This window comes from Melanerpes formicivorus, unplaced genomic scaffold (genome assembly GCF_026170545.1).
Source record: "Melanerpes formicivorus ecotype bairdi unplaced genomic scaffold, bMelFor1.0.p_v2 SCAF_93, whole genome shotgun sequence".
Classification (NCBI taxonomy): Eukaryota; Metazoa; Chordata; class Aves; order Piciformes; family Picidae; genus Melanerpes; species Melanerpes formicivorus.
In genome coordinates this window covers 1,294,783-1,415,136 of record NW_027142445.1, presented here as the reverse complement: position 1 = coordinate 1,415,136, position 120,354 = coordinate 1,294,783, and the positions used below count along the sequence as shown (strand labels likewise).

Here is a 120,354-nt window from a genome sequence, read left to right as displayed (position 1 = left end):
TACCATCGCTTTTTCAAGTTCACTAACCCCAAGCCAAGGTAGAAACCTCCTAGCAAAACTATGACACTTGCTATGCCTGGTTGGTAGTGGATTTGCTCCCCTCTTGGTTCTTCTTGCAAAGCTCCTGAGTAATTCCTGTGGCTGATTTACTATAAAGATATGAGGACAGGCCAGTCCTATAGCACATCTTCCTTAGCCGCCTAAGGGTAATACCTTATAAGCATTTTTACCACATATCCAATACCATCCTGACCCAATAGGTATCAGCCATCCTTTAGGTATGTGTTCTTTCTTTCTGGTCTGATCATGGCTCCCCATATTTCCTTCTTCCTAACTAATAAATTGTGATCACTTTGATTACTGTCCTATAAAAATTACATTCCCACATCCAGGGTCACTCCTATTTCCCCTTCATTCCTGCCTACAGTTGTCTCCCAACATCGCTGGGTACAAGGTACAGGCATATCTGCAGCCAAGGGTTCTTCAAACTGTAATCTCCCCCTTAGCTGAGATTGTGGAATCTTGGTACAATCCTCAAGTTGCTGGGCTTTTGGAATGCTTTTTGTATTTCTGTTACATCAGGAAAGACTGTCCCTATCAAAGGAAACCTGTGTGCTGGATTCTCAGGTAGCTGGGAACATATCCAACAGTAAAAGGACACTACTGCCTGTCTGCTGCAGGCTTGAACCCACGACCCTGAGATTAAGAGTCTCATGCTCCACTGACTGAGCTGACTGTGCTCCCTTTCAACAACTGCAGATCAGTGCTCTGTTCTCATACCTTTACTTCAGATGATGTTATAATCTTAGCTCCATAATGGCCTCTGCTCTTTGTTTCTCTTCATCCCTCCTTACATATACTTTCTGAGCTTCCCATAGTAACTTCTCTACTCCCCTGTCTTGCCAGTCCTCGATCTTTTCCAGTTTCTTTCTAATATCTCCCCATGATTTCACCACAAACTGTGTCCTGAGAAGTATCACTCCAACTGCAGGGTTGGGTCTATTCCAGAGTACATCTGCAGATCTTTCTTTAATTTTCCCATCCACTCCGTGGGAGATTCATCCTTCCTCTGGTGGTCACTAAAAGCTTTATCAAAATTCTGTCCTCTAGGAACAGCTTCCCTAATTCCTTGTATTATTATAGTTCTCAGGTCACTCATATTCCGGTTGCTTTGCTTGCTTTTATTGCCTTTATTGCCTTTTTATGATCTTTTAGTGCCAATAACTCTGTTACCAAAAACTTTTACCTGGAGTCATCTATAACACCAGTCCACCCTAATTTGTGTCCCACTCTCTCCTCTCCAGAGAGACTGCTTTCCTCACCCACCCCCTTCAGACCTAGTTTAAAGCCCTCCCTATGAGCCCTGCCAACTCCAGTTCTAGTACCCTCCTGCCCTTTCTAGATACCTGCACCCCATCAGGACCCAGCAGGTTGGGTGCAGTAGAAGTTGCCCCATGATCAAAGAACCCAAAATGCCACTGCTGGCACCATCCCCTGAGCCAACTGTTGATGGTGTGGGCTCTCCTGTTCCTCTCAGTGTACTCCCCTGCCACTGAGGGGACTGAGCAGAGCACCACTTGAGCTCCTGCCCCATCAATCAATTGTCCCAGGGCCTTGAGTTCCTTTTTGATTGTCCTGCTGCCCTTCTTATCAACCTCAGCACTTCCAGCTTGGATTCCCAGCAATGGGTAATAGTCAGAGGGCTGGATCAGCTTAGGGAGTCTCCTGCTGATGTCCCTTGTCTGGGCCCCAGGCAGGCAGCACACTTCCCTATGGGATGGGTCAGGATGACATAGGGCTCCCTCAGTCCCCCTCAGGAGAGAGTCCCCAACAACTATAACCCTTCTCTTTGTCTGGACAGTGCTGGTCCTTACACTTGGTGGGGACTGCTTGGCCTTAGGCATCTCCTTCAATGGTTCCTCTTCAGCCCTCTCATCTCCGTTGCTCTTGGCCTGCAGGGCCTCATACTGATTGTGCAAGGGCAACTGGGGGGGAGAGGGCCGGGATGGATTCCCCTTGCTTCCCCTGACAGGGACCTGTACCCATCCCTCCCTGTTTCCAGGGATGCCTCCCTCAACAGGGGAGGGCTGCAGAGCCTGCTCCCACATCTCTAACTGCCTTTGACATTCCCCTGCAGTCCTGAGCCTGGATCCTTCATCCTGCAGCTCGGCCACTTCATCCTTAAGCTCAGCCACCAGGCTGAGGAGAAAGTTCACCTGGTCACACCTGACAGAGGTGTTGTCTCCTTCCCCCTCCATTCCAAGTGCCAGGCTCCAGCACTCTCTGCAGCCAGCAGCCTGGACTCCTGTGTGTTTGTGCACCAGCTCTGTCTGGGCACCAAGTGATTTTCTAATGGCCTTTGGCTGAGTTGTTGCCATGGCTCAGGGGTCTGTTGTTAGCTGTTAAAACAAACTAATCAATACATAGATCTGTTCCACCTCGATACTATCATGTATTTATTTCAATGCTATAGTTATAAATACAATCATTTGTATTTCCCCTAAATACTATAAACCAACAGAGGAAGCTCTCAGCTCAAGCACGCCGGGGCCGGTGCCGGTGCCGGTGCCGGTGCCGGTCAGCTCTGGAGCCACAATGGCTGCAGAGTGCAATGGCTGCAGAGTGGCAACTTTGCCTGAGCAGGGGCTCTTGGAGTCTCTGGCTGTGGTCAATGGCTGCTCTCCCTCAGCTGCTCTTGCTGCTGGGAGATGCTCTGCAGGCATCCCCAGGGCCTTGTCCCCCAGGGCTGCACCAGGGACCCTGATGGCTTCTCCAATCTGTCCCTCCTCCAGCTGGACCCAGAAGCCAGAGAGAGCCTCAAGGCCCTGCAGGTGAAACTCAACCATGTCCTGGAGGAGCTGAGCAGAATCTTTGCCACCAGGCACACCTGGCTGAGAGGAGGTGGGTTTGGGGGTCAAGGAACTGCAGCTGGGGCCTGGCTGGGGCCTCTGCTTGGCCAAGCAGGTCCTGGGCATGGCTGTGGGAGATGCTGAGCTGACTGAGCACTGTGCTCCCCGGTCTCCAGCCACGCCTGGAGGAGTGCTGAAGCAGCTGGGTGACATCCTGGGCCAGCTGAAGGAAGGGCACTGGCAGTGTCCCTGCCAGCACCTGCAGCAGTGCTGCACAGCATGCTGACAGTGTCCTGCAGCCCACCATGGGCCTCCTGGGCAGCAAGGGAGTGTGGGGCCAAGAGGAACACAGACATCTCTCAGCGCCCCTGACCCCCCCTGGGAGTGTGGGGGACCTGCAGGCTCTGTAGTTCCTTTGAGCAGTTTGACAGAGTCAGGTTGCTGCTGAAACAAAGCAGATCTTTAGCTGCCAGGGGCAATGCTGCCTGAGCAGGGGCTCTGGGAGCCACTCTGGGCTGTGCATCCTGCAGTGCTCTTCCCTGTCTGAGGTGAGTGGAAAGCAAGACTGCTTCGTAGGGTGAGTTGTGTCTGAAAGAGCACAGAAGGGCTGAGGTTGGAAGGGGCCTCAGAGATGAAGCTTCCCAGCCTGGGCAGGGACAGCTCTCAACTCGCCTCAGCTGCTGGAGGCCTCATCCCAGCTGGCCTTGGACACCCCCAGGGAAGAGGCATGCACAGCCTCCCTGGGAAAGCTGGGAGCAGCCTGCAGCCTCGGGGTGCCGGTGGGTGAGAGACTGGAGGGGAGGCAGCAAGGGGCACTTGCAGCACAGGAGGCCAGTGGCAGCCTGGGCTCAGCCAAGGCAGCAGGGCCAGAGGGGCAGGCAGCCGGTTTGTGTCTCCTGGGGCAGCAGGAGCTGTGTGGGGGCTCCCCGCAGGAGCAGCTTGGCAGCCCTGGGGCCCGAGAGGCTTTCTGGGCCTGCCCTGGGGGAGCTGGAGCAGGGCTCCACAGGCAGCTCCCCTGTGGGCTCTGGGCAGCCCTGTGCCCGCTGGCTGCCGTCTGCTCCCAGCGCTGGGCACTCCTCTCTTTGTGCCGCGGTTGCCAGGGGGCCGCTGGGTGGCCTCAGGCTCTGTCGCTGTGGCAACCAGGCACAGCCCGGCCGCGACTGTGTGGCAGTGGGATCGCTGCTGGGTGCTGCTGGGTCCTGGTGGGTGCTGCTGGGTCCCGTTGGACGCTGGTGCCGGCCCCGGGCCGAGGTGACGATGGCTGTGTCCCCTCCCCAGCCCCAGCCCGGGGGGACTTTGGCTGCTGAGCTCAGGAGGGAGGGCTGGGAGCAGGGCCGGGCAGGGAGGGTGGAAGCCTGAGCGCCGCTGTCCCGCACAGCAGTGCTGAGGCCATTGCCGGCACCCAGCTGCTGCTCGGGGCAGGATGGGAGGGAGGAGGTTGCCCCTGGAGCCAAGCGCAGGTTCTTGTGCTGGGGGAGAGCCCCCTGGAGCTGCAGCACTTGCCATGCTGGGGACCCCCGGAGGAGCTGCAGCCCCTTCTCCCTGCCCCCACAGCTGGACAAACTGCTCCCTGAAACACAAAATCCCTCTGGCTCTTCTTTATTGCCATGGGATGCTGCTGTGTCTGCACCCAGGCTGGGACTAAACGCGGAGGGGAGAGAGGCTGCCTGTCTCCCTGCTGCCAGTCTGATCCTCCTTCCCTTGCACCTGGGCTTTGGGATGTCTTTGCCTTCAGTTTTCACCTGTGCTGCCCCATCTGCAAGTGAGGGCTGAGAGGATTTCTCCTCTGCCTAGCAAACGCTGTGCAGGCTGAGGATGAAAGATGCAGCAGATGCCTAGGTAGAAAAGACTGCAAAGCTACCCCAGCCCAACTCTCCTTTCCTTGCATTTTAAAACCCTAGGGGATTTCCTGAGAAGCAGCAATTCCTGCATCTCTCTCTTGAAAATCCAGAGGCTGGACGGCTTCAGGAGGCTGCAGGTAACGCAGGACAGGTTGTCCAGCCTTGCCTCTGAACTGAGGGATGGGAAACAACTCAGTGAAGTCCAAGCTTCACCAGCACGGGGTCCCAGGCAGTGCTGCAGCAGTGCAGCCGCTGGTAATGTTCCCTGTCCTGGCAGCCAGCAGTGTGTGTGTGTGCTGGGGAGCCGGCATCAGGCTGAGCCTGCCAAGGTCAGGCTGGAGGCTGCATTCCTCCTGCTGCTTTTGGTCAGTTCCCCTTCTGCAGCTGGGTGTCTCTGAGCTGAGTGTTTCTGTTCTTCCAGAGACTGGGCCCCAGTGTGGGAGTGGGGCAGGCACACTGAGAATTATTTGCCCAAGAAGGTTTGGAGGATTGAGATGAGAGCAGCTTGGTTGGGACTGAGGTTTCCTGAGCGTTTCAGAGCTCTCAGGGAGGCTCCAGGAAGGCAGCTGCTCAGGATGTGACCATCAAGCAGCCTGTGCTGGACACTGGCAAGTGCTGCTGCAGAATCTGCAGCTGGCTCAGCAAGGGGGAGAGGATGTTGCTTAGGGCTGCTGGCAGTGCCTCTTGTGCCAGCTTGGCTGTGGATCACTGGTGCCCCTCAGCAGAGTGGAGCTCACTGTTGATAGCTTTTGGTTGATGAAGAGAGGTGGTGGCCATGCTGCTGAGTGGAAGAAGTTCACCTGGACCTGCTTCACTCAGGGGGACCTGTTAAGCCGTGCTGCTTGTAGGCTAAGGAGGCTGGAGAGCCTCTGCTGCTGTTAGGATGAAGCCTTAAGTGGCCCTGCTCTCACCCCTGCAGCATTTCTTGCTGAGCTCCTTCCTTGAGTGGTTTCCTGCTTTTCTTTCTGCTGTTGCAGCCTCTGGGGTGCCTGTAGGGAGCCTGGAGTTTGGGTGTCAGGGAGTGAAGAGCAGGGCCCTCATTCTCCATGGAGAAATGCTCCTGGGCACTGTGGTAATTGTGTGTCTGGAAGGAGTCATCTTTGCTGGCTCATTTCTGTCCCTGAAGCCAAGCAGAGCAGCCCTGAGCAGCTCTGCTGAGCAGCTCTGCTTCTTGCCCAGGGAATGGAGCTCTGTGCTCCCCGAGGCAGAAACAGCAGCAGGGCAGCCCAGGTGCTCTCCCCTGGGGAAGGATGCCCCAGCCTGGAGACACTGTGGAGCCTTTGGCTTTGCTGGCAGTGGGCTTCTGGCTTTTCAAAGGTCTGCTGCTGCTCCTTGCAGGTGAGCTGAGCCATGGCCACTGAGCAGAACCAGCGCTCCAGGAGGCCCTCCAAAATGCCTGAGGGGCTCCAGGGCACAGTGGCAGCACCTGGCCACCTGAAGCCAGCCAGAGAGGCAAAGCAGCCTGCAACTGTAAGTAGCTGCTGTGGTCAAGAAGGAGCCCTGGGGCAGGCTGCTCAGAGAGGTCCCAGACATTCCAAACCCACCCAGATGTGATCCTGGGCAAGCTGCTCTGGCTGACCCTGTGTTTGCAAGAGGGTTGGACTGGCTGAGCCCCAGAGGTGCCTTCCAACCCCCACCCTGCTGGGATAGCCTCCATGGAGCACAGATCCAGCCCTGCAAACAGTGGAGTCAGGGCAATTCTTCCTTCCTCTCCATCCATGTCCCCTTTGCTGACTGGAGCTGCCCTGCTGCTGAGGGTCTCTCAAGGAGATGTCTCTGTGGAGGGCTCTGTGAGGCCAGGGCAGAGAGAATGAAGGAGAACTCAGACTTGGAGGCATTCCTCTGCACCTCAGCCCTGGCACAGGGCTGCTTTTCTGCCCTCCTCTGCCTCCCCCAGCAGTGCCATCTCCACAGGGCAGGCTGGGGAGCCTGGGCCAAGGGCAGAGCTGGGGCAGCTCTGAGCACTCTTGCCCTGCTCTCTTCAGAGCTCCCTGCCTCTAGCCAGCAGCACTACAGAGGGAACAAGTGCCCAGAGAGCAGCAAGCCCCAGGCATGCCCCAGCAAATCAGGCAGCAGCTCATGGGACAGAGCCCCTTGCTTGGAGCTGCTCTCTTCTGCTCTGCCTCAGGAATGCTCTGAGGTGAAACACTGCAGCAGGTCCCTCAGGAGGCTCCCAGGACTGGCCTGGTAGCTCTGACCACAGATTACTCCTCAGTGACACTTGGACAAGAGGAGCAGAGGGCTTGCTGTGGCTTGTGCTGGTGGTGTGTGTTTCAGCTGCCTCCCTCCTCCTTCCTGCAGGAGATGCCTGAGCTCATGGGGCAGAGCCTGGGTGGCACTCAGGAGAGGAGCCTGCCCCAGATCATCCAGAGGGGTGGCAAGGCTGAGGAGAGGAGGCTGCCCCAGCTCAAGCAGAGGCTGGGCAACATTCAGAAGATGTGGCTGCCCCCAGTCTCCACCCAGAGGGGCAGCAGCCTGGAGGGGAAGCTGCCCCCAGTCTCCACCCAGAGGAGCAGCAGCCAGGAGGGGAAGCTGCCCCCAGTCTCCACCCAGAGGAGCAGCAGCCAGGAGGGGAAGCTGCCCCCAGTCTCCACCCAGAGGGGCAGCAGCCAGGAGGGGAAGCTGCCCCCTGTTCCCAGGAGGGGCAAGCCTGAGGCCAGGACCCTGCCCCTGATTCCCCAGCCTGCAGACTCCAGTGAGGCCTCCTGTCCAAAGGTAAACTTTTCCTGCCCTCTTCCTTGCTGTTGGCTGAGGCATTTGGAGAGGAGCCTGCTGGTGGCAGGCCTGCCTCCAGCTTCTCTCTAGAGCTGGCTGGCCAGGCCCTGCTGTGCTGTGCAGCTGCTGGCGGTGCTGAGTTCCTCCTGCCAGCAGAAAGCTCAGCCATTGCTCCCTGCTGAGATGTTCAAGTCCTGAGCTGTGCTGCAGAAGCTCTGCTGCAGCTGGGGGGGGTTCCTGGAGCTGAGCCCCTGGCACTCAAGCCCCATGCAGGGGGCAGGCTGGGGCAGGACACAAGGGCAGGAGCTTGCCATTTGCCATCCTCCTGCTGCCACAGGCAGCTGCTGCTTGGGGTGGTCGCTGCCAAGGGCCTGGGGCTGGGACTCCTTCGCTGCTGGCAGCCTTGGCCTTGGAGGGCTGAAGGCCTGCAGGAGTTGCTCAGGACTGAGCACACTCAGCTGCAGTGGTGCTTTGGGGTGGAGCAGCAGGTTGGGGCCCTCCCAGGGGGCTGGCTTTGCAGGCTGCAGGCTCCTGCCAGCTGCAGAGGGGCCTCAGCCCCTGGCTGTGCCTTGTCTGGCTCAGTGGTTGCTGCAGCTGGGCCTCAAGCTGCTTTGCTGCCAGAGCTGCTGGCCAGAGCACACAGCCCCGAGGGCAGAGCAGGGAGGGAGGCTGCTGAGCAGCAATGGCCAGCAGCACACCTGTGACATACTGCTTGAGGGTTGCCCTGGCCAGCCCAGGAGGTTGGGAAGCCCTCAGCTGGGCACCCAGAGAGCTGGCAGCATGCTGCAGCTGCTGGCTTCAGCCTGGCCATGGCTTGTGTGGAGCAGCAGGAGAGCTGCCTGGGGCTGTGGAGTGGCAGCAGCACAGCTGGGAGAGGGGAGGCAAAGCAGGGAGGAACTTTCTCCTAGCAGTGCCTCTGCTCTGCCAGCATTTGCTGCTTGTGTGCATTGCCAGGCTGCTGCTGCAGTGGAGTGGAACAAAAGCAGCAGCAGCAGAGCAGGACCAAAGAGCCACTGAAAGCTCCTGGCAGAAGGAGCTGCCAAGTCCAGTCCTCCTCCAGCTGCCCAGTGCTGCAGAGAAGGGAGCTGAACCTTGCCAGCACTCAGCTCTCCTTGTCCTGCCTTCCCTCCTCTGCTGCTGTTCTCTCCTTAGCAGCTCCCAGGTTTAGATTGGCAAAGCTCTTTGGGGCTGTGTGGGCCTCGGCCTCCCTGCCTCAGAGCAAAGATCATCCCCAGAGTGTTTCCCCTGGAGCCTCCTGTCCATTCCTGGCCCTCAGCTGCTCCATGAGTGCTGCCAGCACTGTCAGGGAGTGCTCTGGTGCTGTGTGACCACAGCAGCACAGGGCTGTGCCCCGTGTTTGGGAGAGGGAACCTGGAGAGACAGCCCAGGAGCTGCTTAGCCTGAGCCTGCTCAGCACAGCCCAGCTCCTCTTGAGCCACCCAGGAGCCAGGTGGGAGAGCTTCTGCTTGCCCAGGCTGAGCTGGGCAGAGGGACTCGCCAAGAGGCTGGGCTGGGCTGGAGAGCAGTGTAGGCTTCTTGCTCAGGAGTCCTGCTGCCAGCAGCTGAACCTCTGCCTGCTCTCTGTGCACCCCCAGCTGCCAGCTGCCCTGCAGCAGAGCTGCTTTGAGCCTCTCCCAGCAGAGGTGCTCTTCCAGAACTACCTCCCCCACCAGGTCTACGAAGAGACGCTGGTGCTGCGCAACAAGGGCAGGGTAAGTGCTGGGGGGTGGGAGGAACCTGCCCACTCTGGGCATGCTGTCTCTGACACTGCCATGTGCTGCTGGGAGCTCACCCAGAGGAGCTTGCCTAGAGAGCAGCCTTGCCACTGAAAGCCCTGGCTTGCTGAGAATGTGGGGGGCTCTCCAGTTGTTCTCTCTTCTCGTGCTGGAGCCCAAGTGTGCACCGCAGCCTGAGGGCTCCTTGGTTAGTCTTGGCTTTGGGGAGGGCATCTCCACCTCTCACAGCCTGCTTAGCTGCTTCTGCAATTCACTGGCAGAGCTCAGGGGCTGTCTTCTCCACTTGATGCTGGGACAAGGCCTAGGGAGGGGCTCCAGGAGAGGTGTTTGGAAAGAGCAGTGGAACAGACTGCTGGAGCAGCAGCAAGGGGAGGCCTTGAGCTGCCACTTGGGGTCCTGCTGAGCTTCATTCAGCCCTGCTGGGGCTTTTCTGGAGCTCTGCTTTCCCTTTGGAGCACCACAGCACATCCAGAGCCATCTCCTCCTGAAGGTCTCCACCTGTGCTTGGAAAGAATTGGTGGTGCTGAGGAGATTCCCCAGAGAAGTGGAGCAGAGGAATGCTGCCAAATGCCAGCAGTTTTGTTGCTGTGGCAAGGGGAACGTTTGAGACTCTCTGGATTTCAGCTGGGGAAACATTTGCTGGAGTGAGGCAGGTGCCCAGAGCAAGCTGGTGGGAAGAGCAAGTGCAGGGTCCTGCATCTGGGTCGAGACAATCCCAGGCACAAATACAGGCTGGGCAGTGACTGGCTGGAAAGTAGCTCTGAGGAGAGAGACTTGGGGGTGCTGGTGGACAAAAAGCTCAACAGGAGCTCTCAGTGTGCACTTGCAGCCTGCAAAGCCAATCAGATCCTGGGCTGCATCAGGAGAAGTGTGGCTAGCAGGTCGAGGGAGGTGATCCTCCCCCTCTACTCAGCCCTGGTGAGACTGTGTCCAGTTCTGGAGCCCCTATTACAAGAGGGATGTGGAGGTGCTGGAAGGTGTCCAGAGAAGGGCCACAAGGATGATCAGAGGGCTGGAGCACCTCTCCTATGAGGGCAGACTGAAGGAGTTGGGGCTGTTCAGTCTGCAGAAGAGAAGGCTCCGAGGTGACCTCATTGTGGCCTTCCAGTATCTGAAGGGGGCCTGCAGGAAGGCTGGGGAAGGACTTCTCAGGATCTCAGGTAGTGATAGGCCTAGGGGGAATGGAATGAAGCTGGAGGTGGGGAGATTCAGGCTGGAGGTGAGGAGGAAGTTCTTCCCCATGAGAGTGGTGAAGCCCTGGAATGGGTTGTGCAGGGAGGTGGTCGAGGCCCCGTCCCTGGGGGTGTTTAAGAGCAGGCTGGATGAGGCTCTGGCCAGTCTGATCTAGTGTGGGGTGTCCCTGCCCATGGCAGGGGGGTTGGAACTAGCTGATCCTTGTGGTCCCTTCCAACCCTAAATGAAACTATGAAACTATGAAACTATAAGAGGCAGGAGGGAGGAGAGGAGCTGGGTGCAAAAGGGCTCCAGGAGAGAAGCCTGTGCACACAGGGGGTTCTCTTGCCAGGCAGCAGGCAGGGTGCTGGAGGCAGAGAGGGCTCAGCAACAGCAAAGCCTCCTGGAAGCTGCTGCTCTGCAATGGAGAGCAAGATGTGAAGGGGAGAGGAGAGCAGCTGGGAAGGCAGAAGCAGCCTGCATGAGAGCAGGGGAAGGAGCTCCTCCCCACACCTGCCTCTTGGGGGAAACAAAGGGAGAACAAAAGCTGTGGGGGAAGAGCAAGAGCAGGCCAAGTGTGTCCTGAGAGAAGAGGCTTTGCCAGGGCTGTGGCTGGAAAGAGAAGGCCCTTTGGCAAGGAAGGCTGCAAAGTGTGGTCCCTCTCAGTTACTGCTGGGGAGAACAGAGCCACTCCTGCTCTGGTGCCCAGCTTGGGAGTGTTGTCAAGAGGCCCCTGGGACATTGGTGTGCTCCACACTGACCCCAGACACTGTGCTGCTCTTTCCCCTTTCCTCATTAAAATGGGCCTCACTTTCTCCTTTCCTCTGGCTCTGCTTCACAGCAGGGCTTGGGCCTGCAGCCCATGTCCTAGAGCTCCTTTGCCCAGGCAGCAGGCACTTGGCTCCAGCCTGGTGCTCTGTGCTGGAAGTGCCTTGGGAAGGAAGGATGCAGCTGGCCATGGCCAGGTTTCTCCTCACAGTGCCACAGGTGGCAAAATCCCAGTTGTGTCTTCCCTGCAGGTTCCTCAGTGGGTGAAGGTCATCATGGAGACCTCTCCTTACTTCAAGGTGCTTGGCCCCATGGGTGTGAGGCAGAAGGTAGCACCTGGCATGGCCTCTACTTACCGCATCCTTTTCACCCCCGAGGAGCACAAGGTGAGGCTGCAGGTCTCAAGAGGTTGCTGCCTTCAGTGGAAGGTGCAGCTGCAGGGCTGGCTGCAGAGCAGGGCAGCTGGGCTGGCCTTTGAGGAGCTGTCCTGCTTCCAGGAGGCTTGCACTGGCTCTCAGACCGGGAGAAAGCCTTTCCCATGCTGGAGATGCTGCTCTCCTGGGCAGGAGGCACTTGGGTGCTGCAGGGCTCTTTCTCCTTGCTGGGGCTCCTCGGGTGACCTTCCTTGGCTTCAGGGTGAGGCTTGGGGGCAGCCTCTCAAGGTGCTGCTTTCTAGGCTGTGTCCACTGCTGCCTCCTCATGGCTTTACTGCCTGGCTGAATCCAAAAGTCTGTTCAAGAGTGACCTGTGGTTTGGAGGAAGCAAAGTGGGCCTGAGCAGAGTGTGGAGCAGCACCTTGGCAAACTGCTTTCACCTCCTGGCTGTCCTGCTGGCCACAGCAGGCAGACAACAGAAGCTGAGCTCTGGAGCCAGCATTTTTCGTGCCTGCTGCTTCTCAGAGTCATGGAATGGTGGGGGCTGGGAGGCAGCTCTGCAGCTCACCCAGCCCAACCCCCCTGCTGGAGCAGGGACACCCACAGCAGCTTGCCCAGGATGGCAATGTCCAGGAGGGTTAGGAAGCTCTCCAGAGGAGGAGACTCCACAACAGAGGCACAGCCTCATTAGCAGGGGGGGTGGACTGGATGCTCTCCAGAGGAGCCTTCCAAGCCCCACTGGTCTGTGGCTCTGGGCAGCTCTCTGGGCAGCTTGGCCCAGTGCTCCAGCACCCTCCCAGCCATGCTGTGGGTGCTGGGCACACAGAGCTCCTTGTTTCTGTAGCTGCTCCAAGCCATGCCCGTGTTCCCCTGCAAAATGGGGGCAGGGGGTGCTCCCACAAGGCTCAGCACAGAGCATGGGGTGCTTCTAGAAGCATGGAATTGCTTTGGTTTGGTTGGCAGAGTTCTTGAAGATGCCACAGCTGGCAGGCAGCCAGAGCCCAGCAGCTTCCCTTCTGCCCCGGGGCCGGCACTGCCTGCAGCCTGCTGAGGCTCTTCCTTTCCCTGCAGGACTACTGCCACCAGCTGCTGTGTGTCACCCAGAGGGAGGAGTTCCCTGTGCCCATCCGGGCTGTAGGTGCCCAGGCTGTGCTGGACTTCCCCCAGCAGCTGCACTTCTCCCTCTGCCCGGTCAGGCACAGCACCCAGAGGACTCTGCTGCTGCGCAACCTGGGCCAGCGGGAGGCTCACTACAGCCTCAGCACTCAGAGGTGAGGAGCTCAGCATCCTGCTCTGCTCTGCAGGCCAGGCTTGGCCCGGCCCTGGCTGCTTCCTAGGCTGGCATCTCCTGGGCCAGGAGCTGCCTTGCCCTTTGCAGCTCTGCAGGCCAGGTTTCTGGCTGGCAGGAAGCCAGGGGGAAGCTCTGAGTGCCAGCAGCTCTTCCAGCCCTGTGCTCTCCAGCAGCCCTGCTCTGGTGGCATTGCCAGCAGCTGGGCTCTGCAGCCTCACTGCAGGGAGCTGGGTGCAGTGTGGTGTGGGGGGGACCTGATGTCATTTTCTCCTCTAGGCCCTTCTGAGGGCTGAATCTCCTCAGCACTGAGCCAGGAGCTCTCTTTCTGATCCCGGGGGGTTGCTTTTCCTTCTGCTGTCTGCAGTGAAGGGAGCTAACTCCACTGGGTGTCTGGTCCCCAGTGGGGTTCCCCAAGGCTCAGTGCTGGGGCCAGTTCTCCTGAACATTCTCTCAATGCCCTGGGTGAGGACATTGAGGCTGCCTCAGTCAGTTTGCAGACAGGCCCAAGCTGGGCAGCAGTGCTGAGCTGCTTGTTAACCTACAGAGGCACCTGGCCAGGCTGGGTCAAAGGCCAAGCCAATGGCATGAGGTTCATCAAGGCCAAGTGGCAGGTCCAGTAGCTGGGTCACAGCAACCCCCTGCCACACTCCAGTCTGGGGGAAGAGTGGCTGGAAAGATGCCCAGCAAAGACCTGGGGTGCTGCTCAACAGAGGCTGCAGCTGAGCCAGCCTGTGCCCAGGTGGCTGAGCAGGCCAACAGCATCCTGGCCTGGGTCAGCCGTGGTGTGGCCAACAGGAGCAGGGCAGTGTACCCCTGCACTGGGTACTGGATTCACAGCCTGAGTACTGCAAGGACTTTTGGCCCCCTCACTACAGGGAGGACATTGAGGTGCTGGGGTGGCTCCAGGAAGGACAACAGAGCTGGTGAAGGCTCTAGAGCAAAAGCCTTGTGAGGAGCAGCTGAGGGATCTGGGGTTGATTTAGCCTGGAGCAGGCTGAGGGCAGATCTTCTGGGATCCTTCAGCTCCCTGACAGGAGGCTGGAGCCAGGCAGGCCTTGGGCTCTGCTCCCAAGGAACAAGTGATAGGCCACGAGGAAATGACCTCAGTTGTGCCAGGGCAGGTTTGGGCTGGGCCATGAGGAACCATTTCTGCCCCTTGGGGGTTGTCAAGGCCTGGCCCAGGCTGCCCAGGGCAGTGGTGGAGTCCCCATCCCTGGGGGGGTTGGTGCGGTGCTGAGGGCCAGGGTTTGGTGGTGACCTAGCAATGGGAGCATGGTTGGACTGGAGCTGAAAGGTCTCTTGCAGGCTCCCTGCAGCAGCCCTGCTGTCTCTCTCTTGCAGCCCATTCTCTGCTGAGCCCTGTGTGGGAGCTCTGGGGGTCGGGGACGCCGTGCAGGTGGCTGTGGAGTTCCTGCCGCTGCGGAGCGGGGAGCACCGCGGGGTCCTGAGCCTGCACTGTGACTCAGGTCAGTGCTGGGCACTGCCTGCCTGCACTCTGTGTCCTTGGCTGCCCCCTGCAGAGGCTCAGCTTTGGTTCCCAGCCAGTGCTGGGCCTGAGGGGTGACAGGGGGAGGGCAGGGCTCAGCCAGACTCTGTGGTGCCCAGGGCCTCTGGCACTCCTCTGTCCCCTGCTCTGCTTCTCCCTGGGCTGGCCTCAGACCCTTTTGCTGCACTCTCCTCTCCCCATCTCCATCCCACACCTCACAGCTTCAGGACTAAAAGGCTCTTGGGCTTGGGCAGGAAGTGCTCCCTGCCTCCTTGGAGAGCTGTCAGATTTACCCTGGGGTAGAAGCCCAGCTCAGGCCCCAGGAGAAGTGTCAGCCTCCCCAGGCCCTTGAGGAGTAAGTGGGGAGCCAAGGTGTGACCTCCAAATGCTGCCCACAGCCTTGGCTCAGCAGAGCTGATGCTGAAGCAGAGCCTTGCTCACAGATGCCCTGGGGGTGTGTTTCCTCTGCCTGCAGCAGAGCTTTGCTTTGTGCCTGTTGCTGCCCTTGGCTCCTGGGCAGCCTGATGTGCTCCCTGGGTGCTGCTGTGGTGCTGCAGCCCTGCAGCGAGCACTGGAGCTGTCTGGGGCTGGTAGAAAGGATCCAAATGCTCCTGTAGCTTGCAAGTGAGACGAGCAGAGACTCCCCTCTGCTTTCTTCCAGGAGAAGACATTCACAGCAGCCTCAGTGGCACAGCTGTGGATGTGAACATCAGGCTGGACAGGAGCTCCTTGGCCATGCAGAAGACCTACCTGTCGCTGAGCACCCGCAGCACCCTGCTCATCCACAATGGCAGTGATGTGAGAGCTCACTTCCAGTGGAAGGCTGCTGCTAGTCAGGAGGAGGAGGAGCAGCAGCAGCAGAGGTGGGTTGGAAAGCTGCACTGCAGGCAGATCCCTCTCCAAGGGTGACACTCAAGGCTGGCCTCCAGGGCTCTGGGTGCTTTGCAGTGGTGGAGGCCAGGAAAGCCCCCACAGCACCAAGGCCTGGACCCCTGGGCTTTGGGGTCCTGGAGCTCAGCACTTCCCTTCCCAGCTGCATCCACACTCCAGCTGAGGATGGTGTCTTGGGGAGGAACTGCAGGGCCTGGATTTCCCCAGAGAGCAAATTGCCTTTGTGGGGGCACAAAGCACTGAGGTGCAGAGATCTCTGGGCTCCAGAGGGTCCACGAGGCTGAGGCAAGGCTCAGTGCTGGGCTGCCCTGAGTAGCAGCACTGAGCACAGCTGCAGGCAGCACAACTCTGCTGCTACTCACTGCAGCTTCTCCTGCTGCAGCTGGCACAAGCTGGCAGGCTCCTTTCCCAGCCCTGTGCAGGGCAGAGTGCTTCAGGGGCCCGGAAGGTTGAGGCCATCCTGCTGCAGGCCATGAACTGCCTCCTGCTGTCCCAGTTTCCAGCACCAGGAGCTATTTCCAGCCTTCCTTAGAGGCTGAGCAGAGTTGGGAGGTGGAGGGCTCTGCAGGGAGGGTGGAGCAAGGCAGCCCTTGGAAGCCCCTTGGGTTCCAGCACCTGTGTCTTTGTGGTGGTGGGAGATGGGGCAGGCTCTCCAAAGGCTGGCTGTGGGGAAGCTGGGAAATTGCCACATCAGGCAGCAGAGGAACACCTGGAGCCCAGGGGCTGAGCTGGGAAGCACACTGCAAAGCCTGGGGGAGCTGGGGAAGCCTTGGGTGTCCTTCCAGCCCCGGGGGCATGGAGGGAGCTGCAGTTAGTCTGAAGCCACAGCTGGGGAGGAAAGTGCCTTCAGCTGGAGTGCTCTTCAGGGGCTTCTGAGCAAGGCAGCTTCAGTGGGGCTGGGCCAGCCCCGGGTTCCCCCTGCTCTCTGGTTTGCCTTGCCCAGTGTGTGGCTGCTGTGCAAGCTCAGGCTGTGCCAAGAGCAGCCCTGGGCAGCTCTAGGGGAGGAAAAGCCACTGGAGGCTGCTGCTGCTGGAGCCTCCATCAGCTGTGGCAGTGGCTGTGAGGCAGGAAGGCTCTGGGGGGGCTGCTGGCTTGCACAGAGCTCTTCAGAGCTTGCAAGCATGGAGTGCAAGTGGGCAGGGAAGAGGCAGGGGTGCTGGGCTGGGGCTGGGAGCCGGGGGCTCGGGGGCAGCCCCTTGCTGTGCCGCTGCTGTGCCTCCCCGAGGCCTTCTGGCAGAGCCTCTGCAGGGCTGCTGCCGCTGCCCTTGCCTGATGGGCTGCTGGGCTTTGGCTCTGGGCTGCAGGCTGCAGGGGCAGTTCAAGCCACATCCCCCCGAGGAGCCCAGGAAGCAGCCTGCTCTCCAAGGACGCCGTTCCCGGCTCTCCCACATCTGCCAGCAGCAGAGGGCGAAGGCGCAAGCAGAGGCCCTGCTGCGCTCCCAGATCTTCAGCATCGAGCCGCTGGTAAGCCCCAGCCCAGAGCCCCCATTCCTCCTCCTGCCTGGGGGAGGTCCCTTGGCAGAGCCTGCCCCCGGCTCGCTGTGCCCAGAGAGAAGAGCTCAGGGCTGGAGCCCCGGGGGCGCAGCGCGGTGCCCAAAGCCTTTGGGAGCTGCAGGCTCCCGGCAGAGGGCGAGAGCCTGCTGGCAGCTGAGCTCTGCTGCCAGGGCTCCAACAGAAGGGCACTGCCTCAGCGTCCTGCCAGCCTTCAGAGGGCTCTGCAGGCTCAGCTGCAAGGCCAGCCCCTCCCTGGGGGCTCTGGGGCTTCCCAGAGGCTGTCACAGCACTGCCAGGTCCCAACCCAGCTGAAGAAGGGAAGGAGAGGAGGCAAAGTTCAGCTGAGTCGTGGCAGGAGCAATCCCCTCCTGGAACCTGGGATGGCACCGGCTGGGAACCTCCCTCCCAGGGTCACCTCTGAGCCTGGGCCCAAGGCTGGCAGCTTGCAAGGGGCTTTGGGAGCTGAGGTGCCCCTGGGGCCAGAGAGCAGTTTGCTGCTCTGTCTCTGGCAGGCTCCTGGTGCTCCAGGTAAGGATGGAGGGACACCAAGTGTAGCCTGGCCTCAAGCCCTGGGAGTGGAAATCTTTCCTCACTGGCTCTGGGGATGTTCCACACTGGGCTCTGGGGCTGGCTAGAAGTGGGCTGCTCCATGGCTCTCTGCCCTTCTGCCTTGTCCAGCCTTCTCAGGCTCTTGCTTTCCCAGGCTTCCCTCCCTTCTGGAGCAGGTTCCCATGCAGAGCTGTGCCTGTGTCTGCCTCTCCTCCCCCAGCCCAGCACATGTGGTGTTTGCTCCTCGCTCTGCCTTGCTGCTCTGAAGGGAGGCTGCAGGGCTGTGGCTGCAAAGCTGAGCTGGAAGCTGTGGAGATCAATGGTTTGCTGCCATCTTCTCTTCCAGGAGGGAGAGGTGTGGCCAAACTCCTCAGCTGAGATCCAGGTGACCTTTAGGCCCCAGGCAGCCAGAGTCTATGAAGCAAGGCTCTACTGTGCCATCTCAGGTACAGCTTCTTCCTGCTGCTCTCTGCCCCAGGCTGCAGGCCAGGCCCCAGCAACCTTCCAGCCCCCTGGCTCCTGCTCTAGCTGCTAGGAAGGGTCAGTGGCCAACAGGACCCGTGCCTGCTGTCCCTGTGGCTCCCAGCTGCTCTCCTGGCCAAGGCCAGGGCTCAGGACACTGCCTCTGGATCCCAGATCCCACGGGAGGCAGGGAAGGGCTGAGGTTTCCTGCCGTGGGTTTGCCCTGCTGGGAGGAGGCTGTGAAGGCTGAGGAGCTACAGACCTCAGCAGCTTCAGTGGCCCCTAAGCCCCTCCAGCCCCTTTCCCTCCCAGAGGAGTCCTCCTTGCCTGCAGGCATCCTGGGGCTCCTGAGGTGGTAGGAGCTGAGTTCCAGAGTGCTCCCAGCCCCTGGATCTCCTCCCCCTGAGTGCGGGGTGCCCTCCCGAGGAGCATCTCTGGCCAGCAGCTGCTTCTCCCTGCCTGGGCATTGTCCCCTGGCAGCTCTGAGGCTGTGCTTCCCCTGGGTGGCATTGCTCAGGGCTGGCTCTGCTCAGCAGGAGAAGGCTCTCCCTGGCAAGCTGAGCCCCAGCAGCCTGCTGGCTGAGCTCTGTGCTGCTGCTGTCTCCCTGCAGTGTGCTCAGGCTGTGGGTGGCAGCAGCCATCCCTGCCCCCAGCTCTGCCCTTCCAGAGGTGGTGGCTTTGCTGTGCTAGCCCAGGGCAGGGAGTGCTTGCAGCCAGGTCCAGGCTTCCTTGTCCTTCCTCTCCACCTCTGCAGGGTGCTGCTCAGGCTGTGTCTCAAGGGTGGGAGCTTGCTGCAGGCTTCCTCCAGGGAACCTGATGCTTTGCCTCAGCTCCAGAGCCCGTGGAGGTCCAGCAGCCCAGCTCCCATTCCCTGGTTCCCTTGGCCAGTGCCACCTCCAGTGCCAGCCCAGGGCTTGTGTTCCCCAAATGGCTTCCTGCCCCAGCTGCACTTGTCAGAGCTGGGCAAGGGAAGGCTTGCTTGGAAACCTTGCCAGGGCTGAGCTGCTGCCTCTGGGCCTTCTGCTCTGCTGAGGGAGATGTCCCTCCCTGGCAGCAGGGCTGGATCTCCAGGAGAGGTTTGGCATTGCAGAGCAGTAGGAGAGCTGCTTGCACACAGCCCTTGAGCTGCTCTGGGGCTCTGGGAGGCAGAGCTGGGCAAATGCTCTGTGTTGGCAGAGAGGAGCCTGCTCCTGCCAGGCCCTGCTGGGCCTTCCTCTCCTGGGGCTGTGCAAGAGGAGCATTGCAAAGCAGCTGCTCCCCTGTGCTCTCAGGCTGGAGTCTGTCCCAGAGGCAAGGTGCCTGAAAGAGGAGCCCCAGGAGGTTTCAGTGGGGAGTCAGTTCCTGTTGCTCCTTGATTCCTCCAAGCCCCTTGGCTGCCCTCCTCATGCCCCTAGAATGTTTGCCCCTGAGGGTGCTGAGAGCCTGGCCCAAAGTGCCCCGGGAGGGGGCAGGTTTCCCCTGCCTGGAACCACTGCAGCTCAGGTTGTTTGGGGCTCAGAGCCACCTGCTCTGCTTGCAGCTGCTCCTGCTGAGGGCAGGGGGCTTGGGCTGGCTGCCCTTGGAAGGTCCCTGCCCCCCTCAAGGAGTCATCCAATGGAACTCTCTCCCCAGGCCGGGAGGCCAGGCTGCCTCTGCACATCCAAGGGGAAGGCCGAGGGCCCTGGCTCTGCTTCAGCCTGGAGCAGCTGGACCTTGGGCAGGTGTTGCTTGGCTCCACCAACAGCTATGTGGTGAGCAGCAGGGGCTGGCAGGGCTTGGGGGGAAGTCCCACTGTGGGCACAGGCTGGGAGAGTTGGGGCTCTTCAGCCTGGAGAAGAGAAGGCTCCAGGGAGACCTTAGAGCAGCTGCCAGTAGCTGGGGAGGGACTTTGGAGAAGGGCTGGGAGTGCCAGGGTGAGAGGGAATGGGGTGAAGCTGGAGGAGGGCAGCCTGGCCCTGGAGAGAAGGAAGAAATTCTTTGCAGTGTGTTGGGGGGGAGGCACTGGCACAGGTTGCCCAGGGAGGTCATGGGTGCCCCCTCCCTGGAGGTGTTCAAGGCCAGGCTGGATGAGGCCTTGAGCAGCCTGGGCTGGTGGGAGGTGTCCCTGCCCATGGCAGGGGGCTGGAACTGGATGAGCTTGAAGGTTCCTTCCAGCCCAACCCCTTCTAGGATTCATTCTCTGCAGTTCTGGCTGCTTTGCATGAAACCCCCACAGGCAGAACTGTCCTTTGGTTTCTGCCAAGCAGCAGCAGGCAGCAGCTTCTGCCTCTTCCAGCTGGGAGGTGTTTGACCAGGACACACATCAGCCTGCTGGGAGGGAGAGAGGGAAGGAGGGAGAGAGGATGGGAGGGAGGGAGGGAGGGAGGGAGGAAGGCTCCTCAGGTGTTCCCATTGGATGTCTTGCAGGTGACTCTGCACAACAAAGGAGCCATCGATGCCTCCTTCAGCTTGGTCCCTCCAAGTACAGCTCTGGGCTCCTGCTTCAGCTTCTCCCCCTGTCAGGGCCTGGTTTTGCCAGGTGGGTCCCAGGTTGTCCAGGTCTGCTTCTGTCCCAGCAGCCTGGGGCACTTCAGAGAAGAGTTCAGCTTCCGTGTGGAAGGATCCCCTGAGCCTGTGACCCTGACTGTCAGGTGAGAGGCTGCTTGAAGCCCCCTGTGCTGTGAGAGCAGCTTTGCTGCATGCCAGCAGCAGTGCAAGCTGCAGGCTCTGCAGTGCTCTGCAGCCAAGCCAAGGCCTCCTCTGCTGTGTCCCCACAGGGGCTGTGTCTCTGCACCTTCTCTGCACTTCGATGTCCCTTGCCTGCGCTTCGGGGACGTCTCCTATGGTGAGTGTGGCCTGGCCTTGGAGCACAGCCTGAGGGCTCTGCAGCCCCAGAGTGCAGCCTCAGAGCCTCCAGCACCTGTGGCCCTCCAGAGCAGCCTTCAGGATGTTGAAGCAGGGCTGCAGGTTGCTCAGGCAGTGTTTTGCCATCATGAGATCCAAGAGGCCCCAGGGACTAGCAGCCGGTGTCTTGTGGTGTCCCTCATCAGCCCCAGGCTGCCAGTCCTTGGCAGCAGGATGGCTGTGACAGTCCCAGGAGGGCCCAGGGGCTGGGATTGCAGGAGAAGGGAGTTGAAGCTGTGGACTAGCCTGTGCCTGCTGTGGCTCAATGTTGTTGTCAGGCCTGGACACCATTTCCACCCCCACCCCCCGAGCTGTAGTGTCAGATGTTCATTGGTGCTGGGAGGGCCACTGGGTTTCCCCTGCCAGGCAATGTGGCCAAGGAAGAGCTCTGCCTCAGGCCCTGGTGTGCTCAGAGCCCTGGGCTCCTTCTCCTTGCCCAGCAGAAGCCCAGCTCTGCTGCCTGAGATGCAGATTCTGGTGCTGCAGTTGAGTCTGACAGAAGGCTTTGTCCTGAGGGGGTCTCAGGTGTGCATGGGAAGCCAGTTCTGGGCTGCTTGAAGAGCCAGGAGCAGCCTGGCCAGGATCCCTCTCTGTTTTCCTCCTGCTGCTGGACTTGTGAGAGAACTGCTGGCCTTTGCTGAGCTGCATCCTCCCCTCCCTCCATCCCTGCTCTGCCTCTTGGTTTCCTTGTGAAGAGACAAAGCAAGAGGAATGCCAGCAGGCAGAACCAGGGGATCCAAGAGGAGAAGTGTCCTCATTAGCTGCTGGCATGGCTGAGGCCTTGGCAGCTGAAGGCTTCCCCCATGCCCTGCTGGCCACACTCTCCTGAATGCAGCCCAGGAGAGCCTTGGCCTTCCTGGCCAGGAGGGCAGCTGGCTGCCTGATGGGGAATGAGTTGTCCCCCAGCAGTGCCGGCACAGAGCTGCTTGGCTTCCCCAGCAGCTGTAGCTCCGAGTGAGGAGAGCCCAAGCCCCAGTGCAGTCTGAGCATGCCAGGCTCTGGGCAGCAGGAGGCAGAGGAGCTGTGTGCAGAGGTGCAGAGCTGTGTCCTCTCCCCTAGGCTTCCCTCACAGCCTGTCCTGTCGCCTCACCAACGCCTCCCCGCTGCCCCTGGCCTTCGCCCTCCGCCTGCCCGGGGATGGCACAGCAGAGCCCAGCGTGCCCAGCGCTGCCCAGCTGCTGGACAACTCTCTCCCCTCCTGGAGGAGGGCAGCCACGGGGCTCCTCAGGCCCTGTGAGTTCACCATCAGCCCTTGCAGAGGCACCATCTGTGCCAAGAGCTTCGTGGACATCCAGGTAGGGAGCGGTGGGGCCAGAGGGGCTTCGGCAGCTGGGGCTGAGGCTTCCCTGCTCTGGGAGAGGGCTTCAGTGCTGCTGCCTGGGAGGGTGAGGCCAGGCAGAGCCCTGCAGCAGGGCTGGCCTCTGGGACCTTCCTGAAGGAGCAGCCTTTGGATTCTGCAGGCAGAAGCTGCAGCTCCTGCCCCACACTTGGATTGCCTGCAGTCATCTCAGTGGCACTGCAAAAGCTCTGGCAGCTGAGCAGCTTCTGCTGGGCCAAGCTTCTGCAGCAGCTTCCCACTGCACAGCTGGAGTGCTTCTGCTGCAGTCAGCAGCTCTGCCCTGCACTTCTGCTGCTCAGTGAAGAGCAGAGCCTGGGCCCTTAGCTGCCAGGCAGTGCTGAGCACAAGATGGCTCTGCTGGTGCCTGCATTCCTCTCACACAGGGCCTGGCAGCTGCCAAGGACATTTCTCCAAGCAGCTCTTGCCAGCAGCCTTGTGGTGCTCCCAGAGCCTGTGCTCTGCACATGGAGCAGCAGACCTAGGGCAAAGCCCTCCCTTTGCTTCCCAGGGCATGGCAATGGCAGGAGAGCAGCTGTGGGAAGTGTTTGGTGCTTTGCTCTCCCCCCAGGTCACCCTGTGCTCCAACACCCTGGGCACCTACGAGCTGGCACTGGTGGTGGATGTGGATGGTGTGGGCCAGGAGCTGCTCTCACTGCCCCTCACAGCCAGGTACCAGCACTTTCCTTGCAGCCCTTTGGCTCTCCTGGTGCACCCAGCCCCTGCCATGGGGTCTGCTGGCTCCAGCTGCACAGGAGAAGGCTGGCTCCAGGAGCTGCTTCTGGCCAGCCAGAGATGGGAAGAGCAGGCTTTGACAGCAGCCACCTTGAGGAGCATCTGCCCAGAATGGACAGGCCTGGCCCTGAGCCCTTGCCTGAAGGGCACAGCAATCCTGTGAATGATTGGCACTGCCCCTCCCCTGGCACAGCCTGGAGCCATTTCTCTTGTCCTCTCCCTTCTTCCTTGGGAGCAGAGCCCAAGCCCCAGCTGGCTCCAGCCTCCTTTCAGGGACTTGTGGAGAGCCAGGAGGGCTCTGCTCTGCCTCCTCCTCAGCTGCTCCTCCCCAGCCCTGTCCTCCAGCCCCTTCCCCAGCTCTGTTGCCCTTCTCTGGCCCCACTGCAGCCCCTCAGTGCTCTTCTTGGGGTGAGGAGCCCAAAGCTGCTGCCAGGATGTGAGGTGTGGCCTCAGCAGTGCTGAGCCCAGGGGGCCAATCCCTGCCCCGCTCCTGCTGGCCACAGCACCGCAGGTCCAGGCCAGGCTGCTGGGGGCACTTTGCAGCCTCTCTGCCCCAGGCAGCTGTGTTCTGCTCCCTGCCAGGCCGTCTCAGGAGTCAGGAAGCCTCTCTTCTGCCAGTGTCTCCATTGCCTTTGGCCCTCTCTCTGCCCAGGTGTGTGGTTCCTGCTCTGCGAGTGCCCAAGCCCGTGGTGACCTTCGGCCGCTGCTACCTGCAGCTCCCTGCCCAGCAGCTGCTGACCCTGGTGAACGACAGCGACCTGCCAGGCTGCTATGCACTGCTGCCTCAGGTTGGCATCACCCCCACCTCCTGCCCCCAGGGCTCAGCCAGGCTGTGCTGGGGAGAAAAGGCCTTTGGGAGAGAGAGACCTTGAAGCTTTCCAGTGCGCTGAGAACAGGACCCAACCCGAATGGGACCTTAGGGAGCAGGGCAATGGGAACCCTCCTGCAGAGCAACCTTGGGCAGCCCTTTGGGAAGCACTTTGTGCTCTGGGCTCTGGGCTGCTGTCATGCAGGAGAGCTCAGAGGGTGGGCAAAGGCTGCTCTGCCAGCCCAAACGTGGCTGTTGGTGAGTACAGCAGCTTTGGGAGCCCCTGAGGATGCTGAGACTGTCCAAGGCTCCCTGCTTGTTTTGTGCCTTCCTGCCAGGCCGGGCTGTGGGGGGCTCTGAGCTGCCTGGGGCCCTGCCAGGCCGGGCTGTGGGGGGCTCTGAGCTGCCTGGGGCCCTGCCAGGCCGGGCTGTGGGGGGCTCTGAGCTGCCTGCTCTAGGTGCAGATGTCCCTGCTCAGTGCAGGGGCTTGGAGTGGAGGAGCTTGAAAGGTCCCTTGCAGGCCATGCCATGCTGTGCTCCTCCCCCTTCCAGGAGCAGCAGGAGGAGGCTGCTGTGCTGTACTCCAGCCCTGTGCCCTGTGGCATCATTCAGCCTCACAGCTCCGTGGAGATGCCCCTGACCCTGGTGGCCCAGGCGCTAGGGAGCCAGGACACTCCTGCCTCTGTGGCTGTCTTGGGCTGTGCAGGACACCCCCTGGTGAGTCTGCTCTGTGCCCCAGGGCTTGCTGGGGCCTGAAGGGTAGAGGGCTGCTGGCAGGGCAGAGGGAACTTGTGCCAGAGGGATCCCTGGCAGCGGGTGGCGGCGAGAGGAGAGGCAGGGTGGTGCCCTCTGGGCTGGTGAGCAGAGTGTGCCACAGCAGGGCACTGGGGACAGGGCAGATGGGCTCATGAGCCAGCAGCCTCCCTGGCTCTCCTCCTCTGCTGTGAGGAGAGCAGCAGCAGCTGCTGCTCCCGTGGGGCTCCTGGGGAGGAGCACCCAGGGACAGCCCAGAGTGCTGCTGAGGCAAAGGCTGCCTTGGGAATGAGCTGAGAAGGCTCTGCAGCAAAGGGATGGCTTGGGGCAAGCCTGAGCAGCAGCAGGGCTGGAAGCAGGCACAGGGCACAGGCAGGAGAGCTGCTGCTGGCACAGCAGGCTGGGCAGGCTGGTTTCTTTCCCCCTGACAACAGCAGCTTGTGGCTTTCAGCTGGGGTCCCTCCAGAGCCCACCCTTGCTGCAGGCCTCCTGGGTCAGGCTTCCAACACTGCCAACTGCCAGCAGGCAGAGCTCTCTCCTGTCCAGGAGCAGCCTCAGAGCTGTCTGATCCTTGCCAGCCTTCCCTAGAGTGTGGTTTTTTTCCTCTCTCTCCCCCCTCCCTGCTTGCTGGAGCAGGAAATCCACCTGGTGAGCATTGGGCAGGGCCCAGTGGTCTCTGTGCAGCCCCAAGAGATCAACTTTGGCAGCATCCCAGTTCTGCAGGACGTCTCCCGCAGTCTGCAGCTCTGCAATCAGAGCCCCATCCCTGCAGCCTTCCAGGCAGAGGTGGTGAGTATCTGGAGAGGCTTCCAAGGGAAATGGCTGCTCTGTGGCCACCTGGGGCTTGGTTTGCATCTGCAGCTTTCCCAGCTGGCTGCCTGAGAGAGCAAGCAAGATGTTCCATCCCCAGGTGGCCAGAGGAGCCTGGCTCTGGGGGCAGGTTCAGCTGGGGCAGCCCTCAGGAGAACAGAGCTTGAGGAGATCTTGGAGCAGCAGTGAGCCTGGAGCCTGTTTCCAAGCTCTCCCTTTCCTTTGTGGAAGCTCCCTGGCTGTGGGAGTCATGGTTTTGGAGCTCTGGGATCACAGAATGCCTTGGGTTGGAAAAGACCTTTCAGATCCTGCAGGCCAAGCCTGAACCCAGCACTGCCAGCTCAGCACTGAACCGTGGCCCTCAGCACCACAGCTCCAAGGCTTTGAAATGCCTCCAGGGATGGGGACTCCACCCCTGCCTTGGGCAGCCTGGGCCAGGCCTTGAGAGCCCTCCAGAGGAAGAAATTGTTCCTCATGCCCAACCTAAAGCTCCTCTGATGCAACTTGAGGCCATTTCCTCTTGTCCTATTGCCTGGGAGGAGATGCTGAACCCCCCCTGGCTCCAGCCTCCTCTCAGGGAGGTGCAGGGAGCCAGAAGGTCTCCCCTCAGCCTCCTTCTCTCCAGGCTGAACAAGCCTGGGTCTCAGCTTTGAACTGAGGATGGGGTTTTGAGCAAGCTGCTCGACTTGGAGATGTCCCTGCCCAGGGCAGGGGCTTGGAACTAGAAGATCCTGCAGGTGCCTTCCACCCCAAACCATTCTGTGATTCTCTGATCTTCTCCCTGGGACTGGCTGGAGAAAAGTCAACTTCTTGCAGCCCCTCAGTACTTCAAGAGGCCTCTGAGCAAAAGGCCTCCAAGGAGAGTGGAGGAGGAACCAACCTTCTCTTGAGGCCGGGTGTCCTTTGGGCTGGGGAAGTTTAGACTCGAGGTGAGGAGAAAGCTTCACTGAGAGAGTCATTGCTCATGGGAATGTGCTGCCCAGGGAGGTGGTGGAGTCCCCATGCCTGGAGGTGTTCAGGAGGGGATTGGAGGTGGCACTTGGTGCCATGCTCTAGTCATGAGGTCTGTGGTGACAGGTTGGACTGGATGATCTCTGAGGTCTCTTCCAGCCTTGGTGATACTGTGCCATGGGGGGCACTGAGGAGAGTCTGTGAGAGGAGGGGGGCACAGGGGGGTGTAAGCTCCTGCAGAGGTGCTGTTTGCAGCCCCCCTGGCTCAGCTGCAGGCAGGTGAAGCCTTTCTGCTCTGTTCCCCTCAGCTCCTCGCCCCAAGGGCCCCGGTTTCCAGCCTCAGCTGGGCTCTGCCTTGTCTTGCAGGCTGGCAGAGGCTGCTGCTGGAGGGTCGAGCCCAGCCGAGGAGTGATCCCCGCCGAGGGCCAGGTGTCTGTGTCTGTCACAGCCCAGCTGGACGACACAGGGCAGTTCCAGGCCGAGGTGCAGCTGCTGGTGGAGCACAGCCGTGGCTACGGCATCCCCGTGCGGGCCCTCGGCGTCGGCAGCACCATCGTCCTGGACAGGCCCTTGGCTCCGCAGCTCAGCCTGGGCACTCGCTTCAGGTAGGTGTCCCTCAGCTCCTGCTGCTGCCAGGGGCTCAGCCAGGGCAGCTCGCTGCAGTGCCCAAGGGATGCTGCCCTGCCCACAGCAGCTGAGAGGATGTGCTGGGGAGGGTTGGGAGCCTTCCTCAGGGGCAGGACCGTGAAGAATGCTGTTGATGACTTGGCTCAGCCAAAAGGCCCCCAGAGAAGGCCAGCACAACTTTGGTACAGCTTGCCCAGGCTCCTGGGCCCGGCTGGGAAGGATCCCCATCCCAGGCACCTTCAGCAGCAGCTGAACGATTTGGGCAGAGGAAGGGAAAAGACAACTCTAAACCTGAGCTCCCCTCCAGAGCCAGAGCCCAGGAGCTGCAGTTTCTGCTTCGGTCACAAGATGGACTGCCTTGAGCTGCTGCCTGCAGCAAAGGCAGAGCAAAGGGGGGGCAGGGGGGAACCCCAAACTCCGGAGGCTTTGCCTGAGCTCCAGAGGCAGCTTCCTCACACAGCAATGTTCAGGTGGGGAACTTCTGCTCAGGGCAAGAGGCTGTGCCGGGAGCTGCAGGCAGGCAATGTCCTGAGCCCAAGCCGCGCTCTGGGTGCAATGGCAGAGGCAAAGCGAAAGCAGGAGCTAAGCTTCCCCCTTGTCCGCAGCGAGAGGGAAAGTGGAGCCGCTGGGCAGCGGCGGAGGGGAGGCTCCAGCAGCACTCCCCCAGCCGGCCGGCAGCCGGGCAGAAGCAAGGGGGGAAAGGGAAGGGTTTCCCACCCCCCCTCTCTGGAACTGCCGCTGGAAACAAAGCGGAGCAGCGGCAGAGCAGCGAGCTGAGACGGAGCCGAGGAGCTCCTGAGCAGCAGCAGCAGCAGCAGCAGCACAGCGGGGAGCGGCCAGGGCCCTGCCCAGCAGCTCTGCTGCTGCCTTGGTGCCGCCGGCGAGGCCGGAGCCAGCTCCGTGCGGAGCCTCTGTCCTCTCCCTGCCGCTGCCGCTCCGGGCCTGCGGCAAGGAGGAAGGGCTCTGGGGCAGCCGGGGCTGGGCTCGGCTGTGCCCCGTCGGGACAGCTCTGCAGGAAGCTCTTCCTGGCTGGCTGCAAACAGAGCGGCTGCTGGGAGGGGAGAAGCTCAGGGCCAGGCAAGGGCTGGCTCCTGCTGAAGCTTTGAGCCGGCTCAGCCTTTCCGAGGGGGTTGCACTGCCAGCTGTGTGGTCAGACGGCAGCGGCACCAGCTGGGGGAGCGCTGGGCAGCAGCAGCTCTGCTCACCTTGTCCATCTCTGCTCCTCTTGCAGCCTGGCTCCCTGCTGCTACAGCTTCCAGGTCACCAACCGAGGCCGCCGCTCCCAGCGCCTCTACTGGACCCTAGGAGGCTGCTCCCTGCCTGCCCAGCGCGGACAGCTCCCTGCCCTCAGCAGCACCGAGGCCAGAGCTCCCCCCCAGAGCCTCGCAGCTGCCTGCCCTGTGTTTCAGCTCCGGCCCAAGGTTATGGAGCTGAGGCCAGGCCAGACGATGGAGGTGATGCTGGAAGCCTTCTCCAGCACTCCCCAGGTGAGCTCCCTCCCGAGGGCTGAGCCTTCCCCATCAGATCACCTCCCCTGGGGCTTGTCCTGCAGTCACAGCATCAACCAGCCTGGCAGAGACCCCCAGGATCACCCAGTCCAACCTATCACCCAGCCCTGTCCAATCCACCAGAGCCTGGCACTGAGAGCCTCCTCCAGGCTTTCCCTGGAGACCTCCAGGGGCGGTGACTCCACCACCTCCCCGGGCAGCACATTCCAGAGGCCAATTCTCTCTCTGGGAAGAACTTCTTCCTACCAGCCAGCCTGACCCTCCCCTGGCACAGCTTGAGACTAGCTCCAGTTCCATCCCAGCAGCTCCTCCAGCTTTCTGCAGCGCTGTGCACAGCCAGGGCAGAGTCCTTTGGGGCAGGGCTTGTCCCAGGCAGCACAGACCTGCCCAGAGCTTTGTGTGGCTGTTGGCTGCAGCAGGATGGCCTCTGGAGCTCAGCAGAACTGGGCTGCAGCAGAGGCTGTGGAGGGCAGGGGCAAAGAGGGAGCAGTGAGTGTGACTTGAGGGCAGTGGCAGGGCCGTGGCTGGCAGCTGCAGGCTGTCTCCTGGCCCCCTGCTGGCAGCCCCCCTGTGGCTTCTCCCTGCAGGCGGTGAGGGAGCAGCTGCTGTGCCAGGCCGCGGTGGGCGGCGAGGCCAGGAGGAGACAGATCCTGCAGGTGGAGCTCAGCTGCCAGTTCGTTGCTCCTGCCCTGCAGATGTCCTCCACAGCAATCTCTTTCCACGTGGAGAAGGTGAGCCTCTGGCTGGCATCCTGGCACTGAAGCCCTGGCTGCTGGCTGGAAGCTGTGGGCTGCCTGTGCTGGGCTTGCAAGCAGGAGGGGAAAGAGCTGCTCCCAGTCCCCAGGGCTTTGGCTGATGACTGCAGCAGGACCAAGCTTTGGCCATTAGCACTGAGGCCCTTCCTGGCTCCCCTGGGGCTGGGAACAGCCTCAGCAGCTCGACTCTGCCCTCCTTGGTGTAGCACCACTGAGAAGAGTCTGGCCCCACCCCCTGGTCCCTTTGGCTCCTGCTGAGCATTGCTCAGCTGCCCTCTGGGGCTGCTCTTCTCCAGGCTCAGCAGCCCCAGGCCTCTCAGCCTTTGCTCCTCAGGCAGATGCCCCTCAGCATCTTGTCACTGTAGCAGGGGCAGCAGGTGCCTGGAGGGTGCTGGCTGGCTGTGCCTGGTCAAAGGCAACCTTAGGCTGCTGCAGGCCCTCCCCTGCCTCCTGCCCAGCAGCCCTGCTTTGAGGAGGCTCCTGGAGCTGGAAAGGTTGCAAGGGGTGCAAGCTAGGTGACTGGAACTCCTCTTGTGCTGCTGTCCCCAAGAGAGGACACACCACTGGAGTCAGATGCTCTGGGCTCACACTCTGGGCTTGATCTTTTGGCAGCAGCTGCCTCCTCTCGGGGTCCCCTTCCCTGCCTGGCCCATGAGGCTGTGCCCCTGGCCCCTGGGCAGTGCTGTGGTTTGCAGCCAGCAGCAGCTGTGCTGTGCTTAGAGAAAGCCCTTCCAGAAGGGCAGAAACAAACCCAAAGAGTCCAGAGGAGCTGTGCTGAGCTGTGGGGGCTGAAGGCTTGGAAAGGCATCAGAAGGGGAAGGAGGTGCCTGGGCACTTGAGCTTGGTTGATGCTTCTCTCCTGTGGCTGCAGCAAGCAGGGGATGTCCTAACTCCCCTGGCCCAGCCTCTTGCTCTGAAGAACATCTGCCCCCTGCCACTCAGCATGGTCCTGGCCTTAGGGCAGCCCTTCTCCATCTGCGACGTGGAGCAGCAGCCCCTGCCTGCAGATGCTCAGGTGAGCAGCCCTGGGCCTTGCTGCTGCTGGAGTGGGAAGAGGGAGGGCTGTGCTGCTGTGCTGCTCTTGGGAGGGCCTCCAGGAGAGACTTGGCTTCTGTGGAGTCAGCAGAGGGCTGGCCTGAGCTAAATCAGGTTGGAAATGAGCTGCTGGAGGGAAGAAGATACCCTCTGAATGGGGAAGAGAGCCATGGGATGCTTTGGGTGGGAAGAGACCTTTCAGCTCAAGAAGGCCAACTGGGAACTCCTCACTGCCAGCTCACCACTAAAGCATGGCCCTCAGCACCAGATCCCCAGGACTCTGCCATGGGATGGGGACTCCACCACTGCCCTGGGCAGCCTGGGCCAGGCCTTGACAGCCTTTGAGGAAGAACTTGTTCCTCATGGCCAAAGTGAAGCTCCCCTGGTGCGACTTGAGGCCCTTTCCTCTTGCCCTGTGGCTTGCTTGGCTCCTTGCTGCAGCTTCCTCTCAGAGTCCTGGCTCTAAGAGATGCAGGGAAGGGCTCCAGCCCCTTCTGGGCAAGCCAGCGAGTCAAGCTGCCTCCTGGAAGCCATCCCAGCAGCCAGCCTCAGCTCTCTGTCTGCTCCTCAGGAGCAGCTTGCTCCCTTCAAGGGCAGCCCTGCCTCTGAGAGGGCTGAGGATGCTCCTCCAGCCCCTGCCTGCCCCCTGTGTCAGTGGCAGGGGCTGGGCACAGGCTCTGCCAGACAGGTGGTGATGTGGGCATGGGCACCACTCCTGTGCCCTGCCGGTGCCAGCCCTGCCAGGGCCAGGCTGCAGTGCTGGGAGGAGCAGGGCAAACAGCCTTGGTGCCAGGGTGCTGCTCTGGGGGGGGGGCTTTGGTGCCTCTGCTGCAGCCTGAGGGGGGCTGGGCCAGCAGTGGGGTGGGGCTGGCACAGGCAGGCCCTGCTGGAGCCACACTTGGGCACTGCCATGGTTCATGCCCTGAGCCCTGGGGACGGCATCCCACGGCTGCTGGATGCTCTTCCTCTCCTTGCAGCCCATGAAGCTGGAGGCAGGGCAGGAGCTTCAGCTCTGCATCAGCTTTAACCCTGCTCATGAAGAGGGTTTGCACTCCTGGCAAGTGGAGCAGGCTCTGAGGATCCAGTTCCTGGAGCACCCTCACCAGGAGCAGGTCCTGCTGCGGGGAGAAGTCTGCTGCCCCAACCTGCACTTCCAGAGCATGGCTGTGGACTTTGGCTGCATCCTCAATGGCACTGGAGCTGTGCAGAGCCTGGAGATGAGCAACTGCAGCCAGCTGCCTGTCTCCTACTGCTGGCAGCTGCTGCCAGACAGCCAGGGCAGCCAGCTGAGGTATGGCCACCTCTGCCCTCTCCTTGCAGCTCTTCTCCTTCCTGCTGTCCTGCTTGTGCTTTGCAGAGACCAAGGTGGCCACTCCTCTGTCCCCCCAAGCACAGCTGCTCTGCTGCTGCCAAACCACAGGCATCCTCTTGCCCCCTGCCCTTGAGCTCTTGCCCAGCACTCAGAAGATCCCTTCTGGGCTTGCTCTTCTGCAGGCTGCACAGCCCCAGGGCCCTCAGCCCCTGCTCTCACCTTGTCTCTTTAGAGACAAAGCCTCAGCTCCTGGGGCTGCTGCAGGGACAGGACAGAGGCTGAGGGCTCCATCGCTTCCTGGCTGCAACCTGGCTGGTAGCTTCTTTTCCTTCCACCTTCCCCTGACCTGGAGTGGTGCCAGGGATGGGGCATCTCCCCCCTCCTCAGGCACCCTGGGCCAGTGTCTCCCTCTCCTCAGCATCCCAAATGTCTGCCTTGTGTCTGCTCTGAATCTCTGAGTTCAAGCCTCCCCCCACCCTGGGCCTGGCACACCAAGCCCTGCTCCCAAGGCTGTCCCCAGCTTCCTTGTAGGGCACTGGGAGTGCTGCAAGGCCACCAGAAGGTCTCTGCTGGGCTCTGCCCCTTTGCTTCTCAGTCTCCCTTTTTGCACAGTGTGTGTCTGGTTGCCCTTCCTGGTGCCCTTCCTGGCCCCCAGCCCTGGCCTCTGCCCTGTCTGCCAGCAGCCAGGTGCCTGCACTGCCCCTGTGCCAAGCTGGGCAGCCCAGAGCCTGGCCCTGCTCCATCCTGGGCTGGAGCTGCTGGGCCAGAGCCAGTGCTGAGCTCAGAGCAGCAGTGGCCAGCCAGGAGCTGCTGGGGCAGTCTCCCCTGCCTGCCCCTGCAGTCCCTGCTCACAGGGAGCTTCTGTTCCAGGTGCAGCCTCCCGGCCCCAGCAGCGCAGGAGGAGAGAGCCTGCGGGCAGCGCTCGGCCTCTGCAGGGAGCAGCTCCGGCCATGGGGGTGTGGAGGAGCCAGCCCAAGCCCTGGGGGCAGTGGGGGACCCTGCCCAGGAGCCAGCAGATGCCCAGGACTGCCTGGAAGCAGAGGTAGCTTTCCTGGGACACCTCCCAGCTTGCCCCCAGAGCCCTGCTGCTGCCAACCTCCCTTCTCATGGCCCCGCGGCCACCTGAGAGCAGGAAGGGCAGCAGGGCCAGCAGCTGGACACAGGGCTGCTGGGGAGGGACAAACAGGACAGTCTGGCTGGGGGAGGCCTCCCTCAGCTCCTCCTGGCCTCTGGAGAGTTTGGGCTGGGTTGTTTCCCAGTGTCAAATGAGGCTTTTACCTGCATGCTGCTGGGAAGGCTTTGAGCTTCCTTCTGTGCCAAGCCCAGCACCGATCCCCAGGGGCCACCTGCTCAGCCCCAGCCATTGGCACATCCTGGCCTTAGCCAAGGGCTGGGATGGCAGAGACAGCCCCAGAGCTGTCAGGGCTCAGGAAGGGACCTGACCCAAGGGGAGACTCAGCCCTGCCCAGTGCTTTGTCTGCCAGGGAGATGTAGCTCTGCTTAGGCCCAAGGCTGTCCCAGCAGCGTTCCTGCAGAGCCTGCTGGTGGCCAGGCCCCAGCACAAAGCACTTCTGAGCTTCCTGAAGCAGCAGAGCCTCTGGAGCTGGAGGAGCAAGCCCAGAAGCCTCTCTCAGAAACAGGGCTCAGAAGGCCAGAGCCAAGGCTCCCTTTGCAAGCTGGCACCTCTGAGGTTAAAGACAAGCTGCCAGCTGCTGCAGGGCAGGAAAACATCTCAGCTGCCTTCTTCAGGAGGGTGTCTGGAGAATAATGACCTGGTGGAGCTCCTCAGCTCTCCAGCAGCCATCAGGGCATGGAATGAAACCAAAGCACCATCTGAAACTGGAGAGCTGGGCCAAGCCCTCCCTCAGTCCTCCTTTGCCTGTGCTGGGGAGTCTCAGGGGCAGCTGTGTCCCTGCTTTGGTCCTGGAGAACCTAAGCTGTCCAGGCAGGAGCTTCTCAACATGTTCTTTGGGCAGGAGGGAGCAGAGCTGGACTGGCACCAGGCTGCCAGCTGCCCCCTTGGGCTCTCTGCCAGGCTCCTGCAAGCTTGTGTGTAGGAGGTGAGGATGGAGCCCAGGCCTGACCTGGGGCTGGCCTTGGAGCCACACTCAGCAGATGCCATGGCCATAGCCAGACTTGATTTGCTCCCAGCTCCCATCTCAGCTGCCCCTGGCTTGAGGAGGTGCTGGAGCCTGCAGCAGAGTGCTCTCACCCAGAGCAGCCACTTGCTCACTGCAGCCCTTGGTGCTTGCTTTGCAGCTGCTGTCCGGTGCCACCCAGCAGGAGGGGGCCCTGGAAGGTGCCCTGGAAGGTGCTGTGCAGCAGGAGGGGGCCCTGGAAGGTGCTGTGCAGCAGGAGGGAGCCCTGGAAGGTGCTGTGCAGCAGGAGGGGGCCCTGGAAGGTGCTGTGCAGCAGGAGGGGGCCCTGGAAGGTGCTGTGGGAGCTCCCAGCCCAGCTGGGATGAGGCAGCTGATGAAGCTGAAGGAGACAGAGCCCCACAGGCTGGGATTGGAGGAGGTAAGTGGGAAGCTGCCTGGCTTCCAGCCTTGCAGTGGGAGAAGCAGTTCCACAGCTGGGACTGCCACTGCTGGCCCTCAGCACTGCTCACAGAGTGGCCTCACATCCCTCCAGGCAGCTGGGCATGGAGAGGCCATGCAGGACATGGTGTAGGGCTGAGCCAAAACACTCCTTGTGCAGCAGCTCTGGGGGCATTCACAGCACCCCAGCATGGAGGGGTTGGAAGGGACCTCTGGGCATCATCAGTCCAAGCCCCTGCTCCAGCAGGGCACCCCCAGCAGCTTGCCCAGCAGCACAGTGCCCAGGGGGGGTTGGAAGCTCTCCACACCAGGAGACTCCACAACCTCTCTGGGCAGCCTGCTCCAGGCCTCCAGCACCCTCACACCAAACAACTTTCTCCTCCTGCTCACATGGAACCTCCTGGGCTCCACTTTGTGCCCACTGCCCCTTGTCCTGTCCCTGGGGGCACCACTGAGCAGAGCCTGGCCCCAGCCTCTTGTCCCCCACAGCTCCTTTAGCTCTTGCTGAGCATTGCTCAGCTCCCCTCTGGGGCTGCTCTTCTCCAGGCTCAACAGCCCCAGGGCTCCTCCCAGAGCTGCTCCAGGCCCCTCAGCAGCTCTGCAGCCTCCACTGGACCCTCTCCAGCAGTTCCCTGTCTCTCTGGAAGTGGGGAGCCCAGCACTGGAGCCAGGACTCCAGAGGTAGCCTCCCCAGGACAGGGGAGAGGGGCAGGAGAATGTCCCCTGGCCTGTTGGCCACAAGCTGCACATCTTCTTCACCCTGTCACTAAGCAAGTGCTGGAGAGGACATTTGCCAGTGGCTTCTGCTGTAGCATCTGGAGAGACAGCAGAGTGCAGATCAGAGAGTGAGGAGCAGCAGGAGTCAGAGGAGCTGGGCTGGAGGCCCCCCTGGCTGCAAGGCCTCTCAGCTTAGCACCTGGTGTGATCCTCCAGCCAGTGAGGAAGGTTGGAAAGCCAAGTTGTGCAGCAGAGAGAATTTCTTGCTGCCAGGATCCCTCCCAAATGACTTTAGTGTGGTGCATTGATTAAGTTCTTCCCAATCCAAGTGCTCAGCCTCTCCCCCCACTCAGCCCCTCCCCTGCTCAGCCCCTCCCCTGCTCAGCCCCTCCCCCCACTCAGCCCCTCCCCCCACTCAGCCCCTCCCCTGCTCAGCCTCTCCCCCCACTCAGCCCCTCCCCTGCTCAGCCTCTCCCCTGCTCAGCCTCTCCCCCCACTCAGCCCCTCCCCTGCTCAGCCTCTCCCCCTCTCCTCCCCAGGTGTTCGATGTGCTGCCACTCTACGGGCTGCTGCAGCCAGGCCAGAGCCAGCAGGTCACCTTCAGCTTCTTTGGCCACCCCAACGTTGTGGCCTGTGCCAGGGCCCTCTGCAGGGTGCAGGGAGGCCCCAGCTACGAGCTCAGGCTGCGTGGGGAGGCCTCGCTCCTCAGCTACCACCTGGACACCACGGAGCTGGACTTTGGGCTGCAGGTAGCGCAGGCTTCTCCTTGTCTGGAGCCCTCTCTGCTGGGGGCTGCCCACTGAGCCCTAGGGCTAGCTGCTGTGCTGGCTCCAGGCCTTGGAAGCACCACCTTGGAGTGATGCATTCTGCTTCCAAGCTGCTCTGGAATGGCCATCCCCACCCCACCCGAGCTGGGAAGTCTGAGCGGGGAGGTCCCTGCTGCCTGGGGGCAGGATGGACTGGCTGAGCTCTGGAGCTCCCTGCTGCCTGGGGGCAGGATGGACTGGCTGAGCTCTGGAGCTCCCTGCTGCCTGGGGGCAGGATGGACTGGCTGAGCTCTGGAGCTCCCTGCTGCCTGGGGGCAGGATGGACTGGCTGAGCTCTGGAGCTCCCTGCTGCCTGGGGGCAGGATGGACTGGCTGAGCTCTGGAGCTCCCTGCTGCCTGGGGGCAGGATGGACTGGCTGAGCTCTGGAGCTCCCTGCTGCCTGGGGGCAGGATGGACTGGCTGAGCTCTGGAGCTCCCTGCTGCCTGGGGGCAGGATGGACTGGCTGAGCTCTCAGGTCCCTGCCAGCCTGGCCCCTTCTATGCTAAGTCCTCCTCAAGGCACTTGGCTGCTCTCTGCTCTCATGCTTGGTGCTGTCCCTCTGCAGGGTGCCCCAAAGCTCAGCTCCTGTGCAGGGCCCAGAGCTCCCTTGTGGCTGGGGGTCCCCAGGTGAAGCTGGCAGAGCCAAGTGCCCTCCTCTCCTGCTGCTCTGCTGTGCTGCCTGCCTTGGCTCTTGTGCCAGTGCCAGCTGCAGGAGATGCCCAGTGCCAGGCCTGTCTCTAACTGCCCGCTCCTCTGTCCTCTCTGCAGCTGTGGGACTCGCTCCTGGAGGCAGAGGTGACCCTGCAGAACAGTGGGAAGCTGCCCTTCACCTTCGTGGTGCTGAGCCCTGGCACGGCCACTGCCCGCAGCCCCCTGCCCGGCGTGCCCCTGGTGGTGCCCAGCACGGTGAGGATGGGGGCAGCACAAGGGACTGTGCCTGTGCCTGTGCCAGCCTGCACTGCCCTGGCTGGGCTTGGAGGGACCAAATGGGGAGAAAGAGAAGAGGAGAGGAAGATCCCCCAGCAGCAGCCAGGGCTGGGAGCTGCCTCTGCTGAGGGGGATGGAATCACAGGATCCTTGGGCTTGGAAGAGGCCTTTCAGACCCTCCAGGCCAGCTGTGCCTCAACTCCAGCCAAGCCTTTCTGCTGCATTCCCTCCCTCCTCTCCCTGCAGGGCTGCCTTGAAGCCGGCCAGCAGCAGGTGCTGAAAGTCTCTTACCTGCCAGAAGTGCCTGGGCTCTTCTGCAAGGCTTTCCAGCTCCAAGTGGGTCACCTGCAACCAGAGGAGATCTGCCTGAGAGGAGAGGGAAGCTTTCCCAGGATCTGCCTGCACCTGCCCAGGAACATCCAAGGCAAGCACTGCCTGGCTGCTCCTCAGGATGCTCCCCTGCCTCTTCCCCCATCTCCCACAGCCAAGCCTGGAGGCTGCAGGGCTCTCAGAGCAGCACTGGTTGCTTCCTGAGTCTCTGGCAGTCCCTGGGGGCTGTGTCCCGGCAGACTCCCTGCTGCAGCCCTGCCGAGCTGCTGGGCGAGACGCAGGCAGGGCTTTGGGCAGGCTTGGATGGGCATCAGCTGGCAGGGGCTGAGCTGCTGCTCTGGGGGAGGAAGCTGGGCAGGGCTGAAGCTCGGGCTGCAGGCAGGAGGAGCAGCTCCCACTGCCCAGAGCTGCTGGAGGAGCGTTGCTGGGAGAGGCGGTGTGGGGAGGGGGCTGCCCAGCCGAGATGCCCACGCTGCCACCTGAGGGGGGGTTTCTGCCCTCAGGAAACAAGAGATGGGAGCAGATTCTCAGGGAGCTGAGAGGGGAGCTGGCCCAGGACAAGGAGAGAGAGAGAGCAGATGTCCTGGGGGAGGCTGCAGCCACAGAACCACCCCCAGCTGACTCGGACGCCACGGTGAGAACAGCTGCTGCCCCGTGTGGCACCTGCCAGCCTCTCCCCCTTGTGTCATGGATCCCCTTGGAGCCCACAGCAGGCTTCTGGGTGCCCTGCTAACAGGTGGGCCCTCCCTGCCCCACTTAGCTGGGACATCATCAGCTCAGCTCTCCAGCTCTGCTAGTTGTCCCTGCTGGAGCTGGAGGAGCTTCCTGGCAGCCTGGGGGGAATCCTGCAGGCCCTGCTCCTGGGGATGAATTGCTGGGGCCCCATCTCTAGGCTGCTTCTTGCCCCCCAGCCAAGCTCTGCCAGGTGTGCAGAGCCTGAGAGCAGCAGCTTGAGCCAGCCCTGGGACTGTGATCTCGCTGCTCATCTCCAAGAGGCAGCAGCAGCAGCTTCCTCCTGGCCTCCCTTGCAAGAGGGCTTTGCTCCAGGCTGCTTTGGCACTGCTTGGGGGCAGGCCAATGCCTGGAGCTCTGGCAGGTCCCTGGCTTGTCCCTCTGTGTCTAGCCAGATCAGCTTGGATTGCAGTGCCTGGGCAGCTGAAGGGGCTGGAGTTGGTAGCTCTGGAGCCAAGGTCCTGCCAAAGAGAGCTGGAGGTGTCCCAGGCAGTGGGGCAGGAGGACTCCCTCAGCCCTCCCAACAAGAGCAGGCTGGGAGCCTCCTGGGGAGCTGAGCCCATGCCCTGGGAAGGCCCTTGGCTAAGCAGTCCCTGTCTTTCCTTGCCTCAGCTGGACACTGGGCTGCAGGTGCAGCTGGAGGACATCCTGCTCAAGGAGCACATCCTGGAGCAGCAGGCAGCTGTGGCCTGCAGCGCCCCAAAGGAAGCTGCCTTGAGGCTGCCTGCTCGCCGCAGGCTTCTCGAGTGAGTAAGGACATCCCTGGCCGTCTGCAGGTGCCCTGGGGGTGACAGCCAGCAGTGCAGCCCTGCTGCTGAGAGCTGCTGGGCTCTGCAGAGCCTGGAGCAGCTGTGGCCAGCAGCAAGGCTTTGCTCCTGAGAGCTGTGCCCTGCTGCCTGGGAGCAGCGGAGTGTCCTCGCTTCCCTGAGCTGTGGAGCTGCTCTCAGCTCCCCACAGATGCTGGGCTCCGTGCCTAGAGCTGAGGGGACCCAGTGCAGACCATGAGGCCCCTCCAGCCAGCCCAGACACCATCCCTGCTGGGCAGCCCTGAAAGAGGCAGCTCAGAGCTGGCTTCCTGGTGCCACCAGACCACATCTGACCCGAAGGGCAGGTTGGCAAAGTCTCCCTCAGGGGCCTTGGCTGCTGGTGGGACTGCAGGGCTCCCCTAGGTCGCTTGGTCCTTCCCTCTGCTCCTTGATGCTGAGCAGTGGGAGCAGCAGGCTCCAGCTCAGGCAGAAGGTGCTGTGCAGAGCAGATCCTGGCTGTGTTTTCCCAGGGGGATGGCTCTGGACAGGACCTTCCTGTGGCTCTCACAGGGGTTGGTGGCTGCGGCCCCTGGGGCTCTGGGGACAGAGCTGGGTGCAGAGTGGTGAAGATTTCCTGGGGGGGAGGGGGAGGGAGAACTCTGCTGACAAGGTCCTGAAGCAGTTTCAGGGGTGGGCTGTGGGCCAGGCTCAGCAGCTGCACTGAGAGCAGTGGAGGTGCAGTGGACTTGTGTGCAGTGGCCCAGGAGCTGTGGGCAGTGCCCACTGGCAGCCAGCTGTGCTTGAAGGTGCCCCTGGGAGCTGCTAGAAGCTGGGCCCTGCCTTCCCTGGCACCGGCCAGAGTCTTGGCAGCAGCTGCTCAGGTGTTGGGCTCCAGGGGCTTGAGCTGAGTCGTTGCCCTGGAGTTGCACCTCCCATGCCATGGCAACGTGGCCAGGCTGTGGGCTCAGGAGTGCCCTCCCTCCTCCTTGCAGAGCTGAGCTGCCTGAGTACATCCTGGACTTTGGCTGCGTGGGGCTGGGTGGCATCCACAGGCGCAGCGTGAAGGTCACCAGCCTGGGGCACTTCCCTGTGTCCTTCCAAGTGCCTGGGCAGCTCCTGTGTGGCACAGGTAGGCAGTGCTGGAGACCCTTCCTGTGGCCTTGCAAGAGCTGCCTGTGGCAGCTCAGCCTGAGCCACTGCCACGGAGAGCTCTTGGGGAGCTTTGTCCTGCTGGGGACCTGCTGCTTTGGAGCCTGAGTTCTGCTGGCCAGCAGTGCCCAGGGGCCTGGCCTGCCTGTGGCTGCCCTAACTCTGCCCTGCAGGGGCTGGATGGGCTGCTCACCTTGGGCACCTCTCAGCACCTTCTGCTCTTGGCTGCCAGCAGCAGCAGCTGAGCTTCTCTGGGTGCTCTCTGGCCTTGTGCTGCAAGGAGCTGGAGCCTGGGTGCTGCTGAGCTGCTTGGTGTGAAGTTCCTGAGGTCGTGGCACTTGTGCTCAGCCCTGGCTGAGGAGACAGCCTGGCAGGGGCTGTGCTGTATCCAGACAGGCCTCTGGAGCGGCCCTTGAGGCAAGGCTGCAGCAGCACCAAGCGCTGCCCTGCTGTGTCTGCAGGGTGCCCAGAGGCCTCCCTCAGTTGTTTCTAGGCAGCAGCAGGGCATGGGGAAATCTTAGCTGGGAGTTCTCCTTTGAAGAGGTCTGAGTGTCCTTCCCTGGCCTTGCTGCAGCTCCTCAGCTGAAACCTTTTCCTTTCCCCCCTTGGGGCCTGGGCTCTGGCTGTGCCAAGCTTTGGGCCTGCAGCGGTGCCGGGGGAGAAGGAGCAGCAGCAGCTGCTCTGGAGAGGCAGAGTCCTTGCCAGGGCTGCCAGGCAGGACACTCAGGTGGCCCTAGGCTGCTGGTGCCCCAGCTGCTGTCCCCTGTGCCTCAGCTGCTTCCTGTCCATCTCTTGAAGGCTTCAGCGTGGAGCTGGAGCGCGTGGAGCAGCTGCCCTGCTCCCAGAGCAGGAGCTTCACCGTGTGCCTGGAGCCCCAGAGTGCCACCCTGCCGCTGGGCCAGGCGGCCCTGCTGCTGCCCATCCAGGTGCCCTGTGCCTCCTCCCCTCCCTCTGCCCTCACCCCCTGCGGGGGCAGGCTGGGGCCAGCAGCAGAGGCCAGCTGGAGCTCACCTGGCTGCTCTGTGCCTCACCAGGTGACAGGAGGCCCCACGGTTCGTCTGCTCCTGCGTGCCAGGGGGGTTGTGCCCTCCCTCTGCCTCTCCAGGGCCAGGCTGGACTTCTCCCCTCTCCAGTGTGGGCAGTGCCAGGAGGAGACCACTCGGCTCTACAACCAGCTGCCAGTGCCCTGTCAGTGGTTCCTCAGCAGGGAGGAGCCTGCTCAGAAGGTAAAGCACAGACACTCTGCCACTTGCATCTTCTGGGCTGCCTTTCCTGCTTCTCTCTTGCCTCCTCTGCTCCTCTGGCTGCTTCAGCACTTGGGCTCCAGCTGGGCTGAGGAGGCTTTGGAGGGTGCCCTGGGCCTGTTGAGCAGCTGCTGCTTCCCTTCTCTGCCACCTTCAGCCCTTGCTCCTCTCGTCAGGAGCAGCCTCCCCTGCTGCCTCTCCTGCCTCTGCCTTTGGCCACCAGTTCTAGGCCAGGGCTGGCCCCACCTGATTGGGATGGGTGCTCTGAGGCCAGGAGTGCCAGCACTGCAGGAAGCCAGCTGTGTCCTGCCAGAGCAAGGAGACCTCAGCCCCTGGTTTCTGTGCTCAGGTGGACAAGCCTTTGGCAGCCAGCAGGCGTGGGAAGCTGCTGCAGGAGCCCAAGGCCAAGGCCGGCGTCTTTGAGGTGCTTCCCTCAGCTGGAGTCCTGGCCCCTGGGCAGTGGTGCAACCTGCGAGTCAGGTTTTGCCCCGTGGAAGAGGTGAGCTGGGCTGGGGTCCCCCCCAGGAGGTCTGGCAGGGCAGTGTGGGCAGGAGAGCCCAGGCTGGGAGCAGGAGCTGAGCCCTGCCCCCACGGGCAGCTTGCTGCAAGCTCAGCTTCCCCTGCTGCAGCCTCTGCAGAGGGGGCTTGGGGAGCCAAGCCCTGAGCAGAGGACTCCCCTCCTGTCTGGCCAGGGAGAGCTCCTCTGCCCCTCTTGTTCAGCTGCTCCTTGCCTGCCACAGCGCTGCCAGGGCTGGCTCTGGGCACCACAAGCCTGCAGACCTTTCTGCTGAGCACTGCACTGCCCCAGGAGTGGTGCCAGGGATGGGGCATCTCCCACCTCTGGGCACTCCTGCTGCCCACAAGAGGCAGATTGCCAGCAGCCTGCAGAGGGCAAAGGTTACAGCTCCGTGCTCCAGCACTGCCCCTGCCCTTGCTCCACAGAGCCAGCAGCCTTTTGTGGAGCTGCTGGGAGAGGGAGTGCTGAAAGACCTCCTCTGATGGGGCAGGCTCCAAGGGGCTCTGCTCCAGGGCAGCTGAGGAGAGCTGGAGGTGCACAGAGAGCAGGGAGAGGTTCAGCTGCTGGCAGCAGCACTCCTGAGCCAGCAGCCTGCTCTGCTCTCCTGGCAGGGCCAGTCCTTTGGGGAGTCCCTCTGCCCAGCCCAGCCTGGGCTAGCAGCAGCTCTCCCACCTGGCTCCTGGGGGATCAGAGGGCCCTGGGCTATGCTGAGCAGGCTCAGGCTGAGCAGCTCTTTGCTCCAGGATCCCTCTCCAAAATGCAAGGCAAAGCCCTGTGCTGCTGGGGGGCATCTCCCCCGTGGGGCAACCTGGGCCAGGGGCTCAGCACTCTCAGCATGCCAAGTGTCTCCCTTCCCTGAGCCTGACTCTGCCTTTTCCAGTTTCCAAGCAGCCCTCCTTGTCCTGCTTTCTGTTCTCCATTCAGCTCAGAGGTGCTGCTGCCAGCCCTGGCCTCGGGGCACAGGGTGAGTTTGAGGCCCTGGCACTTCCTGGAGGAGCTTTCTGCCCTTCTCTCTTTTCAGAAGCTCTACAGGAGCACTCTGAAGATCCACATCTGCCACAGCAGCCAGCACCTCCAGCTGCTGGTCTCAGGCAGTGGGCTGGAGCCACGGCTGGAGTTCCAGCCTGAAGTGCTGGAGCTGGGGCCAGTGCTGCCATCCAGCCCTGGGGCACAGGGCACAGTGGTGGTGAAGAACCCTTGCAGCTTCCCCATCGAGTTCTACTCCTTGGAGTATGACCTGCAGTACCTTGCTGAGGAGCAGGTAAAGAGAGGAGCTCTGCTCCCCACATCCACCTTGTGCAGCTTCAGGGCACTGCAGTGTTCCCAGCCTTGTGCCAGGGAGATGGAGACAGGAGGCAGGGCACAGCCTGGGGGGGGGGGTTGTTCAGAGTTAGCCTCTTCTGCTGGCAGGCTGTGGAGGGGCTTGGCTGGTCCTGCAGTTGTGAGGAAGGCAAGAGGGGGAAGCTGGCCGGGGCCGGGGGGGTGGCTGTGGTTGTGGCTGTGGCTGTGGCCGGGGGCGGGCTGGGGGTGGCTGTAGCTGTGGCTGTGGCTGGGGCTGGGGCTGCGGCTGTGGTCGGGGCCGGGCCGGGCTGGAGCTCCAGCAGTGCCTCCCAGGGGTGGTTTCTCCTCCCCATGCACAGATCCTGAGGGCGCTGGAAGGCTTCGACTGCCGCAGCACCTTGCTGCTGCCTCCTCGTGCCCCGGGGGAGCAGCTGCCTCCAGAGCTGCTGCAGCTGTCTCGGGGCCAGAAAAGGCTGCAGGATCAGCAGGCCAAGGCCAAGCCTGAGCAGCCCACAGCCCAGGACGAGGGTGAGGCTTTGCTCTCGGCTGTCCTGAGTGGGGGCTCAGCAGGGAGCCCAGCCCCCAGCTCTCCAGGGCCTCATTCTCTGGGGCTCCAGCAGTCCTCATGCCCCAGCTGGGTGGAGCAAGGCCCTGGTGAAACTGTGGCTTGGCACAGCCAGCAGTGCAACCAAAGCCAGCTCCTCTCTGCCCTGCCTGGGGAAGCAATGAGGATGGCTCCTGGCAGGGGGGACCAGGGCCAAGGGAAAGGCCTGGGCAATTTGCCTCAGCTTTGCCAAATGAGCCTCAGCTTTGCCCCAGCAGCTGCTGGGATCAGGCTGATGGGGAAGCTGTGCTAGGCAGGGCAGCACTGCTGCTGTCCTCTCTGGCACTGCAAGCTGAGGAGGCTCTGGGTGACCTCCTGAGGGCTGTTCTGGGCAATTCAGAGCCCAGCCACATCTGCTGCAGTGCCATTCCTCAAGCACCCAGCTCCTGGATGAGCCCCAGATGGAGCCTCTGCCTTGGGACTGTCTCAGATGCTCCTTTCTGGCTTTGCCCTTCTTGCTCAGCAAGCTTGGCACCACGCTCCCATGAGGGCCATGTGGACAGCTCATGGCAGGAGACCGGGCTTCAGTCCTGTTGGGTGTTGCTGCATGCTCTGCTCTCCTCTTTCTGCCAGCCCATCCACTTGTGGGCACCTGGAGCAGCATCCAGGGCAGAGCCTGATCTGCACAGGCTTGAGAGGAAGGGCAGGGCGAGCCCATGGGTGTGCCATTGGCTTGAGCAGAGTCTCCTCTGCCAGGAGCCGAGGGGCTGGTGAGGATGAGGAGGATGAGAGGAGGGCAGGAGGCTGACTCTTGTACCTGTGTGTGCACAGCAGAGCATCAGCAAAGCACCACTGGCAGCAGGGAGGCCTCAGAAGAGCCGCAGGCCAGCCCAGTCCATAGGGTCCTGGCCCTGGGCAGCGCTGCGTCTGCCGAAGGAGCTGCAGCCCCACAGGGCAGGGGCATCGTGGTCATCGTCCATGGGGCACCCCTGGCAGGTAGCTGAGCTGCAGCCTGGGCTGTGAGGAGGGGGGAAGCAGGGGAGATGTGTCCTGGCGGCCCATGGCGCTGGCTTGAGCGGCTGAGGTGCCGGGAGGTGAGGCACGGCTCTGCCGGGCTGGCCCCAGGCCCTCAGCAGCTGCTGCCAGGGCTGTGGCTCCTCCTGTGCCCAGGCAGCTGGGCTCTCGTTCCCCCCAGGAGGGTGAGCCTGTCCCCGTGGCCGCATGGCCCCACGGTGGCTGCCGTGCTCCACGTTGCCTTGCGGAGCGCTCCCCAGCCCCGAGCTGTGCCCAGCTGCTGCCCGAGGCAAGGGCAAGCAGCCCAGGGCAGGGCAGGGTCCGAGCGGTGCTGGCACAGGGCTGGAAGCGGCAGCCTGGGCGCAGGCTTGAGGTGGGCTGCAGCCCTCAGCTGCGTGGGGGCCTGGCAGAGCCTGTCCCCGGCAAGCCCTGCGGCCGCAGGGGTCCCCAAGCAGCCTCCCTCTCTCTGCAGGCAAGACGTCGGCAGCGGCCGCCCTGGCCAAGCACTACGGCGCCGCCTGCCTGTCCCTGGACGCTGTGGTGAGCGAGGCCGTGGCGGCCGGGAGCAGCGCGGCAGGGCGGCGAGCCCGGGAGCTGTGCAGCGCCGGCAGCCAGCAGAGCCCGCAGCAGCCACAGGATGGCCGTAAGGAGCCAGGCTGGGCCCGGAGCGGCGCTGCGGGAGCCCCCGGGGCTGCGCCTCTGCCGGCTCCAGAGCAGTGGCACGGCCCCGGGGGGCTTGGGGAGCAGGGCTGCGGCACGGAGCGGGGCAGAGCCCTTCCCGAGAGCCTCTCTGGGCACTCAGGCTGCAGCCCGAGGGCTCGGGCAGGGGCACTCTGCCTCCTCTGCACAGCTTCCTTTGCTCGGGCTGGGGGAGCAATCTTCCAGCATCTTCCTGGGAGCTTTTCTCTTGCCTGCTAGCTCCAGCCTGGCCCTTGTGGCCATCAGCTGGGCTCTGCTTGGGCTGCTTTTGCAGTGCTCAGCTGGGAAGCTGCCTGGCCTGCAAGCTGCTGGCAGGAAGAAGGCTCTGGCTCCCTGCTGGGGTTGTCTCCCGTGGAGCTCTTAGCTCCATGGAGATGGGCAGCAGAGGTTGGGCAATGCATCCAGAGCTCTCTGCCTTGCAAATGCACTGTCCCTGCCAGGGTGCCCACTGCTCTGGAAGGTGCCTGGCTGCTCCCCACAGCAGCCCCCTGAGTCCTCTGTGCCCTCTGCAGGCTCCCCGGGGTGGCGACGCTACTCCAAGGCCAGGCTCAGCCGCAGCCTGAGCCAGCCCAGCTCTGGGGACAGAGGCAGCCAGCACTCCCTCAGCTCACCAGGCCAGGCCAGAGCTGGGGCAGGCAAGAGGAAGATGTCTGTGGTGAGACAGCTTGCAGCAGAGTCCTCAGGCTCCCAGGTGAGGCCTGGCCTGCGCTGGCTGATGCCAGGGCCCTTTCCCTTCCCTTTGGGAGCTGTGTTGCCTGGGGCAGGGCTGAAGGAGGATCAAATGCAGCTGCTGAGCCAGCACTGCCAGCTCAGCACTGCACCCTGTCCCGCAGCACCCCATCTCTGTGGCTTTGCAGTGCCTCAGGGGTGGGGACTGCAGCACTGCCCTGGGCAGCTGAAGGTCAGGCTGGCCCAGCAGGACCCTTCCTGGCCCCACGCTGCCTGGGCCTGAGCTCCTGCTTGTCCTTCCTGTGCTGTGGGCTGCTGCCAGCGCTGGGGGCTGCTGCTCAAGGGCTGTGCTCTGCAGGCTTGTCCCCTGCAGCCTCTGGCCCACGCTTGCCTTGGAGTTTCTTGCTAGTGAGAGCTCCAAGGCCAGCAGCTGGGATGGCTCAGGGGGTTCCCAGGGGGCTTTCTGCTCTGGGGATGTTCAGTGTGCTGCTGTTCAACCCCCAGGGCTCCTCTGGCTCTCCTCTGGTCTCGGCGCCTCCGGCACAGCTGCGGCTCAGCCCCAGGGGCAGCGGCGTGGCAGAGCTGGGCCTGGGGAGCTGTGTGCTGCCCCAGGAGCTGCTGGTGGCCATCCTCTCCGAGAGGCTGCAGGTGCGTGGCCAGGGGGGGAAGGAGAGCTTCCTGCTGGAGAGGGCCAGGCAGCGCAGGAGGGCTGGGAGAGGAGGAGGAGTCCTGCTGTTGGAGGGCTCCTGGGCTCAGTACATTTGGGGATGACACCCAGCTGGGGGCAGGAGTTGATCTGCTGGAGGGCAGAGAGGCTCTGCAGAGGGCCCTGGACAGGCTGGGCAGATGGGCAGAGTCCAAGGGCAGGAGATTGAACACATCCAAGTGCCAGGTGCTGCACAGTGGCCACAGCAACCCCAGGCAGTGCTACAGGCTGGGGTCAGAGTGGCTGAGAGCAGCCAGGCAGAGAGGGACCTGGGGGTGCTGGTCGATGGTAGGCTGAACATGAGCCTGCAGTGTGCCCAGGAGGCCAAGAGGGCCAAGGGCATCCTGGCCTGCATCAGGCAGAGTGTGGCCAGCAGGAGCAGGGAGGTCATTCTGCCCCTGTACACTGCACTGGTTAGGCCACACCTCGAGTCCTGTGTCCAGTTCTGGGCTCCTCAGGTTAGGAAGGAGGTTGACTTGCTGGAAGGTGTCCAGAGAAGGGCAAGAAAGCTGGGGAGGGGTCTGGAGCACAGCCCTGTGAGGAGAGGCTGAGGGAGCTGGGGTTGCTTAGCCTGGAGAAGAGGAGGCTCAGGGGAGACCTTCTTGCTCTCTGCAACTCCCTGAAGGGAGGTTGTAGCCAGGTGGGGGTTGGTCTCTTCTCCCAGGCACCCAGCACCAGAACAAGAGGACACAGTCTCAGGCTGTGCCAGGGGAGGTTTAGGCTGGAGCTTAGGAAGAAGTTCTACACAGAGAGAGTGATTGCCCATTGGAATGGGCTGCCCAGGGAGGTGGTGGAGTCCCCATCCCTGGAGCTGTTCAGGAGGAGACTTGATAGGGTGCTGGGTGCCATGGGTTGGTTGATTAGGTGGTGTTGGGTGAGGGGCTGGACGTGATGACCTTGAAGGTCTCTTCCAGCCTGGTCTGTTCTATTCTACTCTCTTCTCCTTGGGGGAAGCTGCAGATGCCAGCAGCTGGCAGGGCCCTGGGGACAGCTCAGAGCTGGGGACAGCTGCTTGCTGCCCTCTGCCAAGGGGCTTCACCCAGTGGCCCAGAGCTGCAGGCAGGGCACAGCTGATTTTGTCTTGGCCTTTCTCCACAGCTGAGGGACTGCTGCCAGGGAGTGGTGTTTGATGGCCTGCAGAGCCTCTGTGCAGGCAGCACGCTCTCTGCTCTCCTCTGCCTGCTCCAGGCTGTGGGAAACCGACCCCACATCTACTTTGTCAACCTGCTGCAGGACTATGGCTCTTGGCAAGCCAGGCAGGCAGCTGCAGAGGAGCGGGCAGGTGAGGCTCCTCATCTCCCTGCCTCCCAAGGCTTCTCCCCTCAGCCCTCAGCCCTGCCCAGGTGGAGCTGGCTCACAGCACAGCTGGGGAGAGGTGTTTGTAGGAAGCCTTCAGCCTCCTTCCTGCTGCCAGCACAGCAGGGCTGAGGCTGGGAGACTTCTCTCAGGCTGCAGCACTGCAGCTGGGGCCCAAGTGCAGGCTGCTGGGGCTGAGTGTCTGAGCAGCAGCCAGCTGTGCCCCACGCTGGGGCCTGAGCCCAGCAAGGCAGAGGAGCTGCCAGCCTGGCGCTAGCTTGGGGCTCTGGAGCTGGGAGCAGGGCTGGGAGCTCCCTGCTAGCTGCCGGCAGGGGGCTGGGCTGGGGCTCCTCTCCGCTCCCCCAGCACAGCTCTGCTGATGCTCTCTCCTCTGACCCCTGCTGCAGGCCGGGAGCAGGAAGCTGCAGCCAGGAGGGAGGAAGCCCTGCTCTGGGAGCTGGGGGAGGAGGAGTTTGCTGCCCTCCCGCAGCAGCAGCAAGCTCAGCTGGAGAGCAGGATCCGGCAGCTCCAGCGGCAGAGGAAGCAGAGGTCTGTAAGGCTTCTGTGGGGAGCTGCCCAGCACAGGCTCCCGGAGAGGTGTCCCTGCTCTGGGGAGCTGGGCTGAGCTCGGGGGGGTTCCGGAGGAGAGCCCCAAAGTGGCGATGCCGAGCGGCACAGGGGTGGTGCCTTCCCCCTGCCTGGCTGCCGGCAGAGGAGAGAGCTTCCTGCTGGGGGCTGAGAACATCTCCTGCTCCTGCTGGTGCCGAGGCCTCGGGCTCAGAGCCTGCTGCAGGCAGCTGGGCTCTGGGCTTGCCTTGCCCTCGCCCTTCGGAGGCTCTCTGAGTTCGTGGCCTCGGTTGCCATCCCCTTCAGCCCTCCCTCCCCCAAGCAGGGGGGATGTGCTGTGGGGCTGTGTGAGGCACAGCTGTGTGAGGCCAGAGAGCAGAGGTTTGCCTGGGTCACAGCTGGGCTCCAGCAGGACTCCTGTTTTGCAGGAGGGGAGCTCCTGCAGCCTCTGGGTGCTGTGACTGTGCTCTGGAAGGAGCAGGCTGTGCCCAGGGAGAAGGGCTGAGGAAGCCCAGGGCTGTGGGGGTGACTCTCAAGAGCTCTTTTCCCTTTGCCTCGCTGCAGGCTGCAGCTGGCTAGAGAGCAGCAGGAGCAGCAGCAGCGCTGCAAGGAGGCAGAGGAGCTGGAGCAGCAGGGCAAAGGCAGAGGGAAGAGAAGCCTGGTCAGGCAGGTGGGTGGCTGTGTGAGCAAGAGCCCTGGGCACCTTGCTGCTGAGCTGCAGCACTGCTGAGAGCCCAGCAGCCCCAGGCCCTGCTGGGCAGCCTGCTCCTGCTTGGGGCTGTGCTGGGAGACAGCAGCTGCTGCCTGCTGCTGCCTGCTGCTGCTTCCCTGGGGGCTTTGCCACGGCCCTGTGGCTGAGCTGCTCTTCTGGGATCAGGCTGCCTCTGAGTCCTGGCTCCACACAACTCCAGGCATGCCCTGGGAAGGCCTGGATGGCTTTGCTCCAGCGTTTCTCCCTGCCTTGCCTGTGCCCTGCAGCCCTGAGCCAGGTCCCCTCTGGGAAGTGAGGTCTGCTCCTGCCTGTCTGGCAGGAGAGAGCAGCAGGGCCAGCAGCAGGGCCCAGGTGTCGCTTGCCAAAGAGTCAGGGGTGCTGAGCAGCCCAGAAAGGAGCCCCAGGGCCTGCCCAGGAGGAAGGAGGGCTCTGGAGTTCCCTGCTGGGCTTGGAGCAGCTCCTCGGTTGCTGCCTCCTCGTGGGTCTGGCGCCGAGGCCTTGGGTTTCAGTGGAGCTCCAGTGGGTGCCAGCTGCCTTCTGGCCTGGGATTTGTAGAGCACCTAGCACAGGTCTGGGGTGAGGCTTGGGCTGCTCTTGCCAAGATCTTCAGTGTCCTGCAGCTTGGAAATGCTGATGGCTTTCTCCTGCTCCTCCTGCCCAGAGCACAAAGACATCGAGCGGCAGCAGCAAGGAGGCCCCCGGCAGGCAGCAGAGCATCCCCAAGAGGAGGACCGAGAAGGGCTCTGCCCAGGAGTGCTCAGCCTCTGCTGCCCCTGGCAGGGAAGAAGAAGAGCAGCAGAGCAAGCTGGGCCTGGCAGACAGCTGCTCAGGGGAGCAGAGCGAGCAGAGCTTGGCCCTGCGGTTCCAGAGCTACGAGGCGTCACGGCAGCATGTGGCTCATCTCTTGTCCTGCTGGGACAGGGTGCAGGGTGTCCCTGCAGAGCCAGGGGTGCTGCAGCCAGCAGGCCAGCAGCAGCCTTCCCCCCGCCTCAGGAGGCAGAAGTCTAGAAAGGAGCTCCAGAAGAGGCTGGGGGAGCGCAAGCTGGCCCAGCTGGAAGGGGAAGGTGCAGCAGGGGCAGGCGGCGGCCAGGCAGTCGGGGTGCCCTGCCTAGACATCGAGGTGCTGAGCTGTGCAGATGTGCTGAGCACCATCCTGGAGAGCAGGAGGCTGCCAAGGCCGGAGCAGGTAGAGCCCCGCGAGGCTCAGCGCCGGAGCCTGCCCCAGGGGGGCCCTGGGGCCTTGTGTCCCAGCGGGTGCCAAGGGCACAGAGCCTTGCCCAGGCTGCTGCTGCTGCCCCACAGCAGCCTTGTGGCTTGGCTGGGGGCAGCCAGGGAGTGCTCTCTGTGCAGGCCTCCTGCCTGCCAGCTGCTCTCCCGGTCTGGAGAGCAAGGTGGTGCCAGGCCAGCTCCAGGGCACTGCTTCCTTCAGCTGAGCCACTCAGAGCAGAGATTCCTCTGCAGGTGCCCCCTGTGGGCCCTGGCCCTGCTCTGGAGCCTGCCCAGCAGCCTGGGCTGGGGCTGGGGCTGTGCTCCACCTCCCTCCATCAGAGCTGGCCAACAGCTGAGTGTCTTTCAGGAGGGGTGAGAATGGAGGTGCCGGGAGCATGACCGAGGTTTGCTCTTCTGCCCTAGGTCCTGGATGAGCTGGGCCTGGGTCCCTCAGGGCCCCCCCTGCCCCCCACTGCTTTCTACTCTGTGGCTCACTACCCAGCCAAGAGAGAGCTGCCTGTGGCAGAGGCCGAGCAGCACTTTGTCCTCCTGCCACAAGGTGCCCCAGGGCCAGAAGAGGAGGCTGCTTCTGTGCGCACAGTGAAGGTGCCAGGGCTGGCTGGGGGCAGGGGGGGTGGCAAAGGCTCAGAGTGGAAGGGCAGTGAAGAGGTGCCAGGGCCCCAGGCCTGCAGCCATCCCTTCTGGCTGTCCAGAAGAGAGAGAGCTCTGCTCTCTGCCCTGAGCACAGGGCAAGTCTGGGAGGGAGAGAGCCTCCCCTGAGGGGGTGCTGCCCCTGTGCTCTGCTGAGCCCCCCCTGCAGGGCTGGCTCTCAGGGCACATTTCCCTTTGCTCTCTCCCTTTGGGCTGAAGTTCTCAGAGGAGCAGGGAGCCCCAGGCAGAGGCCACTGGAGGGGGGCAAGAGCCTCCAGCAGCCAGGAAGCTGTGAGGAGGAAGCGGAGCTCTGGGGATGGCAGGAGAGCTCTGCGCAGGTCAGCCACGGTAGCCTCCATCCATCCCTCTGAGGAGGGCCGAAGGCCCACGGGCACTGTGCCAGCCCCAGAGAGCTGTGCCAGGTGAGCCGTGGGGGAGGAGGGATCCCTCTGCTTCAGGGCCAGCTTGCCAAGGAGGCTGCTGAGCCCAGCTCCCCCCCAGCAAGTGCCCAGCTCCTCCTGCTCTCCTTTGCTCCTCAGCAGTGCCTGAAGGTTCCTCTTTCCCTGCCAGGAGCAGCAGCTACCGCTGGGTAGTGCCTGCCCAGGGCCAGGTGGTGCTGCAGGTCCACTTCAGCTCGGCGCTGCTGGGCAGCTTTGAGCAGAGGCTGCACTTTGAGCTGCTGGGCACCAAGCGCCCCTACCAGCTGCACTGCAGGGGCAGCTGCCTGTACCCCACCATCAGCCAGGAGCCACGGTAAGGCTGGCCCCTGGGGCCATCCCGCTCTGCTGCCCCTGAGCTCAGAGCTGAGACTCTGCCCCTCAGCCCCCCAGCCCCCCAGCAGCTCTTGCTGTGCTTGGAGCTGGGCAGCGCTGCTGCTGCCTCGGCCAGCGCTCAGAGTGGGGGCTCTGGGAGCAGGTGTTGTGCTCAGAGCATCTCACAGCTCCTCACTCCCTGTGCCCAGGGAGGTGTTTCCTCGCTGCAGGCAGAGCAAGGCAGCTGAGGCCATCCTCTCCAAGGAGTATGTGCTGGGCACCAGGGTGTTCCACTTCGGGCCGCTGCTGTGTGGCAAGGCCAGGGAGCGGTAGGTACTGCCCAGCCCAGCCGTGCTGCTTGCATGCAGGGGGGGTTGAGAAGGGATCTGCAGCACCTTGTGCTCTCAGGAACCTGCTCCCAGGGGCACGATTCAGGGCAGGCCCAGGCAGAGAGCTGGGGCTTTGGTGGCTTTGGAGGAGCACAGCTCTGGCAGCTTGAGCACCTAGCAGGCACAGGAGGCTTGGAGGAGCTGGGGAGGGATGGAGCTGCTCTTCCTGCCTGGGGGCTGCCTTGGTGGCCAGAGCCACGTGCTGCCTGCAGCCTGAAGGCAGCTGGGGGTCACTTGTCAGCCCCCACCTCAGCTTCAGCAGCTTTGTGGTGTTATTTCAAGTGCTGGGAGCTCTGTGGGCAGCCTGAAGGGAAGGCTTTCTCTGCTGATGCTTTGTGGAGCCTCCATGACTCTGCAGTGTCAGCAAGCCAGGATGGTTGGAGCTGTCAGCAGGGGACACAGACACCTGCAGAGCAGGAGAAATGGGCTTTCCACTTCCCTGATCCTCACTGCTGGATCCAGTCTGGCCTCAGAGTCTTGTCCCTGGAGCTGCTGCCATCTTCCTGCTCTTCACTTCCCTCTTTCCCTGCTTTCAGGGTTAGGAATGAAGTTTTGTCTGCAGGGGGGCTCTGGAGAGCTGGTGGCATTTGGACCCCCCAGGGAAGTGCAATTCCAAGTGTTTAAAAGCCAGGAGAGGATTTGGCCAGGCTGAGGAATTGCCCTTTTTGCCCTTTTCTCTCCACACTCTGTCCCAGCCCCGAGCCAAGAGGCATTTGTTAACGCTGGGACTCCTCTTGGGAATCCCCCCCTCAGCCTCAGGCTCAGCCAGCAGCTGGGCCAAGGCAGTCTGCTGGCTGCTGTGGAAGAGAGGAGCTGAGCTCTTTCAAACCTCCTGTCCCAGCCTTTCTGGGAAGCCTGCAGGGAAGGCAAGCCAGCAGAGGAGGGGAGGAATCCAGGTGCCTGCTGTGCTGCTCTTTGTGCAGGCACCTTTGGGGTCCTGGTGTGCAGAAGGCCTCTGGAGGTGGCCTGTGCACAGCTCTGGGATGGAGGCAGCAAGTGTGGGCTGGGCACTGAGGGAAGCTGGGAATGAAGGCAGGCAGCATGCAAAGTGCCCCTGGAGGTGAGGCTTTCTCTGAGGCTGCTTGTTGGAGCTGCCCTGCAGCCTTTGCCCCTTCTGTGGCCAGGTCCAAGGCTGTGCTGCAGGCTGGCAACCGCGAGCAGCTCTCCATCCGCAACGTCAGCCCCTGGGAGGCAGAGGTGCACTTCTCCTGGGAGCGGGGTGGCAGCAGGGGCACCTTCCTCTTGGAGCCTGCCAGCATGAAGCTGCAGCCTTATGAGAAGCAGGTAGGGGCCAGGCAGGTGGCAGCAGCAGCAGCAGCAGCAGCAGAGGCCAGGAGCCGTTCCTCCTGCTCACTGGAGGCTCTTCTGTGTTTCTCTTTGCGGGGCTGGGGCCAGGAGCTGAGCGTCTGGGCCTACCCCACTGCAGTTGGCCTGGTGGAGGACAGCCTCATCTGCCGCATCAAGGACAACCCAGAGCCAGTGGTCTTCCAGCTGTGCTGCCAGGGGGTGCAGGTGAAGCTGGAGGTCAGCCCCAGGCAGCTGCATTTCGCCAGGGTGCTGCTGCACAGGTCAGTCAGGCCAGGGGCACTGTGCCGGGGGTGGCTCTGCTGCAACTTGCCTTCCCCTCCCCTTGCCGTGTGGCTGCTGAGATGGGAGCCTGGCCAGCAGCCCTCTGGCTGCCAGCACTTGCCAGCCTCTTGCTCAGCCTTCCTTGCTGCCTTGGAGGTGCCAGGGCAGCCCCCAGCGCTGCTGCCCCGCTGCATTTGCATCTCCCCTGCTGGTGCAGAGGGAGCGGAGGAGCTGCTCTGGCTCTGGCTCTGCCTCCCGTGGCATCCCCTTCTGCCGGCCGGCTCTGCCCCAGGGCCTGGCCTCTGGGGCTTGTGGCAAAGAGCCGAGCCCGAAGGCTGGTTTCAGCGCCGCGGGGAGGGCTGCTGCCGGCGGCAGGGCTGCCGCTGTGCCCCCCAGCAGCTGGCACGGAGCCTTGGTGTCTCTGCAGGGAGCAGAGCAGGATGCTGCTGCTGCGGAACAACTGCCCCCTGCCGGTGGCCTGGAGGCTCAGCGGGCTGGAGAGCCTCGGCCAGAGCTTCTGGGTGTCGCAGAGCCAGGGCACGGTCGGGCCCCGCTCGGAGCTGGCCGTGCAGCTGTGCTTCAGGGCCAGCAAGCCTCTGAGCGTGGAGAAGAAGATCCGCTTGGAGGTGAGGGCGCAGGGCCCTGCCTGGCAGCGCTGGGCAGAGTGCTCTGGGCCCTGCAGCCTGTGCCTGAAGGCCCAAGGAGGAGCCCTCAGCAGATGCCTTTGTCCCCACCTTGCCTGGGCCCTTAGCAGCAAGAGCCCCTGGCTGGAGGATGCTGCTTGGCAATCTCTCAGTGCTGAGCAAGGGCTGAAGGGTGGGGGGCGAGAGGCTGGGGCCAGGCTTTGGCAGCAGTGCCCAGCAACAGGCCAAGGGGCAATGGGCAGAAAGCAGAAGCCAGGAGGTTGCAGCATCTGTCTTGTGAGGCTGCTGGAGCCCTGCAGCTGGCTGCCCAGAGAGCTTGTGGAGTCTCCTGCTCAGGCTCTTAAGGCAGAGCAAAGAAATCTCTGCCTGGGTTTTGCTGCCTGTGGTTGAGAGGCTGCCTTGCAGGGAGGCTGCTGTGTGCTGAGAGAGAGAGTTGGGTGTCATTGCCACCTGCTCTGGGACACCTTGTGGGTGCCTCCCAGGGGCTTTACACACAGCTGCTGGAGACAAGAGCTCCTCAGGTGGTGCCTGCCAGAAACACTGAGGAGAAGGACTCCAGCAGGGTTTGTGTCTTGGTGCCTCAGGTTTCAGATGCAGAAAATGTCCAGGGTGTGGTGCAGGTGGAGAACATCCAGGTCCTGGCCGAGGCCTACGAAGTTGCTCTGAACATCACCCTGCCTGAAGGTCAGTGGCTGGCCCCAGAGCAGAGGAGTTCAGATGGATTGCATGGCCTTGGCAAGGGGGGAGGGGATGGGAGGGGACAGCAGTGCAGCCTGGCACGGATCCATGACACAGGCCTCTTGCCAGCTGTGTGGAGTAAAGCCCTGTCAGGCCACACAGAGCTTTGCCTCTCTCATCTCTGGCCCTTGCAGTGTGCCCCTTCCTGTTGGTTTGATGTGGGGGCTTTGGAACAGCAGGGGTGTGCAGAAGCAGCTGGCAGCTGCTGAGGGCTCAGCACAGCACATCAAGTGGTTGGAGCTGTGCTTGGAAGCAGGGAGGTGGAGGCTGAGCTCCTTGGCTGCCAAGCCCTGCAGCTCCTCTCTCAAGAAGAAGAGAAAGGGCAGCAAAGGAGCCAGGGCAAAGTTGCAAGGCTGGCAAGTTGCTGAGCAGGGCTTGGTCCCAGCTGAGATCTCCAAATGTTTGTCTCCTCCCCATCCCCTCCCTCGCTCTGGGGGTGTCCTGCAGGTGCAGAGGGCTGCCTGGACTTTGGAGTCCTGAACGTCCTGGGGAGTGCCAAGCAAGTGCTGACCCTGAGGAACCAAGGGCAGTGCAAGCTTGCATACAGGTTGGTCCAGCTGCCTGCTCTGGGAGTGCCTGGGGCCACCACCTGCCCAGGCCTGCATTCTGCTCCTCTGCATGGCTGGAGGCTGTTGCCCTGCTGGGGGTGAGCACTGGCACTGTCCTGAGCTCCAGGCTCCAGCCACAGCCCAGTTGCTCACAGCTCAGCAGGCAGCAGAAGGAGAGACCCAGCCCCTGGGCTCTGTGGTGCAGGAAGAAGAGTGTGGCCAGCAGGTCAGGGGACATTCTCCTCTGCCTTTCCTCTGCCCTAGGGAGAGCACATCTGGAGTCCTGGCTCCAGGTCTGGGCTCCCCAGTTCAGGAGAGACTGGGAACTGCTGGGGAGAGTCCAACAGAGACTAGAGAGATGCTGAGGGGCCTGGAGCAGCTCTGTGAGGAGCAAAGGCTGAGAGCCCTGGGGCTGAGAGCCTGCAGAAGAGCAGCCCCAGAGGGGAGCTGAGCAATGCTCAGCAAGAGACAAAGGAGCTGTGGGGGGCAAGAGGCTGGGGCCAGGCTCTGCTCAGTGGTGCCCAGGGACAGGAGAAGGGGCAGTGGGCACAAAGTGGAGCCCAGGAGGTTCCATGTGAAGAGGAGGAGAAAGTTGTTTGGTGTGAGGGTGCTGGAGGCCTGGAGCAGGCTGCCCAGAGAGGTTGTGGAGTCTCCTGGTGTGGAGAGCTTCCAACCCCCCCTGGGCACTGTGCTGCTGGGCAAGCTGCTGTGGGTGCCCTGCTGGAGCAGGGGCTTGGACTGATGATGCCCAGAGGTCCCTTCCAACCCCTCCATGCTGGGTTCCAGGGTTCTGTGCCCCTGAAGTCGAGGCCAGTCCCTGCTGAGCTCTGTTGCCCTCCTTCCAGGGCCAAGTCCTTTCTCTTCAGGAGACTCTTTAGAGCAGGATGAAAAGCCTGGGGGTGGAGGGCAGCTGGCAGCACTCAGCACTGCCTGGCTCTGCCAGGAGCTGGGGCTGGCCTCTTGCCTTTTGTTGCTTGTCACTGGTGCCATGCCCAGTGCTGGCTGTGCTGCTGGCCCCTGGGCTGCTCACTGCAGAGATCTTCTCCTCCCTTCCTCCTTCCTTCCCTGCCCAGGTTCAGGCTGCGTCCCGCAGGCCCCAGCACCCAGGACCTGGCCTCCCACTTCACTGTGCAGCCCCAGCAGGGCCTGCTGCCTCTCTCTGAGCGCCCTGTCGCTGTCCAGCTGCTCTTCCACCCTCAGAGGGAGCTCAGCATTGAGGACAAAGCCGTGCTGCTGTGCCAGGTGAGCTGCCTGGGGCGGGCAGGGTGAGCACAGCCGGGCTGAGGGGGGCAGGAGGACATGGCTCTGCTGGAAGGAGAGCTTCAGCTGGGGACTCTTCTCTCCTCTGTGCACAGCAAAGGCTTTCAGAAAGCAGCTGTGCTCCTTCCTGCCTGCCAGGGCCTGGAGGGGCCAGGAAGAAAGCTGGGGCCAGACTTTTGCCCAGGGCTGATGCTTTGGAAGTAGAAGAGGGAGATGGAGGCTGGAGAGGAGGAGGAGGAGGAGAAAATGTTTGACACTGAGGGGGGAGAGAGCCTGGCCCAGGCTGGGCAGAGAGGGGGGAGCTGCCCCATCCCTGGGAGCGTTGCAGGGCAGGCTGTCTGGGGCTCTGGAGCACCTGCTGTGGTGCTGCTCAGCTGAGCAGCTGCTGAGGGCCTGCAGGGAGGTTGAGCAATGACTCTTCCAAGGCCTTCCAGGCTGGGCAGAGAGGCTGGAAATGCAGCTCTGGAGGAGGCCTCCAAAGCAGGGCAGGAGTTGCTGGGCGGCTGGGCTGTGCTGCCAGGACAGAGGCCGCTCTCTGCTTGCAGGTGCTGGAGCCCAGCCTGCGTGCAGGAGGGGAGCCCGTGGCCAGCATCCCAGTGAGGCTCTCAGCCAGAGCTGTGCTCAGCCAGTACAGCATCAGCCCTGCGGCGCTGCTCGACTGCGGGGCCATGGCCAGCGGCACCAGGAGAGCCTGCAGCTTCCTGCTGCACAACACAGGCCTCCTGCCCTTCCAGTTCCTCATCTGCAGAGCAGAGCAGGGGGCAGCTGAGCCCACAGAGCAAGGGTGAGAGAAGGCCTGCAGCAGCCTTCCTGCTGGAGGGGGCCCCACAGCAGGGCTGGGCTGTGGCAGGCAGGACACACAACCAGGCTGCGCTGTGCCTCCTGGCCTCGGCTTTGGCTTCCTGGCTCCCAGGCCATTGAGGTGCTGGAGTGTGGCCAGAGCAGGGCAAGAGGGCTGCTGAGGGGCCTGGAGCACGTGGGCTGTGAGGAGCAGCTGAGGGAGCTGGGGGAGGGCTTCAGCCTGGAGAAGAGGAGGCTCAGGGGAGCCCTTCTGGCTCTCTCCAGCTGCCTGCAGGGAGCTTGGAGCCAGGTGGGGCTTGGTGATTTCTCCCAAGCGACAGGAGAAGAGGAAAAGGCCTCAGGTTGTGCCAGGGGAGGGTTAGGGTGGCCATGAGGAAGAACTTCTTCCCCTGGAAGGTTGTCAAGGCCTGGCCCAGGCTGCCCAGGCCAGTGGTGGAGTCCCTGTCCCTGTCCCTGGAGGGCTTTCAAAGCTGCTGCTGAGGGCCATGGAACAGTGGTGCCCTGGTAGTGCTGGGCTCAGGGCTGGACTGGCTGATCTGCAAGGTCCCTTCCAGCCAAGCAAGTCCATCTTCTGTGAGCCCTGGCTTATTGCCTGCCTGTGCAACTGGCTTGTGAGCAGGGTGTAGAAAGAGGCCCCAGGATCCTCCTGGGGATCCTCCTGGCCCTGGGGCTGGAGCCCATCTGTCCATCAGCTGCAGGCAGAGGTGGTGCAGGGGGCATGAAGAGCAGGAGGACTTTCCTGCAGGGGGAGGAAGCTTTGGCTTTGCAGGGGGGCAGGAGGAGCTGAGCCTGAGGGATGTTCTCTGCTCTCCCCTCTGGTGCACCCCAAAGGAAGTCCTCCCAGGCCCAGCGGAGGCAGAGCTTGGAGGGAACCTCTGCTGCAGCCAGGCTGAGCTGCAGGCAGGTGAGTGGCTGCTGCTGCCCAGCACAGGCTCCTCCACACTGTGCCCAGGCTGGGGGCTTGTCCCCATGGCGTGGGACACGCTCTGCATGCTGGGCCTGCACCTCTGCTTGGCTTCTTTCTCCCCTCCTGGGCTGTGCTCTGGGCCACGGAGTCCTCCCTGCCTGCCCTGGGCCCAGCTGCAGGCCGAGGCCTGGAGTCCTCCTTGCTGGGAGGCTGAGGGGGAGGCTGTTGGCCATCAGCCTCTGCTGGCTCTCTCTCTGCAGGCTGGCCTCACCCTGGGCATGTTCACTGTGTCCCCTGCCTTTGGCTGCATCCTTGCTGGGGAGCAGCAGCTGGTGAGAGTGGATTGCGCCGCGGGGCCGCCAGGGCCGTGCCAGGAGCAGCTGCTCATCGACATCAGCCACAGGGACCCCAGGGACAACCCTCTTGGCATCCCCTACACCCTGCTGGCCGAGTCCTGCCTTCCAGGTAGGTGCTGCCCACAGCTGCCTGGGGCCAGGCTGCTGCTGCTCAGCACCCAGCCTCAGTCCTGGCAGAGAGCAGCCAGCCTGAGCCCGAGCTCCCCTCTCAGCCTCCTCGCAGGTTCTTGTCAGCTCCAGCAGTGGGAGAGGCTGGGAGGGCTGCATGGAAGGAGCAGAAGAAAGCCTTTGGTGCTCAGGGTGCCTGAGCTCCCTCCTGACAGGCAGCTCCCCTAGCCAGGGCTGGCTTTGGCAGCTGCCTGGGCAGAAAGGGCTTCTCCAAGGGCGGGAGAGGCCCCCAGGGGGCCCCAGGGGCAGCTCAGCAGGAAGCTTCTCCTTGCTCAGCCCTCCCTCTGCTCTGCTCCGCTCGCAGCCTTCGTGGTCGATGACATCGAGGCCATCTTTGAGGGGCACCAGATCTGCAGCAGCAGCAACCTCTGCCCAGGCCTGCAGAGAGGGCAGGAGCAGCAGGGAGTCTTCCTCACCGACCAGAGGAAGTTCCTCTTCCCTGACGTGCTGGTGGGGCAGCGGGCCACGGCGCGCTTCAGCATCTGCAACAGGAACAGAGTCCCCTGTGATGTGCTGCTCTCCATCAAAGCCAGCCCCAGGAAGGTAGGGACAGGAGGCCTTGGGCACTCTGCAGCCTGCCTGACAGCTGCCCTCTTCCCCAGCCTCATGGCTTCCTCTTGCCCAGGCTAGGCCAGCTCAGCTGACAGCTGGGCTGCATTCAGCGTGTCCCAGGCAAGGCTTTAGCTCAAGGCCCCTGGGTGCTTGGGGGGAGAGCTGGGGCCTTGTGAGCCTCTCCTGGAAGCACAGAGAGAGGAGGAGCTTGCCCTCAACTTTGAGCCAGGGCTCCCAGCAGAGCCTTTTGGGGGGGGCTCAGCCTCTTCTCCCAGGGAGCAAGTGCTGGGACAAGAGGCCATGGCCTCAGGTTGTGCCAGGGGAGGGTTAGGTTGGACACGAGGAGCAATTTCCTCCCCTGGAGGCTTCTCAAGGCCTGGCCCAGGCTGCCCAAGGCATCTGCAGGGGGGTTTCAAAGCCGTGGAGCTGTGGTGCTGAGGGCCATGGTTTGGGCTTGCTGGCAGCCCCCTGGCTCAGCACTGCTTGGGGTTACCCCCTGAGATGGAAAGAGCCTGTCCAAGGCAACAGGCAGGGGGCCAGGCTGCCTGGGGCTGCTCCTCCTCATCCATGCATGGCTGAGGCAGCAGCACCTGGGGAGAAGCTTCCTCCTAAGCCTCCTCTCTTGGCTCCCCAAGCTGAAGAGCCGCCCTGGCCAGGTGTTCCAGGTGGATCCTGCCCAGCTGTGTGTGCCCAGCTGCTCCCAGGCCTTTGCCACTGTCACCTTCAGCCCACAGAAGGTGCAGAGGTACCAGTGCACCTTTGAGGCCTGCCTTGATGCTCAGAGAAGGTAAGTCACCTCAGGAGAGCTTGGGAGGGAGCTTCCTGACGGCTTCTGGCTCTTGGAGTGGCCTTGGGCAGAGTGCTTAGCACCCCAGCAGGGAGGGGTTTGGAAGGGACCTCTGGGGCTCAGCCAGCCCAACCCCCCTGCCTGAGCAGGGCCCCCACAGCAGCTTGCCCAGGATCCCAGGGTGCAGGGGGGGTTGGAATCTCTGCAGAGGAGACTCCCCAAGCTCTCTGGGCAGCCTGCTGCAGGGCTCCAGCAGCCTCCCACTCAAGATCCCCTCTGGGGCTGCTCTTCTCCAGGCTCAGCAGCCCCAGGGCTCTCAGCCTCTGCTGCCCACAGGGATGCTGCAGGGAAATCAGCAGCTGTGGCTCTGAGCTCCAGCAGAGCAGGGAAGGCAATGTCCTGCTGCAGCCTGCAGCAGGGACTGTGAGGGCAGTGGGACATTGACCCAGGCTGCCCAGAGAGGTGGGAGCTGCCCCCTGCTCAGCACCACTGCAGCTCAGGTTGGTTGTGGCTCTCAGCAAGCTGCTGGAGCTGCAGCTGTCCCTGCTGCCTGCAGGGGCTTGGGCTGGATGAGCTTCCAAGGTCCCTTCCAAGGCAAAGCATTGCAGGCTTCTGTGAGCCCGAGGAGCCAGCAGGGGGTGGGGGACTCGGGCAGCAGTGGAGCTGTGCAGCTCCAGCTGAGCTGGAGCTTGCCAAGGACAAAGGATTGGCTGCAGTGGCTCTGTGCCCCGAGGCAGCTGCCCTTGCTGCCTCCTTGCTGCTGTGCTGAGGAGGTGATCTGCTGGATCTCCTGGGGGGCACGAAGAGCTCTGGTGCTGAAGGAGCCATTGGCTCCCCTCTGACAGAGCTCAGCTCCTCTGCCCTGGGCCCCCTGTGTGGCCTGGGCCTGCCCTGCCCTGGCCCAGCCCTTGAGTGGCTGAGCTGGGGCCAGGTCCAGCAGCTTGCTGCCCTGAGGAGCAGCTCCTTGGAGATCAGCTCCCTGCTGGGGTCACTGAGTTGTGCCTCTGGCTTGGCCACTTCCTGCCGCTCCGCTCCTGCTGCGGGAGGAGAGGAGCCAGGGGGAGCTGTGTCCTGGGGGCCAGGAGCCCCAGGCAGGGCAAGGGCAGCAGCTGGCCCTGGCCTCCCTGCTTGCCAAGTGAGCAATGGCTCTGCTGCCCCTCTCCTGCAGCCCTGCAGCAGGCAGAGCACAGAGCCTGAGCTTCGAGATCAGCGGCGAGGGGAAGGTGCCGGAGGTGAGGGTCCTGCGCCCGGCGCGGAGGGACAGGAGAGGGAACCCCCTGCTGCTCTTCAGGAAGCTGCCCCTGGGGGCCTGGGAGAAGCTGCCCCTGGTCCTGCAGAACTCCGGCCCTGTCCCTGCCCAGGTGAGCAGCTGCTGAGGGAACTCTGCTCGGGGAACAAGGCTGCTGCTGGGGAGGAGAGGGCCCAGCGCAGCCGGGGGGGTGGGCAGGTGCCCCACGGCTCTGCAGGTGCCCTTGGAGCCCAAAGGAAAGCCTTGGCTTGTGCTCAGAGCCCCTCTGTGGCAGGAGGACGACCTCCTGAGCTTCTGCTGTGGCAAAGCAGTGGGCAGAGGCCTGTTGCCAGCAGCTGCCTCCAGGAAGGTGCCCTCAGCCCTTCCCTTGTGTCCTCCTCTCCTTGGCCTCGGCTGCTGCTGGCCTTGCCGCTCCTGAGCCAGCCCTGGGGCTTGTGCTGCTTCCTTGCTCCCTGCCTCAGGGAACAGCCTGGGAAGGGGCCTCAGAAAGTCTGCTGGAAGCCCCTGGCTGCCTTCTGCTTGCCAGGAAGGAGTTCCTCTGAGAGAGGCTTTGGAGGGGCAGGGCTTCCCCAGGCTCCCTTCTCCCCTTTTGGCTGGGCTGGAGGTCATCCTCCTGTCCTGCTGGCACTGGCTTGGCTCTGCTCCTGCTTTACCAGGCTCTGCTGAGCCTCACTTGTGGCTTAGTCCCCTTGTGCTCCTCACTTTGGGCCCTCCTGTCCTGCCTGCTGCTGTTTCCATCAGCTCCCAGGGGCTGTGGAGCCTTGGCTTTGGTCTGGTTTCACTCCAGCCTTGTGCTCAGAGCTGTGTTGGAAGGGGGGCAGCACCCTGGGCTCCCTGTGGTGGGACAGCAGCAGCGTGGGCTCAGGCCCTGGGCCATGCTGTGCCCACCCCAGTGTGCTCCTGCTCTTTTCCCAGGTGCTGCTGGACCTGCTAGATGAGGAGGGAGCTTTCTCCTTGAAAGCCAGGCCCAGCACCAAGTGCCTCTACCAGGCTGTGGGCATGGAGGACTCTGCTGGAGAAGGTGAAGTCCTGGAGCATGAGATGTGCTCACCCCCCCCGGGAGAATTCCTCTCCTGCTGCTGGCTTGGCCAAGCAGCAAGCAGCTGCTGGCCCTGGGCTGTGTCCTGGGGCTCTCTGGGCTCTTGCAGAGGGACTCTCTGCAGGGTTGCAGGTTTCCTTCTGGCAAGCTCTGGGAAGTGTTTCTCTTCCTCTGGACATGGGGGCTTGAGTCCTGGGGGGCTGTCAGCACCTCAGTGGAGCATCTGAGCTCTCTGCTGCTGCAGGTGGGGAGTCCCCAGCCTGGCAGGAGGCAGCCCCTGAGCCCACAGCCAGCCAGCCAAAGCCCAAGGCACTCTCTGAGTCAGCTCTGCTGAAGGCAGGAGCTGGCTGGCTGCAGCTTGAGCCAGAGCTGAGTGCTGAGCTGAGCTGAGGGCAAGCAGCAGGGAGCTTGCTGCTGGGGTCCCAGCCTTGTGAGCCTGGGAGGAAGGTCTGGGAGCATTGGTGAGGCAGGCTGTGCCTAGAGGCAGCTGGGCTTGAAGCTGGGCTTCCTCTTGTGCAGCATGGGAATGTTTGCAGTGCCTCACCTGTCCCTGCTGTCCATCTCTGTGCAGAGAGGAAGCTCCACACTGCTTCCCTGCTCCTGCAGTGTGGGCAGGCAGCAGAACTGGAGGTGCTCTTCAGAGCCAGCCTGCCCCAACGCCTGGAAGGGAAGCTGCAGCTGGCAGTGCTGGACAACCCTGCTGGGGCCAGCACCATCAGGCTGCTGGGGGCAGGCTGCCAGGAGGACTTCAGCCTGGACAACATCCAGGGGCTGGTGGCAGACAGGGAGGAGGAGAACCTCCCTGAGAGCAGCCTGGAGGAGGACAGCCTGGAGGGTAAGAGGAGAGGCTGCCAGGCCGGAGCAGGGCACAGGAATCTCCAGGGCTGGGCTCAGGCTGTGCCGGCGCAGGGCTGGCCCAGATTTAGCAGCCAGCTGCTGTCCCCTGCTGGAGCCTGCAGAGCAGCCTTGCTTGGCAGCCCCAGGGAAGCTGGCCTGCCCAGGCAGGAGCTTGCAGGCCAGCAGGGAGGGCTCCCAGAGAGCAGCTTTGGGCTGAGGACCTCTGCAAGGAGGCCTGCCAGCCCCCGGGGTGCTGTGCAGAGCACAGCTGATCCTCTGTGTCCTCTGGGGGTGGACTGCTGCTGGCTAAGGAATTGCTCACAGCCAGAGGGCAGTGATCAGCAGTGTCCAGATGGAGACTGGGGACGAGGGGTGTCCCTCAGGGCTCCATGCTGGGCCCAGAGCAGCCCTGCAGAGAAGGCCTTGGGGGTGCAGAGGGTGAAAGTCTGCCCAGGAGCTGCCCCCTGAGCTCACAGCCCAGGCCCAGCCACGTCCTGGGCTGCAGGTGCCAGAGGAAGGAAGGCTTGGAGAAGGCAGAGCCCTGAGTGTCTGTGGTGTAAGGGGGCAGCTGGGTCTGCCTGCACACTGAGACCTTTCTCTCTCCTTGCCAACAGCTGCCCCAGGGCACCACATCCAGTTTGGGGCCTGTGCCCTGGGCACCCCCTGCTCCGTGACCTTCAGCCTCACCAACCGCAGCAGGGAGCAGGCCCTGCGCTTCCAGTGGCTGCCTGAGGCCCCCTTCCACTTCTGCCCCCAGGTGAGCCTGGCTGTCTCTGCCCCCCTGCTGCCCACCCCCTGCCTGGCTGTCTCTGCCCCCCTGCTGCCCACCCCCTGCCTGGCTGTCTCTGCCCCCCTGCTGCCCACCCCCTGCCTGGCTGTCTCTGCCCCCCTGCTGCTCACCCCCTGCCTGGCTGTCTCTGCCCCCCTGCTGCCCACCCCCTGCCTGGCTGTCTCTGCCCCCCAGCTGCCCACCCCCTGCCTGGCAGCTTCCCAGGAGCTACTGGGGAGCCACCAGGGAGCAGTGAGAGCTCCTTTCAGTGCCACCCAGGAGCTGCCCTCCCTGGTTTGCTGGGGCCAGAAGAGGCTCCATGCTGTGGGAGGTGGCATCCTGTGGTGCTGTTCCTCTCTAGCAAAGCCCAGATGAATACTCAGTCAGATGCAGTTTCACACAGTCCCAGCATGCTGGGGTTGGAAGGGACCTCTGGGCATCATCAGTCCAAGCCCCTGCTCCAGCAGGGCACCCACAGCCTGCCTGGCCTTGGCAGTGATCCCAGGTTGGTCTTGGCTCTCTGCTTCTCCCTAGGTGGGGCACCTGCATGCTGGCTGTGCCAAAGATGTTACAGTCACCTTGCAGTCAGAAGTGGAGGTCACCTTCCAGAGGCACCCTGTGAGGTGTCTCCTGTCCAGGATCTGCTTCCAGCTGCCCCCAGAGGAGGTCCCTGACTGGGACGACCGCCTGGGCACCCTCAAGTGGGTGGATACCACCAGGGCCCCAGGTGCCAGCTGGCCTCTCAAGAAGAAGGTGAGAAGCACAGCAGCCAAAGCTCCCTGAGCTGCCCCAAGAGGAGCTGCTGCTGGCAGCAGATCTCCCTCTCTGCTGGCCAAGAGCTGCTCTTCCTCCTGGCACTGACTCCATCCCTGAGGGCAAGCAGCAGAGTGTGTGAGAGGGGAGGAGGCTGCTGGGGGCTCTGAGGGCTCAGCCAAGGTGGGGAAGTCTCTGACAAGAGAGGCTTTGGCCACAGGCAAAGCCTAAGCCAAGAGCTGAAGTGTTGCAGCCTGTGTTGGGTGGGAGCTCACAGTTTTGAACACATTTGCCCAGCCTGCTGCAGCTTGGAAGGGCCCTCTGGAGCTCAGCCAGTCCAACCCCCTGCTCAAGCAGGGCACCACCAGCAGCTTGCCCAGCAGCACAGGGGCCAGGGGGGGTGGGGAGCTGTGCAGAGAAGGAGATTGCACAACCCCTCTGGGCAGCCTGCTCCAGGCCTCCAGCACCCTCCCACCAAAGCCTCTTCTCCTCCTGGGTGGCAGTTTGTGCCCATTGCCCCTTGGCTGTCCCTGGGCACCACTGAGCAGAGTCTGGCCCCTGCCTCTTGCCTCCCACCCCCTGCCCTCCACTTGAGCTGTTGGTCAGCACTGAGCAGATCTCCATTCCCTGGAGGGCAGATCTCTCTCTCTGCTTCAGTGCCTTTGCACTCCCAAGGAGTTCAAGCCCCTGCTGCTTGCTTTGGGGTGCAGAGCAGCAGCAGCAGCACTCTGCTGTGTGTGCTGAGCAGCTCCCTGGCCCCTTGGGGCTGAGCTCTGAGCCTTGTCTGCACCAAGCAGGGCAGCAGAGCTGGCCAGGCCTCTGGAGAACAGGGCTGATGCTTGGCCTCCACAGGCATCCAGGTCTTTCCCAACCCAACCCTCCTCTGCTGTTGGCTGTGGGCTCTCTGCTGGGGGGATCTCAGCAGCAGCTCCTGCTCTGCCTTTCCTGCTTGTCCAACACACTGCTCTTGGCTGCTGCCTCTGCCCCAGCTGCTGGGCCATTGTCAGACCTGGGCCCCAAAGCTTCTTGCCCAGCAGAGGGACAGCACTCAGAGACTTCCCAAAGGAGTTGGTTCCCAGCCCCCAGTGCCCTTTCCCAGCCCCCAGCAGCGTGGCTGATGCCCCAAAGGAGACTTCTCTCTGGGAAATCCTTGCTGCTAGGACAGGAAGGAAAAGGAGCTGCTGGAGCTGCTCCTTCTTGGGCTGCTCCAGCCCCAGAGCTCCAGGAGGGAAACTGACTCCTGCAGGAGTTTCTAGGGGCCAGGAAAAGCAAGGTCAGGCCCTGGGAGCCAGGGGCAGTCCCCAGGGCTGTGTTTGCAGCGCTGGTGGCTTTGGGCAGCAGGTGACCCCCAGCCTCCAGCAGTAGGCTCTCCTGCTGCCCTCTCTGGGGGCTGAGGCCTGGGGATGGCCTTGGTGGCCCCTGGGTGTGGCTGCTGCTGGAGGCTCCCTGCTCAGCCTGGCTCTCTGGGCTCTGCTCAGTGACTCTTCCCTCTTCTCTTGGCAGGTGCTGGAGCCAGAGGCAGAGCCAGCTCACACTGTGCTGGAGGGCAGCAGCCGCGAGGTGCAGCTTCTCCTCAGCGCTGTTGTCACCGGCGCTGAGCTCCAGCTGCCCCCAGAGGAGCTGGGGAAGCCTTCCTCTGCCTCCAACCCATTCAGAACATAAGGCTCCTCCTGCTTCAGAGGCAGGTTGGAAACATGGAGCTGAGTCACCAAGGAGTCAAGATCATTTCCCCTCGTACTTGTGACAATTCCATAGTCATTCTGGAGCATGTAATGCCAGCATTTGTCATTCATCACTTTCTGTCAGAGAATGTCTGTCTCTTTTTTTTGTCCTTCTTGTTCACTATTTAATTTGTCAGTAGTTTGTGGTGTGGGGTTTTTATGTGATTAAAAAACACCATAATAAATATGACATCAAACAAATCATTCAGAGCTAGCCAAGGATCTGTAACACAGCTCCACATCTCTAGTAGAAAGGAACGTCTCTTTGCTTTCAATACAGGCAAGCCAATCCATTACGAACTGAGACCACACCTAAGCCTCTGCTTCCTTCTCTTCTCCCCAGACTCCATGTGAACAATCAGAGTGCTTTATGCTTGTGTGTGTGCCAGTGCCTATTCAATATGCAAACTAATACAACACTAAAACTCCCGCCATTACCACGTTCAAATCCTCCCTTCACTTGCAAATCAATTTATCTGCCTACAGCTCCGTCCCAGTCTGTAAATAACCCTCCTGCAGCAGACTGCTCCACCTCCAGCCAAAGAATCCAGAGCAAACCCACTTTGCTAAGGGTGTTTAAGTACCAACAGCTAGGATATTATCTTCTTATCACACCGTAGAACAGGGGGTAAGACAACAAAAGCAGCAGCAGGACGACAGCTCTTGTTCTCGCTTCGACACAGCTTACTGTCTTAAACAGCCTGAGCACTCTCTGATGGCTTTCGTTGCTACTTCAGTTCATCACAAAACAGAGGTGTTCAGCCAAATCCTGCTTCCCAGCACACTCAGTATGATTATCCTCAGTCTCATTTTTCTTCCCACAGTCTGCATATGATTCACATGAAGTATGCAGAATAAATGGGATCTCTTTATATGCACCTAAAGACCCTCTAATGATTTACTGCAGCACTGGTTTGGGAAGGTCGCTGCAGTCTGTAGCTGCAGTCTAAGCAAAGCAGTGTCACTTATCAAAAGGAACTAAGAAGTGCTCCTCTTTAACCCAGCAGTGTGCACCAGGAATGAAGAAGGAAGGGAAAAACAGAAAGAGAAACAATAATGAAAATAAAGAACTAAACCCAAACCAGCTCACAACAAACCAAACACCCAACCAGCACTTTCAAACATGGCTACTCAGCTTTTGGCTCCCAAGCTGCAGTTCCAAAGCTGCAGCAGTGGGCTGCGTGTTACAGCTGCTGAGCCCACACAAGTCTCAGTGCAGCCAATGGACATCAGGAGCTTTGAAAATCAGGGCCCTGAATCATGGGATCTAGTTTTAAACCTTCATTTCTATCATCCACGAGTCTCTCACTTGTCAGGTGCCTGCAATAACAGACATGCCATTTCATAAGTGTCCTTTGTTTCAACTAAGCCAATGGAAACAAGGAAACAAGTAGGAGAAAAGGTCCCAAGGATCCCAGTGCTGCTCTGTCACCAGCAGCAATGCTCTGTAGAGGCATCAAAACCACTGCTGCTGGAAAAAATAAACCAGCCTAAAAGGACCTTTAGGTCTGAAGGAAGTACGAGAAAGTTGGTTTGGGCACTGATGGTTTCAGACCTCAATTATCTCTGTGAATTTACCAGCACTGCCTGAGCCCACTAAGGCTATGGAGAAATGGAAATATTGCCACTGTGGATGCCTGTGCTGGAAAGAAATATTTCCTACAACAATTCATGCTGGGGAGGGGAAAAAAATCATCCTCTTCATTTCAAATGTACAGAACACCTAATCACATTCCCTTTGATATTGATAACTGCCATAAGATATGTTTCCATTGCATGCTGGTGGCTTTTTAATATCATAGCTGTTAGAGCCGAAATCAACTGGCCTTCCAGCAAGCAAAACCAGCGTCAAACTCAAATGGGATTCCTTACAAAGGTCAGCACATTTACAGGAGAAAAGAGCTTGCCCAGATTGTGTCCCCTGAAGCAGCAGGAACGCAGCCCTTTGATCAAACTCTTCCTTCTTGTATTGAAACAATTATGTTAATGTCATTGCTGTAGAGCCATAGGAATCCTTAAAACGAGCCCAGGTAATATCCTTTCTCCTGATTCCAAGGTAACTTTCTGCCTTTCATTATAAGTCAATTAATATTAAGTAATTTGACTGATTAATTTTAATTAAAACTGTTGAAAATTGCTTTTCCTTCAGCAAGTGAAGATGAGGCTCGAGTGCGATCGTCAGGAAGAGAGGAACGGGGAGGGGAGAGACAAACCCGGACTTTACAGCCAGGCGAGAAGATGTCTGAAGAAGGGAAAGGGGAAAGGCATGGCAGCCTCAGAGAGCCTCGGCACTGCGCGGAGGAGGCGGCATCGACCGCGCAGCTCCGTGCCCGGGCCGAAGGCGAGAGCTGGGCCCGGCCTGCCCGGGGGCACCGGGGCAGGAAAAGTTCGCTTGGGCGGCGGCGGCGGGGGCAGGAGCCAGCGGGCGGACCGCGCTTGTGGGGATGTGGGGTGTGCGTGTGCGGGGCTGTGTGTGTGTGTGTGCGCGAATCTCCTCTCAACACCCTGCTCCCCCCACCACCCCCCACCCCTCCCCGCAGCGATTCCTGCCTCCCGCAGGTCCCCCGAGGCACAGCTCGGGCTCGCCGCCGCAGCCGCGCAGCCCCCGCGCAGCCCCGCACCCCGGGCCGGTTGCAGCAGCTTCAGTGGCATCTCCCTGCCCGCGGACACGCACGCACATTCACACACGGATCCCAAACCGGAACCGCAAAGCGTCCCCGGGCTCAGCCCCGAGCCCCGGCCCCGCAGCCGCCCTGCCCTGTTCGGGGGTGCAGGGGGGTGGGGGGTGGCTCAGCACCCCGGGCTGCCCCCTTCCATCCCGACCGCCTCCCTCCATCCCGGCTCGGGCTCGCCCCGCACGCCGAGAGCATCAAAGGAGTTACCAGTTCACGGCCGCTGTTCTGCAGCCGCAGCTGAAACTGTGATTCCCTGGATTCGCCTTCTCCGGCTCGCTCCCAGCCGCTGCGAGCTGGAGGTTTCTCAATCGTGCCCCGGACACTTCCCAATTAGATCCATTTGTCTATATTTTTCTCCCCTTTCCTCGGATCGGGGCGAGGGGAGCGGGGAGCTGGAAATCCCCATCCGGAATTCAGCCTCATCCGTGCCGAGCCACCTCCATTTAAATCCGACCATCAGGCAAGCAATAGAAATGATCAAACGCTCCTTCTCTCCGTCCGCAAGCAGATGATCCTACTAATCCAATAGATCTCCCCCGAGCCGAAATTGCCCTCCAGGCGAATCCCTTTCGCTTGATGGCCGGCGGGTGATCTCGGCGCCGCGACGGTGCCCCGAGGGGTGCGTGTGTGTGTGCGTGTGAGTGTGTGTGGGGAGGCGGGGATGGAGGGTGGTCATCTGTTTTGGCTCCTGGATGCACGGCTCGCTCAAACCGCCGAGAACCCTGCTGCTGGATGAAGAATGGTACAAAGATAGCCCCAGTGGCAGCGCGGCGAACAGCGCGGCCAGCCCCGGCCCAGCTCCGCACCGCCCCTGTCCCCGTTCCGCACCGCCCCGGTCCCCACCAGACCCTGCCTCCGGGGAGAAAGCCACGGCAGAAAAGTAGGTTTGGGGGTGCCCCTAGGGTGGTTCCTTACAGCCGCAGGAAGCCCATGCACCCTTGTGTAGAGAGTGGGGGTGTAAAGTGTTGCCAATGGGGGATCAAAAGGCTGCAGACACACCTGCATGCTTATTAAATGATACCTGTGTGCAACACTCGATTCTTTCACACAGGTATAATTAAGTAAGAAACCATGATCTTACTTACTAGACTGTCACTGTCTGCACACAAGATATGTGACTCTTACTTTTTTTTCCCCCATGCAGCTTCTTGAAATCTTCAGATTATTTTCACTTGCCTGCTTTCTGGTTTTAATTGAGGAAAAAAACCTATTCTCAGATCCTGGCCTTCATGTTTTCCAGGAGCACAGCAGAGAATGAAAGTTGATGGCTCAGGGTATGTGGGGAGAAAGAAGGCCACACCAGAAAGGAAAGGAAAATAGTCCTCTGAATTCTGAAAGGTCTATGCATTTAAGAAGAGCCACAACCAGACACTAAAAGATGATAAGCATCCTAAGTTAAAGCCCTTGCAGAGGGCTCATGAACATCTCCTGTTCCTTTAGGAGACACTTCCCTTCACACTGTGTTCAAATCTGTATTTTGTTGTGTTAATATCCACCTCGCTTTAAAACATTGACACTAACCAAGCAGAGAACACCCACTCCTGTTTCCAGGCCCAGAGCCTCAGGCAAGGTCTGAAGGTTCCCAGTAATTTGCTAAGCTTTTACACCCCTCACCTGACAGCACATCCCAGTGGAGCCAAGGCTAGTCCCAGCCACACCGGGCAGGATATTTACACGTCCCGCAGTCCCACTGAGGATCTCTATCTACATGTCCATGGCAGGAGTGACAGGGCACAGCAGCAGTTTATCCTGTGACATTTATGTCTGCTGCAATAATAGTGGCCTGGGCAGATTTTTCACCTGCTAAATATCAATAATTATGATAGCCTATGGTCAATTTTCCAAGTCCAGCATCCTTCAGGACTGTGACATTTAACTCTCTCACTGCTACTGAAAGCATATGGCTCTCAGGGAGATGGGAAGCAAAGTCAGAACACACTCTGCTGACAGAGCAATCCTGTGCATATGGCTCTCAGGGAGATGGGAAGCAAAGTCAGAACACACTCTGCTGACAGAGCAATCCTGTGCATATGGCTCTCAGGGAGATGGGAAGCAAAGTCAGAACACACTCTGCTGACAGAGCAATCCTGTGCATGTTGTTATGTTATTCTCAGGGGAACACTAGAGGGGAAAAAAGGGTTTCAGAACTAGAAAGAAATATCAATCACTTGTGACCAGCCACAGATCAACCAACAGCCTCAAAACTATCACCAAAGAGGGTGGTACCAGCTGAGCTGTTCTGCCATTCTTCATCCACATAACACCCTGGAGTAGTTTCACCTTTGGGCTGGTTTTTACTCTGAACAAAGACATAATCACAGGATCACAGGATGTTAGGGGCTGGAATGGACCTCCAAAGGTCATCAAGTTCAACACCCCCCCCGCCAGAGCAGGACACAGAATCTAACACAGGTTGCACAGGAACACATCCAGAGGGGTTTTGAAAGTCTCCAGAGAAGGAGACTCCACAACCTCTCCAGTGCTCTGTGACCCAGTGGTGACAGCTAATAACTTACTATCATTAGGTGAGCCATGGAAATCCTGGTGTGTACAGTTTTCTTCTCACTCCTTCAAGGGTACATGTACCTCACCCAGGTTCCCAAGGCACCATGCCAAAACCCCTTTGGAGTGCTCCAAGAATCATTTCAACAGATTGCTTCCTGCTAACTAGGTGAGAAAAAAAATCTACCCATTTAGTCCTTCACCTTTTGTTTTTTTGGGGGGTGGGGGGAGATCTGGAGGGGGCAGGGCTGGGTGGGAGCTGATAATTTCCATCCAATTTGCTCCAATCCCACCTTTGGCCATCAAGCCTCCACCTGATGGTAACCCATCTTCACTTGTGCAGAAATGGCACAAAGCTGTGGTTGGAGCACATGAAGTTTTTCCTTACCTCTCTCTCACAGCAGTGATCTGTGAAATCAGTTCATACACAACATCATTTTTGTTCTGGCCTGTCCCCAAGGCTGAGATCCCTTCCCCTAACTTTCCTATTGTCTCTCATTCTCCTGCCTTCCCTTATGCTTCAACATTTCTCCTTACTTCTTCCGTCCAGGGACCTCAGAGGAACATCTATTCATCCAAACTGTTGCTGGGGAAAGAACAGTACTGGCTTGTGGGTTGGGCAACAAGATTTGTCTTCAGCACCAGAAAGGATTGTGCAGGTTTAGAAAGGGATGTAGAGTTGGGAGAACAAAGTACAAGACTTCTCTCTCTCTACTGAGATGTGATAGTAACAGCTGTGCCTGAACATAAATGTGGTAGCAATGCTGCCCAAGGCCTGCTGCTACTGTATCACTAGTATAGTTTCTGACACTGATGCAGCCTGCATCCAGTATGGCCTAGCTTTGAAGACCTCAGTGGCCTATACACACATTTATTTGTGCATAAACACACACACATATATAGCTATAAAGTGTTTGGACTCATGTGAATGAAGGGGAAAATAGTTTCAGATTATTAGGATGTCACTCAATATGTTTTGGCATGCTGCAGATCAAGAAGTTACACTTGTATTGAAATCTAAGACATGCAAAACTGGTTTAAAGGATGCCATTAGTTACTGTTTAGTTTGGCTGAGTCTTGAGAGGGATGTGCTATCTGCATTTATTAAAGTAATGCAAAGAAAGATCAATTTCCATGGACAGAAAAGCCATGGAAATGTCAAAGGCCAGCAGGTGGCAATACCATGACATTGAACTCTGCTCCATTTGCTCTGGTTTAGGAATATAAAACCCTACCTATAATCCTTACCTAAGCACTTAACTTCTAAAAAGAGCAAAACATACAATCAAAAGCTGGAAGGAAAGAGGCTACCAATCAGCAATCCAAGCTAAATACTCAGCTGAGGTATAGAAACTATGTACCTGAATCATTAAAGAAAGGTTTCTATGTGACACAAGTTTCATGAGCTATTGAAAGATGTAACTTAAGATAGCAAAATGCTTTCCTTTGGAGTATAGATTTACCTGACCAGCAGATCCAAGCAGATGAGGCCCTCCACAGGCAAATGGAAGCGGCTTCCAGGTCTCAAGCCCTGGTCCTCATGGGGGATTTCAACCACCCAGACATCTGCTGGAGGGACAACACAGCAAGGCACCAGCAATCCAGGATGTTCCTGGACTGCAGAGAAGATGACTTCCTCCTCCAAATGGTAGAGGAACCAACAAGAAATGGTGCTATGCTGGACCTTGTTCTCACCAACAGGGAAGGGCTGGTAAGCAATGTGAGGCTCAGAGACAGCCTTGGCTGCAGTGACCATGAAGCAGTTGAATTGAATCTCCTCAGGGCAATCAGGAGGAAGTATTCCAAGCTCACGACCCTAGACTTTAGGTGTGCAGACTTTGATGGCTTCAGGGATCTGCTAGCCAAAGTGTCCTGGGACAAAGCCCTGGAGGGAAGAGGGACCCAGGACAGCTGGTCAGTATTCAAGGACCACCTCCTCTGTGTCCAGGAGCTCTGTGTACCAACAAAGAGAAAAGCAGGTAAGAATGTGTAATGGGTTGGGGCAGACCCCCTCCCCACCACGCGCAGAAATAACGACTCAGACAAACGGATTGCAAAGGTGATGGAAAGTTTAAACAGAACAGTGAGTGCGTGCAGGGAAAAAACAAACTAAAAATACAGTGACGAGAGAGAGAGACCCAAAAACAGACCCAGAGAAACCCATCCCTACCTGAGGGTACACCCGAGACCCCCAGGGCTCCTTCTTCCCCCTCCCATTGCTAGGCTAGTCTCAGCTGGCCAGATCTGAGACTGCCCATCCCCCCGTGGCCTTGGGCCTAGCCAGGCCCAAAGCCAGGAGATCTCTCCCCCATGTTACCAGCTGACGGAGGAGGAAGAAAAGAGGAAGTGCCAGACCCCGCCACAAAACTTATAGTGGTGCAAGGGATCATGGTAGGAAATAACCTAATTTCCTGTGTCCACCCACTGGGCTGGACTTCTGGACACAGGAAGCACCCCGTAGCAGAGGGCAGCCAGCCCAAACTACGACAGGATGCTAGGAGGCCTGCCTGGATGAGCAAGGAGCTACTGGACACACTATGACTTAAAAGGAAACTCTACAGGCAGTGGAGAGAAGGACAGCTAGAACAGGGGGGAGATAAGGAAGCTGCCCCAGCAGCAAGAGTCCTGGTTAGGAAAGCCAAAGCAGAGTTTGAATTGAATCTAGCCAGGGAGATTAAAGGGAACACTAAGAACTTCTGCAGGTATATGAATGGGAAGAAGAAGCCTAGGGAAGGTGTGGGCCCCCTCAGAAAGGAAACTGGTGACATGGTCACAAGTGATGAGGAAAAGGCTGAGGTACTTAATAACTTCTTTACCTCAGTCTTCACTGCAAGGGCCTCTAGCCACACTCCTGATGTTATGGAAGACAATGCCAGGGACAGGGAGGAAGAACTGCCCATGGTAAGTGAAGAGCAGGTTGGTGATCACCTGAAGAACCTGAAAGTGTTCAAGTCCATGGGACCCGACGGGATACACCCACGGGTGCTGAGAGAACTGGCAGAGGAGGTTGCTAAACCCCTCTCTATTCTATTTCAAAAGTCATGGCAGTCTGGGGCAGTCCCCACAGACTGGAAAAGGGGAAACATTGCTCCCATCTTCAAACAGGGTAAGAAGGAGGAACCAGGGAACTCCAGGCCAGTCAGTCTCACCTCTGTGCCCGGAAAGATCATGGAGCAGATCCTCCTGGAGGCACTACTGGCTCAGAAGAATAGTGAAGAGGTGATTGGGAACAGTCAGCATGGCTTCACCAAGGGCAAATCCTGCCTGACCAACCTGGTGGCCTTCTGTGAGCAGGTGACAACATCAATAGCTGAGGGGTGAGCAGCTGCTGTCGTTTGCCTGGAGCTGAGCAAAGCCTTCAACACTGTCCCACACCACATCCTGGGCTCCAGGCTGGTGACACATGGGTGTGAGGGGTGACCACTAGATGGATAAGGAACTGGCTTGAGGCCTGCACCCAAAGAGTGGCTGGCAATGGCTCCATGTCCCAGTGGAGGCCAGGGACAAGCAGAGTGCCTCAGGGATCAGTCCTGGGACCAGGCTTGTTCAACATCTCTGCTGATGCCATGGAGAGTGGCACTGAGTGCACCCTCAGCAAGTTTGCTGATGACACCAAGCTGTGTGGTGCAGCAAACAGGTGGAGGGAAGGGATCCATCCAGAGGGACCTGGACAGGCTGGAGAGGTGGGCACAAGCCAACCTCAGGAGGTTCAACAAGACCAAGGGCAGGGTCCTGCAGCTGGGTCGAGGCAATCCCAGGCACAAATCCAGGCTGGGCAGGGACTGGCTGGAAAGCAGCCCTGAGGAGAGAGACTTGGGGGTGCTGGGGGAGGAGAAGCTCAACAGGAGCTCTCAGTGTGCACTTTCAGTCCAGAAAGCCAATCAGATCCTGGGCTGCATCAGGAGAAGTGTGGCCAGCAGGGCAAGGGAGGTGATTCTCCCCCTCTACTCAGCTCTGCTGAGACCCCACCTGGAGTACTGCCTCCAGTTCTGGAGCCCCTATTCCAAGAGGGATCTGGAGGTGCTGGAAGGTGTCCAGAGATGGGCCAGGAGGATGAGCAGAGGGCTGGAGCACCTCTCCTGTGAGGACAGACTGAAGGAGTTGGGGCTGTTCAGTCTGCAGAAGAGAAGGCTCCGAGGTGACCTCATTGTGGCCTTCCAGGATCTGAAGGGGGCCTGCAGGAAGGCTGGGGAGGGACTGCTCAGGATCTCAGGCAGTGATAGGACTAGGGGGAATGGAATGAAGCTGGAGGTGGGGAGATTGAGGCTGGAGGTGAGGAGGAAGTTCTTCCCCATGAGAGTGGTGAAGCCCTGGGATGGGTTGTCCAGGGAGGTGGTTGGGGCCCTGTCCCTGGAGGTGTTTAAACCCAGGCTGGATGAGGCTCTGGGCAGGCTGATCTAGTGTGGGGTGTCCCTGCCCATGGCAGGGGGGTTGGAACTAGATGATCCTTGTGCTCCCTTCCAACCCTGACTGACACTATGATACTATGATAGGAGGAGGCTGAGGGGAGAGCTGGCTCTCTACAGCTCCCTGAAAGGAGGTTGGAGCCAGGTGGGGGTTGGTCTTTCTGCAACACATAAGGTGAAGCAACCCCAGCTCCCTCAGCCTGTCCCTATGGCAGAGCTGCTCCAGCCCCCCCATCATCTTTAGGGTCTCCTCTAGACCCTCTCCCTCAGGTCTGTGTCCTTGTGTTGGGGCCCCAGAGCTGGACACAGCACAGCAGGTGAGGTCTCCCCAGAGCAGAGGGGCAGGATCCCTCTCTCCATCTCTGGCCACACAGTTTGGATGCAGCCCAGGCTGCCATTGGCCTTCTGAGCTGCCAGTGCCCATTGCTTCAGTCTTACCAACCACCCCCTTCAGCTTGGCCTCACTGCAGGTTTGCTGAAGTACTTAAGCTACTCCAGCCCCACTTTTTTCACCACTCAGTGAAGAAGAAAAGAGACAGAACATGCAGGACTAAATCCAGCTTCTGCCAGTTTGAAGCCATCACCTCTCCTGTCACTCCATGCCTTGGACACAAGTCCCTCCCCAGCTCTCCTACAGCCCCCTTCAAACCCTGGGAGGCTGCTCTAGGGTCTCCCTGGAGCCTTCTCCAGGCTGGACAACCCCAGCTCTCAGTGTGCTTTCCCAGCAGAGGTGCTCCAGCCTCTGCTCACCTGGCGGAGCCCTGCTGTGTGCTGTCCCAGGGATTAGTGTGGTGTAGGCCACCTGATGTCACTGTTGCCTCATCTTGCTGGCCCCAAAGCACAGCTGCTCTAAGGAGAAGGGGTTGTGAGCTCTGAGAAACTCTTGCACCAATCCCATTTTCACCTCAGTGCAGCCTAGCATCAACCTAAGGAACACTCGAGACAAAACCCACAGGCATGGTGATGGTGAAGGACTCATTCCCAGCAGTCTGCTCCTCCTGCCTGCAGAGTCTCTGCTGAGGCCTTGCCAAGGCCACTTCTTTTGGCTGCTTACTCCAGAAGAGTTCAAGGGAGGGGTGAGACTCAGGTGGTGGCTTCCAGAGGGGTTTTGGCAATCTTTGCTCTAGAATATCGTTGTATAAGAGAGAGAATTACCTGCTGCCTCCAGAACTCACAAGCTCTTTTTGTGCCTCCTCATAAGCTTAGGATGGAACCTGGTTCAGACACAAGGAACAGAAGGTGAATCATACAATCACAGAACTGTCAGGATTGGAAGGGGCCTCAAGGCTCAGCCAGTTCCAAGCCCCCTGCCATGGCCAAGGACACCTCACACCACAGCAGGTTGCTCACAGCCACAGCCAGCCTGGCTGCAAACACCTCCAGGCAGGAGGCTTCCACCACCTCCCTGGGCAACCTGTGCCAGGCTCTCACCACCCTCATGGGCACCAACTTCTTCCTCACATCCAAGCTGAATCTCCCCACTTCTAGTTTTGCTCCATCCCCCCAGTCCTGGGGGACCCTGTCAGGATCTCAGCTGTGTGAAGAAAACCAAAGGAGAATGGGAAAGAAAGAGAAGTGTTTGGGGATAACTTGAAGCTGCAGCTTCAGAAGTGAAGCAATTCTGCTTGAGCTGTCAGTGGTTTGGCCAGGCTATGTATGAGAGCATGCTGAGCCTGCTGCCTGCCTTGGCTGTAGCCCCTCTGGTCAGCCCCTTTGTTAGTAATGTGGCTCTTTGTTCATCCCTGCCTCTCTGTAGTGCACGGCTGAGACTGCAAGGGACTGAATTTTTACCTCAGAACTCCACTGAAAGGAGTTAATGTTTGAATCCTAGAATCCCAGCATGGTGAGGGCTGGAGAGGACCTCTGGAGCTCACCCAGTCCAACCCCCTGCTCCAGCAGGGCACCCACAGCAGCTTGCCCAGCAGCACAATGCCCAGGGGGGGTTGGAAGCTCTCCACACAAGGAGACTCCACAACCTCTCTGGGCAGCCTGCTCCAGGCCTCCAGCACCCTCACCACAAAGAAGCTTCTCCAGATGTTGAGGTGTGTGGTGGGTGGAAGGGCAAGGCCAAGAAGCCTCCTCCCTTCCCCCTTTGTAAAGTAAAAGGGAAAAAAAAATTGAAGGGAAAGGAAAAAAAAAAACTCGCAAGCTGAATTAGCAAAGCAGTGGAGCTATATTTACAAAGCGATGTAGGGTTTGCAGGGAGATATTTACAAATTTACAATATCTACAATATATACAAAGATATACAACAGAGTAACACAGAAATGAGAGTAATCCCTCTCGGCAGAGAGGGGTCCCCCACCTCCGCTCTCCCCTCTCTCCCCCCCTTTCCCCAGAATGGGATAGAAAGAGAAAGGAAAGAGAGGAAAAAAAAGTTAGAAGCAGTTCGTGTTAATTGGAAAGGAGTTAATATACAGGCCTGGTATCTTATCGGCCTCAAGGCCGAAGCCTTGGCAGAAAGCCCAGGACAGAAAGCTGTTGCCTGAAGAAGAGGCGGAAGCAAGACTGAAGATAAGGTGCTGGAGAAACTCAGTATAGTCCCAGCTCATAAAGTGCTTCCTCCCACTCGTCCAATGAAATTAGTTTAGACTATTCCTTCCGTTTACCAACTTCCGTCCACCATATTCCCTTTCTTAAGGGGGCAACGTCAACCGGCCACAGTCCACCCCTTCTAAACAATTTCATTGGCTGTTCACACTGTCCATCCAATCCAAAACGATATTTACAGTTCGTGAGTAAAGTTCATAGTCCATTCCGGCTATGCTCAGATGTAGATGATTCAAAAGTCCAAGAAAATCAGAAAATGAGAAAAATGGAAAACAGTTCATTTCCTCGCCGACGAAGCGAAGAAAAGGGAAACAGGGATTTCTCAGGGTCTCTTAGTTGACTCAGGGCTCTCAGGGATCTCAGGGTTCGTGCACCGTAGATTCCTTGTTGATTCTTCCTCTGGACGCGATGTAGCTGTACAGCAGTTCAAAATTAACCTCTTTCAGCTAAAGTTAAATTTCTTTGTGGAATACACTGAATTTCACCATTCTCTTGCATTACCCAATAAGTGTGACCCGGACCTTCAGCTGAAACCACCCCTCGGACAGGTTTAGCCTCTCCTGAGGGTGAAAATACCCAAACAGTTTTACCTAACAGATTCTTTTCTCTAACAACAGGAACTCTATCACCTTCTACTTTCCGTAGCAAATCTGAATGTGCAGGTCCAGCTCGGTTCACTGAACCTCTACTATTTACCAGCCAGGTTGCTTGTGCTAAATGTTTTTCCCAGTTTTTCAAAGATCCACCTCCCATGGCTTTGAGAGTGGTCTTCAACAAACCGTTGTAGCGTTCAATCTTCCCTGAAGCTGGTGCATAGTAGGGAATGTGGAATATCCACTCAATACCGTGCTCTTTTGCCCAGTTCTTTACAAAGTTGTTCTTGAAATGAGTTCCGTTGTCTGACTCAATCCTCTCTGGAGTTCCGTGTCTCCACAGGATCTGTCTCTCCAGACCGAGAATGGTGTTGCGTGCAGTTGCATGTGGAACTGGATAAGTTTCCAACCATCCAGTGTTTGCCTCTACCATAGTAAGCAAGTATTGCTTACCAGAACGAGAACGTGGTAGAGTGATGTAGTCAATCTGCCAAGCTTCACCATACTTGTACTTGGACCATCTGTCACCATACCACAAGGGCTTAAGTCGTTTTGCCTGCTTAATAGCAGCACAAATGTCACAGTAATGGATGACTTGTGTGATAGCATCCATGGAAATGTCTATGGATCTGTCACGAGCCCATTGGTATGTTGCATCTCTACCTTGATGTCCTGATGAATCGTGAGCCCACCGAGCTAAGAATATCTCACCTCGGTGTTTCCAGTCGAGATCAAGATTAGAGTCCATGTCTACTTGAGAAACTCTGGCAGCTAGATCTGCCTGATGGTTGTGTTGCTGTTCCTCAGTAGCTTTGCTCTTAGGAATGTGAGCATCGATGTGTCTCACTTTCACTGGAATTCTCTCGATCCGATCAGCAATGTCCTGCCATAGGTTGGCTGCCCAAATGGGTTTTCCTTTTCTCTGCCAACCACTCTTCTTCCAGTTCTTTAGCCAACCCCATAGAGCATTGGCTACCATCCATGAGTCGGTGTAGAGATAAAGCTTTGGCCATCTCTCACGTTCAGCCACGTCGAGAGCTAGCTGGACAGCTTTTACCTCTGCGAATTGACTGGATTCTCCTTCTCCATCTTTCGCCTCTGCAACTCGGCGTGTTGGACTCCACACTGCAGACTTCCACCTTCGCTTGTTTCCAACAAGACGACAGGAACCGTCTGTGAACAAAGCATATTTCTTTTCATCATCAGAAAGGTCATTGTAAGGAGGAGCTTCCTCAGCACGAGTTACTTTCTCCTCTGGAGGTTTGGCACAGTTGATACCTTCAGGCCAACTTGAGATCACCTCCACTAGACCAGGTCTTTCAAGATTTCCCATTCGAGCTCTCTGTGTTATCAGAGCCATCCACTTGGACCAGGTTGAGTCTGTGGCATGATGTGGTGTGGATCCTTTGCCTTTGAACATCCAATTCAAAACTGGTAATCTGGGAGCTAAGAGAAGTTGTGATTCAGTTCCAATCACTTCAGAAGATGCTTTTACTCCTTCGTAGGCAGCTAAAATTTCTTTCTCTGTTGGAGTATAATTAGCCTCTGAACCTCTGTAACCTCGACTCCAGAAACCAAGAGGTCGTCCACGTGTCTCACCTGGAGCTTTTTGCCACAAGCACCAGGTTGGACCATTGTCACTTGCAGCCGTGTACAAAATGTTCTTAATGTCTGGACCATCTCGGACTGGTCCCAGACCCATTGCTTGAATCACCTCTTGCTTTATCTGGTCAAAGGCTGCTTGTTGTTCAGGTCCCCAGTGGAAATGGTTTCTCTTTCGAGTCACATCATACAGAGGTTTCACAATCTGACTGTATCCAGGAATGTGTAGTCTCCAAAATCCCACTATCCCCAAGAAACGTAGGGTCTCTTGCTTGTTTGTGGGACTTGCCATGGTAGAGACTCTATTTACCACATCCACTGGAATGTGTCGGCGTCCATCCTGCCACCGCACTCCCAGAAACTGAATCTCTGTGGTAGGTCCTTTCACCTTGTCTCGCTTGATGGCAAAACCTGCATCCAGAAGAATGTCAATGATTTTGTTACCTTTCTCGAAGACTTCTTCAGCAGTTTTACCCCAGACGATGATATCATCGATGAACTGGATGTGTTCTGGAGCACCGCCTTTCTCCAGAGCATCGTGGATCACTGCATGACAGATGCTTGAGCTGTGGATCCAGCCCATTGGCAGCCTGTTGAAAGTGTACTGGATTCCTCTCCAGGTGAAAGCAAACTGAGGCCTGCATTCCTCTGCTATGGGAATAGAGAAAAATGCATTAGCAATGTCTATGGTAGCATACCATTTGGCCTCTTTGGATTCCAGCTCATACTGTAGCTCCATCATGTCTGGTACTGCTGCACTCATAGGTGGTGTTACTTCATTCAGGGCTCGGTAGTCTACCGTCAGACGCCAGTCTCCATTCTGCTTTCGCACAGGCCACACTGGACTGTTGAAAGGTGAATGAGTTTTGCTGACGACTTTCTGACTTTCCAACTGACGAATCAGATTCTGAATGGGCAACAAAGAGTCACGGTTGGTTCTGTATTGTCTGTGATGCACAGTCTGAGAAGCAACCGGCAATTTAATGTCCTGTATCTTATGTTGTCCCACAACTGCAGATTCATCAGAAAGTTCGGGTCTGGCAGACAGCTTCAATTTTTGTCCATCAATTTCTATAGAAGCTACTCCAAAAGCCCATTTGTAACCTCTAGGGTCTTTGAAACGCCCTTCTCTCAGAAAATCAATTCCCAAAATACAAGGTGCATCAGGTCCGGTCACAACTGTATGCTTCCTCCATTGTTTACCAGTTAAACTTATATTAACCTCTACCTTACTTAACTCTTGAGATCCACCAGTGACTCCCAGAATAGTTATAGACTCTGATCCCTGATAATTTGATGGTATTATGGTGCACTGAGCTCCTGTGTCAACCAAGGCCCTGTACTTCTGAAATTGTGAAGTGCCAGGCCACTGGATGTACACATCCCAATAGATTCTATTATCTCTGTTATCCCTCTCCTCCCCCTGGCGGGAGGCAGGGCACCCCTAGTTATGGGGAACATGCGCACATGTGCATTGCACATATTGTGCAGGGTTATAACTTTGCATGTTATAACTGGAGCCACTGTTGGAGCCATAAGAGTCGTTCTGGGGAACTGTAGAAGTAACAGCTACCCTTCTGGTATTGCTACCTCGGGTTCTGCCACTTTGCAATTCCCTCAGTCTCCTGAAAAGATTAGAAGTTGGTTGGCCATCCCAGCGGTTCATGTTCTCACCAAACTGATCACGCAGAGTTATCCAAATAGTTCTACGTGATTGCCTTGGTGGTCTGTTTTGGAATGACCTGTTTTGGAATGTCCTGTTTTGGAATGACCTCCTTGGAGGACGTGTATTCCTCACAGATGAGACTTGTACCCACCTGGAGGAAGAATTGAAATTATCCCTTTGTGCCAATTGGTATATGGAATCTTTCAGATCCTTCATGCAATTCTCGATTTTTCCAGACAGAGTTTCAATGGCTGAAACCAAAGAACCACGTGTCATGCTATCCTCCAATTGTCTCATTTGATCACTGAATTGGCCAACCGTGGGAGAAGCTCCACCATAACTTCTTGACACAATTCTGCTTGCCAGAATGTTTGCATAATTAGAAGGAGCAAGTTTGATGATCTTTTTAGCAAGACCAATACCCACAGGAATGTCATCAGGATTCAGAGTTTCATGTTCACCATAGAGTAGCTCTCTAACAGCAAATTCTCTCAAGCGCTTAATTCCCTCATCTATGGTAGTCCAGGGTTTAGGATTCCAGGGAAGATCATCTCGGGAAGGGTATCTCAGGGCAACCGCTATTAAAAGGCGTATCCACAGATTAACCTTACCGAGAGCTTCGCCTAGATGTCTATCTATTCCATTGTCCCTTGAGAGAGTTCCTAACTGAGCTGCTGACTTGTCTCCAACTGTTAGAGCTGAAGCACCTGTATCATAACACCTACTAAGCCAAGCTAGAACCGGCTCCTTATCTGCCCTGGTGAAATCTTTACGGACATTACGCAATTCCTCCCGTGGTGACGAACAGTCCGTAATATCATCTTCATCTTCATCTCCCTGAATTCTTTGCCCGTAAAATCCTGCTGTCATCCTCCTAAGGATCTCTTTAAGCTGAGAACCACCTTTGCCAGCTGCTTTCCTAGCTTCATCTCTATCCTGCTTTGATCTCACTAGGTTAGCTAGATCTTTAAAACAAACCTTCTCTTCCTCCTGAGCAGGATCTTTTAGAGTAGAGGGCCCTTCACCAGGATCAGTCTCCTCCTCTTCTTCTCCATCTTTGCCCTTTCCAGCTCTAGTCTTTAAAGGAGCCACCTTAACTGGAGCTGTGTTTGAATTTACAGCCACCTTAATGGAAGCTGACAGGTCCTGAGATACATCAGCTGCTGGGGCAGTGACTTCCGGTCCCACCGAGGGAGTGGGTGGAAGTGACGTTGCTCCGTTAATGGCCGACGGAGAAGAAGAAGAAGGAGAAGGAGTGGGAGAAGGAGTAGGTGCCATGTTGATACCAGCCGATGCCCTTGGCTGCTTGCTAGAATCAGCAGAAAAGTCATTTAGAGCTGCCTTACCAATTAACTTTTTAGCCTTCTTTGTAACTGACACGGGTTCTCCACAGTCCTCGTCACTAGATGACTCTGGGACTGACCGAGAGCCACGGCATTTTCTTTTTGATCTAGTTTTAATAACAAAACAAGCTCTGGACACCTTTCTCTCTCGCTGCAGAGAAATCAGGAGATACACGATAATTATCACCATCAGCAGAATTATAGACACCAAATAAATCACCTTTGGATCCCAGGCATCACCTAAAGTTACTGTCTCCTCAGGTGGAATCTTAAAACCCTTTATCTCAATTGGGAGAGTGGTGGAGGTAACATTCCTGTATCTCACTGGCCATAAGATATTAATACATTTTCCATACCATAATTTAACTCTATACATAACCCACATATAAATTGTCCGCACCAAATATTTACCCAGGTAATCCAAAATCAAACCCAAACAATACCTGTAAACCAGAGCCCCAAAAATTGAAAAGAACAATCGCTCCACAAACCACAATACCTTCATGTTTGCTAATTCAGCTGGAAAACACTAAATCAATCAGATAATAAATTAAACTAATTATCTGCCGCACGTTGGGTACGCCAATAAAAAAAATGTGGTGGGTGGAAGGGCAAGGCCAAGAAGCCTCCTCCCTTCCCCCTTTGTAAAGTAAAAGGGAAAAGAAAATTGAAGGGAAAGGAAAAAAAAAAACTCGCAAGCTGAATTAGCAAAGCAGTGGAGCTATATTTACAAAGCGATGTAGGGTTTGCAGGGGATTATTTACAAATTTACAATATCTACAATATATACAAAGATATACAACAGAGTAACACAGAAATGAGAGTAATCCCTCTCGGCAGAGAGGGGTCCCCCACCTCCGCTCTCCCCTCTCTCCCCCCCTTTCCCCAGAATGGGATAGAAAGAGAAAGGAAAGAGAGGAAAAAAAAGTTAGAAGCAGTTCGTGTTAATTGGAAAGGAGTTAATATACAGGCCTGGTATCTTATCGGCCTCAAGGCCGAAGCCTTGGCAGAAAGCCCAGGACAGAAAGCTGTTGCCTGAAGAAGAGGCGGAAGCAAGACTGAAGATAAGGTGCTGGAGAAACTCAGTATAGTCCCAGCTCATAAAGTGCTTCCTCCCACTCGTCCAATGAAATTAGTTTAGACTATTCCTTCCGTTTACCAACTTCCGTCCACCATATTCCCTTTCTTAAGGGGGCAACGTCAACCGGCCACAAGGTGGAACTTCCTGGGTTCCAGTTTGTATCCATTGTCCCTTGTCTAATACAGAAAACTACTAAAGAGAGCCTGGCCCCAGCCTCTTGCCCCCCACAGCTCCTTTGTCTCTCGCTGAGCATTGCTCAGCTGCCCTCTGGGGCTGCTCCTCTCCAGGCTCAACAGCCCCAGGGCTCTCAGCCTTTCCTCACCAGACAGATGAGGAAAAGTTTCTCCTCCTGCTCAGGTGCAACCTCCTGGGTTCCACTTTGTGCCCACTGCCCCTTGGCCTGTCCCTGGGCACCAGCCTCTTGCTCCCCACAGCTCCTTTAGCTCTTGTTGAGCATTGCTCTGGTTCCTTCTGGGGCTGCTCTTCTCCAGGCTCAAGGTCCCTCAGCATCTCCTCCAAAGAGAGTCACTGACACATTTAAGCCAGTAAGAGTGCATGCAACCCTCGAAGTCACTGCTTGAAGCTCTTTGTTCCTTCCAAATGGGATTCATTGCACTGAACATAACTCAGAATTGGCTCCTTTAGGCACCCTGAGCGCCCCAGGAGCAGAGGTGTTCAGGCACTTGGTGCTGAGCTGTCCAGATCTGAGGTTCCCTGATGGAAGCCTCGGTCAGAGGTGGTTGTGCAGGATCCCATCACAGAAGAGACAGAGTTCTCCCCAGAGCAGAGGGCTGCAGGTGCTGGCACACAGAACAGGACACTGCTGGAGGTGCTGGTGGGAGCACTCCTGCTGGGGCAGCTCTTCCAGCGGGCTGTGAGAGGCACTCCTCCTGCAGGCTGTGCTGGGGGGAGGGATATCCAGCTGAGCCCCCCTGCCTGCCCAGGGAGGTGCTGCAGATGGCACACCTTCCCCACCAGCAGTGCCTGAGCCTGGCCTCCCACTGCCTGCCTGCTGCCCAAAGGGCAGGGAGCTGGTGCCTGCTGCCTGCAGGACCTGCCAGGATGGCTTCCCACAGGACCAACTCCCTGAAGGGAGGGTGTAGCAAGGTGGAGGTTGGTCTCTTCTCCCAGGCACCCAGCACCAGAACAAGAGAACACAGTCTCAAGCTGTGCCAGGGGAGGTTTAAGCTGGAGGTGAGGAGAAAGTTCTTCCCAGAGAGAGTAATTGGCCACTGGGATGTGCTGCCCAGGGAGGTGGTGGAGTCACCGTCCCTGGAGGTGTTCAAGAGGGGATTGGATGTGGCACTTGGTGTCATGGTTTAGTTGTCAGGAGGTCATGGGTGACAGGTTGGACTGGATGATCTTTGAGGTCTTTTCCAACCTTGTTGATTCTGTGACCATCCCTCCCCTGGGCATCACAGCAGGGGAGGGGAACTCAGCCCTTTGCTGGGAAGCCTCCTGCCTGGCTGCAGGGAAGGGAGCAGGCTTGGGGCAACCATGCAGGGACATGCCCAGCACCTCACCCCCCCTGCCTGAAAGCATGGCAGCCTTACTGGGCAACCTGTGCCAGTCTCTCACCACTCTCATGGCGACCAACTTCTTCCTCACATCCAATCTCAATCTCCCCACTTCCAGTTTTGCTCAATACCCCCCAGGCCTATGGCTCCCTGGCACCCTCAAAAGTTCCTCCCCAGCTTTCTTGGAGCTCCCTGCAGATCCTGGAAGGCCACCAGAAGGCCTCCTGGGAGCCTTCTCCTCTTCCTTTCAGGGAAGAAGTTTCTTCTCATCTCCAACCTAAACCTCCCGTGGGACAATCTGAAGCTTTTTCCTCTCCTCCTATCAGTTGTGCTTGTGAGAAGAGCCCAACCACCCCCGGCTCCAAGGAGGTCTCTCTCAGCCTCCTCAGCTCCACACTCAACACCCCCAGGCTCCCTCAGCTGCTCCTGCCCAGCCCTCTTCTCCAGACCCTTCCCCACCTTTCTTGCCCTCTCTGGCACTGCTCCAGCTCCTCAATGTCCTCCTAGTAGTCAGCAGCCCAAAACGGAGTCCAAGCCGGCGCTCCCCGAGCCCAGCCGAGCCCAAGTCAGCGCTTCCGCGCCAGGACGAACCCAAGCCGGCGCTCCCGATCCTGGACGAACCCAAGCCGGAGCTCCCCGAGCCCAGACGAGCCCAAGCCGGCACTAGCCGAGCCCGGACGAACCCAAGCCGGCGCTCCCCGAGCCCCGACGAACCCAAGCCGGCGCTCCCCGAGCCCAGACGAGCCCAAGCCGGAGCTACCCGAGCCCAGACGAACCCAAGCCGGAGCTACCCGAGCCCAGACGAACCCAAGCCGGAGCTCCCCGAGCCCAGACGAACCCAAGCCGGAGCTCCCCGAGCCCAGACGAGCCCAAGCCGGCGCTCCCCGAGCCCAGACGAACCCAAGCCGGCGCTCCCCGAGCCCAGACGAGCCCAAGCCGGAGCTCCCCGAGCCCCGACGAACCCAAGCCGGCGCTCCCCGAGGCCAGACGAGCCCAAGCCGGCGCTCCCCGAGCCCAGTACTCCTGCACTGCTCCCGGGGCAGGCTGGCTGCTTCCCAGGGCCGATTTCAAGCGGAGCCTTGGGCTGCCAGGGAAGAGGCTGTGGAGCTGCCCTTGCAGAGCAGTTTCTTGCCTGTCAGCTCCTAGGCAGCTGTGTTCTCTTTCTGTGCAGGCTCCCCTGCAGTGCCTGTGTGGGCTGCAGTGCCCATGGTGCCAGGGCTGTGTGCAGATGCTTGCCCCCGGATGCCTGGGGACTTGGCCGGAGGGCAGCAGGCGTGCAGCGGGTTGGGGCCACGCTGAGAGCCGGGAGAAAACAGCCTTGAGGGCCACGCTGGCACTGCAGGGGCTTGTGGGGAGGCATGGGAGGAGGCACACAGGGGGGTGGTGGATCAGCTGTGCTGCCTTTGCCAGTGCCCAGCTCAGGCTCTGCTCACCGAGGCACTTCCTGCAGCTCAGGGCAGGCTGGCACAGCCAGGGGCTGCTGCTGGCACTCAGAACCTGCTGGCAGAGCTCCTGCCAAGGGCTGGCCTGCAGACCAAGGGCACGGCTCCACCTTGGGTGCCACCTGGGGCTGCAGGAAGGCAGAGGTGGCACCTGTGGGGAGCAGCAGACAGCTCAGGGGACCCCAAACTGCCCAAGAAGGGATTGCAGCCCACAGATGGCATCTCCAGGAGCAAGCTGATGGGATGAAAAGTAGCTGGTGTCTTTACAAAGGAAGAAGTGTCTGAAGGGGGCTAGAAGGAGAAGGGAGGGGAACCAGACAGTTTCCCTTCTCTAGGTGGATAAAGCAGGAAGCAGCAGCTGCCAAAGACCTTTCTCTTCAATCCAAAGTAAATCAGTGGGAGTCTGTCAGAGGATGAGCACACACTGAACACAGCCTCAACTCTTGAACTCTCAGGCCAGAGCCCAGGCTTCACAGACTTCTAAACATGAACTTCTCCGCCCAAAGTCCTGAGGAACCTAATTTAAATGCACACACAAAGGGTGTAGCAGGGGGGCTGCATGTGAAGGGGGACATGTGGCAGGCGTCTGGGGACAGACTGTCAATCCTGAGTCCCTGGCCTGTAGGGAAAGGGAGAGGGAAATGTGCGGCCGGGAAAGTAGGATAAAAGGGAGCTGTGTCTGCCAGCAATTGGAGAGATCCCACCAGGAATTGTCCTGGGGGCTCTCCCTTTATTCCAAGAAAGCCTTACCAAGCTCCTCTGTCTCCCTTGGGGACAGGAACTTCTAAGCAGAGAGAGAATTTTTCCTTACAAAGCTGAGGGATCACCAGGGCCAAGCCTCTTCTTCCCTGACCGCTGTCAGAGGAGCACTCTGTCCCCTCTGCCTTTCATCTGCCTCCTTCAGATCCTGAATGGAGGCGCAGAATCCAGCTCCTGAGCCCAGTTCCCATCTGATGCTGAGCCCAGCCTGGGACTTGTGCCCAGCTACAGTGGTACCAGAGTTGCTTCCAGGTGCTCGAGCCCAGCCCAGCCCAATCCGGCGCTCCCCGAGCCCAGCCGAGCTCAAGCCGGCGCTCCCCGAGCCCAGCCGAGCTCAAGCCGCCGCTCCCCGAGCCCAGCCGAACCCAAGCCGCCGCTCCCCGAGCCCAGCCGAACCCAAGCCGGAGCTCCCCGAGCCCAGCCGAACCCAAGCCGGAGCTCCCCGAGCCCAGACGAACCCAAGCCGGAGCTCCCCGAGCCTGGACGAACCCAAGCCGGAGCTCCCCGAGCCCAGCCGAACCCAAGCCGGCGCTCCCCGAGCCCAGCCGAACCCAAGCCGGCGCTCCCCGAGCCCAGCCGAACCCAAGCCGGCGCTCCCCGAGCCCAGCCGAACCCAAGCCGGCGCTCCCCGAGCCTAGCCGAACCCAAGCCGCCGCTCCCCGAGCCCAGCCGAGCCCAAGCCGGCGCTCCCCGAGCCCAGCCGAACCCAAGCCGGAGCTCCCCGAGCCCAGGCGAACCCAAGCCGGAGCTCCCCGAGCCCAGACGAACCCAAGCCGGAGCTCCCCGAGCCCGGACGAACCCAAGCCGCCGCTCCCCGAGCCCAGACGAACCCAAGCCGGCGCTCCCCGAGCCCAGCCGAACCCAAGCCGGCACTCCCCGAGCCCGGACGAACCCAAGCCGGAGCTCCCCGAGCCCGGACGAACCCAAGCCGGCGCTCCCCGAGCCCGGACGAACCCAAGCCGGAGCTCCCCGAGCCCAGCCGAACCCAAGCCGGCGCTCCCCGAGCCCAGCCGAACCCAAGCCGGCACTCCCCGAGCCCAGACGAACCCAAGCCGGAGCTCCCCGAGCCCGGACGAACCCAAGCCGGCGCTCCCCGAGCCGGACGAACCCAAGCCGGAGCTCCCCGAGCCGGACGAACCCAAGCCGGAGCTCCCCGAGCCCGGACGAATCCAAGCCGGCGCTCCCCGAGCCTCGCCGCCAGCCCTCGGGGCAGCTGCCGCCCCGCCCCTGGCCCCGTCCCGCCACAATCCAGCTGCTCAGCCTCGTTCCCCCCTGCTGCTGAGCCCAGCCTGGCGATGCTGCCCAGCCTCAGTGCTGACTCCTTGCCATCAGGGATCCATTGTGCGCCGGGGGGCCGTGTCCACGCTGCAGCACATCGGCAGTGCTGGGCTCGGCCTCCTGGCTGCTTGTGGCCCCGGGGAAGAGGGAAGCAGATGGCCCTCAGCTCCTCGAGCTGCTCCTACCCCCCTAGCCCTTCTGCAGCTCGCTCCTGCTTGCTGCGTCTGCAGCGCCGTGGTGCTGAGCTTGCGAGGAGTGGCTGTGCTGCTGACAGATCCTCTCTGCCCAGCCTGCTCTCTGGCCTACACCTGCCCTCTGCCCTGCCTAGCTGGAGGGGGGCCTGAAACTCTCCCACCTGGGCTGCAGGGCTGCCTGCTGGGCTCAGGCTGGGAGCTGCTTGCTCGCTCTCCCCAGCAGCCTCTTGCAGTGCCACGAGGAGGAGAAAAGACCCCAAGAGGCTGGAGACAAAGGGCAGGGAGAGCTCCCTCCCCACATCTGCTGCTGGGGAAAAGACAGTCTCGATCTGGGGAAACCAAATCAACTCAACTTAGACCAAAGCACCCCCGATTTCCCAGCCGAATCGCAGCAGGAGCTGGAGGGCTGGAATACAACCTGGCCTCCCAGCCCCTGCCTGCTTCCTGGGGCCAGCTCCGCTCTCTCCTTGCCACCCGTGGAACAGAGAGGCAGGCAAGGGAGGTCGTGCTCAGTGCCAAGCCACTGCATGTTGTTTCCTCCTCAGAGGAAAGCTCCTCAGGGTGCTGGCCTGCAGCAAGGGCTGCGTCCCTGGCACAGCAGGCCCTGGGCTGCAGTGCTCTCAGCCCCGCAGCGCTGCAGCGGTGCTGTCCTCTCCGAGGTGCTGACTGGCTCGGCCTTGGCCACAGGCAGCTGCAGTCTGGAGGGCAGGAAGGAAGCTGCTGGCAGCTTCTGGCGTGAGCTCTGCCCCAGTCCCTGCCCTGCTGCCAGAGCCCTGCCAGACACAAGCCCGGCACATCCGTGCAAGCCCACAAGTCTGCTGCATCCCTCTGCAGGGGCAGGGAAGAGTTCCCCGAGCGAGCTGCAAGTGCCTCAGGTGCTGTGCCCGTGCCCATCCCCATCGGGCAGCCAGTAACGGCCCCCGGGCAGCTGCACCTGCCGGCGCCTGGCAACGGGCACAACACAGCCCCTCTGCCCTGTTCCCGCTGCAGCCCTTCAGCCCTGCTCCTGGCCCAGCCCTCTGCTCCCAGCGCCTCCAAGCCCCCCCCAGCCCTTCTCACCTGTCCCAGCCCCTTCCCCACTGCCTGCCCACATCCCAGCCCGCGATGCAGAAAGGGAGGAAGAGGAAACTTGCACTGCGAGAGGTGGGCACCCCGGGATGCAGCTGGCTGGGCAGGCCTGAGCGTGCCCCGTGGGGGTGGCATGGGCTGGGGACCCTCCGCTGGGGACACGGTGGGGGCGGGAGCCCTGAGTGTGCCGGGCTGCTGGCACAGGGCTGCTGGCTGGCAGCAGCTGCCTCCTGCCCGCAGCCTGAGCTGCTGCCTTTGCTGCCCCTTGCCAGGCTGGCCCCTCGGCATCCCGGGCCTCCCCGCAGTGCAAGAAAGAGTGCAGGAGCCACCAGCACAGGGTAAGGAGCTTCTGGGTGCCGAGGCAGGCGCGGGGCCAGGCTCTGTGCCCAGGGCCCCCCAGGGGCGGTCAGCAGGAGCACTCAGCCCTGCCCTCTCTGCTCTGGCAGATCCAGAGGAGCTGGAAGGCATCCAAGGAGAGGAGGAAGGAGATGAAGAGGAGAAGGTGGCTGCAGAAACGCACCGGTCACTGCCGGTGGGTGCTGCTGGGCAAGGAGCCGCCCAAGCCGCAGCCAGCTGCTGCTGGGGGCGTGCCCAGGGGCCCCGGGGCCCGACGGCTCCGGCCAGGCACCAAAAGGGGGCAGGGGTGCCCAGAGCCCCGTGCCACAGGTCTGCTTGGCTGCCAGGCCAGGGCCAATGACCTTCCCTGCTTGACTTTCGGCTTAGGCTGTGCCTAAGAAGTGTGGAGGAGAAGGACGTAGAGATGAAAGAGGTGACGGAGGAAGAGGAGATGGAGGTGGATGGCTGCTGGCAGGAGGCAATCAAAGTAGAGCAGGATGGAGAGGTGCCAATGGAGGTAGACCAGAGCTCCCCCCCCAAACAGGCAAGTATTGCCCACCCTGTGCCCACAGCTGGGCTGGGTCACCCCCTGCCAGGCTGGGAGTGTGGCAGGGGTGGGTAGTCCCCACTGCAGGACACAGCAGCCTGTCCCCTTGTCCTGCTGGCACCACTGCCACCGTTGCCTTGCCCTGGGCACCTCTCCTGTCCCCCTGTCCTGCCCCACTGTCCTGCTGGCACCACTGCCACCATTGCCCTGCCCTGGGCACCTGTCCTGTCCCCCCGTCCTGCTCCCCTGTCCTGCTGGCACCACTGCCACCATTGCCCTGCCCTGGGCACCTGTCCTGTCCCCCCGTCCTGCCCCACTGTCCTGCTGGCACCACTGCCACCGTTGCCCTGCCCTGGGCACCCACCCGCCTTGGGCAGCCACCCATTCCTTGGGGCTCAGCAACCCAAGTGTAAGCCAAGGCCAGCGGCTCAGTGCCAGCAGCAGAGTGCCGCTCTGCCCAGCGTGTGCCAGGGCTGTGGCACCTCCAGTGCCTGTCAGGACAGAGCCCAGCCTGCAGCTGAGCCATTCAGGAGCCCCCAGCTCTGCTGGGCAGGGGCTGCTCCTTGGCCTAACAGCTCTCCTCCTGCCTTTGCTTCCAGGGTCAGTGGAGAGTTGGAAGCCACTGCCGAAGGAGGTTGTTTTAGGCAGAGCTGCTGTTGGCTTCTGTCTGCTGGCTCGGTGCAGACATTGACTGAGCACTGCTGTAAATATGTTTGCTTAGATCTGCCTTCAGAGTGTTGGCTTAGAGCTCCTGTAGATATGTTTGGTGAAGTCTCTCATAGGTTCATAGGTTTCATAGTCCATAGGTTCATAGATTTCATAGTTCATAGGTTCATAGATTTCATAGGTCATAGATTTCATAGTTCATAGGTTCAGAGATTGCATAGTTCATAGGTTCATAGGTTTCATAGTTCATAGGTTCATAGATTTCATAGGTCATAGGCTCATAGATTCCATAGTTCATAGGTTTATAGATTTCATAGTTCATAGGCTCATAGATTTCATAGTTCATAGGCTCATAGATTTCATAGTTCATAGGTTTATAGATTTCATAGGTCATAGATTCCATAGTTCATAGGTTCATAGATTGCATAGGTCATAGGCTCATAGATTTTATACTTCATAGGTTCATAGATTTCATAGTTTGAGTAGAGTAGAGTAGAGTAGAGTAGAGTAGAGTAGAGTAGAGTAGAGTTAACCAGGTTGGAAAAGACCAAAGCAAAAAAGCAAGAAGGTCTCCCCTGAGCCTCCTCTTCTGCAGGCTAAGCAGCCCCAGCTCCCACAGCCTCTCCTCACAGGGCTGTGCTCCAGACCCCTCCCCAGCCTTGTGCACCAGACCCCTCCCCAGCCTTGTTGCCCTTTTCTGGACACCTTCCTAACCTGAAGGGCCCAGAACAGGACGCAGGACTCAAGGTGTCCCCTAAGCAGTGCTCAGCACAGGGCACAAGGACTTCCCTGCTCCTGCTGGCCAGGGTCACAGATTCTTAGGCTTTATCCATTCACAGATTCATAGATTCATAGAACAGTTAGGGTTGGAAGGGAGCTCAAAGCTCCTCCAGTGCCAAGCCCCTGCCATGGGCAGGGACACCTCCCACCAGCCCAGGCTGCCCAAGGCCTGCTCCAGCCTGGCCTTCAACCCCTCCGGGAGGAGGCTTCCGTCAGCTCCCTGGGCAACCTGTGCCAGCGCCTGCCCAGCCTGACTGTAAAGAACTTCCTCCTCCTCTCCAGCCTCAAGCTGCCCTCCTCAAGCTTCAGTTGGTTGCCTCTCGTCCTGTCCCTCCCAGCCCTTGTCCAAAGCCCCTTCCTGGCTTCCCTGCAGGCCCTTTCAGGCCCTGGGAGGCTGCTGGGAGCTCTCCCCGCAGCCTTCTTTTCTCCAGGCTGAGCAGCAATCTGTTTCTGTGTTTCTCTCCATCCCTTTGTTTCTCTTTTGCCAGCAAGAGATTTGTTTCTGTGTCACAACCTCAGGCTCTGTCTCATCCTTGCCTTTCCTTTGGGCCCTGGCGGGGGGGGTTGCCCGCTGGTGGTTGCCACTTGCTGTGGGGTGCTGGGCTGGGGGTGCTGGGCTGGGGGTGCTGGCAGGGCCACCCAGAGGGTAGGGGGAGGTGAGCAGAGCAGGGAGGGTCCCAGGGTGCTGAGCAGGGGCTGCTTGTCCTGTGGGCTCTCCCTTCATTCCAATAACGCCTCACTCAACTCCTCTGTCTCCCTTGGGAACAGGAACTTCTAAGTAGAGAGAGACTTTTTCCTTCCAGCTGGGGGCTTCGGCCGGGGTCTGCCCCAGCGCTCAGGGGCGGCAGCTGGGGAAGGGAATTGCCGGCAGCCTCACCGCATTTGGGTGATCGATTCCCTGCTGTGGCTGCCGGCACTGAGGGCTGCATTGGAGAGCCGAGACAGGAGACAGAGGAGCAAGGGAGCAGGGGGTTCCACGGGGCGGCTGCAGGACCGACCAAGGGGGTCTGTTAAAAAGGTCCAGAGCAAAGGACCACAGGAAGGTCTCCCCGGGGAGTGCTAAGGGAATCTGGGGGAGTCAAAAGGGAAAGACCCCCAGGGAGGGAGGTACAAATGGAAACGATGGCCAGGGAGGGCAGAAGCCAGGCCACGATGAGGATCTTGGGATACTCCCCCAAAAGCCTCTAGGGAAAATGTTAAGATTGAGGCACAATCTGCACATGCTCCCAGGAATAACTAAGGGAATAGTGGTTGGCAGAGCTCTGGGCCTGCAGCCTCCTTGCTGGTGGCAGGGAGGGGGAGCCCCGGAGGCAGGGGGGAGCCTCCAGGTGCAGGGAAACGAAAGAGCTCATCAAATGTCTTCACACAGGGTTGTGGGGGCAGGGTTGTAGGAAGGGGGGGGAAGAACTGCCCATGGTAAGTGAAGAGCAGGTTGGTGATCACCTGAAGAACCTGAAAGTGCTCAAGTCCATGGGACCCGACGGGATACACCCACGGGTGCTGAGAGAACTGGCAGAGGAGGTTGCTGAACCCCTCTCTGTTCTGTTCCAAAAGTCATGGCAGTCTGGGGCACTCCCCACAGACTGGAACAGGGGAAACATTGCTCCCATCTTCAAAAGGGGTAAGAAGGAGGAACCAGGGAACTCCAGGCCAGTCAGTCTCACCTCTGTGCCCGGAAAGATCATGGAGCAGATCCTCCTGGAGGCACTACTGGCTCAGAAGACTAGTGAAGAGGTGACTGGGAACAGTCAGCAGGGCTTCACCAAGGGCAAATCCTGCCTGACCAACCTGGTGGCCTTCTGTGAGCAGGTGACAACATCAATAGCTGAGGGGTGAGCAGCTGCTGTCGTTTGCCTGGAGCTGAGCACAGCCTTCAACACTGTCCCACACCACATCCTGGGCTCCAGGCTGGTGACACATGGGTGTGAGGGGTGACCACTAGATGGATAAGGAACTGGCTTGAGGCCTGCACCCTAAGGGTGGCTGTCCATGGCTCCATGTCCCAGTGGAGGCCAGGGACAAGCAGAGTCCATCAGGGGTCAGTCCTGGGACCAGGCTTGTTCAGCATCTCTGCTGATGCCATGGAGAGTGGCACTGAGTGCACCCTCAGCAAGTTTGCTGATGACACCAAGCTGTGTGGTGCAGCAGACAGGTGGAGGGAAGGGATCCATCCAGAGGGACCTGGACAGGCTGGAGAGGTGGGCACAAGCCAACCTCAGGAGGTTCAACAAGACCAAGGGCAGGGTCCTGCAGCTGGGTCGAGGCAATCCCAGGCACAAATCCAGGCTGGGCAGGGACTGGCTGGAAAGCAGCCCTGAGGAGAGAGACTTGGGGGTGCTGGGGGAGGAGAAGCTCAACAGGAGCTCTCAGTGTGCACTTTCAGTCCAGAAAGCCAATCAGATCCTGGGCTGCATCAGGAGAAGTGTGGCCAGCAGGTCAAGGGAGGTGATTCTCCCCCTCTACTCAGCTCTGGTGAGACCCCACCTGAAGTACTGCCTCCAGTTCTGGAGCCCCTATTCCAAGAGGGATCTGGAGGTGCTGGAAGGTGTCCAGAGATGGGCCAGGAGGATGAGCAGAGGGCTGGAGCACCTCTCCTGTGAGGACAGACTGAAGGAGTTGGGGCTGTTCAGTCTGCAGAAGAGAAGGCTCCCAGGTGACCTCATTGTGGCCTTCCAGTATCTGAAGGGGGCCTACAGGAAGGCTGGGGAGGGACTGCTCAGGATCTCAGGGAGTGATAGGACTAGGGGGAATGGAATGAAGCTGGAGGTGGGGAGATTGAGGCTGGAGGTGAGGAGGAAGTTCTTCCCCATGAGAGTGGTGAAGCCCTGGAATGGGTTGTCCAGGGAGGTGGTCGAGGCCCCATCGCTGGAGGTGTTTAAGAACAGGCTGGCTGAGGCTCTGGCCAGGCTGATCTAGTGTGGGGTGTCCCTGCCCATGGCAGGGGGGTTGGAACTAGCTGATCCTTGTGGTCCCTTCCAACCCTGACTGATACTGTGATACTATTCCTGACAATTTATCAATTGCTTTTCTCACTTTTGTGTAACTGTGGTTAAAATCTAACATGAAAGTTTTCTTCACAGATTCTTTGTGGACCCCACAGTCTACAGTTAGGACTCATAATTTAAAGCCTATATCTAGTACTTCATTCATGTATAAAACAACAACAACAACAAGAACAGTGTAACTCCAATACACATAAACATGGATTTGTTCATTAGCAATGCTCCTTCTCTAACTACTGTTAGAGCACCTTAGGGAATTAAATACTTAATTCTAAGCATTTGAGAGGGGCAGATTCTCAGCTGTGTTGTCTGAACTTGCTGAAAACAAAGCACATAGAACAGAATAAAGCAGGTTGGAAGAGACCTTTAAGATCATCATGTCCAACCTACCATCCAACACCACCTAATCAACTAAACCATGCAACCAAGCACCCCATCCAGTCTCCTCCTCCTAAACACCTCCAATGATGGTGACTTCACCACCTCCCAAATTGCCTCATGTCTGATATGAAGTGGTCAACCCACTAAATAAATATTATAAATGCAAGAGGAAAATCTGATCTCCAGAAACCCTCACACTGCTCTCCCAGGGAACTTCATCAAGATTTTATCTTCATCCTTTCCTCACAATTTACCCATAATATTTAACTTCTTAGCTGCTGTTTGGCTACACTTGCACAAGTGATAATGAAACAGCTTGTGATAGTCAGTGGCTAAAGACAATTGTGTTTGGATAGTTTCAATATATTTTGGGGAAAAAAGAGATCTCTACATTTGCAATGCATTAAAGCAACAAAATCATTAAGTGAACACAGGAGACAGAAAATTAAGGGAAAAATAACCTGATATTCATATTCTAGGTTACATGACCTGCCTTAACAGATGACATCATGGCCTGGAAAGGATTTTACCTGGTACAGGTCAGCACAAATGATTGCTGCAATTAAACTAACCTGAGCATGGTGTTCAGCACACAAATGTCTTAAGAGAGTCTGGACAGTGGTATGAAATGGGGGCAAACAGTGTCAGGATTCCTTGTGTCACCTTCTCTTTGTGTTTGGGGCCTCTGAGAAAATGGTGAGTGAAAAGTATTTGAGAAGAGATCTACAAAATGCTGTTCATCACATCAATGTCAGTATAAATTGTATTTGATTTATAAAGGCATTTTGCTAGCAGGAATACTCAGGGAGGTCATTCTGACTAAATAGCATCCAAAAGAAGATTTATGCATTTCAGGGTTTAGATCATTGTGTAGTGGTGAAACATGATTGCATACAACTTCCAATTTCATCCTTCTTTTGGGGCAGTTCTCAGGAAAAAACAAACCCAAACAACATCCAAACCAACAATCATTTATCCTTAAGCACAATTTGCTGCCTACTTCATACATATACAAAATAATTCAAGGCAGCACACAATATGCATGTGACAGGTTCCCAGAGGACACCAGTGCAGGTTCATATTGTTTGCATTTGCAGGCATAAATTCATCGGTGACTCTCATGCTAGGTGACTTGAAAAACTCTGCAATAATAACTGCTATAGAGAGCATTCACTTATTCAGTGCTTTAGCTGCATTTTCTTCATGTGTTATTTCCTGCAATACCTACAGGATCTTGTTATTTAGAGATGCTGTCACTACTGTCCCCATACAACAGCATTGCTACTGGAAATACCAAGAAAATGCTGATTTGCAGGGTTGTCTCCACAGAACAGATTGTAACAGCCTACAGAAACTCTCAATAAAATAGGACTGACCTAACTATGCCCTGGAGAGCAATGGTTAAATAATAATATACATACATAATGTCATTATTATACTGACTTATACAGATGTGATATTACCTAGGCTAGATGTGACAAGAAAAAACAAGACAGCTGTTAATGAAAGGGGAAAGTAGCCATATCACTTCTGCAATCAGGCAAAGATCTTAAATCAACATTGAACAACATGTATACATGATTGTCAGTCTCACAGCTGCCTTCTCAAACACCCCTGAAGCAAGCATTTCATAAATAAAAGAGCAAAACAGCTCCTAGATCAAACTTCTTGCTCTTCACAGAAGATTTGATTTGACATGGACAGAAAAAATAAAAACAATTACAAAAGCTTACTCTAAACAAAGCCTTCTCTATACAACCTCTTGTCACCCAAACCTGTCAAGTCAAGGCCAGGTTTGGATGTGGCTGAGAGCAACCTGATCTAGTGGGAGGTGCCCCTGCCCATGGCAGGGAGGTTGGAACTAGATGATCCTTGAGGTCCCTTCCAACCCTAACAATTCTATGACCTTGTTATTAGTTCTTTAGGAAACCATGGGACACCAGCAGTGAATGGTAGGTTAAAGTCATGCAGGAGTTGCACTGCTGCTGAAGGAGGATTCAAACATAATCTGGCCTGCACTGGAAACTTTTCAAGTTATCTACCTCTCCAAGCTGCAAGACAGGCAGCAATGCACTCCTGTACTATGACTTGGTATACAGAGGTGTTGTATTTGTAATAGAATTCTTGAGGGCATATAACCCCCACATAAAATCAGGTTAAAGGCATTCTGAGCAGTCATTACAGCTATCAACATATGGTTTTCAAACAGGTTTTTGACTAATAAAATGGAGGCTCTTGGCTCCTACTGAAAGAAATATCTCTAGTGGGACAGGATCAGCTTTGGTATATTGCTTTTTTTCTGTGAAACATCTGGATCATTTTTCTACTGATTCCTAGTCCAAACTTCTCTCTTTCAGCTCTGTAGTGATGGAATGACCAGACAGAAAATCTGCTTTTGCTCAGGTTATGCCCCAATGTCTTCACCAAGTCCCTAACCCATCTACAATGTGGGTTTTTAAAGGTGATGTTTGGTTCAACAGAAGAAAATACAAAACTATTAAGGAAGCTATAATGGAAGATACAAACCCTTAGTATCCTTCAGATTTAGTATTTCATAGAACCATAGAATTGTTAGGCTTGGAAGGGACCTCAAGGATCATCCAGTTCCAAACCCCCCACCATGGGCAGGGACACCTCACACTAGATCAGGTTGCCCAGAGCCACATCCATCTTAAAAACCTCTAGGGATGAGGCTTCTACCACCTCCCTGGGCAACCTGTCCCAGTGTCTCACCACCCTCATGGTGAAAAACTTCTTCCTAACAATCAATCTGAATCTACCCATTTCTATTTTTTCCCATTCCTCCTAGTCCTCTCACTACCTGACACCCTAAAAAGCCCCTCACCAGCTTTCTTGTAGGCCCCCTTAAGATACTATTCATTTAGAAGATACTATTTGATTACTCCAATGATATCATTGTGTAAGGCATGCCAAATGAGCTGAAGACAGAATGATGATAAAACATCAGGCAGGGGCTAAAAAGCAGGATTTTCCTGTGCTTCTTTCTTAGGGAAAATGTAAATGGCTCAGAGCTTATATACCAAACTTGTACCTCATGTCCTATCACATGTTATTATGTGCACCAGATACAGCTTTATGTGCTGCATCAATCCCTTAAATAGACTCAGCTCCTCAAGTTATGCAATGTACCACAAATAAGACACCAGCTTCTTCTGATTTCATGAAAGCCAGTGGTCTTAAGGCAATAAAATCTAATACAGGGTGAAACAGGCAGATCAAGTGAAACTTACCAGCTAAATAACACCTTTAGTTCAACTGCACCACAAGAAGCAAAGCCTTTACAATCCTTGGACATTATAGGTTAATCCATTGGTATCTGGGATGTCCAAGATACTGAATGGAACACAGCAGCTTACAAGAAAACAGAGAAATCCAAGCCTGTGAGGAAGGGCAATGAATGTCTGTTCCTGGCAGTGTGATGTTAGGATGGAACTAAGCTAACTGCTAAAAACAGAGAAGGAATCAAGAAGAGGAGAGCTTCTGATGTGAACAGGAAGACAGACACAAAATAACTGTTACACCTTATGACAGGAATCTGAAAACCATTGCACAGCCTCTGAATTCTGTGCTGACTGCAGGAGCTGGGCACAGATACCCTTCCACAACGTTTCCCAAGCACCAAGGCCCTGTGCATTAAGCAAGCAAAGATGCCCCACTGGCTGCCTCAAGTGCCTTGGCTGGGCAAAGTCCACCTTTCTCTGACCAACTAGGAAATCAAATCCATACAGAATAAATATTCCCTGTCTCCTAGTTCTGAATCCACCTCGCAAGGCAGAACGGATGATGGCAGAGCCATGGCAGTCCATAGAAATGCCTCAGGAAAGCTTCCACTCAGCATCTCCAGGACTTTATTTTAACCTTCAGTGCAAAAGAAAACTGATCTTCTCCTTTGCAAGGCTCTGGGTGCCACTGACAGCTGAGATGATTTATTTACAGGAGCCATCAGAAACTCCAGCCTGTGCTTCTCAATGGTTCATTTTTATTCAAGCACACAAAGGAAAATGGGTTGCACATTAGGCTCTCCGGCTGGCTTAAATCATGAAATAATTGCCTTGAAATTGATCATGACCTTGCCTTGTGCTTCTCTAAATACCTCTGAAATACTCTTCTAAAGTAAGCCAGCTCAAAACAACCTATTCTCCCAACTAAAAGGAGCCTCATATTAGTAACAAGCTGTCCTTTTCACTAACAGCCAAAACGTTGCCACTCCCAATCTGAGAATGCCTGCAGATGAAACCATCCAGCAACATTTAAGCACTGGATATCAAGTGGAGGCTTGACAGGGATTCCCATCAAGTCCTCCTGGCTAGGTAAAAAGGAGACCTTTGAAAGAAATTGGGTGATCAATTTCTCTGGTCTAGAGGGGCTTCCTATTGTACCCTAATGTATTCCTTTAATACATCATTGAGATGCTTCTCCTATAGCATCAGTCATCACTAATGGCCTAAGACCTCTCCTATCTTCCACACAGCATTCATCAGAACTGGCTCTTCTCGACATTTCTGTCCCTTTTCTGACCAAGTTACTGATTGCCCTCTGATGTCATTATCATCAAAACATGACAGCAACAGACTTAGCTGTTGAAAAAGAAGATTAGAATCTTGAAAGCAGAATTCTGTTCCTTGTCTTTGGTTTCAGCCAGTAGCTGTGCAAAGCTGCTTCCAGATTGCAGAGTTCCTCACCTCTCAATCTGTGTTTCTGGGGTAGCAAGCACCTGCTCAGAAACTCCACCAGTACAACTGGCTTGCAGCAACCTTTCCCTTTGCATCCAAATGCAAGAAACCTCACTTTTAATGCACTACATGTGCAAACCCATCATTGCTTCACTCTGGAGAAGTATAAATGGCTTGCACTGCTAGTAACACAGGTCTCTTAAGGAAGGGAACAGAAGCACTTAGGTAGGTCTCTACTTCCTCCTTCCAGAGCATGAGGACCAGCAGAATAGGCTTTCCCAGGAGTGCCTTTGCATATCCACAGGACGTCTCCCAGACAGCTGCCAGAATAAATTACCTTCTGCCGCTTCCAAACCTTTCCCTGGTACAGGCTACAGTTTTAGCACAAGAAGTCTACAACCTGTTTCTGACGGGAATGATACCAAACTGAAAGAAGAGCTTCCTAAGGTCTCACTTCACCCTTGCTGCTGTGTCCCAGAGGAGGACACAGCCATTCTTCAGCCACATTTGCCAAGCAAAATGTACTTTGTATTGCCAGTGCCTGTCCTACGCTTCAAACCAAAGAGTAATGCCACCCTTCTGGTATAACTGACACAATACAGAGGAGCTGGTCGTTATAAATCACAATGTCCTGATGAAGGATAAAAAGAAAAGGAACATTTCTGTGGCACACATAATTCACAGCACATTTATATTGGCATTTTTCAAGAGCTGAAAAGGTATATGGACAGAGGGTGAGGAAGGATAAGCGAAACAGAGACCTGCGAGATGCACTCCCAGGATGTCTGTTCTGAGTGCAGACAATCTCTGAAAGCATTTTAAAGCTCATGGTTACATCAAGTTTACACTGAAACCTTCAGACCTGTCCCCTCTTCCTTGCTGGTCTTTGTGTCCTCCTTCATGATTTCATGCCATTTCTAAGCTAGTTACAAACTTTCTTGGGCTTCTTGTTACTATTCAGGAATTACATGTACTAATTATGCAATACATTAGTGTAGTAAGCAATAATAATTGAGATCAAGTTTCCAACTGGTGTGATTGTTGACATGAAATATGCTGCAGAACATAGCAACCATAGAATGGTTTTGGTTGGAAAAGATCATCAAGTCCAGCCATTGACGTAACACCACCATGGCCATCAAATCACATCCTGAAGTGCCATGTCCACACATTTCTTGAGCATCTCCAGGGACAGGGACTCCACCACCTAACCTGTTCCAGTGCCTGACCACTTTTTCCATACAGAAACTTTTCCTAACATCCAATCTAAATGTCCCCTGGCACAGTTTCAGGGCATTTCGTCTCATCATATCACCTGATACTAGAGAGAAAGAGTGGTTGTAGAGAGCAACGAGGTCCCCCCCTCAGCCTCCTCTTGTCCAGACTAAACAATTCCAGTTCCCTCAGCCATTCCTCACAAGACTTGTGATCTGGACCCCTCACCACCTTGGTTTCCCTTCTCTGGACACACTCCAGCAATTCAATGTCCTTGTAGTCGGGCACCCACAACAGAGCACAGTATTTGATGTGTGGCCTCACCTCTCTATACAGTAAAAAGAGCTGATCCTGTTTTAGGTTTTTAGCAGGACTTAATCAGCATGACAGGAAAAGTTTCTGTGAGCCTACCAACTTTGATGTCTGAAGAACCTTTATTTCCAAACAATTGTTTTATTTCATTTCTCCTGTGCCATTTTTGATGGCTTTGTTGTCATTAGTACTTCAGATAAGATTTCATAATTGAGATTCTTAACTTTGCCAACCCTTGAAAGGCCACTTCAGTCATCAACCTCACCATGACTTTCCTGAGAGTACCATGGAAGGGGAGCAGTAAATAATGTGGGAAAATCTATTGGCCATTGGAATGGGCTGCCCAGGGAGGTGGTGGAGCCACCGTCACAGCAGGTGTTTAGGAAGAGCCTGGGTGGGGTGCTTGGTGCCAGGGTTTAGTTGATTAGATGGTGTTGGATGATAGGTTGGACTTGATGATCTCAAAGGTCTCTTCCAACCTGGTTAATGCTATTCTACTCTGAAATCAGTACACTGTGGTTCCCAAAATAGGAATGGTGTCACTGAGGCCTTGCACCACATGGCATGTTTCTCCAAAGCTCCATCACACCATCTCTCTTTTGGAAGGAAATTTAGCAGCTGGTGTACTGATCCTGCTGTTCAAGCCAGCCCTGACAGTCTCAGACAGTTGACAGTTTGTCACTTCTGTGGGAAAGGTGAAAGCAACAGACACATCCCCACAAACCCTTACACACAATGAATCTGCCTGCTCCACCTTCAGACTTCTAGAAGAGAAGAAAGCTCCACATGGGTAACCACAAGGCAGACAAATGCCACGCTGCAGTTAATGCTCTCTGCCAGGCTTCAAACTGCTCATATTTACTGCTGGTGAGAGATGCTATTCACCAGCACTGATTGGCAGATAATCTAATTAGGTGCTGGTTTATGTGATTCATATACATAATATTCTGAGTACTACATTAAAAAATAAATACAACTTAATTTTTCATAGGGCATTGGTTTGTTTTGCTACACAGCAAACAGCTGATTACATGGAAGGCACAGCTTTGATTGGCTGTAAAAATTAGGATCTCATTGTACTGTGCAATAGCTTGTCAAATACAGCTGAAGCAAACAGGCTGCATATACATAAACACATAAAATCCCCAGGGGAAAAATTATCACCATATTTGGGCATTTTTTGTTGAATCTTTGTGCTGAATCTCACAAATCACATCCAGTCTTGAATACCAACAGCTTAAACAGGAAAAAACGTTCTTCATAAACTATTGATAATACACATTTCTTAAAATGTTAACTTTCAGGTTTGCACCAAGATATAATGTAACTGGCACGAGACTTTTAAGTCAAGGCTCTCTCGTCTCCATACAGTGATCCACAGAAGTGCTGCATTTATTGTTTACATAGACGTGGTGCGGCTGTAGTTCTGTGGAAGTCAAAATTACACCAGTGAAAACAAAGGAATCAGGCCCATATTGATGAAGCAGAAGAGAATCATTCCTTTATAAGTTCAGGAAATGCTTAATAAACACCTGATAAGCAGGAACAAACAGTTTTCTCCTGGACTAGCTACCTAATTTAAAATGTATATGCCCTGGGTATCTCTAAAATCTAATGTAGAACAAGTTTGTTGTATTTGTGAATAACATGAAGGGCAAAAGGATTTTATAGAGTTTTATCACATCTGAACAGTGCATCAGTGATTGCAGTCATTGTTAAAACTCTGTAGCTACCTGCAACTAAACAATACTCTTACAATACATACAGTAGCAGGGCATCACAAATCTAGGCATACAGAAGTTTAAGACTTGAAGATCTAAGGAAAGAAAAAAATTCTTTGGCAGAAGAGAAAATATTTGTAGAGACTTTCTATACAAAGCCAAGACCTCTCCCCTTCCAATTGCCTCTAGAAAGCACAAAGAATGTTCTATGTGCTACCTATCACAAACAGGTAGTAATATTTGTTAGATTCTTTTAGAACCTATTCCATCCAAATTGGTGCCTCTGCAGACCCTCAGCAGCTGGGTTTTGTGCCAGGAAAGAAAGAAGTGCAGCAGGTAAGCTGTAAAACCACACACGTAGCAAATCAATTCTGCACTGACTTGGGCAGCAGAGCACTGGGAGGAAGCTGTCATGGGAAGGCCAAAGCTGGGGCCCCATTGCTATGGAATAATTTCACTGTGTTGTAAACCTGCCACACACAAGGAAGCAGAGAGACCAGAGATACATCCCAAATGAACCTAATCCACAGAATCCCTCCTTCATAAAGCGCCCATCAATGCTGCAGCTGGAATCTACCCAAGTCAGGATGGTTTCATGCTTCAAGAGAAGTGGACGCAAGGGTGCAGTTGCAGAAAAGAAGAGCGGCATGATGGTGTCCTTTATTGTTCAAAAGGCTGCACCAACTGAAAATATTTCTCCAGCAAGTGTCAGGACTTCTGATTCCATTAGAAAATTCAATGGATTTAATGTGTTTATGTGCATGATTACTCTCTTTGTTTTCAGTTTTCAGTCTGTGAGCCGTACATTTACAAATATAAAACAGCAGAAGTATTTTGCCACTTGGAAGACATCAACATCTACAGCAGCTTGGTCTTCATTTGCCCTGCATCTTTTCCTATCCTTTAGTCTTCAGAGTGGACAGGGAATGCTACCAGGTTGCAGGGGTGACATTTTGCTTATGCACAGGACAGATGACAATAAACAGGACAAGACAGCTATATACTTGGCAAACGTGGATTTCTTTTCCCTTTGCTGTATGATTGGTTCAGCTTCAGAGTAATGATTTTCTATTTGCTTTTTAACAGCTAGAATTGTCTTGAAGCTAGCTAGCCATTAAATTTCCTCAGTACATATATGAATTCACAGATAATATAACTAGAAGAGAATGGAAAAAAATAGTATCATAGTATCATTCAGGGTTGGAAGGGACCACAAGGATCAGCTAGTTCCAACCCCCCTGCCATGGGCAGGGACACCCCACACTAGATCAGCCTGGCCAGAGCCTCATCCAGCCTGGGCTTAAACACCTCTAGGGACAGGGCCCCAACCACCTCCCTGGACAACCCATTCCAGGGCTTCACCACTCTCATGGGGAAGAACCTCCACCTCACATCCAGCCTCAATCTCCCCACCTCCAGCTTCATCCCATTCCCCCTAGTCCTATCACTACCTGAGATCCTGAGAAGTCCTTCCCCAGCCTTCCTGTAGCCCCCTTCAGATACTGGAAGGCCACAATGAGGTCACCTCAGAGCCTTCTCTTCTCCAGCCTGAACAGCCCCAACTCCTTCAGTCTGTCCTCATAGGAGAGGTGCTCCAGCCCTCTGATCATCCTTGTGGCCCTTCTCTGGACACGTTCCAGCACCTCCACATCCCTCTTGCAATAAGGGCTCCAGAACTGGACACAGTACTCCAGGTGGAGTCTCACCAGGGCTGAGTAGAGGGGGAGGATCACCTCCCTCGACCTGCTAGCCAAACTTCTCCTGATGCAGCCCAGGATCTGATTGGCTTTGTGGGCTGAAAGTGCACACTGAGAGCTCCTGTTGAGCTTCTCTTCCCCCAGCACCCCCAAGTCTCTCTCCTCAGGGCTGCTTTCCAGCCAGTCCCTGCCCAGCCTGGATTTGTGCCTGGGATTGCCTTGACCCAGATGCAGGACCCTACACTTGCTCTTAATTGAACCTCCTGAGGTTGGCTTGTGCCCACCTCTCCAGCCTGTCAAGGTCCCTCTGGATGGATCCCTTCCCTCCAGTGTGTCTGCTGCACCACACAGCTTGGTGTCATCAGCAAACTTGCTGAGGGTGCACTCAATGCCACTGTCCATGGCACCCACAAAGATGTTGAACAAGACAGGTCCCAGGACTGATCCCTGAGGGACTCTGCTTGTCCCTGGCCTCCACTGGGACATGGACCCATTGACAGCCACCCTTAGGGTGCAGCCATCAAGCCAGTTCCTTATCCATCTAGTGGTCACCCATCACACCCATGTGTCACCGGCCTGGAGCCCAGGATGTGGTGTGGGACAGTGTTGAAGGCTGTGCTCAGCTCCAGGTAAATGACATCAGTTGCTCTCCCCTCAGCTATTAATTTTGTCACCTGCTCATAGAAGGCCACCAGGTTGGTCAGGCAGGATTTGCCCTTGGCAAAGCCATGCTGACTGTTCCCAATCACCTCTTCACTATTCTTCTGAGCCAGTAGTGCCTCCAGGAGGATCTGCTCCATGATCTTTCCGGGCACAGAGGTGAGACTGACTGGCCTGGAGTTCCTTGGTTCCTCCTTCTTACCCTGTTTGAAGATGGGAGCAATGTGTCCCCTTTTCCAGTCTGTGGGGACTGCCCCAGACTGCCATGACTTTTGAAATAGAATAGAGAGGGGTTCAGCAACCTCCTCTGCCAGTTCTCTCAGCACCCGTGGGTGTATCCCGTCGGGTCCCATGGACTTGAACACTTTCAGGTTCTTCAGGTGATCACGAACCTGATCTGCACTTACCATGGGCAGTTCTTCCTCCCTGTCCCTGGCATTGTCTTCCATAACATCAGGAGTGTGGCTAGAGGCCCTTGCAGTGAAGACTGAGGTAAAGAAGTTATTAAGTACCTCAGCCTTTTCCTCATCACTTGTGACCATGTCACCAGTTTCCTTTCTGAGGGGGCCCACACCTTCCCTAGGCTTCTTCTTCCCATTCATATACCTGTAGAAGTTCTTAGTGTTCCCTTTAATCTCCCTGGCTAGATTCAATTCAAACTCTGCTTTGGCTTTCCTAACCAGGACTCTTGCTGCTCAGGCAGCTTCGTTATCACCCCCCTGTTCTAGCTGTCCTTCTCTCCACTGCCTGTAGAGTTTCCTTTTAAGTCATAGTGTGTCCAGTAGCTCCTTGCCCATCCAGGCAGGCCTCCTAGCATTCTTACCTGCTTTTCTCTTTGTTGGTACACAGAGCTCCTGGACACAGAGGAGATGGTCCTTGAATACTGACCAGCTGTCCTGGGTCCCTCTTCCCTCCAGGGCTTTATCCCAGGACACTTTGGCTATCAGATCCCTGAAGCCATCAAAATCTGCACGCCTAAAGTCTAGGGTTGTGAGCTTGGAATACTTCCTCCTGATGGCCCTGAGGAGATTCAATTCAACTGCTTCATGGTCACTGCAGCCAAGGCTGTCTCTGAGCCTCACATTGCTTACCAGCCCTTCCCTGTTGGTGAGAACAAGGTCCAGCACAGCACCATTTCTTGTTGGTTCCTCTACCATTTGGAGGAGGAAGTCGTCTTCTATGCAGTCCAGGAACATCCTGGATTGCTGGTGCCTTGCTGTGTTGTCCCTCCAGCAGATGTCCGGGTGGTTGAAATCCCCCATGAGGACCAGGGCTTGTGACCTGGAAGCCGCTTCTATTTGCCTGTGGAGGGCCTCATCTGCTTGGATCTGCTGGTCAGGTGGCCTGTAGGGGACCCCCACAGTAATATCTCCTTCCCCTGTCCTGCCTTTAATTTTAACCCACACACTCTCAACTACCTCATCATCCCTCCCCAGTTGGAGCTCCACTGATTCCAACTGGCTATTGACATAGAGGGCAACACCTCCTCCTCTCCTTCCCTGCCTATCCTTCCTAAAGAGTTTATACCCATCTATGCCTACATCCCAGTCATGGGATTCATCCCACCAAGTTTCAGTAACAGCCACTATGTCGTGGCATCCCAGCAGCACAGTGGCCCTTAACTCATCCTGTTTGTTGCCCAAGCTGCTCACATTCGCATAGAAGCACTTCAGCTGGGCTGGCCCTGTCCTCCTCTTGTGCCAATTCCCCTCGGTTTCCACAGGATGTCCTGGTGGATCATTCGTGGCTTGCCTCAGGGCAGCAAGTTGAGAGCCCTTACCAGCTCTCCTTCTCTCTACTGCTGGTGAGCTGCCCCTCTGTTTGTCACCGGCCAGCAGGAGACTATTAACCCATTCCCCCTTCAAATCTAGTTTAAAGCCCTATCCATGAGCCCTGCCAATTCCTGCCCCAGGATTCTTATCCCCCTCTGGGACAAGTGTGTCCCATAAGTTGTTTTCAGCTCTGGTGCCTTGAAAACCAATCCATGATTGTGGAACCCAAAGCCCTGTGGATGGCACCAGCCCCTGAGCCATGAATTGACCTGTTGGCCCTTCCTCAGTGTGTCCTCATCCATTGCTGACGTTAGAGGCATAGTAGAGATCACGACTTGAGCCCCTGATCCCTTTAGCATTTGCCCTAAGGTTCTGAAGTCTTTTTTAATGGATTGTGAGCCCCTCATTGTTACATCATCACTGCCCACCTGAAAGACCAGAAGTGGGTAGTAGTCTGATGGACTCACGAGGTTGGGAATTCTATCTACAATGTCTTTTACTTGGGCACCAGGGAGGCAGCAGACCTCTCTATGAAGTGGGTCTGGAAATAGCACAGTTTGATTTCTTTTTTGTTGCTGTTGACTTGTTTTAAGATCTCTTCTTGCGTTTCTAACAGTTTCAGCTGGAATATACAAAGAGAATGATGTACACTGCTAAGGTACCTAAAGAGATTTCCTATTACAAGGAGCCTTAGACAATAAACATAATGAGTCTGCAAGTAATTTCTCACTGGCAGTGAACGGTTCCAGAGTCCTTGACTTAAGTGTGGGATTGTTTTGTCACGATGGCCAAACCCATCACAAGTACATAACCTGATAAAGGGCATAATGACTACATAATTATGTCCAGAAAGCTATTTACACTCACCAATGCAATCTACAGTAAGATCAGCCAAGGCTGTCACCAGATGTTCCTTGTCCCACATGCCACAGCTTGACTGTACTGTAATTAATTCAGCTGAAAAGTCTCTGCAAGAACTGTGTTTTCAGCATAATTTCAAGCTTGGTTTCAAATACCAGAAATCATTGCTGATTTCTTAAAACACCCCAGACAGATGTGAAACTCTTCAGTTAAAGCATACCACATAAAAATTTGTAAGCATTAAAAGAGTATTCTCAAAGTTACGATTACAGCTAGACCTTTGGGCTTCAGGGACTTCACACATACAGCATGAAGGCTTCAGGCCTTATTATTTAAAGCATTTCTCCTAGACCATGCTGCAAGTGCAGTGACACAAAAGAAATTCAAGTTTCTGCATCAAGCTGCAGTAGTATTTATCCAGTTAGCCATCCACAGTATGAACAAACAAACCAATCAATTTTTCGCACAGTATTTTACAACTCATCCTTCATTTCTTTATAGCATATCAGACCAAAGACCCACTATACTCTTACTGTGAAGAAAGATGCCTTTAGTTACATAAAGTTTGAAGTCCATTTCAAAGGGAATTTTATAAGAGTCAGATACTCACAAGCATGAAGTTAAGATAGAAATAAAACAGAACATATTTTACCATAATATACCACTTTGCTGCAGTATTTGCAGAAAGAACACACTGAAATGCACTTCCAAACTACTCTAAACCTAGTTCTGGACAATACAAGCCTGAGACAAAATGAGGTTTGTTACAAATTATGGTTCTGGTTTCCAGAGGTATTGACCACTAACACCTATATTTAACTTCAGGTAGATTTGTGTTCAGCATGTCTGACAGTTGGGCTCTAAATTAGAGAAGTCTTTTAGCCTGGGCATCATCCCCTTAAGTACCACCCACAAATTATATAGTGATAGTTCTTCCCGTAGGAAAATCTGCCTTTGGAATATTTTAAGACAGAAGCACAGGCCAATGTCAGCCCTCTTACAAGCTGCATACTAATGCAAGGAGGGGAAGGAAGGATTTCTTTGGAATCTTCTAATTGACCTCAGTGGAATTGGGCCTGGACCCCTTGAAACAGCTATGAAAAGTAGTTATGAAGCATGAATAGTACCCAATCTAAAACATTAATGTCTAGGTAATATTAAAAGTAATTTGTTTAAAAACAGCAGGAAGGGGAGGAGCAGGAGCCCAGCTGCAGTAAAGACTAAATTACTCCAAGTTTCTGTTGGTCTTTTTTGTCATTAGTCTTTAAACAGTTGCAGAAACAGAAACTGCTGTTTTTCATCAGACTTCTTCTTCCCCAGCACTGAGCCAAGCATTAGTAATACACTTAATTTTCACCTCAGTACCACACTACCCTAGTTTTTAGACTAATGTGCCAGCATATCACAGCTTCATCCTTTCTCAGGAGTGACACAAGTAAGTAAAGACATTACAAAAGTTAAAAAGAAAGCCTCTCAAATGAATGCATTTTGCAGGAAGCAAGCAGGAAGGTATCCAAAGCCAGAGGATGCGTTCAAAAGAAGGATTCAATCCCAAGATGTCACAAAATGTTCTCCTTCAACACAGCATGGCAGAAACCTCTCCTTAATGCTACAACAGATGCTCTAAATACACCACTTAAGAGCTGGATCTGGGAACGCGCACATCTACCCATAGTGTGAGAGCCCACACTGTGTGAAGGGCACAGCTGCCAGAGAAGTTAAGAGCTTCTAAACATCCTGTTTAATTTGTTACCAATCAAATCCAAGGAAGATAATAAGAAGCTCAACCAAGTCTTAAAAACGCCTTCCTTCCACCCTCCCCGGACTTACCTTTGCTCCAAACTTTTGTCTGCCTGCACCACTCCAACAGCACAACAGGACAGGGAATGGGGGCTGCAGTCAGTTATCATTACAAGTTGCTTCTGCTGCTCCTGCCTCCTCAGGAGAAGAGCTCCTCAGACTCTCCCCCTGCTCAAACACAGCATCTCTTCCACAGCAGCCAGTCTTCCACAAACTGCTCCAGCCCCACCAGCATACCTGTTCCAGCACAACTCCTCTCTCTATGAGTCCACAAGTCTCACCAGGAGTCTGCTTCAGTGCAGACTTCCCCCAGAATCATGGCCTCCTGGGGTTCAGGCACCTGCTCCAACATTACATTCCCCACAGGTGCTGCTGATTTTCCCACTCTTAAATAGATGGTGCTACCACCATCACTGATTGGCTCAGCCATGGTCAGAGGAGTTCAGGCACCTGCTCCAACATTACATTCCCCACAGGTGCTGCTGGTTTTCCCCCTCTTAAATAGATGGTGCTACCACCCACCCACCAAGTTTCTAGCAACTTCTCCCCGGGTCCACCTCTGCAGCCTTCTGCCTGCTACCAAAACCCCACCACACAAACTCAACACACACCTTTGAACAGGTGAATGTTGTATTATAGCCTTTCAAAGGTGGAGGAGTCATCTCAGAACTAGAAAAGCCACCTTTTCAATAGGTAATGTTGCAGCTCAGCTTTTGACCAGAAAAGATCCTGCAAGAGTACATGATGCCAGTGCTGCCTTCCCTGACTTTGGCTACCTGCAGTTTTTCATGGATGCATTTAAGACAAGCCCTTTGGGAAGATGAAAAGCAAAGCACTTTGATTGGAGAATTTTGTTTCAGTGTCTCATGAAAGCTATACTCTCAATACCTTGTGTCCTTGTATTGAATTTGCACTCCTTGCTTGGGTTATATCATACAGAGAGCACTGCAATCTGTTTCTCACATCAAGTGTTAATCAAACAGAACTGCTTTACTTTCTTGTTTATTTTTCAGCAAAAGAAAGATTGTTTGGTTCCTTTTTTTGCAGGGGGAGATATTTTTCAGGAAAACACTAAGCCTCCACTAAAACATACCTCACAAACATTTGTCAAGTAGATTTCTTTTGATTTTTTAAGGCTTGTGCCTAGTCAAGAATCTTTGATGTAGTCAGCAAGACTTATCTTCTGCTTAGAAGACCTACTGATAAATAGCCAAACACAGAGCAGAGGGAAAAAATCCTCTCCTGTCTGTCACTGGACTCTTAATCTGTTTTATGAGCCTTAAACACTACAACTCTTTGCACAGTAGAAATTTCAGAAGATCTAGAAGCTCCTTTTTTTCCCGCCTTAGGTGGCATTTCTAAACCTCATGTTTTGCCCTTCATGAATATTTTTAACCAGCACAAACCTTTTGAGGCTTTTGCTTACATCTCTCCTTTGTCAAGGAAGAAGCAAACCTGTGAATCAGATCCCATGTGCGTAATCACACACCTGTACGAACTAATCACATCCATACAAAGCATTCAGTTCAAACATTGCTGTATAGGGAATGCTCAGCCTTAAACACTATGCCATTTGGACTAGCAACTTTGAATACATCTCATGAGCAATCCAGCTGCACCAGTACCATTTTGTTTATTTTTTTTTAAGTCAAATCAGGGGACATGAACAACCTAACAGTGTCTATAATAAGCCTGCTGTTTACTTCACCTTTTGTAACTACTTCTCATTCGGTTTCACATTTTTGTTCTAAGAAGATGTGTATTTTGTAAAGGTGTTTTTAAAAAATGGATCAAATCTTGGAAGTTTAGAGTAGTAGCCTCTACCAAATTCGTTAGCCTGGACAGAGCCATCACCCATCCTAAATAATGACACTTGGGTGGGCTGGACTTGCCACTGAGCCTGGAAGGCCCCGTTTACAGCACAAATTTGCCATCTTTGATTTTAGCCAGTCATGGCCAAACCCGGGGGCTCACCATGCAAGTGGAAGGCTGGTGGCGAGGGGTGAGGGGTGACGGAGGTGCTAGGGACATGAGGGACACTGGGGTGTGGGGCTACACAGGGTGGGGAAGCTGCAGGGAGTGGCCGGCCAGCCGTTATGACCGATGCCCCGCGGGGCTGCGCAAGCGGCCGCGTTACCGTGGCCACATCCAAACACTTGTGCCGACCACGGCAAGGGCCGCCGTCAGAGGGCGTCCGGATCGGTAAGGATGGAGCCGCCGCTCCGCTTCTCTCGGCACAGCTCTGCCCCTTGCGGGCTAACCAGGGTAATCTGCGTCTCCCGAGCTAGCGCTAGCCTCTCTCCTTCCAGGGGAGGTGGCCCTGGCAAGGAACGGAGGGCTCCTGCCCAATCCGTCTACCTCCATGTTTAACGGCTTGGGGAGTAACGACCGAGCAGCTTTTGCTTATCTTCACCCAAATTCACATCCCAGACACAGCACGTTCTACGGAAACCAATACATTTAGTCCAATCATCTCCTCTGCCACCTAGCCCAAATCCCCTGTTCCTTTTTGTCACCAAAATTCAACCTCTTTAGATGTCAGCCATACACTCAGCTGTCTCATCGCCAACTGCAGATTCCCAGGTTCACAGATTGGCTTGGAAGGGACCCTCAAAGATCACCTTGTCCAGCCCACTGCAGCAAGCAGGGACACCTCCAAACAGATCAGGCTGTCCCCTCCCTGCAGCTTCCCCACCCCATGGAACCGCACATCCCAGTACCCCCATGGCCCCAGCATCTTCCCCACCGTTTGGCCCTAGCAACCACTGCCTGCCACCGCCCCTCCACTTGCAATGTGCTCAGCGATTTAGTCTCCTGACAAATGAGTAAGGACCTTACCTAAAACTCTTTTCTAAACCTATTTTACAAGTTTTATTATTATTTTAAATCATGTGCATCAGGTTGTGTTTGGGTCCTGCTGAACAGCAGGGGTCCAAGGTGGGCAGAAATTACTCCTTGCACTCAGTGGCCTTAGATGCAAGTGGTAGAAGAAAGGTTATTAGGAATATGGACTTCCCTTCTGGTATTATATACAAGTAAGACACCTTCCAGCAGGTTCAGTTTCTTCTGGTTTAGAAATATTGAACTAAAAGTATTCTCAGGGAGGTGAGTAAGGTCTGAGCTGGAATTACTAAGATGCTGTGAAACTCTGGAAGTGAGAAGCTGATCTGCCATGGGCATCCTTTATGTCTCTGAGCGGGATGCATTTCTCTGTGCCTCATTTCCTTACCCACACTTTAATGCAAAGGATACTTCTGTCCTCTGCTTGGCCTATTTCAAAATGTCTTTGACAATGAACATGTAGAAGTATAATAGCAACCTGGTCTCAGATTGCCTCATTTCATTCTATTGTAATAACAGTAATAAATGTGCTAAGCACAAACAATGTGCTCGCTGTAGAAATAGATTTAATACATTTAACTGGGTTTTGAAATTGGTTCTCCACGGATGGACACCCATTCTTGTTTAGACCAGAAGTGGCAGCTCAGATGGTGCTTTGGAAGATGATAGAATACCTGTCATCCTCCTACTAGGATAAAGTGGAGAAGGAACATTAGATTCCCACTCCAGGCTGTGAAAAGAATATTCTTTGGTTTTTTTCAGGTACTTGAATTTTATTTCATAATGTTTCCTTCTCTTCATTTAATTTAATAATACCTTCCAAATCTATTTATCCAAATGTGTCTGTTTTGTGCTCGGGGAAATACAATCTGAAAAGAAAATGTAACTTTGGTTTTTTTTCCCCAGTAAAGTTAGAAGAATGAAAGGCAACTGATTTTAAACAACTGCCACTTAATGTCATCTTGTTTCCTGATAAAATACCTGCTAAAGCATTCCCAGTAATCATTCCTTGAAACAAAGCAGAGCTTTCCTGGCTAATGAATAGAGATACATTTATTCATATATAGGATGTTCATCCTTCTGATTCCTTTGTGGTTCACAAATATTAGTAAGCTGATCCGTGTGGCACTGAAAAGAAGTGAAGTCATATTAGCCCCAAGAGGCACAGAAATCGCATGGTCTGCCCATTTTTACCAGACAGATCCATGTCAAGTGTCATTAGAATGAAAACAGTTCAGAAGTTGTTCTTATCACAGTACCTCACCGATACAAACCTGCCTGTGTCACCCAATATTACTAACCTTAGACATGAAACATCCTCAGGCAGGCAACAGGAATATCTAACTAGATGAAAATGGTATCCTATTCATTTACAAACACATTCTTTGACTTCTTTCCCTTTTATTTCCTGAGCCTTTACATGATACTTGAGTTATATTTCCAAGCATTTGCCTGCAGCCATGTTATTTTAAAACAACACTGAGGTTGTCATCTGATTGCATACCTTCAAGAAACTGAATTGTAAGCAGCCTGCTCAATAAGATGAGGGCTGCTGCATTTCAGGGTGGCCACACTGCTCATTTTGTCCTTGCACTGGTTTCAGGAACTAGAATACTGTAATACATGACATTAGAATCAATAAATGAAGTCTTTTATCAGGTATGTTCTCTTTATGGTGCCTAGGCCTTAAAAGGTCATTAGTGACATCTGTGCAAATTGGAGGCATTGCCAGGATAGCCAAGCTTAAGCTTGCAAAACTATTTAGGAATCACAGATTAAACCCTGGGGTGACCGTATTCAGATGTGACCCCTGACAAACTTTTAGGGGCATTCTCTGGACACCAGGAAAAGTGAGGCCTTTAAAATGTTTTGCATCAGCTTTTCTCTAACAAATTCATTAGGGCTTTTGCCAGCTGACTGAAATGCTAAGCATGGCCAATAATATGGAAACTCCAATTTTCTTGCTGTTTTGAAAGAATATGCAGAAAATTGAATGTAAAATATATGCTGCATTTGCATTTCCTCATCCTAACTCTAAGCTCTAGCTCTGTAACTGCTTGTTTGCATGGCTAATGTTGTGTGACTCGGATACTACTCACTCCTATAAAATGCAGAGGCTGCATGTGTGTGTTTGCAGGACTGTGACCACGAGGAATACTCGCTCAATGTAGGAACTACCAGCTGAAAAACCAAATAAAAATCCACTCTAATTGTGCCCATTTAAAGTCAAACATTGAAAAATAGCTTAAATATGGTATTTTGGAATGGAAATGTTATACAAAGTCTGCAGACTGTGGAATTCTGTTAGCTCTTTAGTCCCTCTGTAATGAGGCTATTACACAGCATCACACAGAATGAGGTTGAAAATAATGCAGCTGCTCTTGCAGCTGCAGCAAGAATTCAGAGAAGCCAGGATGCAAAGCAGGCCTTGCTCAAAGTCCCTGCCTCTGGCCTTCTCTTGTGGGCTTTTTCTTCCCCTTATTTATTAGCTTCATTCCAGCATCCTCTGAGATGATGTCTTGCTGGAAATAACTGAGGGGTAAAGCTTTAATGGCTTTACTTAGCCTCACCAATGAAAAACCTGAAATCTACTGCTTTCTGCAAACTCTGACAGCAGCAAGTGCTGGGTTTGTTGGGTTTTTTTCCCAAATGAACTCATCAGGGTTGGGTCACAACGAGACAGTAATGGTCAAAACTAAAATGCAGCCATAAAAAAGGCAGCAAGGTATTTGACAGTTAGGTATACAGGTATGCAAGAGCACCTTCCTGCTCCTGGGATTTAAAAAGACATTTATGCCCTTGGGCAGGAACTGATGAACTGTTGGGCTTCCACCTCAAAATGTTTGTCTGTCAGGTGGCTTGCAGGCAGGTTTGCAGAGAGGTACAAGTGCAGCACTCAGCCTTAGGCTTCCTTTTTCACAACATATGGAGGGTGATAGGAATGAATTGCAGCAGCACATTGCTGAGCCCTGGCTAAACCCACTTTGGGATTTTGGTAACCCCAGAGAGATTTGCAACCATCCTCACCCCATTCCTTAACTCTCAAGTTTGGGGTGAATAACTGGCACCTTGGTTCTTGTTGGTTCTTTCCTGGACAGGTTGATACTGGGTAAAACCAGTTTTAAATCATTTTGAAACAAAGCTTTGCACATAACTGAAAACCAAGGTGAATACATGACGTCACCCAGCCTTTCACAGACACCTTGCAAGGCCTTCAGAAGCATAGCTCCCAGGGCAATTGACAACAGCAGATGATACAAAGAAGTAAAGCACCATCATTCGCCTCCCAAATCTGGATGTACCATAGCCTGTTAATTCAATAGATCTGGTTAGTGGCCCAAAGTGACACATCCTCAGGATACAAAAGCAATGGTAAACCTTTCCTCCTGTTCAAATCTAAATTTCAGAGCTAAGAGAACCCCTTGGAAGGTCTCTTCTAATGGCAAGGTTCCTAACGTGATATTTGCATCCCAGATGGACCATACCAAACAATTCCCAAGTTTCTCCTGCCAAAATCAACTGGATCAAAGGAATTTGAGACAGTTTTCTTTCGACTGATGTAACGTCTTCACCACCTTCATACACATCAATATTCAGGTTGCAATACCTTGCATCCATTGGAGCTTTGCAGAATTTTCTCAGGGAGGTCATAAAAGCAAACCTTAGAGTAGTGTAACTGAAAGGTTACAAAAGCATGGGCTACAGAATCAGCATTGGTCTGTGACAGCATTGGCTCCTGCCCCAATGCAGTTTACAGGAAATAAAGGTGAGAAGCAACCACACATTTCATCAAATGAACAAAAACATCTCAGAAGCAGCTGCTGGATCAGACTTTTTGTGGTTGTTTTTTCAGGGGCTCAAAACTGCCACTGGGTTTCCCTTAGCTGTCACTGCCCTTACAGATGTCTGCTGTCACATATCAGCATGTCAAAGCCCACATTTGCTCACATATCCTGAATGGGAGATTTGTACCCACAGAAATGGTGCTATGGACCTTTCTGTTCATCAAGGGAAGGAAGAAAAACTTCCTTACTGTTCCTGTAGCACTCCAAGGTTAAATTTCATATAGACAAAAATAATGCAGCAGAGGTAAGAAACATTGCCAGAGATTACAATCATTGCACAAAGGGCAATTTCTTCACTGTAAAATGAAGACACCAAGCTGAAAGAAGAAATTAAAACCAGAAGCCACACTAAAGCAGCTAAAGCAGCTAGTGAAATAAGGAGGTGGAGAGATTAACTATCCAAATGACTTAGCATTTATTCTGACCCCAAAGTTTGCCTCATTCTGTCTAGCAGTATGGCAGAAACACTGTATCTAAACTAAAATCTTATCATGCCATTAACAGAAGGCAATCATAGTGGTGGTATGAAGAAGAGGACTGCAGCGGACAGGTCAATGAGAGCTGCCACCATTGTGCTCTGAGTCAGGAGCCAAAGAGGGACTGATGCACAGTCATGATTAACTCATTTAATATCTCTGCTTAGTATCTCTGTGTCCCAGCGGGACTCCTAACATTTAACTACATATCTAATGGGAAATTCACCCTCACCCTGTGAGGTATTGTGCCTCCTCAATTTCTCTCACATTGTAGAAGCACAGCACTTCACAGAACTAGTCCCTGCCATGAAAATTAATTAGTTTATGCCTAAATAGGGCTTTCAACATACAGATCATTCTGTATGACAGAGTAGTATTAGATAACAAACCAAGTTATTCAACTGAATTATGGAGCCATAAGAAAATTATTGTCTCTTACTTTCAATCGAGCAGACTCCATGCCAGATCAGTCCCTGATGATGATGCTTAGGCGGTTTCAACAGGCTTTACTGCCACCAGAGAAGTTGATTTCTCTTTCTGCTCCTGTGCACTCTGCAGTTTTCACTGCTGTGCATGGATCTGCTCAATAAAGCCAGTTCTAGGTTCCAGGTTAGCCCTTACCTTTAGTGCACAGCAACTACTAAGACAGCTTGCTGAAGGCAAACAGACAGCCTTGTTGGGTTTTGCACAAACATCTGCTTTAACCATCACTCACTGCAGAGATACCCAAGTCCAGAAACAGCTCTGAAACTTTGAGAGAACTGAGCAGCAGCAGTTCTGCACTTTTTTCCCATGGCATCAGAAAAATCTCAGGTTATAGATGTGTGTATGATTTCACAGATTGTGTATGATTTCACATGCCTGACTGCTTCAGTGCCCTCCCACCAGCTATCAGATTCTTTATTAGCCTCCATAACCCAAGCAGAAGAATTTCAATACTGTTTTTAAGGGTCACTTCAGCAGAAACTTCAAGACAAGTTGTTGGCATCACAGACATTCTGTAGCTAAATTGGCAAAAGAGAACTTGGTTTTGTTTCCTGAGGTATAGAGGTATATTGTTTGTGTGGTTTTCTTTGCAAAGATTAATTTCTGATCACAGGAACCTGTTTGTAGTCAAAAGCTTAGAAGAGAATCATTGAATGATGAAGGTTGGAAAATACCTAAGATCAACAGTGATCAGTTTCCACCTTTGCAGACTTGCTAAAATCTTTGGGACAGTGTAAATTTATATCAGTGGAAGATCTGGACTAGGCCTTCAAGATTCCTCATTACTCATTTAGCTGTGGTCTCCACAGACCCCTGCTGCAAGAGCATCCTTATTACAAGAAGAGTGGGAGGTATTTGCCAGAAGCCGCTGTCTGCTCACTTGTTCTCTGCTCACTTGTTCCCTGCATTGTACTCTACCATTTCTACACTTCTTCTTCCATTTATTGCTCTTACATTGGAAATCAGATACACCAATCAGAAAGAACAGCAACACCAAAGAAATAAAAGCCACAACAATAAAAGCCAAGAAAAAAGGACAGTTAATGGCATCTATCTAGGGTGCTTTCCCCTACAGGGAAGCAGAGCAATATGCAAGGACATTCTGAAGGAAGAGAGCCCCTTAGTCCACTACAATTCACTTTGCAGCTTGATATGATGGCCTCTTAAAACCTTTTCTTATCTCAGAGCCCTACTTGCTGACTTCTTTTTCTTCTTTCCATTCTCATGCTTTCCTTTTCTTGCTGTTACTGCTTTTGGTTGACTTTGATTTGTTTTCTCTGTCGTCACCAGAGCAAAGAATTAGTTAAATGAAGAAAGATGTTAGATTTTTTTTATCAACTAAAATTAGTGACTTAGAAAGCCTGAGAACTGACTGGCCACATTTATGTACCACACACCTTCATTCTAGCTACATAGCTAGTGTAAATGAAAGGAAGGATTGCTACCAACATTGTATTTGTTCAGCTGGAGTGGTCCTAATTAGGAGCTTGGATGTGGCAGCTAATATTTTACTATAACATTTTTACTGTTTACTATTTAATATATAAAACATCACAAGAGGTAGCAGTGGA

At 56.6% G+C, this 120,354-nt stretch overlaps 1 protein-coding gene across 1 annotated transcript; it reads left to right on the top strand.

The window, feature by feature from the left end:
• The first annotated feature begins 6,040 nt into the window (after positions 1–6,040).
• Positions 6,041–66,245, top strand: LOC137455225 (hydrocephalus-inducing protein homolog). Its single transcript, XM_068165846.1, has 63 exons — positions 6,041–6,160; positions 9,001–9,117; positions 11,334–11,468; positions 12,528–12,727; positions 14,089–14,213; positions 14,895–15,096; positions 16,092–16,103; positions 16,429–16,588; positions 17,514–17,613; positions 19,241–19,359; positions 20,015–20,238; positions 20,365–20,432; positions 21,551–21,786; positions 22,399–22,499; positions 23,215–23,350; positions 23,923–24,087; positions 24,760–24,912; positions 26,251–26,489; positions 27,743–27,998; positions 28,607–28,750; positions 29,646–29,789; positions 30,787–31,100; positions 31,992–32,163; positions 33,525–33,638; positions 34,915–35,124; positions 35,952–36,089; positions 36,357–36,534; positions 36,944–37,074; positions 37,785–37,918; positions 38,911–39,047; positions 39,866–39,993; positions 40,102–40,293; positions 40,661–40,810; positions 41,850–42,089; positions 42,469–42,637; positions 44,140–44,310; positions 44,879–45,057; positions 45,540–45,683; positions 46,840–47,023; positions 47,445–47,586; positions 48,169–48,274; positions 48,978–49,502; positions 49,949–50,131; positions 50,396–50,598; positions 50,747–50,929; positions 51,138–51,257; positions 52,442–52,601; positions 52,713–52,885; positions 53,314–53,512; positions 54,115–54,214; positions 54,716–54,815; positions 55,890–56,058; positions 56,622–56,860; positions 57,709–57,781; positions 58,045–58,249; positions 58,613–58,851; positions 59,496–59,647; positions 60,816–61,008; positions 61,812–61,917; positions 62,507–62,770; positions 63,387–63,529; positions 64,076–64,294; positions 65,798–66,245. The coding sequence occupies exons 1-63, from the start codon at positions 6,041–6,043 to the stop codon at positions 65,954–65,956; spliced, it is 10,596 nt and encodes a 3,531-aa protein (XP_068021947.1). The 3' UTR covers positions 65,957–66,245.
• Positions 66,246–120,354: the final 54,109 nt, after the last annotated feature.

What these genes read in the sequence shown, in the direction of transcription:
- LOC137455225 (XM_068165846.1), top strand. Translation starts at nt 6,041, where the DNA reads ATGGCCACTGAGCAGAACCAGCGCTCCAGGAGGCCCTCCAAAATGCCT. An exon ending in GCTCCACCAACAGCTATGTG is followed by an intron (nt 19,360 to 20,014) that starts GTGAGCAGCAGG and finishes GATGTCTTGCAG; the next exon opens with GTGACTCTGCACAACAAAGG. An exon ending in CTTCGGGGACGTCTCCTATG is followed by an intron (nt 20,433 to 21,550) that starts GTGAGTGTGGCC and finishes CCTCTCCCCTAG; the next exon opens with GCTTCCCTCACAGCCTGTCC.